The sequence below is a fragment of the Rhinatrema bivittatum genome, unplaced genomic scaffold, assembly GCF_901001135.1.
Source record: "Rhinatrema bivittatum unplaced genomic scaffold, aRhiBiv1.1, whole genome shotgun sequence".
NCBI classification, from domain to species: domain Eukaryota; kingdom Metazoa; phylum Chordata; class Amphibia; order Gymnophiona; family Rhinatrematidae; genus Rhinatrema; species Rhinatrema bivittatum.
In genome coordinates this window covers 1-136776 of record NW_021820921.1, presented here as the reverse complement: position 1 = coordinate 136776, position 136776 = coordinate 1, and the positions used below count along the sequence as shown (strand labels likewise).

Below are 136776 nucleotides of genomic sequence, written 5' to 3'. Positions count from 1 at the left end.
CCTAAGATACCTGCTGCAGGGCTGCAATGAGTATTTTTCACATATTCACCATAGTTTGGACAGGGACTCCTGAAGTGACAGTAGGTTTGGCCAGTCTGTCCTGAGGAACCTACATCCCATAGACCCTTTTTGGCAAATAAATAAATAAATACATTTGATTTTTACTCCTTTAGGGAGTTATCCACCTGGAAACCAATCTGATTGGGCAGTTTCCCCAGTCCTGATAATGCAGAATCAGGGAATGCAGTTTCATCCCAGCATCGTGTGTTTGGCCTTCAGAGCCCTGGATCTTGAGAATGTGAAAGTGTTTGATTGAATGTCTCAAGTTCTTTTGGCTTCGCTGATGGAATCCACCAGAAGATTTTGAGTTAAATGGAGATTTAAAAGTCAAATAAATATGCCAGATATTTCTTAGATCTGTCCTTAAAATTACTTTTAAAGACTTCTTAGAAACAGAAAGCTTTAAATGAATACCAAATACTTTATTCCAGCGTTCCAAGCAGTAATGAAACATATCAATCATGTTTTCAGAAGTAATTTTAAGAACAGGTCTAAGAAGTACCTAACATTTATTTGCCTTTTGTATCTCTGGTATGTTGCGGTATCTCCACATTTTTGTTTGTTAAATGGAGATTTGCCATCTGCTGTGAGGGCAAAGCCCTAGATCCCGTCTCTTGTTCTTAACAAAAACTGCTTGAATATTATCTGTATTTCAGAGTGTAGTGGAATTGGTATTTATTAGCACGCAGAAGATAATCTCATCTTTGTCTATCCTTTTAGTTATATTTTTTTCAGGACTTGTATCAATAAAATCTCCTAACAAACCACCTGCTGTTTCATGGGACCAGAGCATGGTACTTTCACTGCTGATGAAAGCTCCTTTGAGCCTCTGAACTCTTTTGTGAGCTTTAGTGTCTAAGCTGGAATGTCATACTTTCGATTGGTTCACTTCCACTAAGAGTGAGTGAGTTTCGGGCCCTCGTGACTTAGCCATGTTCTACAAACTTTACCATAATGTAGTTGTGCTAGTCAGGTAACCTAAATTCATGCCACCTAAATTCATGACTAAGAGGGTGTTGGATTTCCATTTAACCTGTCAATTGTATTACCAGCATTTTTCCCCAAGCTGCTTATCTATAAAGGTGAACAAGTCCTGCATGCTTTGGATTGCAAAGAGCTATCTGCTTCTATCCAGAACAGAGCAAAGCCATTAGAATCAATAGAATCAAAAAGCTAGGCAGACCTAACGCGCCTAAGATTGCTGTCATGAAATAATTTTGAATTGGCTAGTAGATTGTATCTCCTCTTACGCCAAAGCAGATCTGACTCTAGAAGGATATGTCAAAGTTCATGATGTTAAGAGCCATGGCAGCATCAGTGGCCATTGAGACTTTCAAGGCTGCAACGTGGACTTCTGTCCACGCGTTTCCTATCTATTACTATTTAGATACAGACTCCTAATGGAACAATAAGCTTGGTCAATTTATTCCTCTGAGGGATAGAACCAAACTCCTTTCTTTAGACCCATTTTATTAATTTGAATTTTCTTCTACTTAAGGGAAAAACCTGAAAAGGGTTGCATACAAACAAAAACACATTCATTTCCTGTTGGCAGCTTGATATTTTTTCCCTTTTTTGTTGAAAGGCAACTTAGCTAGGGATTCCCACTTGTGTGGCTCATTCATTCTGATGGTCTATGGAGAATATGTTGCTTACTTGTAACAGGTGTTTTCTTTGGACAAGAGGATAATGAGCCACACATTCCCTCCCTCTTTGAGGAGTCCTGTGCAACTGCGGCTGGTTGGGTAGTCCTGCTCATGCCTGTAAAAAGAAACTGCTTAAGCTTTTCCAAAGGCTATTTAAGAAATGCACCAGCATCATTGAATGATGTGCAACTAATTATCCTGCTGGCCACAGAAAAGACTTGTTACAGGTAAGCAATTTTGTTATGGCTCACTGTGTTTGACTGGTGATTAAACAGGAAGAGACTGTCCTTCCATTATGCTGTGTTCTAGATCAATGGTTCCCAAACCTGTCTTGGAGGACCCCCCCAGCCAATAGGCATTTTTTTGGATACATGCAATGAACATGTATGAGATAAATTTGAATGCAACAAAGGCAATGTATGAAAATCTGTCTCTTGAATATTCATTGCAGATATCCTGAAAACCTGAGTGGCTGGGGGTCCCTCAAAACAGGTTTGAGAATCACTGCACTAGGTCATGTGTTTACCCATCCTTGGGAAAAACCCCAGTCTTGGATCCAGATGGGTATTTATGTCCTTATTACTTTATCACCATTCTTTGGAGTCTTTAAACTTAAAGTTGGAGCTTATACAGTCTACAGCTGACTATAACATTGATACTGTTATGGAAAATGTACATTTTTTTTTTGCATCAGTTTAGCCTTAAGGGTTCATATTAGTTACCTTTTCTGCTTCAGAGCCTTGATATGGGTGCTACATGTACACTTAAATAAAGGCCCTAAAACAAACATTACCCTTTAACACTTGCCTTTAGAGCTTAAATGCTATAATTATTTTTTTATCAAAACTAAGCTGCTGCACTATCAGTGATGCAGAATATCTGTATTGCAAGTGAATAATACTTGAAGAGGGAGAGGTATTGTATGTATAGTATGTTGGGGTAGTATACATTTTAAAATTAGGACCTTTAACAGGTGGAATGCTCCCATCACTTACATTAAGAAGCAGTTCAGACACTCAACGAGTCTGATGATCGAATCGATTGAATATGCATCCCTGATTGGCAGAAATTCCTAAACCTCTTGTTGAGGTCCATGCTTAGCATAAGGGAACAGTCTATGTAGCAATAAAGTGTTCTGACATAATGACTAGGAAAGTAGGAAGAATAATTGTTTTAATTTTGAAATGTTTTTGTCTTTTTAAGTGCAAATGCAAAACCAGTTCTATTGTGCCTTGCCCAATCTGTCCTGTAGGACAAAGGCTAAAAATAAACCACTACTCAGATCTTATATTAAGTGCCTAATTGTGCCTCCTGTAAACTTTTTTTCTACCTACATTCACAGTGTTTCTTCAGCCAAGCCATTGTGTTGTTCACTAAATCTTTAGGTTACTAATGGAGGAGCTGCTCTCAGTTTAGGTCATGTTCATCAGTTTACTTTTTAATAGCTCAGTATAGGGCAAGAAAAAAAGAAAATGAATAGTTAGGAATGAGGATAAATATAAAGGAATATTCTCCTCTCCCAAGTATTTTTGTCCTTTTAGTTTAACTGAGGTTTTGATTGTTTTACATAAAACAATTCCTTATGCTGGAAACCTTGAATGATATTTATATGGTTCAGGCAGTAAGTTTTAGGGGCATGGCAACACAGGAGCTCAGTGTTCATGAATAACCATAAAGCAGTGTCTTGTCTGGGAAGATCTCATCCCCTACCTCTTCATAGAAAGTCTGTCAACAACACCATTTTACTTTTTAGCCCTCCTCTCCAAATAATGCTCAAGCCATCTTAACAGTATGTTTAAGATTCAGATGCAATAAGTCTCTCCCCAAAGAGATTGCAATCTAAGTGGATACCTGAAGCAATAGGAGATGAAGTAACTTGCCCAGGGTCACAATGGGTGTCATTAGAGGAAGAGGGATCTTAATATAGGCAGCCAGTACATTCACACTCTGGCATCCGCCCTCTTTTACAACTAAATAACACACTGACAGCAAATTGGAAACAGGGCCACAACTTTAGTACAAATACAGGAGTAGCCTGAGCCATTTACACCGCATTAATTAACATCCAGTAACCATCCGCTACCATCCAGCAAGATGGCCAGCACTAGCCGTCCGGCTAGATTTTCCAAAGCCTTCGACAAACTTGTGACCTCAGTCACCTCCCAGCAAGGAGCCAAGCCAGTGGACCCCCACCACCTCCCAGCAAGGAGCCCATAACCGACAACTGCACCCAGTTATCTTCCAGAGTCGAATTGTAACAGGAATGCTTAACAGTGAATTAAATAACTTGAACCCAAATGGCTTGGGCCATCCACCACAGACACAGATAACAGAGTATTCTGTGACTGCCAAAGATGCGGCCCCGCTTCCTAGGAAAACAATTCCTCCAAGGCCTCCTAAATTGCATTGAGAAAAAGATCCAACCCAATTAATAAGTGGACCCCATCCAAATAGCCCATGACCATTCATGTCTTACATGGCGACTGCCACGGTGCACCAACCAGGCTCCAATTTGTTGGTTAGCTTTAGCCCTACTTCTACGCCAAATTAAGTTATTCAACTCAGCAGGCCTTGCTATAATGTCAGACCAGCAAATTACCGCTGCTGGAATCAGTATGGATGTCAACATTAAGTTCTTCCGCACCGTGCTGATAAATTTGCGGCCTGACATTTTTCCCCAGTCATTACCCCTGAGGTGAATGACCAGCACCGGTGGCTGGCCAAACAACTCCAACCCCCTTCGCAAACATGGGATCAATTCATCCCATAATATGCCCCATGCCCCAACCAACGAACCCACACCCCCCGCCGGTCAAGGTCCAGATGAGGTCCATAAGATCGTCCGCATGCATGCTTGTGTGCCCAAATGGTATAGGAATGTCCAACAATCCAGGCAGACTTCTGAGAGCCAGCCGCACCTGGAAAGAAAAGACAATTAGGAACTGTGCAAGACTACAAAACCCCCGGACGGACATAACCCTCGTATGTGTCCGATGTCCACCTTCCAAACCTCCAAATCACTCCACCTGACAGGCCCGCAGATGCCGCTGACGTAGCAGGACCAATCCAAAAGGAGTGAGTCCCAAACAGATTGACATCCAGACCAACTGAAGCACCATTTCGAATTGATACTTGGTAAGTGGATGAAGGTCAGCATGAACCAAGAATTGAGCCTAGCCAGGAGCCCGAATGTGCGAAAACTGCACTGCTTTGGCCACTGGACACAAGCGCAAGCCCGGAACCGCCTGTAAGGACACCAAAAGTCCCTTGCCCCCCTGATCCGTCTTGGACTTAGGTATGAATAAGATCACAGATGTGTGTGATAGTATTACATGTTTGCACAGAAGGCCTGTATTTTCTGCACCTTTTGTCGATCTAGTCACCAATTCGCTAACCCTAAAAACCCCAAAAAAGGCAAACACGAAAGCCACCCGAAAAGCAGACTTTCATAAGGAGATGAACATACTCTTGGCAACACGTCCCACAATTTCAAAAGAATATCATGCATGAAAGGCAGCCTCTTATCCACGGTAGGCACAGATTCTCTTGCCCACCCGATCAGCAAACGCCGAATCACAAAACGCGCAACTGGAAACCCCAACCATGGGCTCTCATGAAAAAGGAAAAACAGGCCAATTGCTTACCAACCGTTGCCTTGGAGCAACCCTCCATTCTTGCGTGTTCCTAAAAATTGAAAAAGTAACACATCCGAAATGGGCTCCCAAGTCCACCCCAGAGAGCGCCGACATCATAACCTTTCCAGGTTCTAGTGATGCTTGCAGCAATTTCCAGGCTTCAGGGAACCAAATTTCCATAGGAAGAGGTACTGAAGCTCCACATGGTTCCGCCTCCGGTGCCAGCTTCCAAACCAGGTCCCACTTGGAACGAGAGAGTCAGCCACACCAGGGACATGCTGTGTCCAAATCATCACGTTTAGCAACATAAGCGCAATGTCAGTTCCCGCAATAATTCGGAAATCATCATACATTTGGCGGATCTTTTATTAATCACCTCGATGCCCAAATTGTCGCACCAGAATAAGACTCATTTCTTAAACGCTTGCCCTATACATGAAATGCCACCGCAATAGGAAATAGCTCCAAAAATGTAATGTTCCTCATGGTAGCTGTCAACACCCAATCCTCCGGTCAAGCGGCCGCACACCACGAACCTTGAAAGTAGGCACCAACACCGTGCAAACCTGCAGCGCCAGCAAAAAGCTCAAGCTGCTGGTTAGACAGCATCAGCCTGCCAAAACGAAGAACCATTAAAGTCTGATAAGAAGGCGTCCCAAATTCGCAAATCCTCACAAATCTTGCTGGTGACATGAATACAGTGATTCCTTTTTATAACATCAGACATGGTACTCGAAAGTCTGTGCAAAAACACCAGACCCATGGGAATCACTCTGCAAGCAAAATTAAGACTACCAACCAAGGACTGGAACTGCTGAAGAGACAACTTTGTTCGACTCAAGGCTAAACCTACTAATGCCAGCATCTGCTCAACTTTGTCTGAAGGCAAACGAGAAATCATAGCAACAGAGTCCACCTCGATCCCCAGAAATACCAACCATGTGCACGGACCTTCCATCTTGCCAGAAGCCAGCGGAATGCGAAAAAGAGCAGAAGCTTCCTGAAAGCAATGCAGGAGGCTGGCACAGTTGTCAGAGCCGGCCCTACCCACCAGCAAAAAAATCATCCAGATAATGCACTGTTAGTGGAACCTGAGAGCCGCTCGATAACCCAATGGACAAACGTGCTATAAGCCTTGAAATAGGCACAAGCTATTAAGCAACCCATCAGCATGCATTAATCAAAGTAAAACCTGTCCTCGAAATGAAAACTATTGGGATGAACTGGCAGCAATCGGAAGGCAGATTCGATGTTGACCTTAGCCATCAAAGCTCCTTGGCCACATCGCTGAATCATGCGAATAGCTGAATCAAAGGCAGTGTAACAGACAATGCACAGCTCTTGAGGAATGAAGTTATTAACTGAACGACCCTCTGGAAAGGACAGATTATGAATTAATCTGAGTTTGCTGGGTTCCTTCTTCGGGTCTACGGCCAACGGAGAAAGCACCAGATTCTGGAACGGGGGCGAGCCAAAAGGGCCTGCAATTCTACCCAAGTCAATGTCTCTCTGCAATTTAGCCTGACCATGCTAAGACTCCTAACCGAAGGGCAATTATCCGCCCCCCCCTCCCAATCAGTCCTGACACTATGCATGGGATTTGAAAACCCACCAAAAAACCCTGTAATAACAAAGAGGCAGCCTCAGCCAATGGGTATATCCTTAACCATGGCAATAAAGCTGACAGCCTAACCGGAGTAGCTGCCTGACCGAATGTCTCACTTTGACGTACCTTTTGGGCCGGGGGCAATAGTTGACCCATCACTGGAACGCTTGACGCACTTGGAAGCAGGGTGTCCGGCTCCACAATTGGCACAGGTGTGTCTAAATTTGCAATTCGGGAAGATGCACATGGACTGGTTGAAGCACCAACAAATGTCACCGGCGCTCTTCGCGGAGAACCCCAAACGAAAGGGCCGATTGGTACCAACTCCCAGCCCGAACCCGGATCCCGACCCAGCAGAGGGCACCTTGGTATTCATCTGGGTAAGCCATAAAGCCACATCCTGGGTGCCCCAAGACATGAACCTGTTTTCCTCTATCCGATCCTTAAACCTCTCATCGTAGTTCAACCACGACCATCCCTCGTACTCTTTGCTCGCAGCTAAGATAGCATCGGCATAGGACAGTAACTGATCTTATCGCGAGGGGTCCCAATGCTCTATCACTCTTGCCAATTGCAGGAAGGATCGTATCCAATTGTGCATGTTCCGCAATACCTTTTTCTGCGTTCCAAGGAAACTATCTACCCCTCCCTCTCTTCTTCTCTTTCCTCTTGCCCCATCGGCCTCGCAGGAGTTGGAAAATGTCTATGAACTTGCGATGCCATAGCTTCTGCAACTATCTTGGCACCTCTTCCCAAAGCTCTGTGAAAGTCACCAATTCCGGAGTGCCTCTGGTCGATCCCCCGTCCTTGGACCCCACCACCGATGCAGCCGCTGAACTCTATGAAGATGAGGAACTGGACGAGCTCGACCTGTTGCACTTCCTCTTGCGCTTGGACTTCTCCTTTTTCTTGGATCCGCCGGACTCACTAGCTCTCGCCCCAACTTCTAACATCCCTGTCCCACCGGACCCCCTCACCACTGGACCTTCGCCCACTGCGGGATCAATCCTGGAACTCTCCTCCCTATTGGACACAGGAATTACAGCAGGAGAAGACTCACCCTGAAGAACTGGTTCCACGCCAGCTGAACCTGCGAACACGGACCAGATGCTAGAGGTCTGCTGTTCTGCCACCGTCGTGTAACTGCGCCAGCCTTCGTGTCGCAATGTGTTGGGCCCTTCCGATCCACCACCTGGTATATCCGGTGAAGGAACAACAGAAGCTGCAGCAGGAGGCACCACGCCCACAGACAGACCCAAATCCCTGTCCCCCCTCCCCCCCAGTAAGTAGCGGCTTCAGGGCTCCAGCCAGAGTTTTCCCCCGTATCGTGCGCCACCCCTGGAGCTGAAATCAGCTGGGGAAAACCCGGCACTATCCCGTCCCAGCGGCCCCGTGAACGGAGGGCCAACAGAACTGACTCCACCACACATGGATGATCACCTGGTCGCGTGAGAGACAGAACACTCACTAAATGCAGGCCAATCCATGCCCCCATGCCAGCCACCCATCTGTCTCCCTAGAGCCATGCTCCACGCTAGGACAACTGCAGGGTCCGGGAACCCTGACGGCTGACTGTCACCCGTCCAGGAGGAGGGATTAGCTCCAGACTTACCAGCCCAGTCCGGCCACCACCCACCTAGGCCAGGAAACCCCAAATCCCCATAAGAACATAAATTGCTATGCTGGGTCAGACAATGGGTCCATCAAGCCCAGCATCCTGTTTCCAACAGAGGCCAAACCAGGCCACAAGAACCTGGGAATTACCCAAACACTAAGAAGATCCCATGCTACTGATGCAATTAATTAATAGCAGTGGCTATTCCCTAAGTCAACTTGATTAATAGCCATTAATGGAGTTCTCCAAGAACTTATCCAAACCTTTTTTGAACCCAGCTACACTAACTGCACTAACCACATCCTCTGGCAACATATTCCAGAGCTTTATTGTGCGTTGAGTGAAAAAGAATTTTCTCCGATTGGTCTTAAATGTGCTACTTGCTAACTTCATGGAATGCTCCCTAGTGTAAATAACCGATTCGCATCTACTCGTTCAACACCTCTCATCATCTTAAAGACCTCTATCATATACCCCCCTCAGCCGTCTCTTCTCCAAACTGAACAGTCCTAACCTCTTCAGCCTTTCCTCATAGGGGAGCTGTTCTATCCCCTTTATCATTTTGGTTGCCCTTCTCTGTACCTTCTCCATCACAAATATATCTTTTTTGAGATGCGGCGACCAGAATTAAGAACATCAGAACATGCCATACTGGGTCAGACCAAGGGTCCATCAAGCCCATCATCCTGTTTCCAACAGTGGCCAATCCAGGCCATAAAAACCTGGCAAGTTGACAATTTTAAAGTATTATCCACTATGATGCCTAGATCTTTTTCCTGGGTGATAGGTTCCATATTAGGAGCTAACATTGGGGCGGATTTTCAGAGCCCTGCTCACCTAAATCCGCCCAAATCCAGGCGGATTTAGGCGAGCAGGGCCCTGCACGCCGGTAAGCCTATTTTACATAGGCCTACCGGCACGCGCAAGTCCCGGGGTTTTCGGAGGGGGCGTGTCGGGGGCGGGCCCGAACCGCGCAGCGTTTTTGGGGCGTGTCAGGAGCGTTCCGGGGGCGGGCCCGGGGGTGGCTATGGCCCGGGGGCATGGCTATGGCCCGGGGGCGTGGCCGCGCCCTCCGGACCCGCCCCCAGATCGCGTCCCGGCGCGCTAGCGGCCCGCTGGCGCGCGGGGATTTACTTCTCCCTCCGGGAGGCGTAAATCCCCCAACAAAGGTAAGGGGGGGGGTTTAGACAGGGCCGGGCGGGTGGGTTAGGTAGGGGAAGGGAGGGGAAGGTGAGGGGAGGGCAAAAGAAAGTTCCCTCCGAGGCTGCTCCGATTTCGGAGCGGCCTCGGAGGGAACGGGGGTAGGCTGTGCGGCTCGGCGCGCGCCGGCTATACGAAATCGATAGCCTTGCGCGCGCCGATCCCGGATTTCAGCGGATACGCGCGGCTACGCGCGTATCTACTGAAATCCAGCGTACTTTTGTTGGCGCCTGGAGCGCCAACAAAAGTACGCCTATTCGCGGTTTTTGAAAATCTACCCCATTGTGTAACTACAGCAAGGGTTATTTTTCCCTATATGCAACATCTTGCACTTGTCCACATTAAATTTTATCTGCCATTTGGATGCCCAATCTTCCATGACTGTAACCGTTTTGCCTTCCTTCCACCGTTCTTAATGTGTGGAATACATATGGACTGCACCTCTAGGATTGTATTTTTAAACAATGTCCATGCCTGTTGAACACTTTTAACCTTTGCAGCTGCACCTTTCAGTTTTTTTTCCATTTTCCTAATTTTATCAAAGTTTCCCTTTTGAAAGTTTAGTGTTAGAGCTGCAGATTTACTTATTGTCCCCCTTCCAGTTATTAGTTTAAATTTGATCCTGTTATGATCACTGTTGCCAAGTGGCCCCACCACCATTACCTCTCTCACCAAATCCTGTGTTCCACTAAGAATTAAGTCTAAAATAGCTCCCTCTCTTGTTAGTTCCTGAACCAATTGCTCCATGAAGCAATCATTTATTACATCCAGGAACTTTGTCTCTAGCAAGTCCTGATGTTACATCTCCCATTATTATTGCACTGCCAAATTGGTAAGCTTCCCTGATTTCTCTTAGCATTTCATCATCTGACCATTTTGTCCAGGTGGACGGTAGTATACTCCTATCACTATACTCTTACCCAACACACATGGGATTTCTACCCATATAGATTCTACTGAGCATTTAGTCTCTTGTATGATCTTTATCCTGTTGGACGCTATACCCTTCCAGACATAAAGTGCCACACCCCCACCAAGTTGATCCTCCCTATCATTGCGATATAATTTGTACCCTGATAGAGCACTGTCCCATTGGTTATCCTCCTTCCACCAAGTGTCTGTGATGCCAATTATGTCACTCATCATTTGCTGCTATACACTCTAACTCTCCCATGTTGACCCTGCCTCTCCAGACCAGCCCAGCCAGGCAGGACACAGGAAGGCCCTGCTCAGGACCAGCTACAGGAGCAGCCACAGCTCCTTTCCCAGGGTGAGAACCGCGAGGCAGCAAAGGGTTGCACTCCAGGCTCTCCCCAAATACTGCAGACACACTCCCCGACCATGCGGCCCCAATGACCCGACCCCCCCCCCTCCCCGCGGGATTGTGAACAGCCGTGCGAGCTTCGACCAGCTCCCCCTCTTGTAGATATGCGGGCCGTCGAGATTACCTCTGCGACCATGGAAACTGGGCCCACTCCTCCCACCTCTCCAGCCCCAAACGAAGGAGCCGCCGAAGAAAGGGGGCGGGGAAATCTGCCCACTAGCAACAGGAGGAGGAAGGCCCGCGGACGCACTCATTGCGGATCCGGGCCTTGTGCACGCTGCCTGAGACCGGGTTGACTCTGCCCTACTCCACTACTTCCTCTGTGGCAACCGCTGCCTCCTCCGATTCCATAATGGAAGGGGGGGCACCGCGACCGGGGGAGGAGAGCAGAGAAATGCGGAAGGAAAAGAAGAGGGAGAGGGAAAAGAGAAGAGGAAGAAGAAAAAACATCAAAAGAGCAGAACTCTAATGCAGGAGGTGAGCGAGACACCAGAACGTGCACAGGTAGGGCTGAACTAAAGGTGAATGAAGGGAGAGAAAGAGGGAAATAAAGGAAGAAATGAAAGAGAAAATAGCCCAAAAACAAAGGCAAGGTACGGAGACAGGCAAAAGCGACCTAACAGCTGCAGAGATGCCAGCTGACTGCTCCAACTGGCATCTCAGCTAAAACCCCATGCCCCCAACCCTTACATCATAGCCTAACCCCACCAATGGCACACAGCCAACACATACATTTTAAAACTAACTGCTGGCCAGCCGACAGAACTGTCTGCTTGCATCAGCCAGCCTCCCCCCCCCCCCCCCCCTATCAATCCGCACTGGGAATCTGCTCAGATTCCTTTACACATCCCCCCCCCCCCCCCCCCCCCCCGGCACTATACTGCGTGCCCTGGGCTTGCTCCCCGAGTGAGGCCTGGCACCATATTACTTTCGCCGACTGGGCTCCCAGAACCCTGGTTTTCCTGGTTCTCAGTCCATTGCTCTAACCTCTAGGATATAACTTATACTAACTTGCCCTTTAGCACTCGAAGATAACCATCTCAGGATGTGTGAAATTTTAACCTTTTACTGCCTGCAGGGTCTCCATTTTCATATCCAAAAGCTTTTACTAGATGGGCCCCATATTTCATCTGGAGTGCAATTCTTGAGAAGAATGGGAATTTTCCAGCTGATCACAGCAGAGGTGAGCAAGCCAGATAATTTGATAGATAAACTGAGGAGTCAGGCTTGGCCCTAAGAGCCAACCGAAGCCAAGACAATTTAAGCACAATGGAAATTAATCAGCAGGGGCTGGTCCAATGACCTGATTTGTAGTGCTGATATGCAGAAATGCATTTGAGTCTCCTATCCGATAGGAGCAAGTGATGCTTGGGTGTGATACAGAGGTGTGTGCTTCAGTTTCAGGAAGGAGAGAAATGTGGCTGAAGAGTCAGTGCCCAAGATACTTAGTCTGAGTTTCCTTCCATACCTTATTCAATAAGGGAACTTGAGTTGCCAGGCATACAGCTTGTGAGAGGAGATTTCAAGATAAGAGAAAATTAGGAGGTGGTGGGGAACAATCAATAGGCAATCCTGACCAAAATCAAAATAAATGATTTTCTAATCTTTTTAGATTTATCCTTTCTTGGTTTTTTTCAGTTCTCTGTTTTCTTATTCCTTCTGTTTTCACCCTTTTCTGATTTCAAAATGTTTTCATTTTTCTGTTGTCCTTGCATTTCTTTAGCTTCTTTCTTTCCTTTTCCTTCATGAACCTGTTTCCCTTCCCAATTTTCCCCATCAGCCCATCTTCTCACCCTAGTCTGAATCCCTCCTTGCCTCTCTTCCATTATTTATTTATTTGTTAAAACTTCTATTTCCAGCATGTATCCAGATGGACTCGGGACCAATGGGTTATGCTCCCCTGCCAGTAGATGGAGATGGAGTCAGATTTCAAAACTCACGTCACCCTAGATACAGCCCTGCAGTGACCTCAGCCATTCAGTATTTCTCCGTCTCCAGAAGATGGTGGACGTTCCTCTCCCTATGGGGATTGCTGTACTTCTTGGAAGGAGAAATTCTACATTTAAATTGGAGAAAAAACTTGAGCCCTGCTCTCCTGCGGTGATACCTAATGGTTCCTCCACCAGTTGAGAATTCCTGAGGCAATTTCCGAGATCCCTCAGAAGTGTGCCTTGGTCCAGTAGCCGGTTCCCTGCATGGACTTTGCTGCTTAAGCAGCTGAAAGGCAGCGGGTGCAGGAAGCCGAGCGCGGTGGTGACGGCCAAAGCCCTCTCCCCCTGCAGCCAGAGACAGTCTTTGTACTCAGCTAGTAAGTGCTGAGCCCAGGTAAGTGTGTAAAAAAAAAAAAAAAGTAGATGATTTACCTCCAGATTCAGAGACATTTGGAGGGATTTTGGTAAGGCTTCCTCCGGTCTCCTAGTTGGCGCGTAGTACCAATTTACCAATTTCATTCCTGATCCCGTTGGGGTAAGGGGAAGTGGGCCCCCTGGTGGGCTAGGCCCCGCTTTAGGCTTGGTCGGCACACCGCATGGTAGCCTGTGGCGGTGCCATCTTGCATGCATCTTTGTGAATGCCGTTATTGCCCTCCATAGAACATCGGTACGTGCAGTGTGTTGGCTCTGGGCACAACATCGCACGTGTACATATGCACAAAACCTACTAAGCACAGAATACAGGTAAACCCGGGTGCAGTGACTGTGCATGAGCCTTGCCACGTCCCACCTAGGTGCCTGAAATCTGTGCACATAAAATTTTAAGCGTGAGCTGACAGAACACAGTTACTGCCAATGGCTCCAACACCCAAGAAACATAAGCACCTTACTGTGCTGTTTGTCATATTAGGGCTTCACAGTTGGACCTAGATTCCAACTTGTCAGCACTGTAAGGAAGCCCAGGGAGAGTTGGTCTCCCTGGATTTTGCTAAGCCCGGCTCCTCCCATTCAGAGGATCGGTTAGCCACAGCCTTAACTGGAAGTACCCTGGATCTGAGTATCCCAGGGACTGGGTCATCCATGGGAGAGGTAAATTCAGTGGCACCTACCCCAGTACCTCCTGGGCTAGGCATGGACCTGGCTGCCTTCTCTTGCGTAGAATTTTCCCAGGGCCTTCAAGCCTTCATACAGGTGCAGTATTCTACCTCACTTGCCCCTATCCAGATGGAACTCAGCCGGTAAACCCTCCCTCTCACAGTCCTATCTGCAGACCTCGAGGCATACCTCACCTCACCAAGGATATCCCTGACAGGGACTCGGATGGCACGGATGAAGAGGAGGATACAGATTCCTTGAAAGATGGGGAAATTCCCCCTGGTTAAGGAACCGTATCAGACCATGTTACATTTTTTCCATAGAGATGAATTGCCGGCCCTGGTTTCCCAAACCCTGAAGATGCTGGGAGTTCCTGGAGTGGACTGTATGACGGAACCAAAGAAGAACCCCATTCTGATTTTCCTATGGAAAGCCTCTTGCTATTTTCCAGTACAAGAAGCCAACTAGGAGTTGATTGGCCTGGAATGGGATGCCCTAGAAGCACAATTTTAAAGTGGGACAAGCGTTAGAAGCTCTATACCCACTGGATCAGGCAGAGAGCATTTGCATTTCCCTAAACTGGATGCGCTGGTCTGTGCCGTGTCTAAGCGAAAAACTATCTCAGTGGAGGGAGGAGTGGCCGTAAAGGAAGCGCATGATAGACTGATGGAGTCCATCCTTTAATAGACCTTTGACGCTGTAGCAATGACCTTACAGATTGCTTCGTGTTGTACCCTGTAACTCGTTTGTGCCTACTCCTCTCTCAGGAGGTGGATGACTCGGGGGAGAATTACAGAGTGGTTTTGGAACCTACCATCGCCTTTTTAGCTAACTCAGGCTTGGATCTAGTCCATACGTCGGACAGAGGAGTGGCCTCAGTGGTGGTGGCCAGAAGACAACTGTGGCTGCAGAATTGGTCAGTAGACGCAACCTCCAAGGCAAATCTTACAAAGATGCGCTTTAAAGGATTACTCCTTTTTTGAAGCGAACTGGAAAAGCTGGCCAGTAAATAGGGCGAATCTCCAATTCCCTGGCTACCAGAAGATAAGAGAAAGCATAAGAACATATGAAATTTCCATATTGGGTCAGACCAAGGGTCTATCAAGCCCAGCATCCTGTTTCCAACAGTGACCAATCCAGGCTTACAAGTACCTGGCAAGCACCCAAAAACTAAGTATACCCCATGCCACTGATGCTAGTAATAACAATGACTATTTTCTAAGTCAACTTGATTACTAGCAGGTAACTGACTTCTCCAAGAACTTATCTAAACATTTTTTAAACCCAGCTACACTAACTGCACTAACCACATCCCCTGGCAACAAATTTCAGAGTTTAATTGTACGTTGAGTGAAAAAGAATTTTCTCTGATTAGTTTTAAATGTGCTATATGCTAACTTCAGGGAGTGCCTCCTAGTCCTTCTATTATCCGAAAGAGTAAATAACTGGTTCGCATTTACCCGTTCTAGACCTCTCATGATTTTAAACACCTCTATCATATCCCCCCTCAGTTGTCTCTTCTTCAAGCTGAACAGCCCTAGCTTCTTTGGTCTTTCCTCATAGGGGAGCTGTTCCATCGCCTTTATCATTTTGGTCATCCTTCTCTCTATTTTCTCCATCGCAACTATGTCTTTTTTAAGATGCTGCGACCAGAATTGTACATAGTATTCAAGGTGTGGTCTCACCATGGAGCGATACGAAGGCATTATGACATTTTCCGTTTTTTTCACCATTCCCTTCCTAATAATTCGTAAGATTCTGTTTGCTTTTTTGACTGCCACAGCACACTGAGCCGACGATTTCAAAGTATTATCCACTATGACGCCTAGGTCTTTCCTGGGTGGTAGCTCCTAATATGGAACCTAACATTGTGTAACTACATCATGGGTTATTTTTCCCTATATGCATCACCTTGCACTTATCCACATTAAATTTCATCTGCCATTTGGATGCCCAATTTTCTAGTCTGGTAACCAACACGGTAAAAATAATACAGAGGGCCAACCGTTTATAAATAACTCCCTATTAATCACTTGCTAGATCCACAAAAAATAGAGAGATGACACATAACCAATGTGTATAACATTTATTTAAACAGCAAAACACAAATACCTGTGTAGACATTCTAAAAACTAAGCTAACACATCCACACCATTCATCCACATCTTGTTAAAATACATATTGCACAATACATAAATTGTGATTCACAAACCTTATATTCAATTTAGGCTACAAATGTCCATTGATTACAGATGTAAATCCAATTTTTAAACTTATGCATTTAATTTCAAGGTATATCAATGTTTTCTAAACATTGATATACCTGGACCCATGTTGAGAAATAGTTTGGACCCATGTTGAGCAATAATTTTGCTTTTTGCACCTAGTACTCATGTTTAGAAAACATTGATATACCTTGAAATTACATGCATAAGTTTAAAAATTGGATTTACATCTGTAATCAATGGAAATTTGTAGCCTAAACTGAATATATAAGGTTTGTGAATCACAATTTATGTATTGTGCAATATGTATTTTAACAAGATGTGGATGAATGGTGTGGATGTGTTAGCTTAGTTTTTAGAATGTCTACACAGGTATTTGTGTTTTGCTGTTTAAATAAATGTTATACACATTGGTTATGTGTCATCTCTCTAGTTTTTGTGGATCTAGCAATTTTCTAGTCTGACATGGTCCTCCTGCAATTTATCATAATCCACTATGAATAATTGTGTATCATCTTCAAATTTGATTACCTCACTCGTCGTATTCCTTTCCAGATCATTTATAAATATATTGAAAAGCACGGGTCCCAGTACAGATCCCTCAGGCACTCCACTACCCACCCCCTTCCTCGAAAATTGACCATTTAATCCTACTATCTGTTTCCTGTCTTTTAACCAGTTTGGAATCCACAAAAAGACATTGCCACCTATCCCATGACTTCTTAATTTTCTTAGAAGCCTCATGAGGAACTTTGTTCATGCTTTCTGAAATCCAAATACACTACGTATACCAGTTCATCTTTATCTACATGTTTCTTTACCCCTTCAAAAAAGTGAAGCAGATTTGTGAGGCAAGACTTGTCTTGGGTAAAGCCATGCTGACTTTGTTCCATTAAATTCTGTCTTCCTATATGTTCTGTGATTTTATTTATTTATTTATAAGCTTTTATATACCGAAGTATTGGCGGGGGCCTTCACTCCGGTTTACATTTTTAACAACGCTATACATTGAATTCAGAGGAACAACTTTAACAGAATTAAAATTATAACGAATATATACAAAAGACCTGTTAAAGGTCTAAGAATGTCAATACTGTTAAAAACATAGATATACTTTAACAGACTTACAATTATAGCTACATAATTAGGGGGGCTACATAAACAAGAGTGAGTAAAAGATCTTGGGAACAATACTGACAGTAGGTTAGTGATACATTATCAAGTGATAAGAATGTTAAGATGATCAGGTAGTGTGTTGATTGGATGGGTACTAGGTTGGAGGATGAACTAAGGGGAAGAAAAGAGGTTGGGTCTGGAGGGGGAGTTTAATGGAAAGAGGAGGGGAAATGTGGTAGTTAGGACGGGGGGAGGAGTAGGGATGTAGGGAATTGTCAAAGTCGTTGGTTTAACCTATTCCGTCTTTGTATGTTTGCTTGAAGAGCCATGTTTTGAGTAGTTTTTTGAACAGTTTGGTGGTGTTTTGTAGTCTGAGACTGGAAGGAAGAGTGTTCCAGAGGAGAGGTCCAGCTATTGAAAAGGATCTTTTTCTGGTGGTAGTTAATATGGCTGTGGTGACTGGTGGGATTTCTAGACATGCTTTATTGGCTGATCTCGTGTTGCGTTGAGTGTGGTGAATTTGTAGAAGGGAGTTGAGGCAATCGTGGTCGTTGTGGTGAATAGAGTTGTGAATCATTGATAGTGTTTTGTATTCAATTCTTTTTGCTATGGGGAGCCAGTGTAGCTCTTTTAGCACGGGTGAGATATGGTCTGTTCTTTTGAGTCCAGTGAGAATTCGCGCGGTGGCGTTTTGTAGAATTTGTAGGGGGTGTAGGGTAGATTTCGGAAGACCTATCATGAGGGCGTTGCAATAGTCGATGCTTGAGAAGATCAGGGATTGAAGGATGGTTCTGAAGTCTGATTGGTTTAGAAGGGGTTTTAGGTGTTTGAGGTTGAAAGTTTGTGGAATCCTTCTTTAGTTTTCATGGTGATGTGTTTTTTTAGGTTGAGTTGGGGGTCGATCCAGATTCCCAGGTCTTTGACGTTCTTTTAGTTTGATGGGGTTGTTGTCAATGACAATGGGGTGGCTCAGATGATCACCGGAGATGCTTTTTTCAATCAACATACATTCAGTTTTGTCAGTGTTGATGCAAAGTTTTAGTTGGTTTAATAGGAGTTTGATTTTGTTGATGGTTGTGGAAGCGGTTTTAAGTGCATTCTCTATGGAGTTTGATACTGGAATGATTAGCTGAATGTCGTCGGCGTATAGGAAGTAGGTAATGGAGAGGCTTGAGAGAAGTTGGCAGAGAGGTAAAAGGTATATGTTGAAGAGAATGGCCGATAGAGAGGATCTTGTGGTACTCCGGTTTCAAGAGGGATGGCTTGTGAGGTGTGGTTGTTTAGATTTACTTTGTAGGATCTATTGTGGAGAAAGGATGTGAACCATTCTAGAGTTTTTCCTGATAGGCCAATTTCGGATAGTCTTGAGATTAGGGTACTGTGTTCAACTGTGTCGAATGCAGCTGATAGGTCGAGAAGAATGATGATGTAACGTTGTCCATGGTCAAATCCTCTTAGGATAGTATTTGATAGGTTGATAAGAGTTTCTGTACTGTGATTTTTTCTGAAGCAGTGTTGAGTTGGGTATAAGATGATGTTAGCATCTAGATGATCATTCAGTTGTTTGAGTGCGGCCTTCTCTGTTAGTTTGGCGAGGAATGCAAGGTTTGAGATTGGTCGGTAGTTGCTTAGTTCGTAGGGGTCAAGGTTCTTTTTTTTTTAAATGGGTTTTATGGTGGCGATTTTTAGGTTGACTGGGAGCTCTCCTTCTTCAAGTGATTTGTTTATAATAGTAGAGATGATTGGTGCGATGGTGTGGGAGATTTCTTTTAGAGCATGTGTTGGTATTGTATCAAGTTCGTGTCTGGCTGGGTTCAGTGATTTGATGAGTTTCTCTGTTTCAGTGGTTGTTATCGGGTCAAAGTGAGTCCAGGGTGTGATATCTGGGCGATTCAGGTTTGCGTTGGTGTTTGTGGTCTTGGTTATTTTTTCTGATATTTTGTTGACTTTGTTTTTGAAGAAGTTTGCGAGGTCTTGGCTTAGGTTTTTGTGTGGGGGTTTGACGTTGTGGTTGTTTACTGTGATTAGGTTGTTTACAATATTGAAAGGGTTTTTGGGTTATTTGAGGAATTTAGGATTTTTTTGCTGAAGTATTCCTTTTTTGCTTTGTTTATTAGGCTTTTATAGTAGGCAAGGTAGGTTCGATATCTTTCGAGTGTTAGTTGACATTTGTTTTTCCTCCAGTCTTTTTCTTTTCGTCTGAGGATGGATTTAGTCTCCTTTAGTTGAGGGTTGAACCAGGGTTTATGATGTTTGCTGTTTCGGTTGTTATATGATGCCAGGATTGAGTGGCAATGGTTATGTTGGAGAGGTCAATGTTTGATAGTTGTTTTTCAAGTTCTTGTTGGAGTAGATCTGGAATGAAGGGTGGTCGGTATTTAAAGGAGTGAACGTTGTTGATTTCAGTCTTGTTGACGGTGTTGGTGTGAGTCGTGCATTGTAGGAGAAAGTGGTCTGACCATGGGATTTGAGAATAGGAAATGGATGGATTTGAGAAAAAGTTATTTGTGAAGATCAGGTCAAGGGTATGTCCAGCTTTGTGTGTTGGGTTGTTGATGAGTTGTGTGAATTGGAGAGTGGATAGTACGTCGAGCAGGGTTTGGCAAGCTTGGGAGGGAGGTGTGGAGTCAATGTGGAGATTAAAGTCTCACAGGATGATTGTAGGTTTTTTGTTGTTGATTTTTGAAATGAGGAATTCAATGAGCGGTGATATGTCTTTGTCGAGAAGTTTGGGGGGGCAGTAAACTAGGCATATCTGTAGGTTATCTGAGTCGAAGAGAGCCAGTTCAAATTGATGGGGGAGGGAGATGGGGATTAGTTTCATGTTAAAGTGTTTTTTGATGATTAGTAGTAGACCGCCTCCTTGTCGGGATTTCCTCGGGACCAAGAATAGGTCATAATTGTTGTTGGTTAGTTGGTTCGATAATACGTGGTCAGTGGTTTTGAACCATGTTTCTGTCACAGCAATGAAGTCTGGGTTTTGGTCATGGAGGATGTCTGATATGAGAGTGAGTTTCGTAGAGAGGGCTTGTGCGTTTATGAGAAGGAATGTTAGGTAGAACAAGTTTTTTATGGTTTCTGATAGGGGAATGTTTATTAGGTGACTATGCTTTTGTCTTGGTGAATTTGATAATGTGAAATACATAATGAACTGTTGTGGGTGAATGGGAGGGGAGAGATAAGTTGTGGTAGGGGTGTCTGCAGGATTGAGGTGGCTGAGGGATGAGGTGAAAGGGGTAGGAAGGTGATCTTTAGAAACCTTTCCACTATTTTTCCTGGCACTGAGGTCAAGCTAACTGGTCTGTAGTTTCCTGGATCGCCCCTGGAGCCCTTTTTAAATATTGGAGTTACATTAGCCACCCTCCAGTCTTCAGGTACAATGGATGATTTCAATGATAGGTTACAAATTTTAACTAACATCTGAAATTTCATTTTGGGGTTCCTTCAGAACCCTGGGGTGTATACCATCCGGTCCAGTTGATTTACTACTCTTCAGTTTGTCAATCAGGCCTACCACGTCTTCTAGGTTCACCGTGATTTGGTTCAGTCCATCTGAATCATTACCCATGAAAACCTCAGGAATGGATATCTCCCCAACATCCTCTTCAGTAAACACCGAAGCAAAGAAATCGCTTAATTGTTTCTCAATGGCCTCGATCATCTAACAGTCCAACTGATTCTCTCGCAGGGTTTCTGCTTCAGATACAGTAAAAGCTTTTTAAAATGAGTTTTTGCCTCTACGGCCAACTTCTTTTCAAATTCTCTTAGCCTGTCTTATCAATGTCTTACATTTAACTTGCCAATAATTATGTTTTATCCTATTTTCTTCTGTTGGATCCTTCTTCCAGTTTTTGAATGAAGATCTTTTGGCTAAAATAGCCTCTTTCAGCTCACCTTTTAACCATGCCGGTAATCGTTTTGCTGCCTTCCATCTTTCTTAATGTGTGGATTACATCTAGACTGTGCTTCTAGGATGGTAATTATTTTTTTTCAATAATGTCCACGCCTCTTGCACACTATTTACCTTTGTAGCTGCTCCTTTCAGATTTTTTCTATTTTTCTCATTTTATCAAAGTTTTCCTTTTGAAAGTTCAGCACTAGAGCCATGAATTTGCTTACTGTCCCCCTTCCAGTCATTAATTCAAATTTGATCATATTGGGGTAGATTTTAAGACGTGCCCGCATGTTATAAAATCGGGGGTAAGCGCGCACAAGGGGGTTCACAATTGTGCATCATGCTTGCGCCAAGCCCGCTCTGAGCCACCTTCCCCCGTTCCCTCCCATGCTGCTCCGAAATCGAAACGGCCTCAAAGGGAACTTCCCTACCCCCCTCCCTTCCCCCCCTCCCTTTTTCTTTTTTTTTTACTTACTTACTGCACTGCAGCCCTGGCTGCTGTGTCTGAGGCCTCTGGCCCCACCCCGGACCGCCCCTTTTTGCAAGTCCCGGGGCTTTACGCGTGTTGCCGGGCCTTTTGAAAATCTGGCCCTTTATGATCACTATTGCCAAGTGGCCCCACCACAGTTACCTCTTACCAGAACTGAGAATTAGATTTAAAATTGCTCCCTCTTGTCAGTTCCTGAACCAATTGCTCCATAAAGCTGTCATTTATTCCATCCAGGAACTTTATCTCTCTAGCATGTCCTGATGTTACATTTACCCAGTCAATATTGGGGTAATTGAAATCTCCCATTATTACTGCACTACCAGTTTGGTTAGCTTCCCTAATTTCTCTTAGCATTTCACTGTCCGTCTCACCATCTTGGCCAGGTGGATGGTAGTATACTCTTTTCACTATAGTCTCCCCCAACACACAAGGGATTTCTACCCATAAAGATTTGATTGTGCATTTAGTCTTATGCAGGATTTTTATCCTGTTGGACTCTATGCCAGCCCAGACATAAAGCACCACCCCGCCTCCCAGATGCACCTCTCTTATTGCGATACAATTTGTACCCTGCCACCATGATCTGAGATGCCAATTAAGTCTGTCATCATTCACTGCAATACATTCTAATTCTCCCATTTTTCTTCTAGACTTCTGGCATTAGCATGCAAACATTTCAAAGTGTGTGCTTTGTTTGTATTTTCATTCTGCTTTTTAATCAATAGGGATAAATTGGAATCTTTTAGCTCATGTGAGTTTTTAATTACAGGCACTTGGACTCCTTTTCTTATTATTGGAACCTCACTGTTGGGATGCATAATTCTAATGCATCATTAGTATATTTTGAACCAGTTACAGCGCCCCTTGTCTATGAGGGGTCTATCGAGTGGCTTCCAACACTTTCGCCCCTACAGAAACTTGACATTTCAGAGGACTCAGTCCTTTCGTAGTCAACAGCCCAGGAGAGGGGCAGGCTCTGGTTCAGATTAATCCTGAATCCCCCAATGAAAATGTGCCGACCTACCTTCAGGAGGAGGCAATAGGGTGTCGACTGTTCCTCTTCTACCAGAGGTGGGTCAAGATCACTTCAAACAAATGGGTGTTGGAGGTCATATGAGAAGGATATATGCTGGAATTTGACAGCACTCCTCGATACACATTCATGATATCTGCTTCACAGTCCCAGCACAAGAAGCAGGCAGTGGAGACTACTCATTTAAGGCTTGTCAGGATGAGGGCTATAATCTCAGTACTGCACCCCAGGAAAATACGGGGCGTTATCCCATCTATTTCATCGTACCCAAGAAGGAAGGTTCCTTTCGCCCCATCCTGGACCTCAAGAGCATCAACCGACATCTGTGAGTGAATCATTTCTGCATGGAAACCCTATGCTCTGTGATAATGGCTGTATAATCGGGAGAGTTCTTAACCTCTCTGGCCCTATCTGAGGCCTACCTACATATTCAAGTCCGTCAAGAATACCAATGTTTCCTACGCTTTGTGGTATTGGGTCACCATTATCAGTTCCAGGCACTGCCTTTTGGCCTAGCCACTGCCCCCAGAACATTTTCCAAGGTTATGGTGGTTGCAGTGGCAGCATTGAGAAAAGGGAATCCTGGTGCACCTGTACTTGGACGACTGGTTGATCTGGGCCAAGTCCATAGAAGAGTCTTCGGGTGACCAATAGAGTGACCTCCTTGCTTCAGGAACTCGGTTGGATCGTAAACCTGGACAAAAGCAGTCTCAAGTCCTCCCAATATTTGGAATATCTAGGAGTCTGGTTCGACACCAAGCAGGGAAAGGTCTTCCTTCTGACCACATGGATAAAGGAGTTGATGTCCCAAGTGTGTCAGTTGATGAGCATGATACACCTGACCGTGTGAAGCTATCTCCAAGTTCTTGATTTGATAGTGGCAACCCTGGAGGTAGTGCCGTGGGTGAGGCTACGTATGTGACCACTTCAATGCTTACTATTGTCATGTTGGAACCCGCAGTCTCAAGACTATGCGATTCACCTCCATTTACCGATGAGAGTATGCTCTCAGCTACGGTGGTGGCTACAGGAAGCTCATCTGGGCAGGGTCTGGCTGCTCCTCACAACAGATGCGAGCCTCTGGGCTGTGGAGCTCACTGTCAGGAACTGACTGCCCAGGGATGTTGGACTGAGGAAGAGGCTGTTGGAACATCAACTGCCTGGAAGTCCGGGCAGTCAAATTGGTGTGTCTGTCAGCCACAGACTCCAGGGTCAAGCGGTCCATGTAATGTCTGACAACGCAATGGCGGTAGCCTACATCAACTGCCAGGGTGGAACCAAGAACCAGTAAGTGTCACAGGATATCTCCTTATGGAATGGGCAAAAATATGTCTACAGATGATCTTAGCCTCCCACATTGCAGGAAAAGACAATGTCAAAGAAAACTTTCTAAGCAGTTAGTCTGGATCCAGGAGAGTGGGTGTTCTCGGCCAAAGCCTTTCAGCTGATAGTAGATCTCTAGGATCTTCCAACCATTGATCTACTGGCCGCATCTCACAATGTGAAGGTCCCCAATTCTTCAGTTGCAAAAGAGATCACTGGTCCCTGAGGATCGATGCTCTCGTTCAGACCTGGCCAGAAGAAAAGTTGCTATACGCCTTCCCTCCATGGCCCCTGCTGGGCAGGGTCATTCGCAGAATTGAGCACCACAGAGGATTAGTCTTACTAGTAGCTCCAGATTGGCCAAGGCATCCATAGTATGCAGACATGCGGAGACTCCTGGTGGAGATCCCCCTGTGCCTCCCACCTCACAGAGACCTGCTACAGCAGAGACTGGTCCTTCACAAGGATCTGACTTGATTCTGTCTTATGGTCTGGCCGTTGAGAGGGCTCGCCTGATGAAGCGAGGATATAATTGACAACTTACTCCATGCTCTGTAGTTCTCTATATCCCTAGCATATATTTATTTTATTTATGTAGAGCTTTTATATACCGACTTTCTTGATGCAAATCAAATCAACTCTGTTTACAGAGAACAGAGATCTTAACAATAACAAAATAACAGAAGAACATTAAACCATAATCAGATGAAGAAAAAGTTACAATAAAACAAGGGAATGCAACTGGGAATGGAAAAGAAGAAGGGGAGCTAGGTACTAACTACTAAATACTGAAATGTATTTAGGGAGGCTAGAGTGGCCTATCTCTAATCTAAGTCATGTTTATGCGAAAGTATGGCTTGTCCGGGTTTTGCGTAAGAAGTACTAAGTAGATTATACAAACGAGATGCTAGTTTAGGGATAGGGAAAGGCTTGACCGAACAACCATGTCTTAAGTTGTTTTTTTTTTTAAAGTTAGGAGACAAGTTTCTTGCCGGAGGTATGGCATTCCAGATTGAAGGGCCTGCTGTTGAGAATGCCCGTTCTCTGCTAGTTGTTCGGTGTGCGATTTTGCTTTGGGGGGGGCGTGTAGAGATCCTTTTAAGCCTCCCCAATGGGTCTGGCCGTGGTGTGTAGTTTGAGCGGATATAGCAGGTCAAGGGGGGGTCTGATGGTGGATGCTTTTGTGGATAATGGTGAGGGATTTGGGAAGTATTCTGAAGTTAACTGGAAGCCAGTGCAGATTCTTGAGTATAGGTGTAATGTGTTCTCTCCGATTGGTATTCGTCAGGATTCTCGCCGCAGCGTTTTGAAACATCTGGAGGGGTTTTATCGTGGATGCTGGGATACCTAGTAGAATAGAGTTACAGTAATCTACCTTGGAGAACAGGATAGCCTGGAGAACGGATCTGAAATCATGATGGTATAGTAGAGGTTTGAGTCTTTTTAGTACCTGTAATTTATAGAAGCAATCCTTGGAAGTGTGGTTTATGAACTTCTTTAAACTTAGGTGTCTATCGATAATGACTCCCAGGTCTCTTGCTTGAGAGATTTGGATGTTAGCATGCGGTTGTTGTTGGAGGTGACCGTCTTCTGGAGTGATGAGCAGGAGTTCTGTCTTGGCAGTGTTAAGCACCAAATTAAGACCTGTGAGATGAAGGTTAATCATTTGCAGGTATGTGTCCCATTGCTTGACTGCTGCTGCCAATGAGTCAGAGACGGGGATCAAGATTTGAACATCATCTGCGTATATATAGAATTTCATGCTTACAGTTGTGAGCAGTTGGCAGAGAGGGAGGAGATAGAGAGGAGCCCTGGGGGACTCCAAGTGGAGAATTGGTGCATGGTGATTCCTTGTTATTGATTCTAACATTATATCCTCTATTGCTAAGGAATGAGTCAAACCATCTGAAAGCTGATCCTGTGATTCCTATATCTGATAGTCGATTTAGTAGGGATATATGTGGGTTGGGAGAGTATTTGAGGTCTGGTGCGAAGAATGCAGTATCTCCCCCTCGGGCAGTCAAAATCCCACTAATTCTGGAATTTTTGCCCGACGGCTTGAATAAAGATTTGACCCTTAACTCCTTGAAGGTCCAGGTAGTGGCACGCTCCTGTTTCAGGGGCAAGGTGAATGGAACCTGCCTGTCTGTTCATCTAGACGTGGCCGTTTTCTGAAAGGGGTGAAGCACCCCAGCCACCCCTACGATGGCCGGTTTCCTTGTGGTATCTTAATCTCGAATTAGAATTTTTGGCAGGGCCCTCCCTTCGGCCACTGCGCAATCGTTCCTTGCGTTTATTCACCTTGAAAACTGTGTTCCTGGTGGCTAATATGCTCAGCATGTCACATCTCTGAACAACATACATTGTGTTGGGAACTGTTCCGGTTGACTCCAGGAGCGTTACAGCTTCGTACCGTTCCATCCTTCTTACCCAATATAGTCTTGGAGTTTCATTTGAATCAGTCAGTTTCGTTGCCATCCCTAGATAAGCACAAGGACATGGAAGAATACTGCCTCCGTCATTTGAATGTGAGTAGACTTTTGGGGCGGTATCTGGAAGTTTCAGAACCTGTCCAAAAGATGGACCGCCTGTTGTCCTTCACGGTGGAAGGAAGCAGGGCAAACCAACTTTGCAGGCTACCATAGCTTGCTGGATTAAGGAGGTGGTCACTGGAGCCTATGTGGAGGCAGGAAAGCCATTACCTTCTCAGATTAAAGCTCATTCCACTAGGGCTCAGGCGGTCTCATGGGCAGAAGCTAGACTGCTGTCTCTCATCGATATCTGCTGAGCGGCAATGTGGTCCTCCTTGCACACCTTCTCCAGGTTTTATTGCCTGGATGTACAGGCCCGATAGGATTCATCTTTGCAAGGGTGGTGTTATCCGGATCGCAGCAGCCTCCTACCTCAATCTGGAGTAGCTTTTGTACATCCTATTGGTCCTGAGACTATCTGGCTACACACTAGGAAATGGAGAAATTATTTACCTGATAATTTTGTTTTCCTTAATGTAGACAGATGGAGTCAGCATCCCGCTTATAGCTGCCCAAGAACGGTACCAAGCATTCGCCCGTGGAGTGGATATTGATTCCAAGAGATTACGGGTAAGGCATTATCCAACTTTTCACGTATAAGTGGACAAGATTCATGACACTCATCAAATATTCTTTATTGTTGAAACTATGTAACCAGAATTCTACTGGCACTTTGATAGATAGTATTACCCAATACAATTTTAACATTACTATATGTGTCTATCTGTAAACCATTGTGATGGTATATAACTTGACGGTATAGAAAAGATTTTAAATAAATAAATCCCTAGATCAGGGCATCTATATTCTTACTAGGGTTCAGTATTTGGTTGAGTACAATTATGGTTATCCATTTTAATCATTTTAATCATATTTAAATCGTTTTTTCAATAGTATGTCCACAGTGGCTTTTGAAGAGAATACTGAAGGCTGAGGTCACTGCAGGGGTGTATTTAGGGTGGCATCAGTTTTGAAATCTGACTCCGTCTCCATCTGCTGGCAGGGGAGCATAATCCATTAGTCCCGAGTCCATCTGTCTACACTAAGAAAACGAAATTATCAGGTAAGTAAATTCTCCGGTAAGTAAATTCTCCATTTCACACTTATACATATGTTTGAAGTGAATTACAATTAAATATATGTGAAATAATTTCCCCCTCCTATCCCTGCATCTTCCTTGTTACCCCTTGTTTTCCTTTCTCCCTTCTTGTTCCCTCTACCATCCCTTAGCTTATCTCCTCCTGTCCCACACTACATCTGATTACACCCTGACACCCTCCTCCATCTTCCTTTGCAGCTTAATCTCCAGTACCTCAATGGCAATCTCCAATACTTTCCCTTCTTTTTGAGTAGTTTGAATTGGTATCTGGTCCCTTCCCCTTTTCTGAGCAACTTGCATGCCAGTCTCCTCACCAAGAGAAGAGCCAGCTATTAAAGTGTAACAATTCTATTCCATATAGTTCCATTATTAATGAGCTTCATTGTACAGGCAGGTTCCAGGATGGGCTCTATGCAGTTCTCAAATAGAACCATGCATTGGAGAGAGAGCTGGTGCATTTTAAAAATGTCTTTTTCGGAAAGGGGGCGGAGTCAAGATGGTTGCTTGCTAGCAGCGCACTTTGGAGCTCCTGCGTTCTTTTACTTGGAACGAGTAATTTCTTCATAGAACATGCCCCCTGAAATGGAAGGGAAAATTGAGGGTATTTTCTCAACATCCTCTCTCTCCCTGTGGGACAAAGAACTATCGCCGAGTGTGCTCACCTCATTCAGAAACAGGAGATGCCAGTCCCCGCTGGCGAGGATGGGAAAGAAGCCGACACCTTGCCTGGGGAACTCACACTGAGCCCTCCAATGCTGAGATCTCCACAGGCAATTTCCTCGTTGCCACCGCTGGAAACTGCTTTGGAACACGAGAGGCCATCGGGCCCAGCACGAACCATGGAAGGAATAGCAGCGGTAGAAGCACCGGGAAGTGCTCCATCTGGTCAAGGAGACATAGCAGGCCCAAGTTCGGTTCTAAATCTGGATGGACGTCAACTGAATGGCGGTAAGACTGTTTTTACTTACACTAGAAATCCAGGTATGCCAGCCCCGGAGGAATTAACCCAGAGAACGCAACAGGGGCTAATTATGCCTCCTAAGCCGCCTGTGGTTACGTTGGATACGATTTGGGAGTTGTTGGCCCAACAAAACTTGGCAATCCAGGGGACAATGATTCAAATTACCCAAACTTCTTCATGATTGGAATTGGTGACACAAGACCACAATCTGCAAATGACTAAGCAAAGGAATAAAATACAGCAGATTGAGACTAACTTTAAAGAGATTCAGAAATTACAAACTAATCTGGTACAAGATTGTACAGCTTTAAACAAAAAGACTGAATTCCTGGAAAATCGCCTCAGGAGGTTAAACCTAAGACTGCTAAATTTCCCCAAAGTAATGGGAGAGCTACCTAGAGTGACTCTTCGTAAATATCTGATCGAGGTGTTGCATATTACTTCAGAAGAAATTTCTGCCTTTTAATAAGGTTTATTTTCTACCTTTTTTTCGATCACAAGGAGATGAAAACCAGAACCAGCTGGATTTGGGGAACTTGACAGCCTTTTTAGAATCATCGGTAGCAGAAATTGTGGGAAGAGCCACCTTGTTAGTTTCTTTTATTTATGAAAAAGATATGGGATTAATAATGAAAAATGACTTTCAGAATATGGGGACCCAGTTTCTAGGCCAGCATGTCACACAGGAAAGAAGGAAGGGGTTTTTAGCCTTAAGGCAAGAGGCAAGACTATTGGGAGCCACTTACCAGCTAAGGTACCCATGTAGGTGCATTGTAAAATGTAATAATACTTACGGTATGTTTTTCAAAACCCCGAACATCTTAAAGTATGGTTTGACTCCCAAAATAGAATGATGAGAGCTTCATCATCTATAGTTAGCCCAATAGCTCAGCAATAATCAATAATGTAATGAGGAAAAGCAAGTTATTGGCAATTTGTTTTATTTCTTGGAGTAGATGTGGCTTCTATTTGTTTCTGATTTCTGCCCCTTTTAATTAGTGGACTGTAAAAATGTGTTTTTCTTCAAAATTGATGTAACGATCAGCTTGATCGATAATCTTTTTCTGTAAGATTTCTGTGCAAAGTTGAATACTTTGTAATTATTTTGAAAAACTTAATAAAGAAAATTGTAAAAAAAAAAGTATTTTTCTTCTTTTCAGCTGTGAGGGAAAGGAGTGAGTGAGCTAGACATGGGAGTGAAGGAATAAAGATGCAGGCCAACTTTCTAATCTAAGTAGTCAAATTAAGGCACTTAGCTGTGGCTAAAAATGTTTACCTAAAATAAAACCCTTCACTTTGCCAGTGGATATGCCCTTCTTCCCTCCTGCTACAATAAAAAGTAAAGCTGGGGGAACCAACAACCCCTCCCAGCATCCTCTTCCTTCCAGCACTTAAAAAATGTAAAACAAGCTCCCCAGAATCTTTGAATCCTCCCCCCCTCCTCCATTTGAAAGTTATGCTTGGGGGGGGGGGGGGGTAGCAACTCTCCAGCCTCACCCCTCCCTCCTGGTTATTTTAAAAATGTAATTTGGGATGGCCAGAAACCCTCACCATGCAGGCAGCTGTCATCAACATGGGATGCCAAGCCAGAAGGATGTAAGACACTATTCTCCTTCCGGTTTGGTTTCATATTCACTTTTTTCAAGGAGTTTTGAAGGAGTTAATAAACATGTGGATAAGGTGAACCGGTAGATGTAGTATACTTGGATTTTCAGAAGGCGTTTGACAAAGTTCCTCATGAGAGGCTTCTAGGAAAGTAAAAAGTCATGGGATAGGTGGCGATGTCCTCTCGTGGATTGCAAACTGGCTAAAAGACAGGAAACAGAGAGTAGGATTAAATGGGACAATTTTCTCAGTGGAAGGGAGTGGACAGTGGAGTGCCTCAGGGATCTGTATTGGGACCTTACTTTTCAATATATTTATAAATGATCTGGAAAGAAATACGAGTGAGATAATCAAATTTGCAGACGACACAAAATTGTTCAGAGTAGTTAAATCACAAGCAGATTGTGATAAAACTGCAGGAAGACCTTGAGAGACTGGAAAATTGGGCATCAAAATGACAGATGAGGTTTAATGTGGATAAGTGCAAGGTGATGCATATAGGGAAAAATAACCCATGCTATAGTTACACAATGTTAGATTCCATATTAGGTGCTACAACCCAAGAAAGAGATGTAGGTGTCATAGTGGATAACACATTGAAATCGTCAGCTCAGTGTGCTGCGGCAGTCAAAAAAGCAATGTTGGGAATTATTAGGAAGGGAATGGTGAATAAAACAGAAAATGTCATAATGCCTCTGTATCGCTCCATGGTGAGACCGCACCTTGGAGCGATACTCAAAACATGGCTTTTCACTAAGGCATTCAAATAGTACATATCACCAAACCTCACTCATTTTGCTCACCCTTCAATCTTCTTTGCCAACAAAACACTCTCCCTGCCACACAATGCCTCTACCCTCACCACCCCTCCTCTCCCGCGTCCCTGCCCTTAACAGATCCCTCAGTTCTAACTTTACGATCCCTCATAAGATAACCCCCTCTCTTAGTTGCTACCATCTTGGATTTTCAACTTCATGCCTTGACTTACATATCTTCAATAATGTACACTTTGTATATAGTTTTATAATCATATATGCTACTTCCTCCCCAGTGCATCTATTGTAAATAGTTCCTTGCAATCTATTCAACTCCTCCTTTCCCTCCCCCATGCAAACCCTTTCAACTCTTCATTCCCCTCCCTATATGCAATATACAACCCCTATCCCCTCTATACATTCTGTCCATCTTCATCCTCCCTCTACCCTTTCTTCTTTCCCCCCACTCCATCCCCCAACCATTTCTCTCAATATCATCTCAGTTATCCAACAACCTCTATTTAAGTCTCTCTATTTAAGCCTTGTTCATTATATAGTTTATTTAATTTTGTTTTATTCACTGTTTTTCTATAAGTTCTATGTAAAGCCTCTGTTTTGCTGACTTTGAAGTTATAATGTAAACCGAACTGATGTTATCCTACGAAGTCCGGTGTATAAAAACCACAAACAAATAAATAAATACTGTGTACAATTCTGGTCGCCGCATCTCAAAAAAGATGATATTGCGATGGAGAAGGTACAGAGAAGGGCGACCAAAATGATAAGGGGAATGGAACAGCTCCCCTATGAGGAAAGACTAAAGAGGTTAGGACTTTTCAGCTTGGAGAAGAGACGACTGAGGGGAGATATGATAGAGGTGTTTAAAATCATGAGAGGTCTAGAACGGGTAGATGTGAATCTTTTATTTACTCTTTCGGATAATAGAAAGATTAGGGGGGCACTCCATGAAGTTAGCATGTGGCACATTTAAACTAATTGGAGAAAATTCTTCTTCACTCAGCACAATTAAACTCTGGAATTTGTTGCCAGAGGATGTGGTTAGTGCAGTTAGTATAGCTGTGTTTAAAAAAAAAAGGTTTGGATAAGTTCTTGGAGGAGAGGTCCATTGCCTGCTATTATTAAGTTGACTTAGAAAATAGCCACTGCTATTACTAGCAATGGTAACATGGAATAGACTTAGTTTTCGGTACTTTGCCCGGTTCTTTATGGCCTGGATTGGCACTGTTGGAAACAGGATGCTGGCTTTATGAACCCTTGGTCTGACCCAGTATGGCATGTTCTTATGTTCTTGTAAAGTTTCCATTATCTCTTAATTGAAGGGCAATGTGCCTGTGGGTTTCTACAGTAATGTTCTTAAAGATTTTCCACAATAGCTTGTAAGCGCAAAATACTTGTAGCTAATCTGGCTGTACTATGGCCAGTACCAAGTGTAAATACTGCAGCAGCAATAAGCCTATCTCTTTGGTCAGGTTTAAAGATTCCTATGTAATTGCTTCTGCCAGGATGGTGTGCTTTCTTCATGTATGTCATGTTCTATGTAAGACAACTTTGTCACTGTTTTTTATGGTTGCAATGTAAACCGGAGTGATAATTACCGGTAACTCTGTTATTTGAACTTCGGTATAGAAAAGTTATAAATAAATAAATAAGTATGTTTCCATAATTTGTGATATTTGTAAATTATTCTAATACTAAGCATGAAAAATGCAATATATAGCAATCAAGTCTTTTAAGAGAATATTCATAAGGTAGTCCAAGATATAGATATGAAACAATATGCAGCATAACTGATCTTTTGCATCTCTGCTTGTCAGGGTTTGAGAATTCATTCTTCATGACAAACAGGCAAGCAGCCCAATAGTGTTCCAATATTTTTCAGCATTGACTCCTGCCTCCAGCCATTTCCTCCGCAGCAGTGCCACATCCTGTAACTGTCTGCAAACATACAAAATACCTTCACTAAGGAGGAAAAGCAAAGTCTTAGTCCATTGCTGTCTCTTTCTAAAGAGAAAAGGAGAAAAGTAAAAAAAGAAGCTTCTCGTGTCTTATATTAGATTTCTGTATGAACAGCTACAACCATCTGCTATATTCAAAGATCAGAAGCTTTCAGAAATCTTTTTCAACTTATTCTATAATGCATGCTGTTACATAAATGGTCCTTCACTAAATAATAGTATCTATAATATTTCATTAAATATAATTTTTAAAATTTTTTAATCCCTATGACCACAATTAGTCACAGGACAGGCATTCCGCTCTGTTGACTCAGGACTAGAAGGATGCACTTTTTTCTTTGTTGTAGGATGTCAACCTTAAAGGTGTTTTGTTACCGGACATACCATACTGGGTCAGAGCAAGGGTCCATCAAGCCCAGCATCCTGTTTCCAACAGTGGCCAAACCAGGCCTCAAGAACCTGGCAATTACCCAAACACTAAGAAGATCCCATGCCACTGATGCAATTTATAGCAGTGGTATTCCCTAAGTCAACTTAATTAACAGCAGGTAATGGACTTCTCCTCCAAGAACTTATCCAAACCTTTTTTGAACCCAGCTACACTAACTGCACTAACCACATCCTCTGGCAACAAATTCCAGAGCTTTATTGTGCGTTGAGCGAAAAAGAATTTTCTCCAATTAGTCTTAAATGTGCTATTTGCTAACTTCATGAAATGCCCCCAATTCCTTCTATTATTCGAAAGTGTAAATAACTGATTCACATCTACTCGTTCAAGACCTCTCATGATCTTAAAGACCTCTATCATATCCCCCCTCAGCTGACTCTTCTCCAAGCTGTACAGCCCTAACCTCTTCAGCCTTTCCTCATAGGGGAGCTGTTCCATCCCCTTTATCATTCTGGTTGCCCTTCTCTGTACCTTCTCCATCGCAACTATATCTTTTTTGAGATGCGGTGACCAGAACTGTAGACAGTATTCCAGGTGCGGTCTCACCATGGAGCGATATAGAGGCATTATGACATTTTCCATTTTATTAACCATTCCCTTCCTAATAATTCCTAATAATTCCCTTCCTAATAATTCCTGGATTGCAAATTGGTTGACGGACAGAAGACAATGTGTGATGGTAAATGGAACCTTCTCTGAAGAGAGAGCGGTTTTAAGTGGTGTACCGCAAGGATCGGTGTTGGGACCGGTCCTGTTCAATATCTTTGTGAGCGACATTGCGGACGGGATAGAAGGTAAGGTTTGTCTTTTTGCGGATGACACAAAGATCTGCAACAGAGTGGACACGGCGGAAGGAGTGGAGAGAATGAGACGAGATCTAAGGAAACTGGAAGATTGGTCGAAGATATGGCAGCTGAGATTCAATGCCAAGAAGTGCAAAGTCATGCATATGGGGAGTGGAAATCCGAATGAACTGTATTTGATGGGCGGGGAAAGGCTGATGTGCACGGAGCAGGAGAGGGACCTTGGGGTGATGGTGTCTAATGATCTGAAATCGGCGAAACAATGCGACAAGGCGATAGCTAAAGCCAGAAGAATGCTGGGCTGCATAGAGAGAGGAATATCGAGTAAGAAAAGGGAAGTGATTATTCCCTTGTACAGGTCCTTGGTGAGGCCTCACCTGGAGTACTGTGTTCAGTTCTGGAGACCGTATCTTCAAAAAGACAAAGACAAGATGGAGGCGGTACAGAGAAGGGCGACCAGGAAGGTGGAGGATCTTCATCGGATGACGTACGAGGAGAGATTGAAGAATCTAAATATGTACACCCTGGAGGAAAGGAGGAGCAGAGGTGACATGATACAGACTTTCAGATACTTGAAAGGTGTTAATGATCAAAAGACAACGACAAACCTTTTCCGTAGGAAAAAAATCACCAGAACCAGGGGTCACGATTTGAAGCTCCAGGGAGGAAGATTCAGAACCAATGTCAGGAAGTATTTCTTCACGGAGAGGGTGGTGGATGCCTGGAATGCCCTTCCTGAGGATGTGGTGAAGACCAGAACTGTGAAGGACTTCAAAGGGGCGTGGGATAAACACTGTGGATCCATAAAGTCAAGAGGCCGCCAAATGAGGGCTACTGCCTGGAGTCAATACCCTTATTAAATAAACATACACATGCTTACTGTGACTCCAACATCGCTCTAAGCTTCAACAGCAAGAGGAAATGTGGAAAAAAGGATTCACACTCACAAAGAGGGGAGTAGCTGGCTTGTTACGGCGGTTACTACCCCCAATCAAATAAGTCTGATACTTCACTTTCAATGCATATACAGCATAGTTCTCTGCTTCAACGGCAGGGGAGAAAATGAGGGTTCGCACTCACAAAACGGGGAGTAGCTGGCTTGTTACGGCGGTTACTACCCCAAACCAAATGTGCCTGATACTTCACTTTCGATGCACATCCAGCATGGCTCTCTGCTTCAACAGCATGGGAGAAGACTGATACTTCACGCGTATCCAGCATAGCTCCCTGCTTCAACGGCAGGGGAGAAGAAAAACAACCAATAAGGGCTGTATAACATAGGCTGGGTAAAACAAATAAGCATGGGTGTAGCTTGCTTATTGAGGCGGCTACTACCCCGAACTAATCAAGCTAGATATTTCACTTGGATGCAGCTCCATCACTGCTCTCTACATTAAAACTGGGGGTGGAAGGGAAATAGAACCAAGAGCTAAGAGAAACAGATAAGTATGAGAGAAAAAATGTGTGAAGCTTGCTGGGCAGACTGGATGGGCCATTTGGTCTTCTTCTGCCGTCATTTCTATGTTTCTATGTTTCTAACATTCTGTTTTCTTTTTGACTGCTGCAGCACACTGAGCCGACGATTTTAAAGTATTATCCACTATGATGCCTAGATCTTTTTCCTGGGTGGTAGCTCCTAATATGGAACCTAACATCGTGTAACTACAGCAAGGGTTATTTTTCCCTATATGCATCACCTTGCACTTGTCCACATTAAATTTCATCTGCCATTTGGATGCCCAATCTTCCAGTCTTGCAAGGTCCTCCTGTAATGTATCACAATCCGCTTGTGATTTAACTACTCTGACTTGACCGGACAAAAGGGAGGTTTGGACGAACAATATGGTGGCTTTGGTTATATGACTTTGAATTGGTTGTTATAATTTGAATAGAAGGAATACTTGCAAGATATCATTGTACAAACTGACTTCCTTGTTATAGTGTACTGCTGTAAGGCTATGTTAAGTGGTTGTTAACTGAAAAATTGAATAAATAAAAATGAAAAAAAAAAAATAGCATTACAAGTTTCCATGTCACATTATTTTTTACCTGTAGTCAGCAGGTATGGACAAGCTTTCTTTTTGTCAAAATAAGGATTTCTTACAAAGGTGATCTGCTGCAGGGAAAAGAAATGAGAAAAAAAAGTTAGATGAAATTAAAAGTGGTGTAGAAGAAATTAAAAAAAAAAACACCAGCCCCACACATTAATCCCCCCCTTCCAGGCACATGCCTGGCCCCTAAACACTCATTTCCCCCTCCCCACAAACACGTCTTCAATTCCCCCCCCCCCCACCTCATTCTCCCCTCCCAACATACTCATTCCTCTCCTCCTGATACCTGGTTGTAGCCAGCTGAGTGCTACACCCCTTTCAGCAGTCAGGTCTGCAGCTGCACAGAAGCTTCTTGGTTACCCAGGACGCTTGTTGGTTGCTGCAAAGCCATGCACAGACCCGGCATGGCTTACTCCTGGTTGGCTTACTGCTGCAATAGGTTAGGGTGCGCCTGCTCTGGACAGGCCTCACCGGCAGCAGCAGCCAATCACTGCACCATCAGAGCACAAGTCCCGCCCACCAAGCCCCCACCAAAAAAAAGCGATTGGCAGGACAAACGCCCAATTACAAGCAACTCGCGAATCGGAAAAAAACAAACAAAACAAAACGCGAATGACTAGAAGAAGAAGGAAAAAAAGCCCAATCTCGCGGGAAGTAAGCGAGGTTGGCAAGACTGGCCCGCAGTCTTTTTGAGGTCCCGCCTTAAAGCCGTTGCGCTTCCGGTTCACCGGGCTCGGTCACGCCGATGTTTGAAGAAATGACGGTGCTGCGACCTACTTTAAGTAAGTGTCAGTTACTGCTGTCCCCTCCCGCCTTGGTGATGGAAGGGGAGAGAGAAGCGGAGACGCTTGGAGAGGGAGCAGCAAGCTAGGGGTTGGTGAGAGGGAGAGTACGGGTAGGGACCCAGGGGCTGACGGAAGGAGGCAGAGTGCGGGAAGTGACCCCGGGGGTAATGGCAGCATTTGGGGAACATTGGCAGCTCCAGTGATGAGATTCTAATTAAGGGGATGCTTGCTCCTTGTTTGTGGGGGAAGAGTATTTTTTTTTGGGGGGGGGGGTGTATTTGAGAGCGCTGAGAGGTTGCTGGGGGAAGGGCATGCCACTCAGAGGCGAGGGTTAGGTTGGGAGAGAGCCAGTTTCAGGTAAAGAAGGATCTGAGCTGTGAAATGCCAACCATTCTAGGGGCTTTTGCTAGAGCTTTTATGCTGAAATAGTTCTATGTCGTTAACATAGTGGGCGATGGATCTTAAAATCTGGGAACTCTCAGGATTTCACCCTGAGACTCAAGGGGGGCCGATTGTAATAAAAATAAATTATGCAAATGATTTGCAAGTAGAAATCTGTGGACGTATGGAAAAATGTGCATACCTAGGCTTGGTAAGGGCCTATGTAATAAGTGGCCACATCTGTGCTCAAAATCCAGGCTAATAATCTGTGCATAAAAGCGAATGAGCAAACGGGTCTCCCTGTTAAGTGAAAGTATGACCCTGGAAAGTATTTTTAACATTTCTAATAACTGTGATGCAGAAAACATGACCAGCATTTTCATGGATGCTAATTCACACTGGCATAGCAGTGAGATTGGTGCCAAACTGAGCACCAATCTGGATGCTCGGGTGCCTACATAGGCACTCAGCTGGAAGCAAACATGGATTCTATGGCACCCAGAAAGGTGCCTAGCTAATCTTGCCACTCAGGTACTGAGCTAGGCGCTTATTTGGTCGTGAATCTATACGATTGGGTGCCCAGAAAAGTGCCTAGCTAAGCTGGCCACTCGGATGCTGAAATAGGTGCTCAGCTAGGTGGTTTTCAGGATGCTCAGGTACTGACATAGGACCCCTGAGTTGGCGCTGACACTTAACTTGTGCCCTGACCATGGCGGTAAAAAAAACCCGCATTAAAAAACTGCTCTAGATTTAGCGCAGCTCCCTGCATTGCCTGTGATTAGCTAATAGCCTCCTTTGTTTGCTGTTAGCATGCAATAGCGAAGGAAAAACCGTGGGTCTGTAAGTGCGTTCATACATGCTTTTTTCTTTGGCACAAAACCCTCATTATATCCCCGAATAAGGCTTTGTGCGGGAAGACCGAGTTCAAATCCGCAGCAGCTTCAGCGCACCTTATAGCTCCAAGGAATGTACATCTGTTGCAGGCTCTCTGGGGAAATACTAGCATTCTTAGGGCCTCTCTGAATACAGCTCAGCTACTCCTCTTCCTCATTAAGCCTGCAGAGAACAGGAGAAATGGGGTGACACAGGAGCAGAAACTGCAAGTAGCATATGGGCAGAAACTGGAGAAAGGCTGCAACACACGCATCTGTGATTCCAGGACTTAGGACTCAGCTAAGGGTAGAGTGAGGATGCAGAAGTCATGGACCTGTAACTTATAGGGGGTGGGAACAAAGAGAATGCTGGAAGAGGAAGGTGGGATCATCTCTGGAGGGGGAATGGGTGATGGTAGTGGGTGGAAGAAAGAAAAATTGTGGGGGTGGTGGGGTGGAAGAGAGAAAGCTGGGGAGGAGAATTGAAGAGAGAACGCTTATACATATTATTCCCCCCGCCATCTATTAATCAATAGCAATCTCAGGGTGACCTCAACTCAAAAGTTCCCAGGTATGTGGATTTTTCTCTGCTGAAGAGACCCAAATAAATCAGAAGCATGATACTGTGCTCCTGCCAAGAAATAGATACTGCCCCATCCTGGCTTGTTTCAGTATGGTAATGATTGATATGAAAAATCTGTAGAGTGGTCTAGAACATGGGTTCTAAGTAAGGGCTGCAAACAGGTCCATGTTTCAGGATATTCAGGATGAATGTTCATTAGTCTACACATATGATGTAAAAAGACTAATTTACATGTGTTACCTTGAAATGCAGATCCTGTTTGTGGCCTTCAGTTAGTTACTGGAGTTGAGAACTTGTGGTCTAGAAGCATTTAGGCTGACTGTCTTTTGCCCATTTGAAACTTCTGTGGCTACTGACTCTTGCACTCTCATTTTCCTAACTCTCTTTTTGCACTCTTATGTAAAATGTTTTCACTGGTACTTATACTTCTTAAATTTAGTTCTAGATATAAAGATGTTATTTTGCTATCCTGCCCTTTAGGATGTGAAAAAGTTAGTCCAGTGCTTCCCAAACCTGTTCTCATGACTCCACAACCAATTTGGTTTTCATGATATCTAGAAGGCATATACATGATTTGCATTAGAGACCCTGTATGTGAAATTATTGCAAGCATTGACAGGTTTTTAGGATATCCACAATGAATATACAATTATGGGTTTGCCAGGGCAGGTTTGGGAAGTTGTGCAAGTTCCATTTTAGAGAATGCCAAGAACCTTGTTAAACACACAAACTGGAGAAAGTACTCCATTAGGCTTTAGATAAGTTTCTATGTAGAGGACACTCCACCCTTTAGTGGAAGATGCATTTTAATCCTAGAGATTCCTGACCAGCCCAAGCAGATTGAGATGAGGGAGGTTTCCTAGAGTGAGAGTGAACCAATGTAACTTCTCCTTCTTGTTAGGACCCTAGAGCAGCGCTTCTCAATTGGTGTGTCGCCAAGCACCGGCAGGTGTAGCGCGTGCTCCCAGTCTCTCCCGCTGCTCTTCCTTCCCTGCTGCCGCCGGGCTAACAGCATGTTCAAGCCCAATGGGAACGGCAGCGGTGTTGGAGGAAGCTGTGGCACCCGCGGCTGGCCTTTTCTTCTTCCCGCACCTGCTCCGGAACAGGAAGTGATAGGCAGTGCAGTGCGCGGGAAGGAGAAAGAGCCATGCTGCGTGGAAACGTAGCGACGGCAGCAGTATCAGCCCCCGAGCAGTAACGTGGCCCGGAGCAATTGAAGCAGCCAGCAATCTGCAAAGGAGACAGCAGTATAAGCCTCCCGTGGCCGATGGGCTGCTTCTTTCTTGGCCTGCAGGGGCTGGAGGAGGCTGCTGCAGCTACCATTTGTGCCTTGGGGGGGAGGAAGTGAGTGAGAGAGAGAGAAGACAGCCAGCCTGTGTGTGATTGAGAACGTGTGTGTGTATATTTGAGAGCACGTGTGTGATTGAGAGAAACTGGTCAGAGAGGTGATGTGTGTGTGTGAGAGAGAGACAATAAAAGTGACTGGTCAGGGAGATGACTGGAGTGTGTGTGAGAGAATGAGAGATTGGTCAGGGAGGTGACTGTGTGTGTGAGAGAGAGAAAAAGCATGGAAGTGAGAAATCTGGGTGTGTGAGAAAGCATGGGAGTAGGAAGCCTGGTGTTGTGGGGGTGTGTGTGTGAAAGAAAGCATGGGACTGAGAAGCCTGTATATGTGAGAGAGAGCATGGGAGTGGGAAAGCCTGTGTGTACTTGCACGAGAGAGAGACTGGTTGGTAAGGTGATGGTGTGTGTATTTGAAAGTGAATAAGGGAATGAGAAGCCTGTGCATGTGGAGAGAGTGAGCATGGGAGTGAGAAACCTTGGGTGTGTGTGACACAGTATGGGAGTGAGAACTCGGGAGTGGGAAGCCTGTGTGTGTGTATGGCATGAGAGAAACTGTTCAGGAAGGTGACTGGTGTGTGTGTGTCAAAGATTGGTTGGGAGATGATTGGTGTGTGAGAGACAGAAACTGGTCATGGGGGTGTGACTGGTATGGTGTGTGTGAGAGACTGGTCATGGGCACTAAGGAAGAGGACCATGAGTACAGAGCTTCAGCCACTACTGCTTCTGGTGTGTGCTACTGGCCTGCATGGAAGGAGTAGGAGAGCTGCAGGAGGGGTAAGTAAAGGTGGCTTTTTAAGTTTCTTTTTTGATTGACTGCCATTTTAATTATTTAATATTATTTATTTATTTTTATTTAAAATCTTTTCTATACCGTCGCTAAGTTATATACCATCGCAACGATTTACATGTAGGCACATATTTAATGCAAGTAAAAGTGTACTATAGTACATTCTAACAGGTGCCGTCAAAGGTTCGGTTACAATATATCATTAGACAAAATAATTTTTAGAGAAGTGGGTCATGACAAAGTGTACTGAAAGTACTTTTACGGGTAAATTTATTATACATAGTGTTATCAATATGCTAGTTGTGATGTGGGGATCATAGACTACTCTACTGTATTGTCATAAGTACTGTGTGTCGGTGTTTATCTGCTTATTCCTGAATAATTTTTATTCTCCCGTCTCCTTGTAAAATGCCTGTTTAAAAAGCCATGTTTTTAAACTTTTCTTAAATGCCTTGAGATCACTTTGTAATCTGATCTCTGGAGGCATTGTGTTCCAAATTGTGGGTCCTGCTAATGATAAGGCCCTTTCCCTCACTTGGGTTAGTCTTGCTGTTTTAACTGAAGGGATGGTTAGGAGTGCTTTATTTGCTGATCGAAGATTTCTGTGTGGGACGTGTACCCGTAATGCTGTGTTTAGCCAGTCTGATTTCTCATCATGAATTAGTTTATGGATGGTACATAGGGTTTTGTATTTAATTCTGTGTTCAATCGGTAACCAATGTAGATCCGCTAGGGTTTCGGTTATGTGGTCCCTCCTCCTTTTTCCGGTTAGTATTCTAGCTGCTGTGTTCTGAAGTATTTGAAGTGGTCTTAACGTAGTAATTGGTAGTCCTAGCAGCAGGACATTATGTGATGTCTGCTTTTTTTTGAAATATTTTATTGGTGTTTGGAGAATTTTTAATAGTTTTTATGAGTTTTTAATTGTTGGATATTATTCTGTTCATAGTTGTTGTGAAACATTTATTCTGCTTATTAGTATTGTTTTACAATTATTTCTGTGTGGGGATCTATAGCTGCTTGCTAGTTCTGTTTTCCTAATAAGAGGTGTATTGCTTTTTAGGGCCTGATTTAATATTTGCAGTGTTGCCTTTTCATAGATAGGGTTGCTCCTGTTTGAGTGTATTCCATAATACAGGTGTAACTGTGTGCGGATTAGTTTATGTGCATTACTACAGATCCTGGGAGTATGTTAGGTCGGTTCTGTGTCTGTTACCGAGATGAGATATTTTACTAGCATGTAAGCGTTTGTATCAGTCTTATTTGTTGTGTTTTCTCAAGAGGACATGCATTGGTGGTAAACTGCTGTCTTTTCATAAGTAGGGCTATTGAGCCTGGAATTAGGAGTTTGAGTTGCTGTTACTGAGATGACACCAGAACCAGAATATCGTTTTTGTAGGGTGAGTTGTATGGGGAATGTCATAATTCTGCTTTACATCCATTATTGTGGGTCGGGGGGGTTCCCGTGGAAGCAAACTGTACTTTTACATCTAGCCCTGTGACGATCATGGGTTCATTGTGTCATGCATGTGAGAACCATCTGTCTGTCAGGTGTGTCCTGACAGAAAAAAGGTTGAGAACCACTTCCCTAGAGACCAGCTAATTGAGCTAAAAATAAATATGGTAGAAACAAACCATCCTATTTCAAAGCTTTATAAATGGTTGTACCAAAAAGCTGTGACAGCTCCAGGTTTTCAATCATCTTTTTCCTTTCCCTCAAACTGGGCTGTTCTACAGGACAAAAATCAATGGTGGTATAAACCGAGCAGTTTCATGGTAAACTGCATGCTTAGAATGTCCTTGCTTTAAAGAACGTACATGCTAAAGCTTGTACACTGAGAGGAAAAGCAGCTTGTTTCAGTGATGGATTGAGGGATTGGACTGGGATCTACAGATATGGCACACTGTGCTGTCCCCATAGTGCCATGTTGTTCAGTAACCCACAATCCAGTGGGAGCACCGAGAGGAGAGGATCACCTTGCTGGTGACTGGAAAAAATCAGTAAGTACTGCTTAGGGAAATTTTTTAATACTTAAAAGTATTGGGGAGGAGTAAACTATTGGGGTATATTATTTAGTGTGTTCATGTGTGTTGTTTTAAATAGGTAGGTAGAAAGTCAGGCAACAAACAGAAGTTTGTGTTGTGGAGGCCGTGCATGCAAATTTCCTCTCATGCATATTAATTGTAGATATCTTGGAAACCTGGCTGGCTAGGGTTCTTCCAGGACAGGTTTGGGAACCAGTGCTCTAGGGGCTGCTGCTAGGCCAAATGGCAGAACTCCGTATTAACAGGTTGGTCTCAAGATGTGAATTTCAGGAATTGTCAGGGTTTTCACATGAATGGGGGTGTGTGTGTATACATGTCTTTGAGATCTATAGATGTTAGCCAGTCCCCTTTCTGCAGCAGAGGAAAAAAATCATACTTAGCAAGTTCAACTTGAATTTCTCTCCTTTTAAATAGAGATTTAGCTCTCTCAGGATAAGCCACAGTCAAATTTCAAGCAAGGATTTATTTGCATAAAATCACAACACAGGCAGGACTTAGCTTATACACTCCAGGTTGTATTCTGTTGGTGTTTGGTTGTATTTGCATTGGAATTTGGTTATGAAAGAAATACAAATTAGACTTCAGGTACGTTACTCACAGTTTGGGGCAAGGCTTTAGCCTTTCCAGAAATCCGGTCCAGGTTTCATATACACAGAGGAGGGCCATTTCCAAAGGAAGTTCTGCCGATAAAAGGTGTCTTACTTGCATAAATTCTTCTGCCTGACAATTGCCCACCCTGTATGTGGGTAAAAGTATGCACATAGTTCCACAGCCTGTGTACTTTCACCTGCACTGTAGTGTGGGAGTTCCCAGGGTGGAGTTAGATCAGTGTGGGAAAAAAAAAGGCACACATAGTTTTAGATTTTCAAAGCTATGCATGTTTTGGTCAGAAAAATAATTTGCTGAAAAAGCGGGAGCAAATCTCTGTGAGTAATTTTCAAAGTAAAAGAAAGAGCACACTTTTTTTCCACCAATTTACAAAGAAAAAAAAAATCTACATGTAAGACGTACCAAGGACTATGCCGTAATACGGGCAGTTTGAAAAGGTGCCCCCCAAACCACTTCTTTAGCCACCATGCACACAAGATATATTTCAATAGTTTAGCTTCCAGCAACACATGCACATAAAAGAACAAGAATTTGTGGGTCTTAACCAGGCCCAATTAACTTAATCTCCAAGCTCTCGGATTGCTGCGTACATGGAGGTGTTCCCAGAATTCCTTGAGGGCCCAACCAGATTCTGCAGGGGCAGGACCACTAAAAATATACAAGGCTCTCCGGAATCTCTCTTCAAGTCTGCTTTTATCTGAGCCACTCACTGGCTCTACGGAGAAAAGCACCAGCAGACCCTGGTTTGAGGCTGGCCAAATTACTTTCTATCCTGACATTTTAGTAGTGCTATTGGATATATGCAGTACGCTGAATGGCAAGAAGTATTCAGGTATAAGTCACTGTCCCAAAGGGTTTTACAGTTCAAGTGAGTACCTGCGACACTGGGAGATAAAACAAAGTTGCTTAGATGTAATGGAAAGGAAGCTGTTGTGCTGGTCGCCTGAGGCAACAAACCAATGTCAGATCCTTGAGCTGCTGAAGTACTAAAATATCTCTCATCAGAATCAAGTTAAGTACTACTTGGGGAGGAGAGCAGGGAGAAGTTTCCTACTGGGGGTCTAGCGGTAGCTGGCCTCGACGGCGTTTTTCTTCTAACTTTGAACTGTTACCTGTATTGCCTTGAAGACGTTGACGTCACTTCCTTCAACCAGGAAGGTATTTAAAGTGCCTTCCGAGTTTCACCTAATTGAGGAGAACAGGGAGAAGTTTCCTACCGGGGGTCTAGCGGTAGCTAGCCTCGACGGCGTTTTTTTCTTCTAACTTTGAACTGTTACCTGTATTGCCTTGAAGACGTTGACGCCACTTCCTTCAACCAGGAATGTATTTAAAGTGCCTTCCTGCGGCGCGCAGTTGACACCGGCGCTCTGATGAAGCCGCGCGGCTTTGTCTGCTTGGCTTCGTCTGGCTTGGATTTGGATTGCATTTCTAAATTGAATGTTCATGTAATTTAAACGTTAAGCTCTTGCTCTTCTCCCTCCATTGGTACCAAACCGTGAGTAAATTGAGTAGAAAGAAACTGTTTTATTAGTAATATTTTCCTTTGAACTAATGCCACATACAAAGCGCAAAGGCAGAGTTCGAGTGGAGACTCCGACTACTCCGACATTAACGACTTTGCAACCTAATATAACTGGTTTCTTTTCTCCAGCAAACACTTCAACTCCGAGTAGGCAATCCGTTACATTGATAGATGTAGAGCACATGCCTTCAGTGTTGGATACCCATACATCTTTGAGCCCCGGAGCTCCAGTGACTCCCTCTAATCCTAGTGGACACCTACATCTAGCCCCTGAGATAACTAGCCCTCCAAAGTTGATGGCTGAGGTTACCTCCATCGGAGTAGGAGAAGATGGAAAAGGGTCCCCTAATATGCCTCATGGAGAGTCTGGAAAGAAACCTGTCCCGCAGCAACAGATCTCTGGAGCAACGGGTGGTGAAAATCCGGACTCGGTTATGGAGGCATCAATATCTAAAGATAGAGGGGACTTGAACATAGCAGGTCATGTTCAAGGAACTGAGATAGGGATCCAACCTCTGGGTTTGCAATTAATAGAAAAAAAAAGAAATTACTTTGGAATTGGTATGGAAGGCATTGATATTCTTAGAATCTTCTATTACTATGTTAGCGAATACAATGCTAGGAACCAAGAATCACATCTGTCAATTAGAACCGGTTGTTAAAGAAAATGTAAATAAAATAAATATAATAGAAAAGCAGGTAGTCCAATTACATGAGACGCAAAATAAAATAATACAAGGGGAAACATTAAATAATAGGAAGATAGAAATTCTTGAGAATGAGATCAGGTATAAGAATCTAAGGATTGTACATTTTCCATGTGTGAAATTACATCTTCCTTTAGACATCTTTAAGAAGTATGTTACAGAAATCTTACTGTTTCCAAGAGAAGCAATACCACCAATAGCCAAAATATATTTTATGAATGTAGGGAAAAAAGATACAGTAACATTACAAGGAAATAGTAATTAGATTCAAATTCAGGATGGGAATGTAACTGACTTTTTAGAGCAGTCCTTGGAGACTCAAATAGAATTTAGAGGAACATTACTGGTCACTTTCTTATTTCCCTCAGATAGAGATTCTTTTTTAAAGCATTTCTTTCGTAACAGATCAAAAACTTTTTTGGGAGGGAAAATATGGATATAGCCAGGGAAACCGAGCTACGTAGGGAAAAATTCCTCGCAATGTATCAGGAAGTTAAAGTTCTTGGTGCAGACTTCATAGTAAGGTATCCAAGTAAATGCGTTGTTAAATTGAATAACAATAGGTATATATTTTTTGATCCAATTCAACCGAGATCTTTTATTAATGCAAGAGTTCCCTCTGGTGTAGGAACCCACTCTAAAACTGGAGAATCAAAATGTTAGTTCGCTAAATACCTGTATTCATTATAATAATAATGTGCTTTATTTATTTATTTATTTATTTAAAAATATTTCTATACCGTCTTTTCAAACTAGTTTGATCAAGACGGTTTACATATTTCGATTATATAGAGCCAGTTAACCAGGAAAAAATAAAAAAAATAAAAATAGAAATAAAATAAAATAAAAAACATCAGATTTAAAAATATAGATAAGACATAGAAAGAATAAAAATACAATAAATTGTTATAGTCCCTACTCATAAAATAAATATACTAATTTTTAACAAAAATAGTCAAAGATAGAAAGGAGATAATGAATATAAAATATAACTCATATAAACCATTTTCCTTCAAAATGTATAATCGAATGGTAAATTACTACAAAAAATGTGGCTTAGAACATGAAGTAGTCAATTTTCAAGATGAGCATATGCAATCTTGAATAAATAAGTTTTAACTGCCTTCTTAAATTCGCTATGACTAATAATTTGCCTTAAGGTGTTAGGGAGAGAATTCCACAACAGCGGTCCAGCCACTGAAAAGGCCCTCTCCCTGGTCATATTAAGTCTAGCTATTTTAACTGTAGGAATATCGAGCAAATATTGAGATGTTGATCGAAGGTGTCTCATTGGTTTATACAACCGTAAAGATGTACAAAGCCATGTAGAATCATGGTCATGAATTAATGAATGAATTATAGAGAGAACCTTATATTTTACTCGATATTTAATTGGGAGCCAATGAAGCTTATACAAGATAGGGGAAATATGATGTCTCATAGGTAGTCCTACTAAAAGACGAGCTGCTGAATTCTGTATTTGCTGTAATGGTTTTATCGCAGAGTCTGGAAGACCCAGAAACAAGCTGTTACAGTAATCTAAACCCGAGAACAAAAGAGACTGTAAAACAGTTTGAAAGTCATTTTTGAAGAGTAGAGGTTTTAATCTTTTTAAAGTATGCAGCTTAAAGAATGAATTTTTTACCAGATTGGAAACGTGATAGGATAAGGATAGATTTGTATCCATTTGAATTCCCAAATTACGAGTAACTTTCTTAACATTGATTATCTCATTGCCCAGAGTGATCGGTGAAGGAGGACCATTTGGAGAGTCATCTAGAACACTCAGAAAAAGAAGTTCTGTTTTTTTTGTATTAAGTTTAAGTCGACTGTGGCATAGCCACTGTTTAATTGTGTTAACATACAGGTTGCATAATGAAATAGTGTCAGCCCAGGAAGATTTATAAGGGACATAGATTTGAATATCGTCCGCATAAATCTTAAAATGAACATCTAGTGCAGCTAGAATCTGACACAGTGGGAGAAGGTAGATATTAAACAATACCGGTGACAAGGATGAACCTTGCGGAACCCCTGTATTTTGCATATAGATTGTCGAGGATTTGCCTTTGAAATTTATTTGACATTGACGATTGGCCAAATAGCTAGTAAACCAATGCAGTACTGTGGCCTGTATACCAATTGCTTGTAGTCTCGCTAGTAGGATCTCATGATCAAGCGTGTCAAACGCTGCTGATATATCTAATAAGATCAGGAGATAATCAGAGTTAGTGTCAAATCCTCGTATATAAGTGTCAAAAGATGAAAGCAAAAGGGTCTCGGTTGAGTAACCTTTTCTAAATCCATGTTGTTCTGGATGTAAAATGTCATGGTCTGACAAATAATCTCTCAACTGATGGAGCACAGATGATTCGATTGTTTTTGACAAAGAAGTTAAGGATGCAATTGGTCTGAAGTTTGTAAAGTCTGATAATGGGGATGTTTTATTTTTTTGAATTGGTGTAATTGATGCTAGCTTCAATTGACATGGAAAAATACCAGATTCCAAGGATTGATTTGTAATGTAACATATAACTTCTGGGCAAAAGTCTCCCAGTTCTTTGAAAATAGCACCCGAGCAGGGGTTAAATGGGGAATTGGATGTCTTTTGTTTTTTTATTATTTTTTGAATAATGGCAATCGAAACAGAGTCGAAAGAGGTCCAGCTATAAGCTGGATTTGGAACCGCATAATTAGGATATGGTAAGTTCTTGAACTCCGCCACAATTGTATTTGTTTTTTGCTGAAAAAACCCTGCTATTTTCTCACAGGTATCTTCATCTATCTCCAGAACATCTGAACTTGGATGAAGTACCATATTCCCTTTTACACTTCAGACAGTTTATACATTTCCTTCTTTATTAATTTGTTGTTTCTTTGAAGTAAATTGACATAAATGTGATTCATGACGAATTTGGTATTGTGGTAGGAATATTTTCGCATGTTTTTGCATGATTATGAATATTTTCATGATGTGTTAAAATTTCTGATCTGACTGGTTCATTGATAAGTTTAGATATTGTCTATGTATTAAAAATTTAATAAAAAAAAAAAAGTACTACTTGGATTGAAATGTTTCAGAAAGGAATGCGACTCAGACCATTTCTCTGTTTGAACAGGCTTGGCTCCTATTTGGGTTAATGCTTTGAATGAGCTCCTTATTCTATTCAAGGAGTTTTTGATGTTCCTACTTGGTGAAGTGTTTTTTGTAAAAAAAAAACAACAAACAAACAAAAAACTCCTTTCAAACATTTTTCATGAACTACCAAATGATAGGGGTGTGTTCCTTCATTTATTTTGCTGAAACTCATTTGATGCCACACAATTTTTATTAAATATTTTGCTTGTTTTAGATGGATTATAGTTTTCCTCTTCACTGTTTTGGTGAATGGCTTTCATTTTTTGTAATAATCATAACAGAGAACCCATATCTGCAAATTCCAGTAGGTGGAAGACATCTTTTTCAGAACAACTGGTATCGCCTCAGCATAACAGTCAATGGATACTTTTTTACATGTTTAAAAACAGCCACCACTTATTCCTGCTGGTTATCAACCAAAACAGTCAGGACACATGGATGTTCTCAAGAACGAGTTGGAATACCTGCCATAAATCAGTGACAGAACCTGGCCCCCCACATTAAAGAGGGAAAAGATTCTACTCCTGCCTCCCCCCCCCCCCCCCCCCCCACTGAACTTACCTCGCTCTGGGTACTCCCATACTACAGTGCAGGTAAAAGTACACAGTTTGTGGAACTGTATTCATACTTTGACCTGCATACACGGTAGGCAATTGTTACGCAGACTATTTGTGCAGGCAAAACACCTTTTTTGAAAATCATTTTTATTGAGTTTTTTGTTTTTCACCATATTACATGAATGAGAAATACAGGCCTACATGTGACAGAGCATAGTGGAGGCATAACAGAGAGATCCAAACAGAAAAACTGGTCTCCCTTGAAACTGCTAGAACAATTTTTAGTACATGCAATAGTAAATACAAAACTGAAAGAACTTAAGAACATAAGAAAATGCCATACTGGGTCAGACCAAGGGTCCATCAAGCCCAGCATCCTGTTTCCAACAGAGGCCAATCCAGGCCATAGAACCTGGCAAATACCCAAAAACGAAGTCTATTCCATGTTACCATTGCTAATGGCAGTGGCTGTTTTCTAAGTGAACTTAATAGCAGGTAATGGACTTCTCCTCCAGGAACTTATCCAACCCTTTTTTAAACACAGCTATACTAACTGCACGAACCACATCCTCTGGCAACAAATTCCAGAGTTTAATTGTGCGTTGTGTGAAAAAGAACTTTCTCCGATTAGTTTTAAATGTGCCACATGCTAACTTCATGGAGTGCCCCCTAGTCTTTCTATTATCCGAAAGAGTAAATAACCGATTCACATCTACCCGTTCTAGACCTCTCATAATTTTAAACACCTCTATCATATCCCCCCTCAGTCGTCTCTTCTCCAAGCTGAAAAGCCCTAACCTCTTTAGTCTTTCCTCATAGGGGAGCTGTTCCATTCCCCTTATTTTAGTTGCCCTTCTCTGTATCTTCTCCATCGCAATTATATCTTTTTTGAGATGCGGCGACCAGAATTGTACACAGAAGAATACCAGAACTTAGTCCTTCTCTTCCCCGCCCTCCCATCCCTCCTCTCCTCCCTCCCATCTTATTCTAACCTTCCAAGGTTGCTCTTGGAAATGCTCACTAAGATTGCTTGTTCAAAGAGTAAAACTTGCACCTGATACTCCTAGTCAAATATAGATGGATTTCCTCCCTTTTTTTTTTTTTATTAAATAAATTGAGTTACTTTTAATATCACTTCTAAAGGTTTGTAGGCTGTTCTTACTAGATATAGTACTGTTTATGGAAAGCCAGAGTGATGAGGGTAAAGTTGATTAAACACCAACTGGGATTGAGTGAGGGTCCCCATTGGTGAAGCCTGCACAAATAGAATACTCGAATACCTGTCTTAAAGACTTGTCATAGGTACTGGTGTGGTATGGCCTGGGTAATAGAGCTGGGGAAGATTCTTTATGGTGTCGGGGGAGGGGGGGTAAAGACCTTTTTTTTTTTTAAAAGGTAGCCAAATCCTTCTGGTCTCCTCTTTTCGTTTAGTGGTTGCTGATAACGCCGACATAAATTCCATACCTAAGAGTTTAATCATTTTCCTTTCCCAAACAGAATAGGAAGGGGAGTGGGAGCCTATCCAGCAGGCTAGAATAGTTTGTTTTGCTGTTAATCTCACCTTGTCCAGAAACAATTCAATGTCTTTAGCCCAAGTATAAGTGGTTGTCGAGGCGTGCCCAAATAGCCATAAATGTGGGTCTAAGGGAGGTGCAGTCTTGAGTTATCGGAGAAATTTTCTGACACACTGAGTCCCCCCCCCCCCCCGGCTCGCTCTTGTTTATTGCTCTCTCAGGAGATTGATGAATCTGGTGTAAATTCCAGAGCAGTGATAGAACCAGCAGCTACCTTTTCGGCAGATGCAGTCTGTGATTTGGTTCGCACTTTGGTAATAATGGCTAGGCGTCAGCTATGACTGAGAAATTGGTTGGCCGATACACCCTCGGTCTAACATTACAAGATTGCCCTTGAAAGGCTTGCTTTTATTTGGGAGTGAGCTGGAGAAAATGGCCAATAAGTGGGGTGAGTCCCCAGTTCCTCAATTACCAGAGGATAAGAAATAGACGCTGCGATCCTGCAGCACGAGAGGTCGTACTAGGGGGTTCAGATGTTTTCAACCCTACAGAGGTGCTGGCTCAGGTAGTGATACAATAACTGAGGGAAAATAATCAAATATTGGTTCCCCAATATACACAATTACCCAAATAAGGAGAACCTTATATCATATAACATGTATCATTTAAAACACACATTTATTTAAGAAAGACACAACTTAATATAAACCCACATATACAGTCATACATTTAAAATATCACAAACGTGAAAATCATATAGGCAGGAAATATTCATAAACAAGATGTAAACATAAACAATATAACATTCAGATGAATCATCCCATATATTGTATTAAAGTGCTTCTAAGTGCAAGTTCTCGTAGCTTTCAGTTTCACAGCTCTCCTCCGTTAAATTCTCATGGCTTTGAGCTTCACAGTTCTCCTTCATTAATCACTGCCATAATGAAATTCACTCGAATACCATCACTACTCCCGACGAAGATCTCCGTTTCACCTGACAAGCAGGCTTCCTCAGGGGAAACGTCTAATATCACTGCAACAATCAAACAACACCATTTAACTCATCCCACATAAAACAAATAACACCATATCGCTTTAACTATAAATCCTTACCATGCGAGTCCAACCAAGGGACACACAAAAATTGTATATCCAAGTCACGAATTTTTTCAAAAATCTTTAATTCACTTGAACTTCATCAAAACTTCATATCCATTCTTCAATATGGTCACAACACTGCAAACCACAAGCGTTATTTTAAATCGTGAAAATTTATCAAAATTTAAAGAAATGAGAGACAGCATACAACCTGAACAAACACTACCACCACATACCTTCAAAAAGTGGAAGTGACATCATCACTTCCTTTCTGCAAGGATCTCCATTCTACACACCTAGTGATTTGCCTACTCTATATATAGTCCTCTGCCACCTGAACTACCAATTAAAGAACTCTAATTAATTCACTCATCAACCATAATCCGATACTACCAATACTAGAGGGAACCACACAATCAACCCGACGCAACAAATCTGGATCGGAGCACTCCAAATAGATCACCAATAAACTCCAACGAAAAATAAACTTCCATCCCTTCACTCATTTAATGAAAGCTCCCCATTCAATTGGGCCGTTGAGTCCATGTGGACTCACAGTATCCCAATTAAAAATATAACGTTGTTCAACCCGTCTTAAAATTGCTGATAAATCACCCCCAAACTGAAGTTTGATCTTTTTAATAATGAAGAATTTTAATTCTTCTATTGAGTGACTATTATCACTCCAGTGCTTGACTAATGGAGCATTCTCAACACCTAACCTAATCCTACTTCTATGTTCCCCGATACGTAATTTAATAGCTCTGGTAGTTTGCCCAATATAAATGAGCTGACATGGGCAGATGATTGCATAAATCACACCATTGGAGGTGCAAGTAAACCTTTCAGGGATCACATAAGGTTGACTCAAATTCGAATGATGAAACACTTTCAATGGTAACACATGCTCACAAACAGAACAAGATCCACACGCAAATTGACCCCATTCAGAATCTACTCCACTATCCAAACTCCCACCAAGCTTTAAATTGTCCCATAAGTTTTTCCGTTTTTTCAAAGAGAAAATAGGTTCATCAACAAAAATATTCAATGGAGATAATACATGCCAATATTTCTTAACAATGTCCTTAATTTGAGCAGCCTTAGTAGAATAAGGAATAGTACAAACTAATCGAGAAAGAGGCTCCTTCTGCGAATTAATCAACAAATTGTCCCTGTTAGAAAACAAGGCACGTTTGTATGCCCTTTTTAAAACAGAATTTGAGTAACCACGGTTCTTAAATCTGGTATTCAATTTTTCAGATTGTATTTTAAATTCATCGGTGGAGGTACATAAACGCCTGTATCTAAGGAACTGTCCCACTGGTATATTATTCTTCAATTGCAGCGGATGAAAGCTACGAGAATGCAAAAGTGTGTTTTTATCCGTGGGTTTCCTGTATACAGTGGTCATTATCTGAAAGTCCTGTAAAAATACCTTCATGTCTAAAAAAGAAACAACATTTTTGTCCATAGTTACTGAGAATTTCAAATTCGGATCACCACAATTAATAACATGAAAAAATTTTTTCAGATCCTCAACTTCCCCTCTCCAAACCATAAAAACGTCATCTATATATCTCCCCCACCAAAGAACCTGTGTGTACCAGTTGGAAGAATAAACTACTCGTTGTTCGAATGCTGCCACATAAAGACATGCTAAGGTCGGCGCAATCGGTGAACCCATAGGGATTCCTTTGATTTGCAGAAAAAATCGAGACTTATATGAAAAATAACTATTTAATAAATAAACTATTTAATAAATAAATAACTATTTAATAGTTATTTTTCATATAAGTCTCGATTTTTTTCTGCAAATCAAAGGAATCCCTATGGGTTCACCGATTGCGCCGACCTTAGCATGTCTTTATGTGGCAGCATTCGAACAACGAGTAGTTTATTCTTCCAACTGGTACACACAGGTTCTTTGGTGGGGGAGATATATAGATGACGTTTTTATGGTTTGGAGAGGGGAAGTTGAGGATCTGAAAAAATTTTTTCATGTTATTAATTGTGGTGATCCGAATTTGAAATTCTCAGTAACTATGGACAAAAATGTTGTTTCTTTTTTAGACATGAAGGTATTTTTACAGGACTTTCAGATAATGACCACTGTATACAGGAAACCCACGGATAAAAACACACTTTTGCATTCTCGTAGCTTTCATCCGCTGCAATTGAAGAATAATATACCAGTGGGACAGTTCCTTAGATACAGGCGTTTATGTACCTCCACCGATGAATTTAAAATACAATCTGAAAAATTGAATACCAGATTTAAGAACCGTGGTTACTCAAATTCTGTTTTAAAAAGGGCATACAAACGTGCCTTGTTTTCTAACAGGGACAATTTGTTGATTAATTCGCAGAAGGAGCCTCTTTCTCGATTAGTTTGTACTATTCCTTATTCTACTAAGGCTGCTCAAATTAAGGACATTGTTAAGAAATATTGGCATGTATTATCTCCATTGAATATTTTTGTTGATGAACCTATTTTCTCTTTGAAAAAACGGAAAAACTTATGGGACAATTTAAAGCTTGGTGGGAGTTTGGATAGTGGAGTAGATTCTGAATGGGGTCAATTTGCGTGTGGATCTTGTTCTGTTTGTGAGCATGTGTTTACCATTGAAAGTGTTTCATCATTCGAATTTGAGTCAACCTTATGTGATCCCTGAAAGGTTTACTTGCACCTCCAATGGTGTGATTTATGCAATCATCTGCCCATGTCAGCTCATTTATATTGGGCAAACTACCAGAGCTATTAAATTACGTATCGGGGAACATAGAAGTAGGATTAGGTTAGGTGTTGAGAATGCTCCATTAGTCAAGCACTGGAGTGATAATAGTCACTCAATAGAAGAATTAAAATTCTTCATTATTAAAAAGATCAAACTTCAGTTTGGGGGTGATTTATCAGCAATTTTAAGACGGGTTGAACAACGTTATATTTTTAATTGGGATACTGTGAGTCCACATGGACTCAACGGCCCAATTGAATGGGGAGCTTTCATTAAATGAGTGAAGGGATGGAAGTTTATTTTTCGTTGGAGTTTATTGGTGATCTATTTGGAGTGCTCCGATCCAGATTTGTTGCGTCGGGTTGATTGTGTGGTTCCCTCTAGTATTGGTAGTATCGGATTATGGTTGATGAGTGAATTAATTAGAGTTCTTTAATTGGTAGTTCAGGTGGCAGAGGACTATATATAGAGTAGGCAAATCACTAGGTGTGTAGAATGGAGATCCTTGCAGAAAGGAAGTGATGATGTCACTTCCACTTTTGAAGGTATGTGGTGGTAGTGTTTGTTCAGGTTGTATGCTGTCTCTCATTTCTTTAAATTTTGATAAATTTCACGATTTAAAATAACGCTTGTGGTTTGCAGTGTTGTGACCATATTGAAGAATGGATATGAAGTTTTGATGAAGTTCAAGTGAATTAAAGATTTTTGAAAAAATTCGTGACTTGGATATACAATTTTTGTGTGTCCCTTGGTTGGACTCGCATGGTAAGGATTTATAGTTAAAGCGATATGGTGTTATTTGTTTTATGTGGGATGAGTTAAATGGTGTTGTTTGATTGTTGCAGTGATATTAGACGTTTCCCCTGAGGAAGCCTGCTTGTCAGGTGAAACGGAGATCTTCGTCGGGAGTAGTGATGGTATTCGAGTGAATTTCATTATGGCAGTGATTAATGAAGGAGAACTGTGAAGCTCAAAGCCATGAGAATTTAACGGAGGAGAGCTGTGAAACTGAAAGCTACGAGAACTTGCACTTAGAAGCACGTTAATACAATATATGGGATGATTCATCTGAATGTTATATTGTTTATGTTTACATCTTGTTTATGAATATTTCCTGCCTATATGATTTTCACGTTTGTGATATTTTAAATGTATGACTGTATATGTGGGTTTATATTAAGTTGTGTCTTTCTTAAATAAATGTGTGTTTTAAATGATACATGTTATATGATATAAGGCTCAGGTAGTGAAGCACCCTGAGCCTCCCAATGAAGGTGTGCTGACCCACTGCTGGGATCAGGCGATAGTTCGCTTTTCTCTTTTATCGGAGGTGGGTCGAGATCACGACAGACCAGTGGATGCTGAAGGTGATAAGGGATGGCTATGTACCAGTGTTCTCGTGACATGTTCATGGTATCTTCCTGCAACTCTCTGCAGAAGAGACAAGCATCGGAGTTTATATTGTCAAGATGCTTCAGCCTGCGGACTGTGGTTCCAGTGCCCACGTCTCAAGTAAATACGGGCTGATATTCCATTTATTTCGTGGTGCCCAAGAAGGAGGGCTCTTTTGGTCCCATCCTGGATCTCAAGGTAGCTAACTATCTTTTGCATATGATTCGTTTTTTGCATGGAAACCTTGCACTCAGTGATAATGGCAGTACAGTTGGGGGAGTTCCTGATGTCTCTGGATCTGTCTGAGGCGTACCTGCATATTCCCATCTGACTAGAACATTGATTTCTGTATTTCGTGGTTTTGGGATGTTGTCATCAGTTTAGAGCGCTACCTTTCGATTTGGCCACCATGCCTAGAACGTTTTCCAAGGTTATGGTGGTGGTGGCAGTGGTGGAGTTGAGAAAAGATGGGATCCTGGTACACCCATACTTGGATGACTGGCTGATTTGGGCCAAGAGTCTGGAAGAGAAACTCCGGGTCTCACGCAAGATGATCTCCCTGTTGCAGGAGCTAAGTTGGGTCATGAACATGGCCAAGAGCAATCTTCAGCCATCTCAGTTTCTAGAGTATCTCTGTGTTCAGTTGGACATGAAACAAGGCAGGGTGTTTCTGCTGGAGGACTGTATTCAGAAGCTGATGGTGCAGGTGCGTCTATTGACAAACACAATATGCCCCGATAGTGTGGTCCTATCTTCATGGTGACTTGGAGGTGGTGCCGTGGGCGAGGACGCATATGTGTTCTCTTCAGCGCACTCTGCTGTCTCGTTGGAACCCACTCTCTCAAGACTATTTGATTTGGCTCCACCTGCCGATGGAGGTCTGCTCTCAACTACAGTGGTGATTTAAAGCAGAGAATCTAAGGGGATTTTCCTAAGATCACCGGACTGGCTAGTACTCACGACAGATGCGAGCCTCCAGGGTTGGGGAGCTCACTATCATGAGCTGGTAGCAAAATGGTGTTGGAACAGAAGAGTCTCTCTGGAACAATTGGCAGGGAGGAACCAAGAAGTCAGCAAGTGTTGCAGGAAATAGCCTAACTTATGGAATAGATGGAAGTGCATCTTCAGGAGATCTCAGCCCTTGCACATTGCAGGAAAATACAATGTAAGAGCAGGCTTTCTCAGCAGACCCAGTCTGGATCCAGGAGAATGGGAATTGTCAAATGAGGCATTTCAACTAATAGTGGATCGCTGGAGCCTTCCTTTTCTGGACCTACTGGCAACTTCTCACAATGCAATTCTGTGGTTCTTCAGTTGCAGGAGAGATCCAAAATCCTTGAGCATCAATGCCCTTATGCAGGAGTGGCCAGAGGTCAAGCTGCTATATGCTTTTTCCCTGTGGCCCATGTTGGGCAGAATGGTTCAGAGGGTCGAGAAATAGGGAGAAGGTGCTTCTGGTGGCACCACACTGGCCCAGGAGACCATGGTATGCAGTTCTGCGATGGCATCTGGTGGACTCTTCCCTCTGGTTCCCGGCACACAGGAATCTGCTACGGCAGGGGCCTGTTTTTCACAAAGATCCGAATTGATTTTCTCTTATGGTATGGCCCTTGCGAGGGTTCAGTTGCTGAAATGTGGATATTCTACTGCGGTGGTTGCCACTTTGCTACAAGCAAGACATTTTTCCAGTTCCTTAGCCTATGTGTGGGTTTGGCTAGTGTTTGAGGCTTGGTGTGAAGATCAAGAGGTTCTTCCTCGTTCAGTTAAGATTCTGCTCATTTTGGAATTTTTGCAGGATGGATTGAGTAAAGGGTTGGACCTTAATGTCTTAAAGGTACAGGTGGCGACTCTTGCCTGTTTCCGCAGTCAGGTGAATGGTGGGCCCTTGTCAACTCGGCCAGGTGTAGCCTGTTTCTTGAAAGGAGTGAAGCAACTTTGTCCTCCCTTGCAGTTACCAGTGCCCTTGTGGAGTCTTGGTTTTGGATCTTTTTACCGGGATCTACTTTTTGACTGATGTGTAACCTTTCTTTGAGGTTACTGACCTTAAAAACAGTGTTTCTTGTGGCAATTTGTTCTGCGTGTCGATTATCCGAACTACAAGCCTGGTCTTGCCAGGAGTCATTCCTACTAGTGACTCCAGGGGTGATACAGCAGTGTACTGTTCCTTCCTTTTTGCCAAAGTGGTCTCTGATTTTCACTTGAATCAGTCTGTTTCCCTGCCGTCTCTGGACAGGGCAAGAGATGGCGAGGAATATCGCCTGTTACAGCCCTTGGATGTCAAAAGGCATATCTTGAGGTTTCTGAGCCTCTCAGAAAGACAGACCAGCAGTTTATTCTCCATGGTGGGAGTAACCATGGTGAGCCGGTGTCGCAGGCTACAATAGCCCGCTGGATTAAGGAGGTAGTCATGGCAGTGTATGTGGATGCTGAGTGGCTGTTGCCTGGTCAGGTTAGGGCTCATTCCACTAGGGCTTAGGCAGTGTCATGGGCCGAAGTTCATTAGATTGTTGTATCCCATCAACATTTGTCAATCTACTGCATGGTCCTCCTTACACACCTTTTCCAGGCATTATCGTCTAGATGTGCAGGCCCAGGAGGATGCAGCCTTTGCACATGCTGTTTTGAATGGTCTGTGGGCAGCCTCCCATCCTGTTCAGGAGTAGCTTTGGTACATCCCACTGGTTTTGGATTCTCCTGTCTGTATGCTAAGAAAGGAAAGAGAAATTACCATATTTTTCACTCCATAAGACACACTTTTTTTCCCCAAAAGTGTGGGGGGGGAATGTCTGTGTGTCTTATGGAGCAAATATAAAAAAAAAAACCTAAAAAACTAACTACAACCCCCCCATTCCCCCCAAGACCTGCCAAAAGTCCCTGGTGGTCCAGCGGGGGTCTGGGAGCGATCTCCTGCACTTGGGCCGTTGGCTGCCAGTAATCAAAATGGCGCCGATGGCCCTTTGCCCTTTCTGTGTGTCAGGGGCTACCGGTGCCATTGGTCAGCCCCTGTGACATAGTAAGGGCAAAGGGCCGTCGGCGCCATTTTGATTACTGGCAGCCGACAGCCCAAGTGCAGGAGATCGCTCCCAGACCCCCGCTGGACCACCAGGGACTTTTGGCAGGTCTTGGGGGGGGGTGGGTTTGTAGTTGAATTTAAAGGGTTGGGTTGAGGTATATTTGGGGGGGATTCCCACAGAAAGAACGATAAAAAAAAATTTTCTGATCTGGGGAGTAGACCGAAAACGAAATTGGGATAAAAAAAATTTTATGCATTCCCCTAATTTGCTTCATCAGACGCCCAGGAACGGTTTAGCACATTTTTTTTTTTTTTTAATTTTCCCCCTCTGAATCCTAGGTGCGTCTTAAGGAGCGAAAAATACGGTACTACTTACCTGATAATTTCCTTTTCCTTAGTACAAACAGGTGAATCCAACTTCTCACCCTTAGCTGCCAAATGGTTGTGCTAAGGTTGTCCTGTGTGGCTGTGTGTTCCAGGGAATACTGCTAAGTATCAATCCAGTGTTTTCCTGTTTGCTGAATGCTGGAATTATCTGTTGTTAATCCAAGTTTTGATAGTTTGTCCATACTTAACTTTTGCAGAGAATTCTGGCGGGCTGATGACACCGCAGGGGTATATATACTGTGATGTCAGCTTTGTTCTGTCTCCATCTGCTGGTAGAGGTTCATAACCTACTGGTTTTGGATTTGCTTGCCTGTACTAAGGAAATTATCAGGTAAGGGAAAAATAACCCTTGCTGTAATTACACAATGTTAGGTTCCATATTAGAAGTTACCACCCAGGAAAAAAATTTAGGCGGCATAGTGGATAATACATTGAAATTGGCTCAGTATGCTGCGGCAGTAAAAAAAAAAAAAAGTTAGGAATTATTAGGAAGGGAATGGTGAATAAAATGGAAAATGTCATAACGCCTCTGTATTGCTCCATGGTGAGACCGCACCTTGAATACTGTGTACAATTCTGGTCACCGCATCTCAAAAAAGATATAGTTGCACTGGAGAAGGTACAGAGAAGGGCAACCAAAATGATAAAGGGGATAGAACAGCTCCTTTATGAGGAAAGGCTAAAGAAGTTAGGACTCTTCAGCTTGGAGAAGAGACGGCTGAGGGGGGTTATGATAGAGGTCATTAAAATCATGAGGCCTAGAACGGGTAGATGTAAATTGGTTACTTACTCTTTCAGATAATAGAAGGACTAGGGGGCACTCCATGAAGTTTAGCAAGTAGCACATTTAAAACTAATCGGAGAAAATTCTTTTTCACTTAACGCACACTTAAGCTCTGGAATTTGTTGCCAGAGGATGTGGTTAGTGCAGTTGGTGTGTAGCTGGGTTTAAAAAAGTTTTGGATAAGTTTTTTAGAGGAGAAATCCATTAACTATTAATCAAGTTGATTAAGGGCATAGCCTCTGCTATTAGTGACATCAATAGCATGGGATCTACTTAGTGTTTGGGTACTTGCTAGGTACTTATAGCTTGCAGACCGATACAGTACAGTGCACTCCGGTGGACTTCCATTGCACAAAGAAGAAATGGATAGAGATTTAATGGATAATATGGAGAAATTACTAATTTAGAACATATATGCCATACTGGGTCAGAGCAAGCACGCGCTAGCTTTACCCCTTATTCAGTAAGGGGTAATAGCGCGTCGAAAACGCGAGTCCAAACCCCCCCCCCTCCCCCCGAAACTAATAGCGCCCGCAACATGCAAATGCATGTTGATGGCCCTATTAGTTATTCCCGCGCGATACAGAAAGTAAAATGTGCAGCCAAGCCACACATTTTACTTTCAGAAATTAGCGCCTACCCAAAGGTAGGTGTTAATTTCTCTAGGCACCGGGAAAGTGCACAGAAAAGTAGTAAAAACTGCTTTTCTGTGCACCCTCCGACTTAATATCATGGTGATATTAAGTCGGAAGTCCCAAAAGTTAAAAATTATCAAAAACAAAAAAATGTTTAAATTGGCTCGCAGGTTGAAAACCGGACGCTCAATTTTGCTGACGTCCGGTTTCCGAACCCATGGCTGTCGGCGGGTTTGAGAACAGACGCCGGCAAAATTGAGCGTCTGCTGTCAAACCCGCTGACAGCCGCCGCTCCTGTCCAAAAAGAGGCACTAAGGACGTGCTAGTGTCCCTAGCGCTTCTTTTTACCACTGACCCTAATTTGAATAATTGTATTTATTGAATCGCGTGCATAGGAGAGTGGCCTGTGCGCGTGCCGGGAGAGCAGGCGCTCGCCCGCTCTCCCGTGATATTTACTATATCGGCCTGTTGGTTTGGCCACTGTTGGAAACAGGATGCTGGGCTTGATGGACCCTTGCTCTGACCCAGTATGGCATATATGTTCTTAACTAGTAACTTCTCCGTATTATCCATTAAATCTCTATCCATTTCTTCTTTGTGCAATGGAAGTCTGTATATTACATCAATATAAATAAATATTCCATTCAGAAGACAGATGAGAGGAAAATTGGAAGGTTTGAACAACAAAAGTAGGAAAACATTTATTTTTTGATTGTTGTTGAAATATGATACTTTGAATTATTGAATGATGACGCATTTTCAGAGCAGTTTTTAATTATTTAAATTTATACTTGTAATAACTAACGGCTCGATCCAGTAAGGCCGCGGTAAAAACAGTGAGGTAGTGTCAGGCGCACCCTTCCTCCCCGCACGCACAGTTCTCTTCACTAACTCCCCGATACTCTCCTCTAATCGCATGCAAATGCATGCCGCGGCTGTGAAGCGTTAGGGAAGGGTTATGCCCGCGCAACCCATTTTACTGTATAGGCGCTGTAACAGCGCCTATACAGTAACCTGGGTGCGCTGGTACCTGTCATTTCAAATGACATTTGAAATGACAGGCACCAGGAAGTGTAAAAAAGTTTAAAAAGTGTAAAAAACAAAAAACCTGTGTGTTATATAAAAAAATAAAACAATTTTAAATACCTGTCGGAGGGCCGTGGGTCCAGGCGGCCGGTGGGCGGCGGGCAGCCATCAGCGGCATCCGGTAGTCCCTTCTCCCTTCCTCCCTCCCTCCCCTGCCTGGATGAGCGCCAAAATCGCACGGGCGGGTCGGCAGCGGGGGGGGGGGGGGCGGCAGCAGGATCCGGGAGCGGCGGGTAGGCAGCAGCGGGGTCCGGGGGGGCAGGGGCAGCGGCAGCGGGGGGGGGGGGGGGGGCAGCAGCAGGGGGGCGGCAGCAGGATCCGGGAGCGGCGGGTAGGCAGCAGCGGGGTCCGGGGGTGGCAGCGAGATCCGGGGAGCCAGCAGCGGCAGCATGTTCGATCGCGCAGGCAGGTAGGTGGCAAAGTAAAGATGGCCGCCTGCACGGGAAAATCGTGCAATTGGCCGCTGAAGACGTGACGTCACACCCCGTGACGCCAAACGTCGTGACGTCACGTCTTCAGCGGCCAATTGCACGATTTTCCCGTGCAGGCGGCCATCTTTACTTTGCCACCTACCTGCCTGCGCGATCGAACATGCTGCCGCTGCTGGCTCCCCGGATCTCGCTGCCACCCCCGGACCCCGCTGCTGCCTACCCGCCGCTCCCGGATCCTGCTGCCGCCCCCCCCCCCCCCCCCCCCCCCCCCCCCCCCGCCCCCCCCGGCCCCCGCTGCTGCCTACCCGCCGCTCCCGGATCCTGCTGCCGCCCCCCCCCCCCCCCCCCGCTGCCGACCCGCCCGTGCGATTTTGGCGCTCATCCAGGCAGGGGAGGGAGGGAGGAAGGGAGAAGGGACTACCGGATGCAGCTGATGGCTGCCCACCGGCCGCCTGGACCCACGGCCCTCCGACAGGTATTTAAAATTGTTTTATTTTTTTATATAACACACAGGTTTTTTGTTTTTTACACTTTTTACACTTACCATAGCAGGCCCGAGCCTTGCTACTTTTTCGTTTGTTTTTTTTTGCCCTGGTCCCGTCCGGTCTCCTGCAGCCCCGTCCGGACGGGGCTGCAGGAGACCGGACGGGACCAGGGCGGGTAAGCAATGTTTTTACCCTACACTACACTACACTAACTCCTACTAGGGGGAGGCGGTAAACTAGCAGGTTAAGGCCGCGGCAGAACAGCGGGTTACGGAGGAGATAATATCAGCGCCCGTTACAGTATCGCAGGGGAATAGCTAATTCCTTCATTATACAGCTTTTTCGTTCATTTACATGCCGGGTGCGGAAAGGGTTATGCGTCTGTTTTCAGAAGCGATACGGACGCGTGAAACTGGACACTCTATCGCCGAACTGCCTTGCGCGCCCGAATTGTGCGCTACGAGCACGTTACAGACGGGCAATCCTCGAGCGGACGATACTGGATCGAGCTGTAAGTGTCCTCCAAAACATAAACAGGACATTTTTCATACTTTTAGCTGATGACTAGAAAATCTTGCTTGGCTGCCCAATTTTTGAAAAGTTGAACCTTATTTGAAACAATTATGGGAATTAAACCAGTGTACATTATTGTTTATAGCATGGTTAAAAGCCACCTAGTATATAAACCGTGTTCAGTGTTGATGCAGTTCTGATTTTTTTTTTTTTGGTTTTGTTTTTGTTTTTTTCTTATCTGTCAGGAATATCGGTGACCTGAATGCCTGCTGTTCTCAAGCTGCTGCTTCATCGGGCTTCAAGAACATATGTCCCAAAGGCGTGGTCATTACAGTCCCTGGTACAGAGTGATCTAGTGCCTTTGAACCGCAGCTTTCCCCCAAACTTCTCCCTCTGCACGGTCCAGTTATTGGGAGGCCAGTTTCTAAAGCGCAGTTGTTGTTGTTGTTGTTTTCCTCTCCTTCTCACCTCTACAAACCGTGCACCCCAGCTAGCCCTTTCCCACACACCCCGCTCCTGGACTCGAGGGATCCGCAGCATCCAAGCAGAAATGGCAGAGCAGAGGTACTGTGTGGACTATGCCAGGCGTTTGGCAGGCTGCAAAAAGTGCAAGGAAAAGATCGTGAAGGGCGCAGTGCGCATCGCAAAGATTGTCCCCAACCCCTTTACTGAGTCTGGGGGGGACATGAAGGAGTGGTACCATGTAAAGTGTATCTTTGAGAAGCTAGAGAAGGCACGAGCCACCACCAAGAAGATTGAACACATCACGGACCTGGAAGGCTGGGAAGAGTTGCAGGATCCTGAGAAGGATGTAATAAATCAGCACATCAAAGGTAGGTGGCTTCTCTTAAGGAGGCTGAAAGCACTGGCCAGCAGTTAAGCCAAACCAGATTGGCGCTATGTGAGCTCCATTGTATCCTATACTGCTCAGACAGTGCATCTCACCTGATCTGTGATCCCCTTTTTTATTCCAGTGCTAAGACCCCAGTATACAGGTCTGCCAGTATGCCCTGTAGCTATCCCCTGCTATTCTGAAACTGTGGACCCCCCAGCACACGGTTCTACTTTTCTGTAACTAAATGTAAAACCTATTTCAGCTGTAGCGTGTGTTGTTTTTTGTTTTTTTTTTATTTGCTTACCCAATACCTTTGAGTTAGTTATGCAGACAGACTCGTCCTGGCTTTTTGACACCCTGCTCCTTTTTCTTGTTTGTAGTTCTGGCTGCCAGTGGAAGAAGCAGTACTACAGGTTTCTGCAGTGCAATTTGATGTAAATTCCAAAGTGAGGTTGACCAAAAGTGTAGTAGAAAAATTGAGCAAAAAAAATATCAATCATAAAATGGATACAGGAGGAGGAAGACGGCCAGATTTATCAGGAGAAACAGGGCAACAGGATGGGCAGGGAGATGACAGCACAGGAAGCAGGTACAAATGGGTAGACCAAGTGGGCCTTATCTACTGATATCTTTCTGTGTCCAAAAATATCCCTTTAAATAGTGGCTCTGAGTCGTCATTTCTCAGACAACAAGCAGGATTAAATCGGCCATAACCAGTGGTTGGTGTCATCTGATGCCGATGCAGACCCAGCATTCAGAGCATGTGCAGGAATTCCACCCACAGTCTCTGCTTTGTGAGCCCTTCAGTTGTCCAAACTACTGCATTGACAGACTCCTAGTTTCTCTCATTTTTTGGTATTTTCACCTTTTGTGCTCAAATTTGCAGGTTTTCTATTGACCCTTGTAGCCTCTCCACTATGATCTCATCTCTCCTCTGCTCTACTACATTTTCTGAGTTAGTTGATGAGGCAGGTTCTTCACACAACACTATACTCCCCACTGCTAGACACTTTTGCCCGCCCCTTATTTGTACAACCTTGGCTCAGCCCCAGAATTTGCTTCCTATGTTCTTGTACTTGCTCTATAGTGTCTCTGACTAAAATGTCATCCGATGCTGAATTCTTACGTGTTCAAATTCATAATGAGCTTTTTACAGTCTGCTATTGCAGTTGTCAAGCGAAACTACTATATCCATCTGACAACTTTCTTGCCTCCAATTCAGTCTCTTTGCCATACTCAATTCCCTCCTCAAACTGCTTTTTGTCTCCCACTCCCTTTTGCTCTCTGCCCAGGCTATGGCTGACTACTTTCATGGTATGGTTCACAAAATTAGTCTTGAGTTTTCAAAAGGTCACCTCCCTCTCCGCATTTTTCTGTTCCCTGCTATCATCATCTCCTCTGAAATCACAGTAGAGAGAACTTCCCATCTTCTCCTTTCCAAACTCACTACTTGTTCTGCTGACCCCATGCCCACCCAGCTCCTCAGCTCTACTTTCCCACGGGTCACCCCTTCCATCTCTCACATCCTGAGTCACTTTCCATTGTAACTGATCCTGCTGCCTTCACTGGACCCTACCTGCCCTGCTAATTATTGTCCTATCTCCCTCCTCCCTTTTATCTAAACTCCTCAAAAGTGCTATTCTAGTCTGCTATCTTGACTTTCTTCTCAAGCCAGGGGACCCCAAATTATGGCCTGAGGGCTAGTCACGGTCCTTGCCTGAATTTCATCCAGCCCCCGGCAGCAATGGTAGAAGGAGTTTGATCCAGCCTGCAGCAGTGATGACAGAAGGAGCTTGATCTGGCTTGCAGTGGCAAGCACGTTCTGTCGCAAGTGCCAGCTCAGCTAAATGAAGTCAGAAGTGCAAGCGGCAGCACATCAGAGCAGTGTGGAAGGGACATGCCGATGCAAGGCCACCACTGATTGGTTGTGTTATATTGCTGGCGTTCGTGTTGCTTGTGCAGCTGGAGCTACTTAGACCATGGATAGGGAGGGAAGCTGCAACACAGCCATAAGGAGTTTTTGGTTACTGTGGAGGGCGGTGCAGATCATGGGGAGAAGGACACTGGTGGTACAAAACCATGGGTTCTGCGGTGCTGCCAGGAAAAACCATATGGATGGTAGTTCCTGGATCACCCAATCATGCCTCCATCTCTTTGGAGCCGTGGAGAGAAAATGTGGACATCATCCCCTAAGGATGCAGGCTTTGGAGGCACAAAGTGCAGAAATCTTTATTATAACCCAAATACCAAGTTCATGTGTCTTGCCCTGGATTAGGGTCTCTAGAGAGGGTGGCTTTGCTTAAACTATTAATCTGGCATGTTGCAAGAGAGTGGAGTTAGAGGAGGGGAGAAGGGGTGGGTGAAAGGGATGAGAAAGGGGAAGAAAGTAGAGGAGGAACAAAAGTACATGGGGGTGTAAGTGAGAGTATATTACATAGACATAAACACCCCATCCCGCTATCCATCCAGCCACAAGATTTTTGCAAAGAGAAGTCTTGCCTTATGTTGGACTCCTTTTTTTTTTTTGTTACTTTTTGCTGAGGATGTATATAGAGGTTAGGCCATATGGATTCGGATTTTTCACCCAGACACAGACTAGTTTGAAGGCCACAGGCCAACCTCTGAGTGAACTCCTGTTTACTGTCTTGCACTGTGAAATGTTTATGAACAGGTAAGAGCCTGTTTATTTAATTATACACTAAGTCTATGATGAGAAAGCAAGCAATTAACTTATACTAAAGCCTGAGAGAGAGAATGAAGGCTACAGCTGTGTCTGAAAGCTGATAAGAACTCAGAGGGAGGGAACACCATTGCTTTCACGATTTGTAGTGTATAAGGAGAGACAGCGAGAGAGAGAGGGGAGAGAGAGCCCTGGACGTGATGGTATGGCTGATACTTTGGAAATGTAAGCTTTTTATATCTACGTAGCAGTTATCTACCATTACATTTTCTGTATGATCTGATTTTATTTGTTGTATCCTTCTATTGCTCAAATAAACTTACTTCCTTACCTGGAACCGTGACATACTGAATCCAAGTTTGTGTGTGGCTCTCTGTGTAGGGGATAAGCTCCTGGGTTCAAGCCCCCAGGAATAATCCCAGTAATTGTGTTTTGTTTATATGGGATAAGCCCCCCAGGTCAGAGCCCCTGGGCAGGATACCAGTGTGCATGGTCTGAAGCCATAACACTTTACCAATTTACTGGATTGGAGAAATTACTTACCTGATAATTTTTGTTTTCCTTAGTGTAGACAGATGGACTCAGGACCAATGGGTATATGCTCCCTAACTTTGGTCTAAGTAACTCCAGCTGCACAAGCAACATGAACTTGGATATGTAAATAAACATGCAGGCAAAGGTGAACCGGTTGATACAGTGTATTTGGATTTTCTGAAGGCATTTGACAAAGTCCTTCATGAGACTCCTCGGGAAACTAGGAGATCATGTGATTGGAGACAGTGTCCTATTGTCGATTGTTTGTCAAAAGTTACCAGAGGGTAGGACTAAATAGTTTTCTAAATGGAGAAAGTTCATTAGTGGAGTGCCCCAGGGGTCTGTATTGGGACCTGTGCTATTTAGCGTATTCATAAGTGATCTGGAGAAAGGAATGACAGATAAGGTGACCAAACTTGCAGATGACACACAATTTTGTTTTGCGTCGTCTAAAAGAAAGCGGATAGCGAAGAGCTGCAGAAGATCCTTGTGAGACTAGGAGACTGAGCGTCTAAATGGCAGATCAATTTAATGTGGACATGCAAAGTAATGCACCTAGGGAAAAATAATCCCAACTACAGGCACATGATTCTGGGTTAAGATTCTCTACCCAGGAAAAAGATCATGGAGTCTTTGTGGACAATAACTTGAAATCTTTGGCTCGGTGTGTGGGAGTGTCAAACATGCAACTTAAATGTAAGGAATTACTTGGAAAGGAATAGAGAATAAAACTGAGAATATCATAATGCCTTTTTATAGATCCATGGCACGACCGCCTCTTGGTATTGAGTGCAGTTTTGGTTGCCACATCTCAAAAAAGACACAGTGGTCATAGAAAAGGTTCAGAGAATGGTGACAAATGATAAAGGGGATGCAAAAGCTCCCTTTTAGAGAGAGGCTAAACAGATTAAGGCTCTTTAGCTTGGAAAGGATGTCTGAAAGGGGACATGATTAAAATTTATAAAATCATGGGTAAATAAGGAATGGTTACACTGGGCAACAATGAAAGTGTTACAGACCTAAAAAGGTCCTACTCTGTAGTATCTTGATGTGCTGAACACGAATATGACCATGAAAAGTTTTTATTGGCGCTCGTTTTGAAGATATTTAATATAGTTCACTTTCTATGTTTAGTCATGTAAATTTATCCAAGACTGTAAATAAGCCGAGAATGATGTAATATTGCATAATACCATCATGCACACATCATCCAGAGTTTATTACATCATTTTCTGATGCAATGCAGTTCTACTGCCATGCTGCTGCTGAGTAAGCTGACGTCAGCAGTGTACTATATGAAGCCCAGTCAGAAAGGGTGAGCATTTGAAATATTCATGCTGGCTGACTACTGCTGGACACTCCGCAGAGATGCTCCCGAACAGGTGTACAAGAGACAAGCAAAGAAATCTAAGACGTGGTCTATGACTTCATTTTTCAAACGGTATTAACCAAAGGTCTCCTACTATTGGCATACAATTCAAAATGTAATTATATTATTGCATATTACAAAAAAATTAGAGCCAATTTTGCATTTTCACAGTCACATTCATGTTTAGCACATGGAAATGTATAAGAATTGACTAATTTCATTTCCGTAACATGACTTTTGTGAAAATTTGTTGCCCAGTGTTATTTACCCTTTCAAATACTAGGACTAGGGGGCATTCTATGGTATACTAGCAACCGGCAGCTTTAAAACAAATTGTAGGATGTATCTTTTCACTCTGCACACAAATCAAGCTGTGGAATCTGTTGCCAGAGGATGTGGTCAAGGCAACAAGCATGTAGCGGGGTTCAAAAGAGAACCGGACAAGTTCCTGAAGGGGAAAGTCAATAAACATTTAGTTTTTAGCCAGGTAGACTTGGGAATACCAGCAATTATTCCTGGATGTGAGAGATAAGAAATAGATGAACTGTTGGGGATCTGCCAGGCACTTGTGGCCTGGACTGGCCACTGTCCGAGACAGGATGCTGGGCTTCATGGCACTTCTTATGTTCTCCCTATTGGAGAATGTAGGGAGATGCAAGGGGCAAGGTTTCTAAGTTTGAAGAAATAAAGAAATCTTACTGAATTCTATTTGCTACTCCCCTGGGAACTCTGCCCCTTCCTCTCTCCTTTCCCAGCATTTCAAATCATTGAAAGGGCCAGACATGGTCCCCACCTCAAACTCTTCTTGGTAAACATAGAAACATAGAAGTGACGGCAGAAGAAGACCAAACGGCCCATCCAGTCTGCCCAGCAAGCTTTCACACCTATTTGTTTTCATACTTATCTGTTACTCTGACCGCTGAGGTCTGGGCCCTTATTGGTAACTTTTTGGTTCCAATTCCCTTCCATCGATGCAGACAGCAGTGCTGGAGCTGCATCTAAGTGAAGTATCTAGCTAATTGGTTTGGAGTAGTAACTGCCTTAATAAGCAAGCTACTCCCATTTGTTTACCCTGCCTGTGCAATTCAGTCCTTGTTGGTTGTCTGAATATAAATCCTCTTTACTTCATTCCCCCCTGTTGTTGAAGCAGTGAGCTGCGCTGGATATGTATTCCAAGTGATGTATCATGCTTAATTGATTCGGGGTAGTAGCCGCCGTAACAAGCAAACTACACCCATGCTTATTTGTTTACCCAGACTATGTAATTCATTCCTTGTTGGTTGATGCTGAATATAAATCATCTTTTCTTCATTCTCTCTGCCGTTGAAGCAGAGAGCTATGCTGGATGTGCATTGAAAGTGAAGTATCAGGCTTATTTGGTTTGGGGTAGTAACCGCCGTAACAAGCAAGCTACTCCCCTGCTTTTTTGTGGATGCAAATCCTTTTTTCCACATTTCCTCTTGCCGTTGAAGCATAGAGCAATGTTGGAGTTGCATTAACTGTGTGTATGTTTATTGAATAAGGATATTAATCTCCAGGTAGTAGCTGTCATTCCCGCAAGCAAGCCACCCCTTGCCTCTTCTTTTCATTCACATCCTCTAGACTTTATGGATCCACAGTGTTTTGGTCTTCACCACTTCCTCCGGAAGGGCATTCCAGACATCCACCACCCTTTCCGTGAAGAAATACTTTCTGACATTGGTTCTGAGTCTTCCTCCCTGGAGTTTTTAATCGTGACCCCTGGTTCTGCTGATTTTTTTTGCAACGGAAAAGGTTTGTCGTTGTCTTTGGATCATTAAAACCTTTCAAGTATCTGAAAGTTTGAATCATATCACCCCTGCTCCTCCTTTCCTCCAGGGTGTACATATTTAGATTCTTCAATCTCTCCTCATAAGTCATTCGATGAAGACCATCCACCTTTTTGGTCGCCCTTCTCTGGACCGCCTCCATCCTGTCTCTGTCCCTTCAGAGATACAGTCTCCAGAACTGAACACAGTACTCCAGGTGAGGCCTCACCAAGGACCTGTACAAGGGGATTATCACTTCCCTTTTCTTACTCGATATTCCTCTCTCTATGCAGCCCAGCATTCTTCTGGCTTTAGCTATCGCCTTGTCACATTGTTTCGCCGACTTCAGATTATTAGACATTATCACCCCAAGGTCTCTCTCCTGCTCCGTGCACATCAGCCTTCCCCCCCCCTCCCATCGAATACAGTTCATTCGGATTTCCACACCCCATGTGCATGACTCTGCATTTCTTGGCATTGAATCTCAGCTGCCATATCTTCGACCATTCCTCCAGCTTCCTTAAATCCTGTCTCATTCTCTCCACTCCTTCTGGCATGTCCACTCTGTTGCAGATCTTAGTGTCATCCGCAAAAAGACAAACCTTACCTTCTATCCCATCCGCAATGTCGCTCACAAAGATATTGAACAGGACCGGTCCCAACACCGATCCTTGCAGCACTCCGCTTAACACTGCTCTCTTCAGAGTAAGTTCCATTTACCATCACACATTGTTTTCTGTCCGTCAACCAGTTTGCAATCCATGTCACCACCTCGGCACTCACCTCTAAGCTTCTCATTTTATTCACCAGTCTTCTGTGCGGGACCGTATCAAAAGCCTTGCTGAAATCCAAGTAGATGACATCGAGTGCTCTTCCTTGATCCAATTCCTTGGTTACCCAGTCAAAAAAGTCTATCAGATTTGTCTGACAGGATCTTCCCCTGGTGAATCCATGCTGCCTCTAGTCCAGCAATTCTCGCGACTGTAGATAGTTCACTATTCTTTCTTTCAACAGTGATTCCATTACTTTTCCCACCACGGAGGTGAGGCTGACCGGTCTGTAGTTATCAGCCTCTTCTCTGTTCCACTCTTGTGAAGTGGGACAACCACCGCTCTTCTCCAATCACTCAGCACCACTCCCGTTTTTAAGGATCTATTGAACAGGTCACACAACGGACCTGCCAGCACATCTCTAAGCTCCCTCAGTATCCTGGGATGAACCTCATCAGGCCCCATGGCTTTGTCCACTTTCAGTTTCCACAGCTCTTCCCATACATTCTCTACTGTAAATGGAGTTACATCTACTCCATTCCCCTCCAGTATCTTGTTAACTAGCGATGGTCCTTCTCCAGGGTCCTCTTTAGTGAACACCGAACTGAAGTATTTGTTTAATATTTCTGCCATTTCTTCGTCTCTCTCCACACATTGATCCTTTTCATCTTTCAATTTCACTATACCACTTTGGACTTTTCTCCTTTCACTGATGTATCTGAAAAATATTTTGTCACCTCTCTTTACCTCCTTGGCAATCCTTTCTTCCACTTGACTTTTTGCTGTCTTGATTACTTTCTTTGTCTCCGTCAGTTCTACCAGATATTCTTCCTTGTTATCCTCCCTTTGGGATCTTTTATATTTCTTGAGCGCTGTTCTTTTAGCCTTTATTTTGTCAGCCACCTCCTTTGAGAACCAGATAGAAAAGTAAAGAAAAGAAAAAGAAAAATGAAACCTAACATATAGATTAGTTGCCTTGGTAATTGCTCCTTTTAGTTTGGTCCATTGTTGTTCCATGTCTATCTCGTTCTCCCAGCCTACTAGTTCTTCCTCCAGATACTTCCCCATTTCATCAGTCTGTGTTTTTGAACTGCAAAACTTGGGTCTTTGTGCTTCTTTTCCGTATCCTTTTTGTGATATTAAACCATACCGTATGATAATCACTGGTGCTGAGGTGGGCGCCCACCTGCACATCAGAGACATTATCTCCATTAGTGAGCACTAAATCGAGTATAGCCCCCTCTCTTGTGGGTTCCATTACCATTTGTTTGAACAAAGCTCCTTGCTTGGCATCCACTATTTCTTTACTATTGTTAGATTCTGCAGATGGGATTCTCCAGTCTACATCCAGCAAATTCAAGTCTTCAACGATCACCACTTCTCCCTTCTTTCCCATCTTTTGGATGTCTTCAACCAGATCTCTGTCCAGCTCATCCTTTTGGTTTGGAGGCCTGTAAACCACTCCAATAAAAATGGATGCCCCATCTTTTTTTAGGTTAGCCCATAAAGCTGCTTCATTGCCCCATATTCCTTGCAGCTCAGATGCTTGGATATTGTTTCTGACATAAAGAGCCACTCCTCCCCCTTTCTTATCCACTCTGTCCTTCCTTAACAAGTTATAGCCCGGTATTGCTGTATCCCAATCATGTGATTCCGTGAACCATGTCTCTGTGACAGCAATAACGTCCAAGTCCGCCTCCTCCATTAGGGCTTGCAGATCTGGGATTTTATTGCCCAAACTACGAGCATTTGTGCACATAGCTTTCCAGATTTCATCATTCAGGTTACTGTTGTTCCTGGACTCCTTTTGTGACTTTAGTTGAGTTTTTATTATCCACTTCACCCTTTCCCTTCGCAAGATTAGTGCCTCTGATGTCAGATTCATCCAGCACAATAAGCTTTTTCCTTTGGTTACTGATCTGGAATTTCTGTATGCATTGGGTTTCTTCTCTTTTCAGACAACACTTCAATCTTTTTCTCAAGAACATCTTCAGTATTTAATACAGAGAAGGCGTTTTGTACTTGCTGCACTTGATACAGTGTGTGTGTCTGCATCACAGGTCTAAATCTACTAGAGCCCACTGTAATCCTGTTGTTTTTTTGAGTTCATTAATGCCCTGTGTGAGTGGTGGGGTAGACTTGTGTGCTGCACAGCTGTCAAGAATGGGTGTCTATGAGTCACAGGTCTTATCCTACCTGAGCCCACTGTAAATCTCTTTTTGCTTGACTTTTGGTTTTTCTGTGGTAATGGGGAATTAATTCCTGAATAATATAGAGTGGGTGAGACTTTCTTCATTGAAGCTAATTTAGCTTTAACTTGAGCCAACTCCTTTTTCAAGGAAGAGTTCTGAGCAAATGGGGCAAGCACTTAGTTTCCAGATAATTTCCTTCAGAATAAAGGCTCCACATTAGTTACATTGGATAATCCTCATTTTGGCAAATGTATTTGGAGGATAACACCTAAGGGATTACCAAATTACTAATTTATCTAGTTGCCAATTATGTATTCAGGCAGACTGTATCAGAAAAACAAACCTGCGGGCGGGTAGAGGGGCAGGAGGTCGGCGCTAATTTCTTCTGGTGCCGGGAAAGTGCACAGAAAAGCAGTAAAAACTGCTTTTCTGTGCACCCTCCGACTTAATATCATAGCGATATTAAGTCGGAGGTCCCGAAAAGTAAAAAAAAATAAATTTGAATTCGGCCTGCGGCTGTCGGGCCAAAAATCAGACGCTCAATTTTGCCGGCGTCCAGTTTCCGAGCCTGTGGCTGTCAGCGGGCTTGAGAACAGACGCCGGCAAAATTGAGCGTCGGCTGTCAAACCTGCTGACAGCGTCCCTAGCGCCTCCTTTTCCCCGTTTTTACTGCGTCACCTAATTTAAATACAGAATCGCGCTCACTGGCGAAGGGCCGGCGCGTGCGTCGGGAGAGCAGGCGTTCGTCCGCTCTCCCGCGGACTTTACTGAATCGGCCTGAGACTGAGGAGATTTGTTTCCTGCACGGGAACTCGCACGCAGCCGCACAGAGCAAAGCTCTGATTCCTCCTTAGAAAGCTCCGCCTCCCGGGCCCTGATTGACAGTTCCCATGACAGCAAGGCTAATTCATCCTGCTATCTACGGAAACACCGTTTACGGTAAGCAAACTTGCTTTTACCAAAAAAAAAAAAATTCCTTGCCCAGTCTGAGAGAGGGGCTAAGAATGCTGTAATAATTTAAGTGGAAGGCCAACATACAAAGTCAAAGCAGGATATCATAGAGATGTGGATAGGAGCTGCAAGATCTTATTTACTGAAATGTGGTTTTAAGTGACAAATGGAATGAAGATGAAAATGGTTCTCTTAGAGTCTTGCGATTTAGATTACTGTCTATAAAAGCCCCTAAGTTGTGAATGTCATTTTTCAGTGGTTACCTATATCCATTTATTGATGATTGACTAATTTAGATGCTGGGCAAAAAGGACCACGGTCATGGGGTTAAGTGTGAGTTTATTGGCAACTTCCCCACCCCCAGATGGCCGTTCCACAACTAATATTTTCTGCAGTAGTGCAAGCGTGTGTATTGAGTGAGGCATACAGCTTATATATCATGTAATTGTACACTGCAATATATGAAATCTAATGTGAAATTGCAAGCTGAATTTTCTAATAACAGCTAATGGTATGGATGCAAGGGTAAAGCTAAAGGTCAAGTAGTGTTTGCAGTGTTATAACGGGTAAGAAGAATGGGTAGATTGGATGAGCCTTTTTTTTGTTTCATTGAGATCTTTTGCTTATCTTTTTTTTTTGTCCATTTTTCTCCCTCCATCTTCAAACCCTGTATCTCTCAGATGGCGTACCTAGGCATCACTTATGTAACTTTAGCATGCTTGAGGTATATCTCCTTTTGAGGTTTATCCTCTGCCTGTAGGGCCACTACTATAGCTGCAGCTATCTTCTCTTATCCTCCAGGATTGAGTGCACCATGTATGTGGTACACACAGGCCCATTCAGCCTCAGATGGACAAGATAACTGAACCTGGATCTCCCATGCCTCAACATTAAATAAAGATTTTTGTAAAAACTATCTTTAATTTCTTGTTTTCTGCAGAACTCTCTGCCAAGGTGGAAAGCACACCAAAGAAAAAGGCTACAGTGCAGACAAAGCTTTCTCCTTCTGGGACGCTGACCTCCCCACAGAAAATAACAGCAACCACACCCAGCCCCTCTCCTAAGAAGTTTTCTGGCTTCACAGGTGAGAGAATTGTGCAGTAGCATTAGTATATGCTCTGTTCTCTTGGTGGCACTATGTAGTGAATGTGTGCTGATTTGTAATATAATCTGTTCAGTAGAGACTGTCAATAGCCTAATTATTTCTCTGGATGGCTCTTTCTGTTTCTGCAAGCTTAGGGTGCGTGAGCAGTAGGGTAAAAGTATGAGGAGGAGCTGGCGCCAAGCACTTGTGCAGAGAGAAGACCGGCAAGAAAAGATGCCACCATAGTTTCTGCTCAGGTAGGAGATGAGGTAGAAAGGGGTACTAGCACTGGTGTTGCATAAGCAGTGAAGTGATGGGAAGAAGAAAAGCCAGCACCGGACATTTGCACAAGGAAGAGAGGAGATAGGGCCAGACTCGCAGTGGTGAAGAGACATTGGCATGGGGTGACTGAGGAAGCAAGGAGGGCAGGCCAGGGGTAATACTGGCAGTGGTCTTTCAGAGAGGAGGCATGGCCTCCGGACTCTTGAGCAACCCAGCCAATAGGAAAAGGAGGCCCTGGAAGGGAATGGGAAAGAAGATTGCTGGCACTGGTTGCTTCAGTAGTGAGGAGGTGAGAATGGGTCTTCCCATTAATGGACTGCCGAACAGTGAAGCAGCATTAGCACTGTTGGCCTGAACAACAGTAGAAGGGGAAGGGGCAGCTAGCTGGGTAAGTCTGTAGCTCTGTCTGTGAAAGTAGCTATTTCTTTTTAACCCCTAATATATGGACACTGTACATCTTTCTTAGTGTCCAGACAGATGAATCCAGTACTAGTGGGTTATGCATCTCTACCAGCAGATGGAGACAGAGCAAACTGACATCCAGTATATATACTCTTGCAGTGACAACAGCCTGCCGGTATTCTCCATCTCCAGCAGATGGTGGATGTGCATCTCCCTACTGGGGATTGCTTCAGATCTTAGAAGGAGAATTTAGAAGAATGTAAAAAAGGAAAATTGATTGCCCCGCTCTCCTGCGGTGATACCAGTTCCCTGTACATACCTGGAGCAGTCCAAACCATGGGTTATGCCTCCCTTCCAGCAGATGGAGACAGAGAAAATCTTGAAAGGCACCCTCACTTAACCTGGTGTGCCTCCTGCATCCCTTCAGTATTTCTCTGTCTCCAGCACATGGAGGTCGTGCAAACCCTGCAGCCTTGCCCTGTTTCTGGGGTGTAGGCTATCCCTTAAATTTATCTAAAAGAAACTAGCTATAAGTTCTGAATCAAGCAAGTTTAAAAAATAAAAGACAGTTCTTCTGCAAAGGGGAGTATTGCCCAATCCTCCCAGGGGGTTGTTAGATCCTGCGGGGGTCCTCTCTGGTAGCAGGTTAAAGGAGCTGGGGTTGGTAAACCCACGTGGCTCCAGTCAGGTAAGAAGCTGAGGAAGCGATTACTGGTGGTCCATTCCCTCTCTTACCCCGTGTTGATTTTGACTTAATTTTTCAAAAATTTCAATCTTTTTTGTTTTTTGGTCAGCTGCAATCCAGAACCCCTCCCCATCGGAATTGCCATGTTTTTTACTAATTACGCAGTGTTTTTCACTTTTTGGGGCTGTTCCCCCCCCCCCCCCCCGATGCCACAGCCATCTTTGTGGCATGTGGTGAATCCACCACACGGCTTTCTAGGGCTGGTATTTGCTCCCGCTGCTTACCTGGTGGGGAAGGCAGTGCCTTTTCAGGGTCTGCAGCATTGCCAGAGCCTCAAGGGGCTCCCAAACGCCCTGCTCAACGAGATTTCAGTGCTGACCCTTTTTCCCTCAGTGCAGGCACATCAGTCATCTTAAGCACCTTTGCAGAAGCTCAGGCAAGGGCTATGGGGGAGGGGCTGCATCCCCCAGCGCTGTCACCGGTCTCTGCCAGTCCTGATGAATCTTTAGATCAGGACCAGGGTTTTTTACAAGGGGGACAGGATGTTGATCCTGATTCTTTTTCTTTAGATTTTGTCCTCCTTATGCACAAAGCATTTTTGGCTTCTAGGTCTCCGTAAGGTGCTGCTTTGCCTGTGAGACCTGCGCAGAGACCGGCTCCCAAGGTAGCCAAGCGCACTGATGGACCCACGTCTTTACGGGTAACAAAGTTAAAAGGCATTCTGGCTTCAGATGGCTCAGCCGCCCCAGTGGTTCCGGGGAAGTGCGGCTGCTGGTGCAGTGGCCTCTCCTCCGATCGGATGAGGATCAGGGACAACAGACTCTCTTGGATGGAGAGGACCCTAAAGTGGTTCATCTGTTTCAGAGAGAGGAATTGGAGCCTCTCGTTCCTGCAGTTCTTACTGTGCTCGGGGTGGAGCTCCCCCCGCTTGCTCTGCCGCAGGACTCTGTGGATCCAGTCCTGGCAAGATTACGAACGCCGACCCGGGTTTTTCCGGTCCATACCATGCTGCAGCAGCTGATGACCAGGGAGTGGGATGCTCCGGATGCTGGTCTGAGGGTTGGACGAGACATGGATAAGCTTTATCCCTTAGTGGATGACTTTTTGGAGCTACTGCGGTCTCCTAAGGTAGACGTTTCGACAGTTGTCAAACGAACCACGATCCCAGTAGCAGGCTCGGCGGCTCTCAAGGACCTGCAGGACCGCAAGCTGGAAGTGCTGCTCAAATGCTTTTTTGAGGTGTCGGCCCTGGGTATCCAGGCAGTGGTGTGTAGTAGTTATATGCTGCGTGTGAGCCTGCGCTGGGTACAGCAGTTACTGACGTCTAGAGATGATCTCCCTCCGGGTGAGTCAGAACAGGCGCCGCATTTGGAAGCTGCGGTGGCATATGGGGGCGGATGCGCTTTATGACCTGCTCCGCACTTCCTCTCGTACTCTGTCATCAGCAGTATTGGCACGGAGGCTTTTGTGGCTCCGAAACTGGTCAGCGGATGTTTCTTCCAAGACGCAGCTTGGTGCTATGCCGTTTAAAGGTGGCTTTTTATTCGGGGATGATTTGGAGCAGTTGATAAAGTTCCTGGGGGAGAACAAGGTTCACAAATTGCCAGACCGAAACCCCCCAGAGGGTTTCCATCATCTCGCTCTCGCTTTTGGGGGCAGCGGAGGTTTTGGCAGAACAGGCAGCAAGCAGCCGGTCAGCGGCAACCATTGGCCAGGAACCCAACCTGGTCTTCGTCCTTTCGGGGGCGTAAAGCTTTCCGAGAGGGTGGTGCTTCCTCCTCTCCTGCCTCCAAGAGTACATAATGAGATGGGGCCGGCCGATTCCTCGAGTGCGGGGTTGCCTGTCCCGATTTTATGAGGGGTGGGCCAGAATTACTTCCGATCAGTGGGTGCTAAGCATAATAGAACGAGGCTACGCTTTTGGAATTTGCTCGGCCTCTAAGAGACTTCAACCTAATATCTCCTTGCGGTCCACAAGTCAAACGGCAGATTGTTCATCAGACTCTCGAACGTCTACTGGCTCTGGGAGCGGCAAAGCCAGTCTCCCCGGAACACTGGAGGAAAGGAAGGTACTCAATTTACTTGGTAGTTCCAAAGAAAGAGGGGTCCTTCTGGCCAATTTTGGACCTCAAGAAGGTAAACCAGTCTCTCAAGGTGCCATACTTCCGCATGGAGTCTCTGCGATCCGTCATCGCGGCGGTACACAAGGGGGAATTCCTGGCCTCTCTGGATCTGATGGAGGTGGCATCTCTTCGGAGACTAGGCCTGCTCATTCATCCATTCGCAAGGTGACCACTCTTGGAGTCCCTCGGCTGGGTCATCAATCAGGCCATGAGCAGCCTTGTTCCCTCTCAGTCATTGGAAGTTCTGGGAGCCAGGTTTGACACTGCAGTCGGGAAAGGTTTTTTTTTTTTGTTTGTTTGTTTTTTTAATTCCGATGGACCGGAGGAACAAACTGATGGAACAAGTTCAGCGCTTGTTGGTTTTACCCTTGCCCAAGGCCTGGGACTACCTTCAGGTGCTCGGGTCGATGGCATCCACTCTGGAGGTGGTTCCTTGGGCTTTTGCTCATATGAGACCGTTACGAGCATTACTTTACCGGTTGAATCCCAAGTCAGAGAATTTTCAGTTCCCTCTACCACTCACTGATTACGCCAAGTCCAGTCTTGGCTGGTGGCTTTGCCCGCACAACTTGTCTGAAGGAGTGGATCTGGAGGTTCCGAGCTGGACAGTGGTGTCTACGGAGGCCAGCCTCTCCAGCTGGGGAGATGTCTGCCAGTATCGTTCTGTTCAGGCAGCTGGACCCCGGAGGAGTCCGGATGGTCGATCAATTGCCTGGAGGCCAGAGCGGTTCGCTTGGCCTTGCAACACTTTCTTCCACTCTTCCGCCACCAGGCAGTTCGGATCCTCTCCGACAGTGCGATGACGGTGGCCTATATCAACTGTCAGGGAGGCACCAGAAGTCAAGCCGTAGCAGACGAGGTAGAGCTGCTCATGACTTGGGCGGAGCAAAATTTTGCGATGCTAGCAGCCTCTCACGTTGCCGGGAAGGACAACATACAAGCGGACTTCCTCAGTCGGAGGCGCATATATCCAGGAGAGTGGGAACTCTCGGACGAAGCAATGGATCTCATTTCTCGCAGATGGGGGACTCCCCACATGGACCTGATGGTAACACGGGATAATGCCAAAGCTCCTCCCTTCTTCAGTTACAGGAGAGATCGAGGCGCAGAAGGGGTCGATGCGCTAGTACTTCCCTGGCCAACCTCAGTTCTCCAGTACGTGTTCCCTCCTTGGCCTCTGGTGGGAAAGGTGCTTTACAGGATAGAGGTCCACCCAGGGTGGGTAATCCTAGTGGCTTCTGAGTGGACCCGCTGTCCGTGGTTTGCGCATCTCGTCAATCTGGCCGTGGAAGGCCCGCTACGGCTCGGGCATCTTCTCCATCAAGGGCCTATATATTTCAACCAGGCAGCTTGCTTCTGTCTAGTGGCTTGGCTTTTGAACAGAGGAGATTGAGGAAGAAAGGATATTCTGAGGAGGTTATCACTACATTGCTACAAGCCAGCAAAACGTCTACCTCCCTCTTACATTAGGGTATGGAGAGTTTTTTTTGAGGCATGGTGTCGTGAGAGAGAGATTTTTCCCAGACACGCTACGATTGCTCAGACGTTTAAACCTTTTACAAAATGGTTTAGCCAAGGGCTTGTTCTTCAATTCTCTCCGGGTACAGGTGGCAGCCCTAGACTCTCTGGTTGGTAGCTCTGTTGTGTCACATCCAGATGTGGTGTGTTTCCTCAGAGGAGTAAGGCTTTTGAAGCCCCCCCGGTCCATCGTGGAGTCTTAATTTGGTTCTTTGCGTATTTGAACCCCTTAAAATGGTAACGTTGAAAGACCTCAGCCACCAAAATCACAGTTGTCAAGGTATCTGTTCAGCTCGCCGAGTTTCTGAGTTGCAGGCTCTCTCCTGTAGGGGAACCCTTCTTAAGGATCTCTGACTCGGGAGTTTCTCTTCATATGGTTCCGTCCTTTTTTCCCAAAGTGGTCTCATCTTTCCATTTAAGCCAATCAGTTGAGCTTCTGTCTTTTCCTGATTTGTCAAATGATGTACAACATGCACGAGAGCTTCGTTGGCTCAATGTTCGGCGTTCCTTGCTGCATTACTTGGAAGTTACTAATTCTTTCAGACTCTCAGATCATTTGTCCTATGGAGCGGTCCCAGGAAGGGTCACAAGGCGTCTAAGACGCCGATTGCACGATGGTTGAGAGAAGCCATATCGTCCGCATACATTTGTAAAGGGAGACCTGTTCCTGAGGGCCCATTCTATTCGCTCGCAAGCAGCTTCGTGGGCCGAATGTCAGTTGGTATCGCTTCAGGAGATTTGCGGAGCTGCTACTTGGAAGACGCTCCATACTTTTGCTCGCCACTACCACTTGGACGTTCAGGCGCCCGGAGATTTTGGCAGTGGCGTATGGCGCATGGGACTTGCGAGGTCCTACCCGGTTTAGGGAAGCTTTGGTACATCCCATGGTTTGGACTGATCCAGGTTCTTACCTGATAATTTTCGTTCCTGTAGTACCACGGATCACTCCAAACGCCCACCCAAAGACTAGAAGTGGGTAACAGGGAGATCTATACATTCCGCACGCACATGTTCTAGATATATTTTTGCAGCATACTAAGAAAACTACAGTTTACATGTTTATACGTTCGTTTACAGTTCTGTTCTTGCTTGATTCATTTCTAGTCCTATTCTGCTTTGATATTCGATAACCTGGTGTACCTCCTGTATCCCTTCAGTATAAGTGAGGGTGCCTTTCAAGTTTTTCTCTGTCTCCACCTGCTGGAAGGGAGGCTGTTCTGTAGTAGTACAGGAACAAAAATTATCAGGTAAGAACCAATTTTCTTATGGTCCCTCCCCCAGTTGAGAATTCCTGAGGTGATTTCTGTGATCCATCAGGTGTTCCTTGGTCCAGTAGCTGGTTTTTCAGCTGGTGTGGACTTAGCTGATTGTACAGTTTAAAGGCAGTGGGTGCAGGAAGCCAAGTGTGGTGATGACAGTATATACTCTCTCACCCTGCAGCTGGAAACCATCTCTGTACTCAGCTAGGAAGGACTGAGCTCAGGTAAGTTTAAACAAAAAAAAACCTTACAGAGACAGTGAAGGAGGGATGTGCAGGGATTCCTCTTCCCAGTCTCTGAACTCTGCGTACCATTCCAACATTCGTCCTGCCCTGGAGGAGGTTCAGGGCAGCCTGGCAGGTTGGGTAGCCTCTTGTGGCTAGGCCCTGCTCAGAGGCTTTTTCACTGCAAGCTGCAGGGTAGGCCTTGACTGTGTTTTTGAATGCTTATGCCTATGCATTTGGCTGCTCTCTAGAGGACGTTTCAGTGGTGCGTCCCATAGTGTGTCTAACTTGTGCATCCACGTTTTGGACGCTTAGTTGAGTCAGCTTGGGCGTCCAGGTTATGCGGTGCTCGGCTTGGACACACGCTTATCCTGTGCGCACTTTGTGTGTGCTTAAGTTGAGCTGCGCCTAGTCTTGGGGCGCCTAGCTCTTGGCCACATAAATTTTGGACCCATATATATTAAAAAAAATTTATAATGGCACCTATAGCTGAGAAGCCTATCATATTCGGGCATCTCAGCCTTGCATGCTCTCTAACTTGTGCCAGCGCTGTTTGGAGGCTCAGGGAGAATTGTCTTCCTCTGATTTTATTAAGCCTAGTTCTTCCCAGCCAGATGAGGTCATGGGTAAAGATGTCAGGAGAAACGTCTGATATTGGAACTCCTTTGTCTGGTTCCTCAGCAGGGGATGGCGGTTCAGTGGGCACCATCCAGGTGCCTCCTATTTTTGGCATGGATTCTTCTGCCTTTTCTTGGGTGGAATTTTTTTTTTTCCAGGGATTTCAATCCTTTCTTCAGGCACAGTCCTCAGTTCCACCCAGTCCTGTCAAGTCAGTTCCTCAGGCAGTGTCCTCTCCCTCTTGGTACTGCGTTTTAAGTGCTGAATTACTCCTTGAGTGGCAGGTGTTCCTGACAGGAATCCGATGGGCACCGGTGATGAGGCAGATCCTGACTCTAGAGGATGGTGAAATTCCTCCAGGATTAGAGCTGAATAGGACTATGTTGCAGTTCTTTCATAGAAATGGCCCTGATTTCCCAGATGTTTAAGATACTGGGAGTTCCTGGGGCAGATGCCATATCTGAGCCAAAGAAAAATTCCAGTTTTGTTTCTTTGTAAAGCCTCTTGTGTTTTCCCAGTTATGGAGGCCATTCAAGAATTGATTGATCTTGAATGGAACATCCCAGAGGCAAATTTTAAAGGGGGTTGCACCTTGGAAGGCCTATACCCCCTGGATTCAGTGGATGTACTTGTCTGTGCCATCTGTAAGTGGACAACTTAACCTATAGAGGGAGGAATAGCGTTGAAGTATGTGCATGATAGAAGTTTTGAGGCCATCCTTAAGCAAGCTTTTGAGCAGTGGCAATGACCTTGCAGATAGCTGCCTATTGTTCCCCAGTGGCTCACTCTGGTTTGCTTCTCTCTCAGGAGGTTGATGACTTTGGAGTTATGGAACCCTTGCTTCCTTCTTGGCAGATGTGGGCTGCGATTTGGTCCGCACCTCGGCCAGAGGAATGGTTTCAGTAATAGTGGCCAGATGCTAGTAATGGCTGAGAAATTGGTTGGCTGATGCGACATCCAAGGCTATCCTTGTGAAGTTGCCTTTTAAAGGTTTGCTCTCATTTGGGAACGAATTGGAGAAGCTGGCCAGTAAGTGGTGCGAATGTCCAGTTTCTCGGTCGCTGGAGGATAAGAAACACTTGCTAATCCCCTTTGATATGAGGGGTCGTCTCAGAGGCTCAAGTGTTTTCTTCCCTACAAAGAGATGTTTCAGGGGACTCTGCCTTTTGATGGGTCTCAGTCCTTTTGTCCCAGACAGCCCAGACGAGGTGGAGGCTCAAGTAGTGCAGCCTCCCAACCTCCCAATGAAGGTTTGCTGACCCACCCCAGGAGCAAGAGATAGGGGGACACTTTTCTCTTTTATCAGAAGTAGGGTCAAGATCACTTCAGATATGTGGGTCCTAGAAGTGATATGAAAAGGATATTCACTGGAGTTCCGCAGTGTTCTCAGGATGTGTTCATTGTGTCTCCCTGCCACTCCCCACAGAAGAAGCAGGCAGTGGAGAATACAGTGTCAATGCTCCTTAGTTTGAGGGCTGTGGTTCCAGTACCCATGTGTCAAGAAAATACGAGTTGATATTCCATCTATTTCGTTGTGCCCAAGAAGAGAGGGCTCCTTTCGCCCCATCTTGAATTTCAAAGGGATCAACCGTCATTTGCGGGTGACTCATCTTCGTATGGAAACATTGCATTCAGTGATAATGGCCATACAATCGGGGGAATTTCTGACTTCCTTGGATCTGTCCAAGGCGAACCTCCATATTACTATCCAGTTGGAGTACCAATATTTTTGGTCTAGCCACTGCTCCCAAAACCTTTTTCAAGGTCCTGATAGTGGTAGTGGCGGCAGAGCTGAGAGGATTTATTTTTATTATTTATTATTTTTGTTATACCGAGTTTCATGATAGGGATCACATCAACCCGGTTTACAAATAACAATGTGTGCAAAATATAGCGTAACGTAATACAATTTCCAATAAAAATTTGAACTTTAAATACAGAGAATCAATTGAAAGGTGTGAGAAAGTTACAATGAAACAGGGAAAATAAACTTGGAACTGGAAGAGGGGAGAGAGGTTAAACAATGCAATATTTACATTTAATACAATTCAAGTGATAGTGTATCAGAGTAGGTAAATAAGCCTATTTGAGAGAATGTGACGGTACATAAATATGAGCGATAATATAAATAAGAGAATAAATATGACATTGTAGTGAATGGTGATGATATGATAAAACTCAAAAGGTAATAGTGAGAGGTTTGTGATGGGAGGATTCTTATTTGAGTCCAGGTGTTACATAGGAGTTTGTGTTGCTGAGTGCGTTTTATTCAAGGCTTGGAAATGCTTTTTTGAAAAGCCAAGTTTTTAGTCTTTTCCTAAATGTTAGAGCACATGGCTCTTGTCTTAGATCAGGTGGTATAGAGTTCCACAGAACTGGACCTGCTGTAGAGAAGGCTCTGAGACTCAAAGATTTATGTTGATAGGTTTTGGCATTTGGAATTTGGAGTGACTCTTTGTAGTATTCCCTGATAGGTCTGGCGGAAGTGTATTTTTTAAATGGTATTTGAAGATCGAGATGCGTGAGTTGGTTGATGGTCTTGTATATGATGTTGATGGATTTATACATGATTCTATAGTGGATTGGTAGCCAATGGAGTTTTTGTAGGATAGGGGAGATGTGGTCCATTTTCCTGGAATTTGAAAGGACTCTGGCTGCGGAGTTCTGAACCATTTGTAGGGATGGAATCCTTGTACACCTGTATTTAGACGACTGGTTGATTCAGGCCAAGTCTTTAGAAGAGAGACATCTGGTGACCCGCAAGGTGATCTCCTTGTTATAGGAGCTCGGTTGGGTGGTGAACCTAGCCAAGAGCAGTCTTCAGCCATCTCAGTTGTTGGAGTATCTGGGTATGTAGTTCAACATGAAGATAGGCAAAGCTTTTCTTCCAGAAGCTTGTATTCAAAAGTTGATGGTACAGGTGCTTCTCTTGGTGAGCATTATTCCCCTGACAATGGTCCTATCTACAGGCACTCGGGTTGATGGCAGCAACCCTAGAAGTAATACCGTGGGCAAGGGCACATATGCGTCCAATTCAGCGTTCCCTGCTGTCTCAATGGAACCCGCAGTGTCAGGATTATTCGATTCAGCTCCACCTGCCAATGGAAGTATGCTCTCACCTCCAGTGGTGGTTGCAAGTGGATCAACTGAGAAAGGGAGTCTCCTTGATGTCGCCCGACTGGTGCTTGCGACAGATGCAAGCCTCCAAGGTTGGGGAGCTCACTGTCGGGAACTAATGGTGCAAGGGTACTGGAATAAAGAGGAGTCACTTTGGAACATGAATTAGCTGGAAGCTCGGGCGGTCCAGTTTGCGTTCTTGCAGTTCAGCAGCAGGCTGCAGAGTTGAGCAGTCCAAATTGTCAGACAATGCAACAACAGTGGCTTATATCAATTGGCAGGGAGGAACCAAGAGAAGCAAGTATCACAGGAGATAGATCAACTTATGGAATGGGTGGAAGTACATCTTCAGGAGATCTCAGCCTTGCATGTTGCAGGAAAAGACAATGTAAGAGCAGACTATCTCAGCAGGGAGAGCCTGGACCCAGGAGAATGGGTGATGTCGGACGAGGCATTCCAGCTCATAGTGAATCGCTGGGGCCTTCTATTACTAGACCTGCTGGCGACTTCTCGCAACACGAAGATTCCTCGCTTTTTCAGTCGTAGGAGAGATCTGAAGTCCTTGGGGATCGATGCTTTTGTGCAGGTCTGGCTGGAAGGCAAGCTGCTTATATGCCTTTCCCCCTTGGCAAATGTTGAGAAGAAAGGTTCAAAGGATTGAAGGCCAGAGCAGGATGGTGTTTCTGGTGGCATCTGATTGGCCCAGAAGACCACGGTATGCAGATCTGCAAAGACTCCTGGTAGAAACCCGCCTTCGTCTTCCGCCGCTCAGGAATCTGTTGCAGCAAGGGCCTGTCCTTCATGAAGGTATGACTTGGTTTTGTCTTATGGTATGGCCCGCTCGCGTGTTGAAGTGTGGATATTCTACTGGGGTAATTGCCACCTTGCTATGAGCACGAATGTTTTTCATTTCCTTAGCCTATGTGCGGGTTTGGCGAGTGTTTGAGGCTTGGTGTGAAGATTGAGGTGTTCTTCCTCATTCAGTTAAAATCCTGCTCATTATGGAATTTTTACAGGATGGGTTAAACGAAAGGTTGGCCCTGAATTCCTTAAAGGTTCAGGTAGCAGCTCTTACCTGTTTCAGGGGCCAGATGAATGGTGAATCCTTATCGTCTCATCCTAATGTGGCCCGTTTCTTGAGGGGAGTGAAACATCTTCGTTCTCCCTTGCAATTATCTGTTGCTTTATGGAGTCTTAACCTGGTGTTGGATTTCTTGGCGGGCCCTACGTTTCAACCACTGCATTGCCTATTCTTGCGGTTATTGACCTTGAAAACTGTTTCTGGTGGCAGTTTTTCTGCGCGTTGGATTTCCGAACCGCAGGAGTTATCTTGCTGGGAGCCGTCCCTTCGGGTGACTCCAGGCGTGATGCATTGTGTACTCTTCCTTCCTTCTTACCTAAAGTGGTCTCAGATTTTCACTTGAATCAGTCCGTTTCCTTACCATCCTTGGATAAGGAAAGATGCAGAGGAATACTGCCTGCTGTGTCCCTTTGTCAGGAGACATGTTGTGAGGTATCTGGAGGTGTCTAAAAATTTCCAAAAGACAGATCGCCTGTTCATCCTTCATGGCTGAAGAAAAACATGGCGACCCAGCTTCGCAGGCTACAATAGCTCTCTGGATTAAGGAGGTGATTACAGATGCGTATGTGGCAGCTGAAAAGCCGTTGCCTACTCAGATTAGGGCTCATTCCACAAGGGCTCAGGCAGTGTCATGGGCGGAAGTTAGATTGTCGTTTCCCATCGACACTTGCCGAGCTGCGACGCGGTCCTCCTTACTCCCCTTTTCCAGGTATTATCTGGGTGTGCAGGCCCGGGAGGAAGCAGCCTTTGCATGTGTGGTTTTGTCTGGACCGTGGGCAGCCTCCCGCCCTGCTTGGGAGTAGCTTGGGTACGTCCCAGTGGTTCTGGATTCATCTGTCTGGACGCTAAGAAATGAGAAATTACTACTTATTTATTTATTTATTTAAAATTTTTATATACCGGCATTCATGATACAATCACATCATGCCGGTTTACATAGAACAGGGGTGTACTTACCTGATAATTTCCTTTTCTTTAGGACAGATAGATGAATCCAGCTTCCCTCCCTTGGCTGCCGAATGATTGTGCTATGCTCCTGCATGGCTACATGTTTTCAGGGATTATTGGTAAGTGTCAGTCCAGTCCCTAGACTAGTGTTTGATACATGCTTTTCTGAGCTCAGTGTTTCTTGTTGTCGGAGTACAGAACTGGTCATCTGTTTTTAATCCATTTTCTTTTTTTTCTTTTTTTTTTTTTGCTAGTCTGTCATAGTTGTTATGGAAGGGAATACTGGCAGGATATATACATTGCAGGAGTATATATACTATGATGTCACTTTGCTCCATCTCTATCTGCTGGTAAAGGTGCATAACCCACTTGTTCTGGATTCATCTGTCTGTCCTAAAGAAAAGGAAATTCAGGTAAGTAGTAATTTCTCATTATATTTCCAGTTGTACAAGCATAACATTTCCATAGTTGAAAAAAACTGTTCTAACCCAACCTACTGAAACAGAAAAACTTGTAGTGATGTTCTTTGTTCATACAAAGCTAACTGTCTGAAAAGATCATAAGTTACCTCATTTTTTATTTTTAATCGCTGAAAAAATTTAACTTTATTCAAAATGCATGTAAATTTTAATTTTTTGTAAATATTTATAATTCAGAGACAAAGACCTCAGAACTGGTGTAAAAGGGGTCTAAATGACCTCTAATTGTCAAACCAGTAAGTTCAATCACTGGTCTTTATTGACTCCTATTTTTTAAGTTAAGATAAAAATGCAATTATTCCAGACTGTTTTTAAGTCTTTATGTTGCAGGATATCCCGTCTGAAAAAACCGCCAGTATCTCGGCGAGTTGTGACGGAGTTGTATCACACTTTGACACCCACAGATTTTACTCCCACTCCCTTCAGGAAATGGTGCCGAAAGTCTTATATTGTCCAGTTGAGCAAAATGCCGATAAGACGGCAAGTTGCAACAATGTTATGACAACTATATTATCCGGCAACTTATGCTCTCATTGTAAGCCCTGAATCTTTATATCTTCTGGCTTCTAAATGAAATGTGTTGTAGTTTCAGAAAATTGAAAACTGAAACCTGCCCGACATAACTGAGTAGCAAGATTCTAAACTTGTTGTAGGGTTGCAATTTTGTCAACAAGTCTGTACTACAAGTAAACGCCAAAGCACTTATTTTAAACTTGTTGCGATTTTTTTCTTTTTTTCTTTTTTTCTTTGCTGTAACAAGTCAGTGCCGCACATCACAGGCATTAATTGAAAGATTGAGTGGTTGTAAGATCAAGCTTTCAACATCCAGGCTGTCAGAGATAGGGATTGAAGGTTGTGATGGCGCAACCTGCCCTGGTCTTGAGTTATGAGAGTGGGAGCTACACCCAGGCGAATTGGCTCTGCAATGGAGAGGTTGAGAAGTATGGGAAACCATATTTGTCGAGGCCAATGTGGGGCTATGAGTATCATGGACCTCTTGTCCTGTTGTAGCTTCACTAGAGTTTTGGTTATTAGCGGTATCTGAGGATACACGTATAGAAGGCCTGAGTTCCAAGGGCAAGCAAAGGCGTCCTTGGCTGGCTGGTGTTTGTGTAGAGAGCAGAATCTGTCTACTTTGTGATTCAGGTGTGATGCAAAGAGGGCTATTGTTGGTTGTCCCCAACGTTGAAATATCCTGGTCGCTACTAAGGGATCCAGGGACCATTCGTGAGGCTGGAATTGATGACCGAGACGATCTGCAACTACGTTGTGGATGCCCGCTAGATAAGTGACCCGGAGAAATATGGAATGTGTCAGGGCCCAGTCCCAAATCTGTGCTGCTTCTTGACAAAGGAGATTCGAGCCCGTATCTCCCTGTTTGTTCAGGTACCACATGGCTACTATATTGTCCGTTTTGAATTAGAATAGTCTTTTGTGTGAAAGGCAGTCCTTGAATGCATGTAGAGCATAACGTATAGCTCGAAGTTCCAGGAAATTGATTTGAAATGTTGCTTCGAGTTTGTCCAGGTACCCTGGGTTTGGAGATTGTCTGTGAGCTCCCCAACCTAAGGTGGATGCATCTGTAGTTAGTTATCTATGGGACTGGTTGTTGGAAGGGTAGGCCCTTGTGCAAGTTGTCCCTGTTTGCTCACCAAAGGAGAGATGAATGTAGCTGGTGGGTTACTTGAATTGGAGACTATAGTGGTTGAATGGCTTGTATCCATTGTGACTTTAATGTCCATTGGGTTATTCTCATGGCTGGTCTGGCCATAGGAGTGACATGAACTGTGGAGGCCATGTGACCTAGTAAAGTGAGAAACGTATGAGCTGTCGCTTGTTTCTGCGAGTGTAGTGAGTTTACTAACAAGGAGAGTGTTTCTGCCCGATCCTTGGGTAGGAAAGCTCTTGATAGGATGGTGTTCAATTCTGCTCCGATGAATTGAAGCAGGTGAGACGGGGATGAGATGGGACTTTTGGTAATTGATGAGAAAACCCATTGAGTGCAGCAGAGTGATTGTCCTGAGAGAAACAAGAGCTCCTTGTTGAGATTGACTTCTGATGAGCCAGTCGCCCAGTATGGGAAAACGTGTACACTTTCTTTGTGTAAGTGTGCTGCTACTACTGCAAGGCATTTCATGAACACTCTGGGTGCTGAGGCAAGTCCGAATGGTAGTACCCTGTATTGAAAATGCCGTTGACCTACCAGGAAACGCAGATACTTGCGATGAGGAGGGAATATTGATATGTGAGCATAAGCGTCTTGTAGATACAGAGAACAAAGCCAGTCTCCTGTTTGAAGAAGGGGAAGCATGGTGCCTAGAGAAACCATCCTGAACTTTTCTTTCCATACAAATTTGTTGAGATTTCTGAGGTCTAGGATGGGGATGTAGGCCTCCTGTTTTCTTTGGAATGAGGAAATAACGGAAGTAGTATGCTCTGCCCTGCTGAGTCTGGGGCACCGGTTCTACGGCTCTGGCTCTCAGAAGGGTGGATGATTCTGCTTGCAGATGAATGATGTGATTTTCGTTTAGCAAAATAGGCCTTGGAGGAGAGTCTCTTGGAATCGAGAGGATATTGAGTTGGTAACCTCATGATATTATTGAGTACCCATTGGTCTGTTGTTAACTGGAACCAATGATTGTAGAAGAAGGAAACTCGACCTCCTACTGGCAAGCTTGGGTTGGGATTGTGGAGATGGCTGTTGCTCTCTATTACCCGCCTCAAAAACCTGCAGCTGGTCCTGTCTGCTGTGGCAGTTGAGGCCTAGTGGTTCTAGGCTGTCTGGGTTGAGATCTTTGCTGTGGACTAGAAGATCTACCCCGGATGCCGGTGGATAGATCCTTCTTGGCCTGTAGAATGGTTTTCTGGCTTCTTTTCTTTGTGGACGGCGGGACGCTGATGAGGAAGAGGCTTGCGGGACCGCCGATAGTTGGCGCAATGTCTCTGTGTGTTTAAGTTGTGCCACTGCGCCTGTACCTTTGATCCAAACAGTTTGTCTCCCACACATGGCAAGTCCACCAGCTTATCCTGGACCTCGGGCCTGAGGTCAGAAACGTTTAGCCAGGCCCAGCGGCGTGCACTGATTCCTGAAGCAGCAACTCTTGAGGATGTTTCGAAGCTGTCGTAAGCTGCATGGACTTCATGCTTTCCAGCTTCTAGTCCTTTATAAATTATTGTTTGAGCTGCATCCTTGTACTGTTGAGGTAGGGAATCAGTGAATTCCTGCATTTGCTTCCAAAGATTCCTCTGGTATTGCATCATATAGAGTTGGTAAGACGCTATCCTGGAGTTAAGCATAGCTCCTTGGAATACCTTTCTCCCTAGAGAGTCCAGGAATCGATGATCCTTCCCTGGTGGAGCAGAGGAATGAGTTTGTACTCTTTTGGATTTTTTTCTGAGCCGACTCAACTACTACCGATTGTGGTAACTGTGACTTTTGGTAACCAGGAACATGTTGGACAAGATATGTAGTGTTCACTCTTTTATTAATTGGCGGGACGGAACATGTATGTTCCCAAAGCCTGTGTTGTAATTCCATGAGTACTTCATGGATAGGAATGGCCAAGACTTCTTTGGGTGGATCCACGAATTGTAGGACTTCCAAAGTCTGCTGCCTTGTATCTTCCTCAGACACTAATTTGAAAGGGATTGTGTCTGTCATATCTTTAATGAAAGTAGTGAAGGACAAGTCTTCTGGTGGAGACTTTTTTCCTTCCTTTAGGAGGAGATGGTTCAGACATGAAGCTTTCTGATGAAGAATCTGTATTTTTCTCCTCCAATGAGTCTTATGGCACTTGTTTGGAAGGAGAAGTAGGAGAAGACCCCGGTGGAAGTGATAGAACCACTGGTCTGAAGAGTCCTGAAGATACTGGTTGAGGGTCATCAAGAGGGCCTTGTCCAGGAATGTCTCCTTGTCCTACAGGCTTAGTAGGAAGAGGGTGCAGTGGGATGGCACCGACTAGAGTGTCAGGTCTATCAATTATTTTTTTATTTATTTAGGTTTTTTAGCATTTGAAATATTGAGAATTCTGGTTGTCCTGGAGCCCCAGGCGTGGGTACTGGCATCGGAAATGCAGATGGGATGGGCATTGGTGCTTGTCTTATACTCGGGGATGGCCCTGGTATCTGTGCAGGCACCGGTATAGACAATAGCGTCTGTTTCGGCGAGGGCGTCTGTGTCGATGGTCGATGTTCCTGAAGCGCTTCACACACTGCCTGGCGAATGAATCCGCTCAGTTCCTCCATAATAGCTGATGCAGGCAGAGCAGCTATACGTGGTGGCGGTGGGGGCGTCATCGGCCTTACCACAGGGTTCTGTGGAGGCTCGATGTCCAGAACCTCGATGGATGGAGAAGGCCTCGGTGTCTCTTGTAGTCGAAGCTGCTTGGCTGTCTACTTCTCCGGGGATAATAGAGATTCTGGAATTGAAGCATGTCGATGGCGATGTTTAGATCGGTGCTCCATGGCTTTTTCAAGGCCCGATGCTGACTTTATCAATGCCGCGGATGGGGTCAGTGACGACCAGTCCCCTGAACCCTCCAGAAGTTTTTCTTAAGTTTTATCCTTTTCGAAGCTCCGGCCGGAGACGACTGAGTGGACGTCTATGTGGAAGGTAACAGTTGGATGTGGAACAAGTGTTCCATTTTTTCTTGCCATACTTTCCGATCTTTGGCGGTCATTTCTGCAGATTTTGGGCAGGATGAAACATCATGGGACTGACCCAAACAGAGAACACACTCCTGGTGTGGATCCGTAATCAACATCGTGCAGTTACATTTGGGGCATTTTTTTAAAGCCTGTAGCCATGATCACGACAGCTGTCGATGGATATGAGACTAAAAGTTGTGGAAACTCGAAAAGAGTCAGAAGGGATGTTGTACTCAACGGCCGGTGGTAAAGAGAGAGAGACCCCGATGTGGGAGAGAGAAAACGAAATTTTAATCTGATTTTGTCAGAAATTGTGTGAAGAATTTCACACAGGGCTCCTGCTCCGCGATGCTGAAAACAGCACAGAAAAAGGAAGACTGAAGGGAGACCCCTGTGGCTGAGAATATCATGGCATGCTCAGTGGGCTCAGGATGCCAGCAATGTTCCCTCTAAGCTGCGCAATCGCGCGGCCGCGCACAAGTTAAATTCCTGCCGCGCACATGTTTTAATCTGCCGCGCAAAAAAAACGCCCATGTCTGCTTCCATTTTCCCCGGAAAGAGGGAGGGATAGAAGCCGCCCGCCACCCACCGCAGCGACGCCACTGACTACGGAGACACTACTGGGCGTTGCTTCCGCAGAGCCATGACCTCTTGCGTGACCCACCGAGGCTCTGATCACATTTCCGTTTCCTGTTTTCCGTTTGATTGTGTGGTGTGGTGAACGGCGTTCATGAGAAAAGGTACAAGCTGACAGAAGATAGCGGAAAAATATGTCTAAACGTGAATTCAAAGACGGAAGAAACGATAAACGTTTGAATAAGAAAGCGAGATTGAACTTTAAAGTCGAATGGCTCAAGGAATATGTAGAAGCCGATATGCCGGAGTGCGTCATCAATTATTTAAAGCAACATCATATTATACCATCAATATTTGCCGTAGCCTGTTAGTTTGATGGGTAATGAGACCTCATATATACTATGGCAGGGTACTGGTGAATTAGTCCCTAAATGCCAATAGTTCAATAGTGCGGTGATAAGCTCTACGTGCACCGTCTCAAAATTATAATCATAGGTCTCACTGGGTGATCAAAGTACCGACAGCGTCTTGTCAGTTACAAAGTGTTATAGGCAGTAGGAAGGATAAACACTTATCGTAGCATGGTTTGCAGTCAGGGACTCGGTACTGGCGTGTTGGCCCGACACGGCTCGTGTTTCTGGGGAACCTTCTTCAGGGGCCGCAGTGTGCCAGTGCTGCAATGTGATAAAGCAAAGTTAATACATCCCATGTTCAAGACAGACTAAATTCAAGCTGTTAGTCAATTTTTCAGACTCAGACGTTTGTGTTCATCGGACAGAGACTTCAAATTACAAGCAGGTAGACTTGCGGAAAGGTTTTTTTCGAGAGGATACCCTTACAGTGCAGTATACAAAGCTTTTAAAAGAGCATGGCATTCACCGAGGACAGCCCTGTTGCAGTACAAAACACGGCCCCCTGTTACAACTGATATCTGTGTACTCACACACACGGATAAATCTTATTTAATTATGCAAAGTATAAAAAAACACTGGCACATCTTACAATTGCATCACATTTTTTCTGAATATCCACTCTTTGCATACCAACGCAGCAAGAACTTAAAGGACTCTGTTGTGCATGCAGCTGTCACTTTACAGAACCCGATAAGACAGCAAGGCAGCCATCGTTGCTGTGGTAACTGCGAAATGTGTTCCATCACTATAGAGGGATCTTCATGGAAACATCCACGCACAGGTCACATCTATTATAAAAATTCAGAGACATCTTGTAATTCCACGTCCGTGGTATACCTCATAGAATGTCCCTGTCAATTAACATATGTTGGACGCACGAGTAGAAAAATCAAAACGCGGCTTTTTGAACACCGCAGCCGCTTAAACACAGAGAACCTGGAAGCACCGATGGTAGATCACTGTATTGCAACTGGCCACACTTTTGACCAATTACGATGGACCATCCTTGAACAAATTTTACCCAGCTCACGTGGAGGAGACATCAAACAAATACTCAACTTCCGGGAACAGTGGTGGATTTTTACTTTAATGTCCGCAACACCTTTCGGTCTCAATGACTCGGTTGAATGGGCTTCGCTCATTTAGTTCCTGTTCTAGCTAAATTGGTTTGACGTCACTATTACTTGTTCCCGCCCATAGCGGTAGGTATATAATCAGCACTTTAAAATGGCGGATCCTTCTGCCAAAATATCGCTGCAGCCAAGTAGCAGAAGAAGCGGGCAGTCTGGAAAATAGTAAGTTATGGCAACTAACAGCTTGAATTTAGTCTGTCTTGAACATGGGATGTATTAACTTTGCTTTATCACATTGCAGCACTGGCACACTGCGGCCCCTGAAGAAGGTTCCCCAGAAACACGAGCCGTGTCGGGCCAACACGCCAGTACCGAGTCCCTGACTGCAAACCATGCTACGATAAGTGTTTATCCTTCCTACTGCCTATAACACTTTGTAACTGACAAGACGCTGTCGGTACTTTGATCACCCAGTGAGACCTATGATTATAATTTTGAGACGGTGCACGCAGAGCTTATCACCGCACTATTGAACTATTGGCATTTAGGAACTAATTCACCAGTACCCTGCCATAGTATATATGAGGTCTCATTACCCATCAAACTAACAGGCTACGGCAAATATTGATGGTATAATATGATGTTGCTTTAAATAATTGACAAAAGATTGCATCATAAATTCAACAGTCCTATATTTAGGAGTGCGTCATCAAACAGCGAACGATTCTTGGAAATATTTTTAAGTTCAACTCTGAGAACTCTGTTGTCTGCGACATTTGCAAACATGCGAATGCTCATTGTGCTTTCGCTCAAGGAAAACAGTGGGACGAATGGAAACTGGATTATTTAAAGCGACATTTACTCCAGAAAGTTCACGTTCAGTCTGTCGATTTGCTAAGAAGTCAGCGTCGGGGAACACTTCGGGCATTGCTGAAGGAAACTACTGAAGAAAAGAAGACAAAAACTGAAATTTCTGAAAGAAAGTCTGCTTCCAGTGAGGAGGTAAAAATTCTAATTGATAATGTCCTCCTTGCCATAAAATTGAATTCTTCGATGCTAATCTGTTCAGGAAATTCACAATCACATTGGAAAATATGTAAAAATACCGGAATCTTGGAGAAGTAAAAATTATGCGTTTGAATTTCTAGAGTGCATAAACTCAGTAATACAAAGAGATATGATAAATGATTGGCGCCAGTCGACATTCCACACTCTCATAATTGATGAGAGTACAGACATCACCGTGACAAAAATGTTAATTCTTTATGTAAAATTTCGAAAAGAAGATGAAGCTGCTTACTGTACTTATTTTGCTGGAATTCTGAAGCTGACAGAATGTAACAGTGCAGCTATTGTGACAGCCATTACCAATTTCTACCAAGAGAACAATCTTGACTTGAGCAAAATGGTAATGTTCACATCAGACGGGGCTTCTGTGATGCTTGGGAAATATAATGGTGTTGCTGCAATACTTCGGCGATCTAACAAACATTTGCTTGAGCAACATTGTGTGGCACACAGAGAGGATTTAGGACTTGATGATGCTTGGAAGCATAACGCTATGTTGAAAGATATAGAAACTCTAATTCGAACAGTTTACACGATTTTTAGTCTGTCATCTGTGAAGAAATCCAGGTTTGAGGAACTTTGTCAGGCATCAGAACATGATGCAGTTGCATTCAGGCCCCTTAATGAAGTCAGGTGGTTGTCTCGACATTTTGCTGTGAATGCCTTAGTCAAGAACTACGATATGCTGATTCAATATTGCAGAGAACGGATAGAAGAAGACGATGACCCAATACACAAATACTGCTTAGACAAGTTGACAAAACCTGAGTATCATGTTACCATCTTTACTTTAAATGATGTATTAGGAGAGTTGGCAGAGTTGTGTAGACGTCTTCAGAGGAGCAATCTAACAACTGTAGAGGCGTTCCAGATGACAAAAGCCAAAATAATGAAACTTCGATCACAGTATCTTGGTGACACCATTCATTTCTCAGGGGAAGTTCGTAATGTTATAGCAACGTACGCTTCTGTCAACACCACTGCTGTCATCCATTTCATAGAACGTGTCTGTGATCACTTTAACAGTAGATTTCCTGAAGATGAACTTGGCGAATGGTCAGTCTTTGATAAAGATTCCTTTGCAGCTGTTGAAAATGTTAAGAATTTTTTATTTGGTTCTGACAAAATTGAAATACTGGCAGCTAGATACTGCACCTTGCTAAACAAGCCAGAAGTTGTTCTTAAGAAGAATTTAGTTGCTCAGTATGTGGACTTTAAATTCATCATGAGTGAAAAATTGGCACAAGGTGCACTGAAGAATTTTGACGACATGATTGTTTATATTAGGCAGCAGGATGGGTTTTCTGACTTAGGCCAATTGCTTGACATTTGTGGAACTTTCCAGGCGTCTAGCGCAGATTGTGAGAGAGGTTTTAGTCTCATGAATCAGATTAAAACAAAGACCAGAAATCGGCTAGAAGTCAACCATCTGGACAACCTCATTAGGATAAAACTTTATTTAATGTCAGGACAAGCAGTTAATTTGGACGATGTGTATTCATTTTGGAAGAACTGCAAAGGACGACGAAATACTTCTACGGTTGATGTAATGTAATGTTTTCTCTTTCAGCTTTCTGCAAATGTTCATATTTGAATCATATGTCGAGAAATTTTGCACAATAAAATTGACATTTGAAAAATTTGCACATTAGTTTCAATTTTTGCACACATGCCACCAAACCTTAGAGGGAACATTGGATGCCAGTCAAAAGTTATTGAAACTTTGACAGAAAGTTTTCCGTGATAGGGCTCCATTGATGTCACCCATATGTGAGGACTATCATCCTGCTTGTCCTGGGATAATCTTTGCTTCTGTGTTTACTAATGAGGATGTTGGGTAGATACCTGTTCCGGAGATGGTTTTCAAGGGTGATGAGTCAGATGAACTGAACCAAATCACTGTGAACCTGGAAGATCTAGTAGGCCAGATTGACAAACTAAAGCGTAGCAAATCACCTGGACCAGGTGCTATGCATCCCAGGGTTCTGAAGGAATTAAAAAATGAAATTTCAGATCTATTAGTTAAAATTTGTAACCTATCATTAAAATCATCCATTGTACCTGAAGACTGGAGGGTGGCCAATGTAACCCCAATATTTAAAAAGAACTCCAGGGGTAATCCGGGAAACTATAGACCAGTGAGCCTGACTTCAGTGCCAGAAAAAATAGTGGAAACTATTCTAAAGATCAAAATCACAGAGCATGTAGAAAGACCTGGTTTAATGGAACACAGTCAACATGGATTTATACAAGGGAAGTCTTGCCTCACAAATCTGCTTCATTTTTTTTTAAAGGGGTTAATAAACATGTGGATAAAGTGAACCAGTAGATGTAGTGTATTTGGATTTGCAGAAGGCGTTTGACAAAGTCCCTCATGAGAGGCTTCTAAGAAAACTAAAAATTCATGGGTTAGGAGGCAATGTCCTTTCGTGGATTACAAACTGGTGCAAAGACAGGAAACAGAGTAGGATTAAATGGTCAGTTTTCTCAGTGGAAAATGGTAAACAGTGGAGTGCCTCAGGGATCTGTACTTGTACTGGTGCTTTTCAATATATTTATAAATGATCTGGAAAGGAATACAAGTGAGGTTATCAAATTTGCAGATATAAAATTGTTCAGAGTAGTTAAATTACAAGCGGATTGTGATAAATTGCAGGAGGACTTTGCGAGACTGGAAGATTGGGCATCCAAATGGCAGATGAAATTTAACGTGGACAAGTGCAAGGTATTGCATATAGGAAAAAATAACTGGTGCTGTACTTACACGATGTTAGGTTCCATATTAGGAGTTGCCACCCAGGAAAAAGATCTAGGCATCATAATGGATAACACATTGAAATCGTCAGTTCAGTGTGCTGCGGCAGTCAAAAAAGCAAACAGAATGTTGGGAATTATTAAGAAGGGGAATGGTTAATAAAACGGAAAATGTCATAATGCCTCTATCGCTCCATGGTGAGACCGCACCTTGAATACTGTGTATAATTCTGGTCACCGCATCTCAAAAAAGATATAGTTGCACTGGAGAAGGGACAGAGAAGGGCAACCAAAATGATAAACGGGATGGAACAGCTCCCCTATGAGGAAAGGCTAAAGAGGATAGAGCTGTTCAGCTTGGAGAAGAGATGACTGAGGGGGAATATGATAGAGGTCTTTAAGATCATGAGAGGTCTAGAACGGGTAGATGTGAATTGGTTATTTACTCTTTCGAATAATAGGACTATCGGGCACTCTATAAAGTTAGCAAGTAGCACATTTAATACTAATAGGAGAAAATTATTTTTCACTGAACCCACAATTAAGCCTTGGAATTTGTTGCCAGAGGATGTGGTTAGTTCAGTTAGTGTAGCTGGGTTTAAAAAAGGTTTGGATAAGTTCTTAGAGAAGTCCATTAACTGTTATTAATCAAGTTGACTTAGGGAATAGCCTCTGCTATTACTGACATCAATAGCATGGGATCTATTTAATGTGTGGGTACTTGCCAGGTTCTTATGGCCTGGATTGGCCACTGTTGGAAACAGGATGCTGGGCTTGATGGACTCCTGGTCTGACCCAGTATGGCAATTTCTTATGTTCTTAGGTACCACCACCTCTGTAATATGGTCTTGTAATCATTTCATACTTAGAAATACTGTTTCCTCCCTTAGATCCATCACTCTCCCCTACTTTTGTAAATACTATGCAAGATAATTTATTTAAGAAGTCTAGTGCTTGCTGGCGGCCCTTTTTACAGATCTCACATTCTCCATTTATCTTACCTTTTCCTCCTTTGGTATTTCACCTTTATCTTATTTAAAGAAGCTGTTATCAGCGTATTTAATTTTCTCTTCCATTTGTAAGGTTGCTCTTCTAAGCTGCCTCTTTTTGTTTGGGAGAGCTAGCATGGTATGACCCTGATAGCATGATGCAGGAGCCCATGCATTTGGGCAAGTGTGTTGGCCCACAGAAAATATTTCAGAGTTAGCTAGGTAGTTACTATCACAAAAGAACTACCCTGCCCTTCAGTCTCTGAGGTACCTCTGCTTCTGCTTGTCCAGTTTCTGCACTCTGGCCTCTCGTCCTGTGCTCTGTCTTCTGGGGCTACACACTTCAGCTTATCAGACACATTGGTGCCCAAACAGACTTCTCTTGCTCTGCTGGACCTGCCTAGCAATATTTGTCCCAGCTGTTACACACTGTTACTTTCAGGGAATTTTCCTGTGAACTTGAACTTTTGAGGACTGTGCAGAGCAATTTTTGGGATGATGAGAAGGAACTAATGCAAAGTTTTATTGCTATTATTTGTAGCTCTTATTGAAGAGCTGGACAATTTTTGAACATTTTGTTTTATAACCTTTAATGTTTTTACATCTTTTTTTTTTTTTTTCTCTCTCTCATCTTTTCCTGTAGCTAAATCTGGAAATGCTCCCTCTGGCACCGCCCATAGCAGCAGCCTATCTGCCAAGCGCTGTGACCCCAATCACAAGGATTGTCTGCTGCGAGAGTTCCGCAAGCTGTGCACTATGGTATCGGACAAGCCCAGCTATCTGACCAAGACGCAGCTCATCCAGAACTTCCTGCAGAAGGGAACAGGAGGCGGTATGCATCTTGGGACGGCGGAGGAGAGAGAACTGTAGAGGGAGGGAATGATGTGCTCAGCTCATGAAAGAAATAACAAATAGGGGTGCTCCTGGGGGGAAGGAGGAGATGCACTATATAACTGCAAAATACTTCTCTAAAAGAAGGTTTCCCAGCTCCTGTAAAGTCTGTCCTGACCCTGTGACAGGTTAGCCTTCAGCAAGGGTCTCCTGGTCATGGGGAGCTCTGGGGAGGTGAGCTAGTCAGAGCTTTGTATAAGTTTACTTTAATATACTGCCTGTCCATAAATTCAAAGCAGTTTACAGGGCTAAATACATCTCATCACAATAATTAGGTAAACCATGTAATATAACATGAAGAATTAACAATGAAACCCAGATCTTATATGCCTTCACACTTTATATGCAAATTCTTAGTAAATTCTTTATAAAAATATTTTGAAAGGAGAACATTTTATTTAGCACAATATGACAACTCACATCAAAATACTACCATTATAATCATAAGCCTGTTCTTTTTTTTTGTGAAGCATTTTTAAACAATTTTGTAAACAAGTTAAAGAAACTTAACTTGTGTAGCATTATGGTGTGATAACAAGGTCCAAAAATATTCTGAAGCAATTCATTAATACAGCAAGGGAAACCTGTTCAGTTGTTGTCATGGAGCACAGTGTGAATCACATTTCGTCATGACTGGCTGCATCGGGGTAACCTCCTGTCGCTTGTGACTTGCACCCACCACAGTTGTTTTTTTTTTTTGCAATTAAAGTTTTATTGAGTTTAAAATGTGTACAATACAAAGGCTGTCAAACATCAGCCATATCAGTAATAAACAAGGAGTTCTCTAAACATCAGAACTAGAGTTCCGTTGAATAGAACAAATGACCGAGAGTCATCTCGTAACGTGATTTAAAAACAAATACTAGTAGGCACTCTCCTAATGAAAAGAGCCAACGGCTGGTGTAAATACACCCATCAACTGAAATGACAGAGGCAGAAAAACTGAAATACCTCATATGCATTTCAAATAAGTCTAGAAAGGGTTCCATACCAACAAGAAGCAAGACATCCGCTTATGTTTAGCAGCAGTTAAAGAGGCAAGGCTATAACTTATATGCAATTTTTTGGTGACCTCCGTGATGCTCGGTATATATATTCTACTTTCCACCGAGAGGCTATAATACTACGTGCAGCTATAAATACCTGAATGCAAAACGTCTGCTGACGCTTATTTTATTCTGGAGCGAGCATATTAAGTAATGCTGCCTCCGGGGTGGGAGATAATTTTGTGCCCAAAATTTCACCTACCCACGAAAACACCTTATTCCAGAAAGGGGAGTTCCCTGTACGTACCTGGATCAGTCCAGACAGTGGGTTATGTCCCCAATCCAGCAGATGGAGTCAGCACAAGCTTTGAGGGGGCGTATCCATATATACTACTACCCCCTCTGCAGGAGTTCAGTATCTTCTGACTCCAGCAGATGCGAGTAGGGGAATCAGGCTTCCCCTCTTTTCCTTCACTTTCTTGCTTGATTATGGCTTGTTGTTGTCTTTTTCTGTGGATCAAGTTTGTATTAAGTTTGTATTAAGTTTAAAAAAAAACAAACAAAAAAGGCAGAGTTCTTTCAACTCCTGGGGAGTGGCTTATCTTCCTTGTCTCTTCTCTGCGGCCTTGCTGTTTATTTCTCGTTGCAGCCAGGGGTAAGTTTGTTTCTCCTTTGTAGTTTTTTCCTTTACAGCTCAGCCCCCGGTGCCCGCGAAAGCCGGTGGAGCCGGCCTCTTCGCTCTTTACTCCCTCACCCGCGGCCATTTTACAGCTCCTCATGGGCTGCTGAGCCATTTAGGGAAAGATGTCTGGGGCGGGTCGTGTGGCCAGGAAGGCCCCCCCGCGGCACCCTCCTCTATTTTCAGACAGCGGGCAGTGCGGGCCGACCGGGCCCCCCCGCAGCGGCGCCTTTGTGCGCGTGGCCCCCCCCGTGGCTTTTTCTTTTCTCCTGCAGCGATCCCGATGCCGCGGCCGTCCCGCTGTGCGGCCTGCGGAGACCCGGGGTCCCGGATTTCCCGGGAGGGCATCTGTGCACGATGCCTTCCCGGGGGGGAAGGTACCTCACAGTCCCTGACTGATTTCTCTTTTTTGCCCGGGTGGTGCGGGCCGGCCACTCCGCCATTTTTGGCGGGAACGGCGGCCATTTTACATTCTGAGCGCCCTGAGGCGCAGGCCACGAGGGGGAACGGATCCCTGGAGGCCACGAGGGAGAACGGATCCCTGGAGGACTCTACCAGCGGGGGTGTTCCCCCGATTTTGGTGCAGGAACCAAGCACCCAGAGCCAGGGAGCAGGAACCACGCCGCCCCCGAAGCGCACCCGAGCAGGCCGGGGTTCTCTCCGGAGTTTATCCTGCTCATGCATACCGCTTATCTGCAGGGGCTGGAAGCACCTGTGGGACCCCCCCCCCCCCCCCTCCTAAGATCCCTCGGATGTCGGCCTCGACGCCGGCCCCCCCCGACCCTCCGGGAGTGGGGGCCTCCCGCCTTCCTACCCGGGTCCGATCCACGCCCGCGGCAGTGGGGGCGGTGCCAGACCCAGCGGGACATGGACTTGACCTCCCGGACGGGGGACAAGGGGACGGCACACAGGAGGGGGATGATCCGCGTACCCTACGCCTCTTCCAGAGGGAAGAGCTGGACGACCTCATCCCGCAGATCATCCAAGAATTAGATTTGGATCCGCCACCAGACCCGCCTGCCCCAGTAGCTCCCGCTGTCATCACTTCTTCAAGGAAGGGAGATCCTGTCCTGGCGGCACTCCGGCCGAGGGCTCGGGCTTTTCCCATTCATGACTCGTTTTTACAACTTCTCACCAGGGAATGGGACACCCCGGAGGCCTCCCTGAAGAGCAGCCGGGCTATGGAAAAGCTGTACCCGCTCCCCGAAGATTTTCTGGACCTCATCAAGGTCCCAAAGGTGGACTCCGCAGTGTCGGCGGTCACGAAGAGGACGACTACCCCAGTGACGGGAGGTGCGGCGTTGCGGGACACACAGGATCGTAAGTTGGAAGTTTTCCTTAAGCGGGTTTTCGAGGTCTCCGCTCTGGGTATGCGGGCGGTGATGTGCAGTTCGCTTGCCCAGCGGGCTAGTCTCCTTTGGGGTGCAACAACTCCTCACGTCTCAGAACCTGCCGTCCGATGAGGCTGCCCAGGCAGATTGGCTAGAAGCCGCAGTGGCGTATGGGGCGGACGCCTCGTACGACCTTTTTCGGGTCCTCACAAGATCCATGGTTTCGGTAGTGGCAGCACGACGACTACTGTGGCTACGCAATTGGGCGTCTGATACGTCCTCTAAGTCCAGTCTGGGCTCTCTTCCCTTCAGGGGCAAGTTCCTCTTCGGGGAGGATTTGGACCAGATCATCAAGTCCCTGGGGGAGAACGCTGTTCATCGGCTGCCGGAGGATAGGTTTCGACCATCCAGAGCGTTTTCTTCTTCTCGGACCAGAGCCAGAGCGCAACGGCGCTACAGGGGCTACAGACAGACGGGATCCCGGCCATCCGCCCCCAGGCCTCAGCCCTGGTTGCGCGTCTTCCGTGGGCATCGGCCCGCACGCACTACTCCCGGAACCGGGAACCCCTATACCAAGTCTTCACAATGATGCCAGTCTCGCCCACTCCCCTGTCCCCAGGATTGGGGACCGACTAACGTATTTCTAAGCGGAGTGGGCACGGATCACCTCGGACCAGCGGGTCCTGGATACCATAAAACACGGCTACGCATTGGAATTTGTCCGCCCCCCGCAGGGAAGGTTCATCTTTTCCCCCTGTGGCTCGGACCTCAAGAGAGGAGCGGTGCAGCTGACTCTGGACAGACTCCGGGAGATAGGCGCTACTGCGCCCGTGCCCTTCGGAGAGGTGGGCTCGGGCCACTATTCCATCTATTTCGTCGTACCAAAGAAGGACGGTTCCTTCCGGCCTATCCTAGTCCTCAAGGAAGTCAACAAATCCCTTCGAGTCGTTCGGTTCCGCATGGAAACGCTCCGGTCAGTGATTGCGGCGGTGCATCGGGGGGAGTTCCTCGCCTCCCTGGACTTAACGGAGGCCTACCTGCACATTCCCATCCGCCCGGACCACCACAGTTTCCTTCGTTTCAAAATTCTGGACCAGCATTTTCAGTTCACGGCTCTCGCGTTTGGATTGGCGCCGGCACTGCACACCTTCACCAAGATCATGGTAGTTGTGGCGGCAGCTCTCCGGAAGGAGGGCATCCTGGTTCATCCTTATCTGGACGATTGGCTCCTCTGGGCGAAGTCATTCGATCATGGACGCTCAGCGGTGACTAGAGTAGTATGGTTTCTACATTCCCTGGGATGGGTAGTGAACTTCTCCAAGAGCTCCCTCATGCCCTCGCAACGCTTGGGTTTTTTTTTTGGGGGCAACTTTCGACACCCTACTGGGCAAAGTTTTTCTGCGCCAGGACAAAGCTCAATCCTTGCGGGATCACACACGACGGTTCTCTGCGTTACCAGAGCCCACCTCCTGGGACTACCTGCAACTCCTGGGAGTGATGGGGTCCACCATCGACCTTGTACCTTGGGCTTTCGCGCACCTCAGGACCTTACAGTGGGCGCTCTTCTCCCGTTGGAAACCAGTATTGCAGGACTATCAGATGATTCTCCCGCTCCCACAGAATGCCAGGGACAGTCTGGGCTGGTGGTTGGATCCGCCGAACCTGGCCCGTGGCATGTCCCTCGATCTGCCAAATTGGGTGGTGGTGACCACCTATGCCAGTCTAGCAGGCTGGGGTGCAGTCTGCGATCGAAGCGCCACGCAGGGGACGTGGTCCACGGTGGAGGCGAAGTGGTCAATCAACCGTCTGGAAACCAGAGCGGTCCGGCTAGCTCTGCGACATTTCCTCCCGCTTCTTCGGAACCGAGAAGTCAGAATCCTATCGGACAACGCTACCACCGTGGTCTACATCAACCGACAAGGAAGCACGCGCAGCCCGCAGGTCGCGCTCGAGGCGGCGCTGCTGATGCAATGGGCGGAGCGTCATCTCGTCCGGCTAGCAGCCTCGCACGTCGCCGGTGTGGACAACGTCCAGGCGGACTTCCTCAGTCGTCAACTGCTGGACCCGGAGAGTGGTCTCTCTCCGACAAAGCAATGCAACTTCTCGTCCATCGGTGGGGGGCCCCCCACTTGGATCTGATGGCGTCCGCTCTCAACGCCAAGGCTCCACGCTTCTTCAGTCGCCGGAGAGAGCGCGGAGGGAGTGGATGCCCTGGTCCTCCCGTGGCCGCCATATCTTTCTTTTCCACCATGGCCCCTGGTGGGCAGGATGCTCCGCAGAATAGAAAGCCATCAGGGGACCGTGGTTTTCGTCACCCCAGAATGGCCCAGGCGACCCTGGTTTGCGGACCTGCTACAGCTGGTGATCAACAGGCCAATCAGGCTGGGGCACCTCCCCCAGCTCCTACATCAGGGCCCGGTATTTTTCGAGCAGGCAGAATTCTTCTGTCTTGCGGCCTGGCTTTTGAGAGGCGCCGCCTCCGGCGTCGGGGCTACCTGGAGGCGGTAGTATCCACGCTATTGCGGGCACGAAAGACATCGGCCTATGTTCGAGTCTGGAAGGTGTTCGAGCTGTGGTATACCAGCCAGGCCACGAGACCCGCTAAGGCTTCTGTACCTCAGATCCTTCAGTTTCTACAGGCGGGGGTGGAAAAAGGGCTCACCTATAATTCACTACGGGTTCAGGTGGCCGCCCTTGGTTCGCTGTTGAGCGATGGGGGCTCTCTTCTACAGCATCCTGACATTGCTCGTTTTCTCAAGGGTGTCAAGCATATGCGTCCTCCGTTACGGGACCCTTGTCCCTCCTGGAGTCTTAACCTTGTGCTTTGCTCCCTGTCGGGACCACCGTTCGAGCCGCTGCGCAGCGCAACGATAAAGGATCTCACTCTCAAGACTGTATTTCTTGTGACCATCTGTTCCGCTCGACGCATCTCGGAGCTGCAGGCTCTGTCGTGTAGAGAGTCCTATCTCCGTTTCTCCGACTCTGGAGTTTCACTTCGCACCGTTCCCTCCTTCCTTCCGAAGGTGGTTTCTGCATTCCATGTGAACCAGACGGTGGAGTTGCCGCCCTTCTCTTCCTCAGAGCCGAAGTCTCTCCGTCTCTTGAATGTCAAGCGCACTCTGCGCCTCTATCTGGAGGCTACAAATGAGTTCCGGATCTCTGACCATCTCTTCATACTCTGGTCCGGTCCTAAGAAGGGGTCTCAGGCCTCGAAGACGACCATTGCCAGATGACTGAAGGCTGGCATTGCTGCTTCCTACATTGGGGCGGGTCGGACTCCCCCACCCGGAATCGTAGCGCATTCTACACGTTCTCAGGCGGCTTCCTGGGCGGAGGTTCGCTCGGTATCCTCGCAGGAAATTTGTAGGGCAGCCACCTGGAAATCGTTACACACGTTCTCGAGGCACTATCGTCTGCACCTCGCCTCTTCGGTCTCTGGACACTTTGGCGAGCAGGTTCTCCGAGCAGGCCTCGCAGGACCCCACCCGATTTAGGGAAGCTTGGGTACATCCCACTGTCTGGACTGATCCAGGTACGTACAGGGAAAAGAAAATTATTATTTACCTGCTAATTTTCGTTCCTGTAGTACCATGGATCAGTCCAGACGCCCACCGCGTTTGGGTTCTTGATCCTGCTCAGCTCTGCGCTGCTTCTTGCTCGCAGTGTTCTGTGTCTTCACAGTTGTTTCTTTTCGCTGTTTTTCACAGCTCCCTACAAGTTGGTAGGATGTTTGCAGTTACTTGTTGCGGTTACAATTGTTTTCATTATCTGTTTCCACAAACTTGATCCTTCGGGGGTTTCTACTCGGGCTTTGATATACTCGATACTGAACTCCTGCAGAGGGGGGTAGTAGTATATATGGATACGCCCCCTCAAAGCTTGTGCTGACTCCATCTGCTGGATTGGGGACATAACCCACTGTCTGGACTGATCCATGGTACTACAGGAACGAAAATTAGCAGGTAAATAATAATTTTCTTATCTGCTTACAGCTCCACAAATGTCCTAATTCCCCGCTCAATCTCCAACATACGTTTGGAAGTTGAAGGTAGATTGTATGAAGTTTATCTGGAGTGAGATACCATCTATAAATCATTGTATAACAGTTTTCGTGTAACCGAGCAGATATGGAGTACTTGCTAGCTACCCTTGTAATTTGCTCCCATTCTTTTCCTTCAATTTTTCGACCCAAATCAGCTTCCCATTTAGTGACATAAGAGGGAGGTCGAGATTCAGCTTCATAAAGTATTTTATAAATTTTCACTGTAGAACCACAGATAGAATCAGAATTGGTATACAAATATTCAATAAGGGATCTACTATTTCTTAGCAGATTTGCCTTGCACAAGGCATTTACAAAGTGCATAGCTTGTGCAAACCCTAAAAAATTTAAGGGAGCTAGCTGGTATTTGTTCTCAAGCTCTGCTCTGGGTAATAGACTGCCTTGCGACATTAAATGATCAATAGTGGTGATTCCCTTAGCTTACCATGTGTGAAATAAATTGGTTTGGTATCCTGCCGGGAGCTGAGTATTATGGAATAATGACGATTGATAAAAATGTTGGTAATCACCTACTTATTTTGTTTTCCATTGGGCCCATATCTTTAAAGTGGTCCTAGTTGTTCAAGGTATGCAATTTAAAGGGTGCCAAGATCTCTTAAGTTGCCATGGCATTGCTTGAATAGGCATGCCTCCAATTAGTGTCCAAGTTGCACCCACTGTTTTACTGAGGCCTGTCTGTTGAAGTCTAATAATGCTCTAAGCTGCGAAGCAACAAAATACTCCCACAACCTTTCTTCTAAGTCCCATACAAAGTCATCATCCTTCAAAGAGATTTGTTTAGCTTCCAGAAATGTGTACCCTTATCTCCTTCAGGGATACCAAGAACCAATCTCACTAGGGCATGGTCGGACCATGTGATATCATCAATAACTGTGTAGACATTAGGTATTAAGGCTTTCTCTCCTAAAAAGAGGTCTGTTTGGGAGTAACTATCGTGAGGTGCTGAGTAGAAGGTGTAGGATCTTGATGTGGGATGGCGATGTCGCATCAGTTACAAAAGAGAAAAAAGCCTTCCTGATCTTCTGCTGTACAGTAGCTATGGTTGTGGAGTTATCCAAGGCAGGATTGGGCGAGGTATTAAAATCCCCCCCTATTATTAGATATCCCTCTACATGCGCCAGTAATGAATAATTAATATCCTTTAAGAAAGGTTCCTGATCTTGGTTGGGTGTATAAATTGATAAGAGTATAGAGTTGATCCCCTATCTTCATTTTAATTAGCACATATCTCCCTCCTGGGTCTATGACTTGGGACTGAAGGTCAAACACTAAGTCAGCAGATATAATAATGCTTTTGCCTGCATAGCGGTTATTCTTCCCTGCAGCTGCTAAGAAAATATGAGGATATTCTTTACAGGCTAATAAATGCTCATGTCTTTGTGGATGTGTGTCTCTTGAATAAATGCATTGCTAACTTTTTGCATTAGCAACTCCCTCCATAGCAAGAAGTGCTTCTTATAGGTATTAAGCCCTTTTACGTTCAGGGAAAGTAAATTAACCATACCAGCAATGTTTAATAAGATAAGAAATGTGGGTGTGCAGTAATATTCAAAGGTTTATCATTAAAATTGGCCCTAACAGAACTTGATCCCAAGCAAAAACATACACAAAATAATGTAAGTACAATGAGAACTCCATTGCCCCCCCCCCCAAAACCCCAATTAGTGATTCGCCCTCCTTCCCTTGCAAATCCTGACCCATGGAGACTTGCTCATGCAGCGAAATGAACCCCCAGTGAGTCCTCCCCTGCCTCCAAGCTAAAGATAAAGAAACAAATAACTCTCATAGCAACAATAGAATATAAGTTCTGTGTTGGCTATAATGTGAACTTCATAAGAGCTATTCTCACAGGACAAGCAGGATGGTAGTCCTCACATATGGGTGATATCATCAGGATGGAGCCCAATCACGGAAAACTTCTGTCAAAGTTTCCAGAACTTTGACTGGCCCCTACTGTGCATGCCCAGCATGGCACTAACCCTGCAGCCAGCAGGGGTCCCCCTTCCGTCTTCTTTTTTCCGTGCAGCAGTAAAGGAGCTCTGAAGAGATTCCTGAAAGGAATTTTCCTCATGGAATTACTAAAAGTTAATTTGCCCCACAGATCAATCTCCTCCAGGGTTTGGCCTTCCAGGCTCCAGACCCTCAAACCACTTTCACCACCGACGCTTCCATCTCGGTTGGGGAGCCTACATGGCCGATCTGCAGACACAAGGATCTTGGTCTCCAGAGGAAGTCAAACACCAAATACATTTCCTGGAACTTCGAGCAATCAGATATGCTCTCAAGGCATTTCAGGATCGCCTCTCAAATCAAGTCTTCCTGATTCAGACGGACAACTAAGTGGCCATGTGGTACATCAACAAGCAGGGAGGCATGGGCTCCTTCCTTCTGTATCAGGAAGCTGTGCAGATTTGGGCGGAAGCTCTCTCCCATTCGATGTACCTCAAGGCCACCTACTTGCCGGGAGTGGACAATGTGCTGGCAGACAAGCTGAGTCGCGTCTTTCAACCGCACGAGTGGTCTCTCAACCCCTCGGTAGCGAACTCCATCTTCCAACAAAGGGGATATCCTCGGATAGATCTCTTTGCGTCCGCACAAAACCGCAAAGTGGAGAACTACTGCTCTCTCATTCGCAGCAAACTCTCATGGGCAACCGGTCTGCTCTGCACATTCCCTCCACTTCCTCTTCTCTCAAAGACTCTCGTGAAGTTACGTCAGGACAAGGGAGCCATGATCCTGATAGCACCTCACTGGCCACGCTAAGTGTGGTTTCCAATATTTCAGGATCTCTCCATCCGCAGGCACATTCCCTTGGGAAAGGACTTGCTTCTGATCACTCAAAATGAAGGGTGCCTACGCCATCCCAATCTTCAAGCCTTTTCCCTGACGGCATGGATTTTGAAAGGTTAATACTTTAGCCACTTAACCTTTCTGAACCAGTTTCCCGTGTCTTGATTGCTTCACGGAAGCCTTCCACGAGAAAAGCTTACTCTTACAAATGGAAAAGGTTCACGTCATGGTGCTCTTCAGTCCCTTGACCCCTTTTCCTGTCTAATCCTGAAGTTTCTGGACTATCTCTGGCATCTATCAGAGTCAGGTCTTAAGACTTCTTCCATCAGAATGCATGTCAGTGCAGTAGCCGCCTTCCATAAAGGTGTCTGATGTTCTATATCAGTACAACCCCTTGTAGCTTTTTAACAAGACTGCAGGGTTAGTGCCATGCTGGGCATGCCCAGTAGGGGCCCGTCAAAGTTCTGGAAACTTTGACAGAAGTGTTCCGTGATTGGGCTCCATCCTGTGATGTCACCCATATGCGAGGACTAACATCCTGCTGTCCTGTGAGAACACCTGTTACAGGTAAGCAACATTTGCTTTTTGCTTAATAAAAGAAAAGCATATGGAGTAAAGCCATTAATTAAAAAAAATAAAAATAAAAAATGGCTGCTTGCAACTTTGTCGGCTGCTAAGTATCTTCAGTGTGAACAAAAACAGTCCACATTTTTCAGCATCAGGAGCAACCAACACAGTCATGCTTGGTCTGCTAGTGCCTCTCCAGCCTTTTTAATGTGAGATCGCAAGTGTCCTCCGCCAAGGGCCCACATGCTGCCATTTTGGAGGCGGATCTGTTGGAAAACTTGCTAAAGCCTTTGGCATGGGGAACATGATTTCCAGGCCTGCCCTCCGGAAGGACTCGGCTGCTTCAGCTGGTGTCTTAATCCTGTATGAAGTGCCCTTGTATTGAAAGATTAGAGCAAACGGGAAAGCCCAACGATATCTGATGTCGTAGTGCAGCAGTAATTTCCTTTAATTCGAAGCGTCTCTTGAGAGTGCTTGGAGCAATGTCATGGAAGATAGCAATATCTAGCTTTTTCCACTTCCATATTGCCTTCGTACGAGCTATTTTCATGATTTCCTCTTTTAAGGCATAACTGTGGAAATTGATAATCATGTCGCGTGGTTGATTTTTGCAACTTGGACCGAGCGCCCTATGCACCCGTTCAATTTTAATTTGACTTACAATTCAGGTTAAATCGCCCAATGCTCCCTCCTTGCTCTGTAGGAGAAAGCAACATATGTAGGCTGCCACAGACGCACAGTTTAAATAGGCCTCAGTTTCAGTACTCCTCGTATGTGGATATTGGCCCACCTGGAACGGTTCTCTAGGTCTTCAGTCTTGTCGGACAGGGTTTCTGTCTCAGATCTCCGGGCTTTATTTTGAGAGGATAGTGCTGTAATCAGCGCATTATGATTCTCCAGCCAGGAATCCATGTTGCCCCATCACTGTAATGTCTTCTCTCATTTCAGTAATGGAAGCTAAAAGCTCTGTTTTAGGATTCCGCATATCTGTCCTGAGCTCCAGGAATCACACTTTCATTTCAGATCGTGTTGGGAATTCTGTGAGTTGGGAAGACTCAGCTTGGTGGCAGGTCTCACGGTGAGGGCTTCCGCTTCTTTGCCGCTGGCTTCTCCCATGCGCTCAAGGGCCTGGTCTTCCTCTGAAAGTAGATCTCCTGCCATCTTAGAGAAGGAGAATGGTTTCAAATCTCACTGGTTTTCGAGTAGACATTTTGTGTATCTGCCCAAATTATGTTGTGAGTCGTCAGGGCCGGTGAGAGTTACCAAAAATGCTTAAAATCTCAGAGGTGAAGTTGGAGCTCATGGTTCAGGTGGCCATTTCGCAGCATGGCAGAAGAGCACTCACCCATCACAGTTTTAAGGCAACAGAACATCTGCCATAACTGAAGCCCTGTTTACTAGGACTGCCAGTCTCTTGGAACATACTTTGCCCTCCCTTTCTGACAGATGGACCACATCTCTGCTCAGGGAAGATGAAGGTGGAATGGAGAAGGGAGTGTGGAGGCTGCTGAGCAGTGGGGAAACAGGAGATTGGGGTAGCTGGGCAAGCAGGGAGATGAGATGAAGGGGGTGAGGGAGCAATGGGAAGAGGATGTGGGGAGGTCTGGAATGCTGGGCAGGGATGTGAGTGTGAGTGGATGATTGAAAGGGAGTAATTGGGAGACGTGAAGGATGATGGAGACATAGAGGAGGAGAGATGGGGATGCAAGAACCATAATATGTCCGCTTGGGGAATGTGCATGTCTTCCATCTTGGTACTTTGCTTAGTGTAGGAGGAAATGTATTTCTGTTTCTAGCTCTCCAGTTTTGCACTGCATGCAGAGTGGCTTTTTGAGGTTTCTATTCCACATTTGTAATTTGTGGTCTCTTATTCTGTATTTGGTGAAGGTTGGAACTGTATGTGTGAGTGAGGTATTTTACTAGTAGGTAGGGATTTATTTCAATCTTTATTGCATTTCTAATTCTAAATAGGACATGCATTGGTGCTGCACTACTGCCTTTTCATAGGAAGGGCTATTGCTGTTTGAGTTCTTGGAATTAGTGTTGCAATGGTATGGAAGGTTTGCTACACATGTGCTGGATGTTTGGGGGTTTTTTTTCAGGTTTTGTATTTTGCAATGCGCCTGGTAGTAAAGGGAGTTTGTTTCTGTTACTGAGAGAGCACCAGAATCAGAATATCTTTTTTTATATGGCGAGTTGTATTTGAAATATCCTAGTTCTGCTCCGCATCCATTGTTTGTGGGGGGGTTCCTGTGGATGCAGAGTATATGTTTACATTTAGCCCTGTGATGGTCAAGTGTTCAGTGTGTCACGCCTGTAAGCATTATCTGCCAGGTGTGTCCCAATAGAAAAAAGGTTGAGAACCACTGACCTAGATAGATAACAGAGAAGACTATACTTTCATTTTATTTTCAGTGAACTAACAGGCATAGGGGCGGATTTTCAGAGCCCTGCTCGCCTAAATCCGCCCAAAACCGGGCGGATTTAGGCGAGCAGGGCCCTGCGCGCCGGTGAGCCTATTTTACATAGGCCTACCGGCGCGCGCAGAGCCCCGGGACTCGCGTAAGTCCCGGGGTTCTCCAGGGGGGGGCGTGTCGGGGGCGGGACCGGTCGTCGCGGCGTTTCGGGGGCGTGTCGGCAGCGTTTTGGGGGTGGGTACGGGGGCGTGGCTGCGGCCCGGGGGCATGGCCGCACCCTCCGGACCCGCCCCCAGGTCGCGTCCCGGCGCGCAGGAGGCCCGCTGACGCGCGGGGATTTATTCCCGGAGGGAGGCGTAAATCCCCCGACAAAGGTAAGGGGGGTGCTTAGACAGGGCCGGGTGGGTGGGTTAGGTAGGGGAAGGGAGGGGAAGGTGAGGGGAGGGCAAAAGGAAGTTCCCTCCGAGGCTGCTCCAATTTCGGAGCGGCCTTGGAGGGAACGGGGGTAGGCTGCGCGGCTCGGCGCGCGCCGGCTATACAGAATTGATAGCCTTGCGCGCGCCGATCCAGGATTTTAGTGGATACGTGCGGCTCCGCGCGTATCTACTAAAATCCAGCGTACTTTTGCTTGCGCCTGATGCGCCAGCAAAAGTACGCCTATTCGCATAGTTTGAAAATCTACCCCATAGTGTATGAATATAATCCACTTTGAGGTTCCAAAAAGCAGAATATAAAAATCAAATCAAATAAACTATAAATTACCGTACTAGGTGGGAGGAGGAAAGAGGAGGGTGTCTGATTTGGTGAGCAGGTTAGTCCCTGAGGAGGAAGTTTGATAAATAAATGTATGATATGGATTTTTTAAAATTTAATTGTAGGTGACAATCAACTACATGGGGCAGAGTAAAGGGATAAGTTTTGTTATGTAATGTTGGGTTTGCCGCTGATAGGTCGGGGGTATAGGGGGAGTGAGGTGGTTTTTGCATTTTATTTTTTTATTTTCTCTATTGATAATGGAAAATGATCAAGCAATATGACTTGGTTTATGAAACGATATGGCAAGAGTTCACTGAAAATTCACATAGGCAGGCAGCATACATCTAACAAAATGAAAGCGTAGTAAGATAAAAATGTATTACTCTGACCAATGAGGTTTGAACAAGCACTTGTTTGCTTATCTCTCACTGTGAAAAGCTTTAATTTTATCTAGCAAAGAGGGTATTGCTTATAAGAACACAAGATGTCATGCTGGGTCCGATCAAATGTTCATTAAGCCCAGCATGCTGTTTTCAACAGTGGCCAATCTGGGTCATGAGTACCCGGCAGGATCCCAAAGACTAGATATATTCCCTGTTTCTTGCCCACAGGGTTAAGCAGTAACTTTCCCAATGAACTCCCTGAACCTGTCCAAACCCCTTTTAAAATCTAACTGTCCAAGCTGCCTTGTCCATATCCTCAGCCTCAAATTTCATTGCTTAAGACAGGATGCTGCTAGTCACCATTTTGTCTCCCTACATCTCTTCATGAAGTGTCTAGTGGTAATTGCAACACACTATAGAAGACACAATTCCTTACTCATACAATTGTCTTAACGAGCAATTTGCCCTCAGTATTGTGAGCTCTGACGGTGGTGGTGCAACTCCTGGAACATCTGGGTTTTGTCTTAAACGATCCAAAATCTAATCTGAAGCCAGTACTACATCTGGAGTTTATCTGAAAGAACCCTGCTCAACTCTCAAAAAGCAAAAGCTTACCTTCTCTTTATTGTGGCTCAATAGCAACAGCTTGAGAGTGCCTCAGAATACTGAATTACATAGGGAGAATTTTTTTTTTTTAATTTAACCAGGCACAAAATAGAAAACAAGCGATGCAAAGGTCTATAAGACATTGTTTCTTCCTCCTCCATGTCCTTATGGAGTCCAGATTTTATCCATCTCCACATCTCAGCAATCTCAGCTGCTTTGCTTTCCCAGCAAGTAACTATGCAATAGCTAACTGTGCTGCATGTAAACGTTGGATTATCAGTCTCCGTGGTATGGATAAGCCTCTATATATATATATCCTTCTATATACACTATATTTCCTCATTAATCGTTATAATTAAGCCACAATGTTTACCTTCGCCAATTAGTCACCCTTGTAAATAGTTACGTTCCTCTACTTTCTCAGCTGCTATCCTTCCTCCTTTACCTTCTCCCCCCCCCCCCTTTTCGCTCCTGCTCCATTACCCACCCCCTGTTTTTTGTAACTTTCATCCTTTTCAAGTTTATTGTAAACCGGCGCGATGTGCCCGCACGAACACCGGTATATTAAAAGCTGTTAAATAAATAAATAAATAAATAAAATGGATGAATGCGACTTGTCCCTCCAGAGGCCCAGAAGAAATGCCAATTGCTCTAAAGAAACAGTTTGAGCACAAAGTTTTGAAATAGCTTATCACAGTTCAAAAAAACATGAACATCCCTGCATTCCTCATCACATCCAGTGAATTTGGAAAAGCATAGAGTACAATAAGTACAATGTAACAGTTTAAATAACTTTGATTTTTTGCAAAATATCAGAATTTTCCTGGAAGCCCTCCAAATAAACTTCCAATCTTTATCGCTCAGATTGATTTGGAAATTACATATTTTATTTATACAAAGGTTTATATTCCACGCCTTTCACTCAGTGTTCAGTGAGGCTTACAACAATCAATATTAAAATTACAATTAAAATTTACATAGTTTCCCAACTTTAGAAGCTTGGCCCCTCAGGAAGGCATATGCCAAAAAACCAGTATCGGGCATTTCTCCTCCAAGCCACACATGATGCGTATACCAAGCCTCTCTCAGTAACATCTGCATCTAGTCCAACTATACTGAAAATCCTGGAACTGTGACCACAAGAAAAGTGGCTGTCAGCTATGAGTGTTGGTGATGGAAAACTGATTGAATCATCATTTCTGAAAGAAAAAAAAATGTTTTTGTGACATTTGACTTGAGACTTTATGGTACATGATTAGACTAGGGTGTGCTGAGATCAAAATTGTTCATTGTGATCAGTTTATTTACTAGATGGAACCTGTTCTATGATACTGTCACAAAACTTTGCTTCTGGCAGTATTTTTGGTTCCCAATTATTTATGCAATTATGTTTTTCCAGGATTGTTCTGAGAGGAGTGATAGTAATGCATCATGATTATTGAAATTATCCATATTTTGGTGTAGGGATATGGGGAGTGGCCCATGGGCCTGAAAGTTACTTGGTGGAAGGAGGGGAGGTGAAAGATTGAAGCTTTGCTAAATGTGCTTAATACCCTTGCATCAGTTATGAATGTACTCAGAATCTTATAATGTTTAGATTAAACCTTATGGTCAAAAAATATATAAAATGTATAGATAATAGCAAAAGGATGGTGCACTTGCAAGTTCAGCAGTTATTACATGGCTGATGATTACGGACTTAGTCCAGGCTGAATCTGTTTTCAACATTTGAAAGAATTTTCCCTTCTCTCCTGGGCCAGATGGCTTCCATGGTGATGTGTACTTGACCGTGAAGTTGTTGTTGCCTGGCGTTATCAAGAATGTTTACAACCTGAATGATAAGCAGATTGTGAAGCTCTTTAGCAGAATTTTTGGCAGCAGCCAGGATGACATGGTGCGGGACCTGGAGCAGGTAAGTGGTTGGTAGCAGAGGATCCTCACCTGGCAGGGACAGAGCTCCCTCCCGCTCTTGGTCTCCCCTTGCAGTGCTTCAAAGTATATATCAATTTGAATCCATAACTCAAAGTTTTTAAAGTATTTTACTGTGACATGGGGTCATATATGGAACAATAGAAATCTTTGCCTTTGTTGATAGCTTACATATGTCTGTAGGAGGAAAATAATCTTGTGTGTGAAATTCACTTATATTAATTTACATTTCTACAATGCCTGCCTTGTTCCAAAGTACAACCCAAAAGAATTAGTACAGTAGTAATAAAACATACATCAATAATATTAATACATCAAAAATACATAAATATATTAAACTGTAATGCAAGAATTTTCCTTAAAGTACTGTTTAAAGTAGTAAAGCTGAAGTATTGTAAGCTGATATATATATATATATATATAGATAGATAGATAGATAGATAGATATATGATATATATATAAAATCTGTTTTCTGAAAGACTCAGATATAGAGAGAGAGAGAGAAGATATCAGAACAAGCCCAGGTTAACTCTTGTTTCTTTCAAGGTTCTTAAGCGTCACTATCACTACACCATTTTAAACATCAAAATAGAATCAGCCCACTGATTATAAAGGGGTCCTGTTTATACACTTCATCCATTGACAAGTGCTTAAATTAGAGGAGTGGGGTAACGGAAAAAAAGCTGTGCAAAACATTAGCAAACTAATTTTCAAAGGAACGTGCATGCATCCACAAAAGTGTGTATCTGCACACAATCGGGGAGATGCTGCAATTTTAAGTTGTGCTTGCAAGTATGCACGTATCATTTTAAAGTGCCCCTCCTACACCTATTTTGGCTAGGGCTTTAGTGGCGCTTACTCATGTATGCAGGCGGATTTTAAAATATACTCACGCTAGGGAAAAACCAGGTTTTTCCAAGTAGTCCACTAGTTTGCCCAATACATATCGAGGTCTTCAAGACCCTTCTGGTTCTTCATCCTGCAAGCCCCCAGTTGACCCTGAACCCTCACACTGTGCTAAATGCCCTAAAAACTCAAGGTCTCCAGACTTGCTTCCCATCAGGACCAGAAGTAAAGTTATGCGGATAAGCCAACATGGCAGCTTTTTTAAAATGCAGACTTAAGCATGTAAATCTTGGCCGCACCCTGGAATGCCCATGCCCCATCCCTTGGATTATATACGGGTATGTATGCGTGTACGTCGTGGCTTCTTAAAATATATGGCTGTTTTTGCCCAAGCAACACTTTTAAAATCGACCCGTAAGTGAGGATCTTGCAAGGCTAACTTTGAGCAACAAGGTAGATAAAAGGAGCAGGTATGAGATTATATAGAGTGCTGATAAGGAGAGGAGAAATAGCTGGAAAGCTATGAACACACATGTCTGTAGTCTAGGCAGTAGTATTCCAGATTTGCAAGCCCTGATGGTAGAGGCAGAGCTGAGGGAGGAGGAATAGCCTAGTGGTTAGAGCAGTGGACTACGAACCAGGAGATCAGGGTTCGAGTCCTGCTGTCACTCCTTGTGACCTTGGGCAAGTCACTTTACCCTCCATTGCCTCAGGTACAAAAACTTAGATTGTAAGCCCTCTAGGGATAGAGAAATACCTACAGTACCTGAATGTAAACCGATGTGATATCTCGATTGAGATCAAATGTCGGTATATAAAAATAACAGAAGAACAGGAAAGAAACTTTGGCCAGGCCATTTTAAAACATTTTATTGAAAATAGCCTCACCTTCCATTTTTTTCTGGGTTACTAAGTTTTCACATACAAGAAGATAGTTTATTTCAAGGCAGCCTTCAGCTTGGAAGTCCCCGCTTGTATGACTCTTTTTGTTTCCGTTTACCTGCTAATTTTCGTTCCTGTAGTACCACGGATCAGTCCAGAGTCCTGGGTTTTGCCTCCCCTCCAGCAGATGGAGATAGAGACATTTTAACGGACTCCATCCTATACCCCTGAGGTGCCACCTAGATACTGTCAGTATTACACTGTACCCAAGCAGAAAGATTAAAGCATAACTTCCACATAAACAACCTCCAATGAACGAAACCATGCCCATACTCTTTCCCTGAAAACAGGGGCATTCGGTAAACTTACAGAAATATGACTGACTACCGGCCGAGCGGACTCTCCGTTTTCCCATTGGCGGGACTCTGGACTGATCCATGGTGGTACAGGAATGAAAATTAGCAGGTAAGAACCAATTTTCCTTTCTCTGTACGTACCCGGATCGGTCCAGACTCCTGGGATGTACCAAAGCTTCGCTAACCAGGATGGGACTGAGAGAGTCCCGCTCGGAGTACACTGGCCCTGAAGGAACCGGGCTCAGGGGCCCGGACATCTAGATGATGATGCCTGTCAAAAGTGTGTGTAGATTTCCAGGTAGCCGCCCCACAAATTTCCTGCGGTGACACCTGTTGACATTCCGCCCATGAGGCCGCTTGCGATAGAGTAGAATGAGCTTTAAGACCAACCAGAATAGGACGGCCCTGAACAAGGTAAGCTGAAACAATAGCTTCCTTTAGCCAGCGTGTGATAGTGGCCTTTGAAGCTTTGACCCCTCCTGGGTCCACTCCACAGAACGAACAGATGGTCCGAAAGACGGAAACTGTTCATGACCTCCAAGTAACGCAACAACACCCTCTTTACGTCCAACGTCCATAAATCCCTAGACTCTGGAGTAGAAGAAACCAGACCCGTGAAAGAAGGGAGCTCCACTGACTGATTCATATGAAAGGAGGACACCACTTTTGGGAGAAAGGAGGGAACTGTTCTTGAGACTCCTGCTTCAGAAATCCGTAAGAAGGGCTCCCTGCAAGATAAGGCCTGAAGCTCGGAAACACGCCTTGCTGAGGAGATAGCCACAAGAAAAACAACCTTCAATGTCAGATTCTTCAGGGTCGCTTGTTTCAATGGCTCAAAGGGTGCAGAGAACCAGATTGAGCTTCCACGAAGGACAGGGGCTCCGGACAGGAGGACGCAAATGCTTAGCCCCTCTCAGAAAACAAGCCACATCCGGATGAGATGGTAGCGCAACCCCCTGCACCTTTCCATGAAAATAACCAAGGGCAGCCACCTGAACTCATAGGGAATTAAACGCCAGCCCCTTCACTAATCCAGAACATCCGGCATTGAAGCCCTGGATGGCTGCACTTCGTGGTCTAGATACCAGGATTCAAACACTCCCCAAACTCTAACGTACGCCATGGAGGTAGAAGTTGTATGGGAATGTAAGAGCGTGGCAATAACCGCATTTGAGTAACCCTTACTCCTTAATCACTGCCTTTCAAAAGCCATGCCGTAGACAAAAGCGATCTACCTCTCCGAAACAAACGGGGCCTTGTTGCAGGAGATTTGGAGACGACTGTCCGCTGAGATTTCGGCCCACTGCTAGATTCAGCAGGTCAGCAAACCACGGACACCTCGGCCACTCTGGAGCCACAAGTATCACCTTGCTCGGATGAGCTTTGATGCGGCGCAGAACGTTTCTGACAAACGGCCATGGCAGAAAGATGTACAACAGAATGTCCTTTGGCCAGGGAAGGACTAGAGCTCCTAGTTCCCGTCGCCGACTGAAAAATCGAGGAGCCTTGGCATTGCAGCACATTGCAATGCCAAGGCATGTGCACAGAAGACGAAAGGCCTCTTTGGAGAGTTCCCACTTCCCCGAGTCCAACCGGTGGTGGCTGAGAAAAACAGCTTTCACATAGTCCACCCCAGCAATGTGAGAGGCTGCAATCTTGTAGAGATCTTGCTCTGCCCAGTTGATTAAAAGCTGAGCTTCTGCCGCCACCAGAATACTCCTGACGATTGATGTAAGCCACCGTCGTCGCCTTGACAGAGTATCCTCACTGATCGTCCCTCTACTAAAGGAAGGAGGGCCTGCAGTGCCAACCGAACTGCTTTGGTTTCCAACCGATTGATCGACCAGGAGGATTCCGTTCTTGTCCATTGACCTTGCACTGCCTTTCCTTGACAAACCGCTCCCTACCCGGAGAGGCTTGCATAGGTGGTTACCATTATCCAGGAGGAAATTTCCTAATCCACCCCCCCCCCCCCCCCCACCGTGAATTGTCTGGACACAGTCACCAAAGAAGACTGGACCGTGCTGAATCCGTCAGTGGGAGGAGAAGATGAAACTGTTCAGAGAGTGGATTCCACCAGGAGAACAAAACTGACTGAAGAGGACGCAAAGGCCTAAGGCACCAGTTCAAGAGTGGAAGCAGTCGAACCAAGGTCCTGCAACTAATCCCAGACCCTGGGACGAGGCATGGATTGCAAGAACTCCACCTGAGTGAGAAGCTTGGACAATCTTTCCTCTCTAAGAAAAACCTTTCCCAAGATCGTGTCGAACCGAGCACCAAAAACTCCATGGACTGGGAGGAAAGCAGGTGACTCTTGTCGGGGTTGACCACCCAACGAGCTCAACATCTGTTGCACCCTCTGCACCGCTGTTCTGCAAAGGTGTTCTGACTTCGCTCGAATCAGCCAATTGTCCAGGTAGGGGTGTACCAGAATCCCCTCCTTTCGCAGGGCCACTGCCACAACCACCATCACCTTGGTGAAGACTCTGGGTGCATTCGCCAGATTGAACGGTAGAGCGCAAAATTGAAAATGATGCCTCAGGATCGCAAACCGCAAATATTTCTGATGATCCGGTGTATAGGAATGTGCAAGTCAGCTTCTGTCAGATCCAGAGATGCTAAAAATTCCCCTTTGTGCACAGACGCCATCACCAAGCGTCTGTGCACAAAGGTGCCTCATTTCCATCCGAAAATGAGGCACCTTTAGAGTCTAAAGGTGCCTCATTTTCGGATGGAAATCCTGCACCCAGTGGAGACTGGCTCGTAGCGCGAAACTGCTGCACAAAGCGGCCCAGACCCCTAGGGCGGAAACCTCAAAAATCTTTAAGTTGCAACTCCAATTTGCGATCCTGCAAATCCACTAGAGGCGCGCCCACTGGCTTGGCCGACTGGAGCTGGTAATCCGCATCCGCATCCGGTCCCTCACCAGGAGCTTGCGGAGGAGACTCCCCTTCATCCGCACCATCTGTATCTGAACTGTCCACCGGACCGGAAAGGGACCAGAGAGGGTGTTTGGCCTTGGGGTCTTCTATGCCACTGTGTGACTTGGTACGCTTGTGGAGTGATGAGGCTCCTATCCTCGCTTGCCCCAGCGACGCCGGGACCTCATGGGGTACCTTAGAACCCTGGCTCTTTGCTGCTTTCTGTGCTTTGAAGGCTTAATGCAGCAACAAAACAAAATTGGAGGAGAACATGGAAGAAGACTCATCAGAGTCTTTCCCCTGTTCCTCCTCTGAGGAAGAGATCTGAGCTTGCCTGCAAGTCGCCCCCCCCCCCCCCCCCCCCAGGGCAGCCTTCTCCTGCTCCCTGAACGTTTGCAGTAAGGCTTCAGTACCTGCGCTGAGGAGAAAAGGGTCCTGAGGCTGCTGCAGCAGTTCTGCCCTCCCAGGGTCCCTGTGTGCTCTAGAGCTGCTGCGATGCGATTTTGCCGGAATCTGCTTCCTCGAAGAGCCTTCCCCTCCCAAGAAGCACCCGGTACAAACTCCGGCCCGCAGCCACACCATGCGGCATGATCCCTGAGCTAAATTAGGATCGGGGCCCGAAAAAAGAACCAGCGCGACCAAGACAAACCCATGGGAGCTCGTAGGAACTGAAAAGGATGGCGAAAATGGCGTCGGAAGGAAGGAGGGCCGAAAGAGACCGCTAGGCCAGCTCAGAAATTAAATCACTTCAGCGTTGTTTTTTCCTGTGTGCAGATCTTCAGAGGGAGAGTGAACCGGGCTCCCCGGTATCACCCTCAGCCACAGGTAGTCACAGGGCTCCCAACCCTCTGCTCCAGAGCCTCTGTTACCAGGGGGGATGGTCCCACCAGGCCTAGCAATCCCCTGGGAGGCTTAAAGAGATATCTTCTCTCAAGTTTTTAGTTTGTTGGTATTTGTTCCTTCGGAAATCTTAAAAAGACAAGGATTTAGTAAAAAAAAACAAACACCAAACCCAGACTAAAGGTTTTGCACCTCCACCATCTGCTGGAGACAGAGAAATACTGACAGACTCTAGGTGGCACCTCAGGGGTATAGGATGGAGTCCGTTAAAACTTCTCTGTCTCCATCTGCTGGAGGGGAGGCAAAACCCAAGAGTCTGGACTGATCCGGGTATGTACAGGGAAAGCAAAGTTGCTTACTTGTAGTAGATGTTCTCTGTGGATAGAAGAACAGCCCAGCCACACAGTCCCTCCTACCTCTCCATTCAGTTGAAGTCAGCTTGGAAATAGACACACATATTTGATATGAAATGAAGTGTAATATTTAAAAGTATGATGCCCAGTTATGTGTGTTTACAAGGTTTTCCTGGGAAAGGTGGTAATTGTTGAGTTTAAATATCAAATTCATGGGTGATGAGAAGGTTACAAGGCTGTAGGTTCACCTGCTTTTCTGATCGTCAGCCTGTTGTAATGTCACTGCAGAATATCATACTCCCATATACACAACATAATTACGGTATGTTTCCACATACACTGATTTTTCACTTAGACAATAAGACTGTTATGGACAGATTGCAGGATAGCAATAATATGTGTTTTTTGGTGCACAGGGTGATGTCTCTGAGACTGTACGTATTTTCTTTGAAGAGAGTAAGACCTTCTCCCCGGCAGCTAAGAGCCTGCTCACTATCCAGGAGGTAGATGAGTTCCTGTCCAGACTATCTAACCTCTCCAAGGAGGATGAGCAGCAGAAGGCACTGGAGGACATTTCCTGCAGGTTAGAGCGGGCCTGATGGTTTGAGGGTGGCGGGGGTGGGAGTGTGTGCAGGTGAGAGGGCCTGTGGGTAGGAGGTGGTATTGACAGGTCATACATTCTAATGGGGGCTATGGACCGACCAGATGTCAGCAGATGAGATGGCCTTAGGAGGTGGGGAGGGATGTTGGTAAAAGGTCAGATGAACTTAGGGTGGGGGGGAGTGTGGGCAGGTGAGATGGGCTCAGAGGGCATGGTAGGATTATGTGAGAATTACACAAATGCACAAACTCATGTACATTCACTCTTAGCTCAGGACCATGCCCATTTATTGTGAGAAATTCAACCCATAATGTAGCAGTCTTTTTCTTGTTGGAGAAGCTGCAGTCACTGTTGTATAGGGAGATGATAAGCAGCAGACATTTCGTCTTTAAATCCTGCTTGCCCATGAGAATCAGCCACACAAGTGAACAAAATCATCCAATGATGCTAAGACCAGAAAAGTTCTCTCTCAGAGCTTAGAAAGACTGAGAAGCTCTTTCTGAGCATGTTGCACGTTGTAGGTGCAGACAGATGTCTAATAGGGAAGAACAATTACAATTTCTTCTCCTCTGTGTGACTCTGTCACCTGCATTTACCTTAACTTCATGAAGTTAGCAAGTACCACATTTAAAACAAATTGGAGACATTTTTTTTTTAACTCGGTGCAAAATTAAGCTCTGGAATTCATTGCTGGAGGATGTAGTTAAGGCAGTTAGCTTATCTGGATTTAAAAGAAGGTTTGAACAACTTCCTGGATGAGAAATCTATAAACTGCTATTAACCAAGTTGACTTAGTACATAAATCCCATGCTACTAATGCCAGTAATAAGTAGTGGCTATTCCCTGTTTGGGTACTTGCTAGATACTTGTAACCTGGACTGGCTACTGTTGGAAACAGGATGCTGGAATTCGATGGACACTCATTCTGACCCAGTATGGCATGTTCTTATGTTAAGTATTTCCCTTTCCTCACCCCCAGAGGTTACAATCTAAGGGCGTGATTTACTAAGACGTTTCTGTGTCTATGGTCTAAATGTTTGTACCTGAGGCAATGGAGGGTGAAAATGACTTGCCTAAGGACTCAAGGAGTAGCAGTGGGATTTGAGCCATGGTTTCCCTGGTTTACAGCCCACTGCTCTAACCTCTAAGTTACTGCTAGATTGGAAAAGAAAACTCGGAGTTAAGAGATGTGCAAGATGTGGAAATGGGCAATTTCTTAAAAGATATTCCTCAGCTATTCATCTTCCTGGGAAACAAAAATCGGGCACATTCAGGCCAATGCAGTACGGCACGGGGAAAACGGGCGCTCATGACTGAGAGCTCGTTCTCCCAACCCACACTGATCGACCTCTCTGAGGCACCCGATTTAATATTTAAATCAGGTGCCATGGTAAAAAGGAGGTGCAGGGGAAATTGTGCGCCCCTAGCACCTCCTCGGTAGCGGGCACCCAGGAGAGGTAGACTGTCAGCTGGTTAGAAAAAAGGGCGCTCCGTTTCCTAACCTGACCCACCGGCACTTTGTAAAATTTTTTATTTTTTAACTGATGTCCTTTTTTTTGTTCTGACATCGCCATGATATTAAGATGAAGGGAGTACAGAAAAGCAATATTTTCTGCTTTTCTGTACACTTTTTGGGCTCCTCCAAAATTAATGCCTGCTCTGGGACAGGCATTAATTTTGGAGAGTAAAAATGTCAGGCACAGTTTTTTATTTTATTTATTTATTTATTTATTTTTAAATCAGAGGAGAATCACTAATAGCCTCATCAACGTGCATTTGCATGTGGTGATCGCTATTAATTTCGTGGGGGGTTTGGATGCGCATTTTGGATGAGCTAATCCCTGTGTCCAACCAGGGGTTAAACAGTGCACACTGTATTGCATCAGGCTGTCTGTCATCCACTATAACCACAAGAATGGTCATTGGATCACAAAGTAGCAAAACAACTTTTTCAAGTTTGGGAAACTTGGCAAATAGATCTCTTCACAGCCCCATTTAACAAGAGTCCCTGCCTAATGCAGCAAAAGATCAGCAAAGAACAGTCCATTGTTTTACCAACGTTTTTTCCCAAACTAGTTGCCAATAAAGTTGAGCAGCAGGCTGTTTAAACCTTGGATCGCAAGAAGCATTCTAGTGTTCTATTTGGACAGAACACAAGGTCTTGCAGAAAGTCAAGTCAATTGTTCATTTCTTTTAAACCGTTAAAACCACGGGTTTCAGTCAGAAAATAAACTTTTTCATGCATATAGAAAAATTGGTTCTTACTTGCTAATTTTCATTCCTGTAGTACGCAGATTAGTCCAGACTCCTTGTTTTGCATCCCTGCTAGCAGATGGAGACAGAGAAAGTTTTACTGACATTGCTACATAATCCTGAGTTCCACCTGCAGTCCCTCAGTTTTGACCTGTACCCAAGCATAAAAACTATACCAAAACTTAAAACCGCTTGATTGATAACAAATTTCTAACTTTCCTCAAGAACCGGAGGATGGTGACCTCTTTAGAAGTCTAACATATAAAAACCAATAGCATGAACCCAACAAACAAGTCTGTATTCCATGACAAGAAAAGGAATGAGTGGATGACTCTCCTTCACAGATTGGGCAGTTCTGGGCTGATCTATGGTACTACAGGAATGAAAATTAGTAGGTAAGAACCAATTTTCCTTTCCCTGTATGTACCCAGGTCAGTCCAGATTCCTGGGATGTACCTAAGCTTCCTAAATAGGGTGGAGCCTGTAGAGTCCCATTTGCAAAACACACTCACCAAAGGCCTTGGATGCCGCATCCCACATCCAACCGATAATGCCTTGCAAAAGGGGCAGCAACCTCCATGTTGCTGCCCTGCAAATCTCTTGCAGAGAAACCTGCTGAGCCTCCGCCCATGAGGCTGCCTGAGATTGCGTCGAATGGGCTCTCAAACCATCAGGAACTGGTCGACCCTTAGCTATAAATTTCGAACCAATGGCCGCCTTAAGCCAATGCGCAATAGTAGCCTTAGAGGCTTGACAAACTCTTTTCGATCTACTTCACAAAACAAACAGGTGATCCAACCTTTTAAAGTCATTAATCACCTTTAAATAACTTAACAAGGCTCTCCACACGTCCATGCTCCCTTGCGTGAGGTACAGAGGAGTCCACCTCAGGAAAGGCTTGGAAACTTCACTGTTTGATTCATATTAAATGCCAAGACCACCTTAGGCAAAAAGGAAGGTACAGTATGCAACGAAACCTCCAACTCCGAGATCTGCAGGAAGGGATCCTGGCAAGATAAAGCCTGTAGCTCTGAAATTCTTCTAATTGAGCATATGGCCACCAGGAAAATGACTTTAAGGGTTAAATCCTTAAGAGTTGCTCTCCTTAGAATCTCAAAGGGAGCCTCACACAAATCTCTGAGCACAAGGTTAAGGTTAAGGTTCCAGGTTGGACAAACTCTCCTTACTAGAGGGCGTAAATTCTTTGCCTCCCCCCCCCCCCCCCCAAACAGAGAAAACGTGTATTACATCAGAATGAGTAAGAGGAAACCCCTTTACTTTACCTCTGAGACAACCTAGAGCAGCCACCTAGACCTGAAAGAGTTAAAGGCCAATCCTTTGACCAAACCGTCCTGAAGAAAAGTCAAAATATGAGAGACTGTAACTTTGAGAGCTTGTACCCCATTAGCAATACATCAGGTTTCAAAAATCTTTCCAGACCTGGACACACGATAAAGAAGGGGACTTTCGCCTACCCTGTAACAGAGTAGTAATAACTGCTTTGGGATACCCCCTGCATCTCAAGCGTCACCTCTCAAAAGCCAGGCCACTAGACAAAAGTGGACTCTGATGAAGAAAATGCGGTAGATGGCTGAAGCACAGCGGTCCATCCACAAACAAGTTGATGAGATCTGTGAACCAAGGCCAACATGGCCACTCTGCCACCAAAATTATGTCATCCAGATATTCCTTTATCTGTTGCAACACCTTGCCTACTAGAGGCCATAGAGGAAAAACTTAAAATAGAACATCCTGAGTCCAAGGGACAACCCAGCGCATTGACACCCTTGGCTCTGTGCTCTCTCCACCGACTGAAAAACCGAAACACCTTGGCATTCTGAGTCACTATTAGATCCATCTCCCACCTCACGGATGAGCTGCATTGCCGTCTCCGACAGCTCCCACTGTCCCGGCTCCAATACTTTGCGACTCAGAAAATCTGCTTGCATGTTGTCGACCCCTGTGATGTGTGATGTTGCTATCCACTCTGAGTACTGCTCTGCCCAGTGAAATGACTCCTGAGCCTCCTGGGCTACTGCCAGACTCTTGGTTCCACCCTGCTGGTTGATGTAGGCCAGGGGTCGGGAACCCATGGCTCGCGAGCCAGATATGGCTCTTTTGAGGGCTGCATCTGGCTCGCAGACACGTGTCGCCATACTTCGCGGTTCCCGGCTGACCCAGCTGCTCCCCGGTCCTCCGCCGCCCGGGCTTAAAATGCTGTCAGCCCGGGCGGAACGCGGCAGGACAGCTGGAGTCAGCGGCACCGGCGTGCTCTCTTCTCCTCCCCCCCCCCCCCCCGCGGCCCGGAAGAGGAAGTGGAGAGCATCGGGTGCCTGCGCGGGAAGAAGAGACCACACTAGCGTGGTCTCTTCTTCCGCGCAGGCACCCGATGCTCACCACTTCCTCTTCCGGGCCGCGGGGGGGAGGAGAAGAGAGCACGCCGACTGGAGTCATCCGGGTGCCTGCGCGGGAGTCATCGGGTGTCAGCCGGGTGCCAGCGCTGGAGTCATCGGGTGCCTGCGCGGGTCTTCCCGCGCAGGCACCCGATGCTCTCCACTTCCGGGCCGCGGGAAGAAGAGAGCACGCCGGTGCATGTATGTGAATGATTGAGAGCCTTATATGTGAAAGAGAGTATGTCTGTGATTGAGATCCTGCCTGTGAGAGAGAGAGCATGAATGTAAGTTTACCATTGGGACCCTGTATGTGTAAGTTTGTAATTGAAAACCTGTTTGTTTGAAAGAGTATGTGTGTATGATTGAGATCCTTTGTGTGTGAGAGAGATCATGTGTATGTATGATTAAGAGCCTGTGTGTATAAGTAAGAGAGAGATCATGTGTGTCTGTGTCTGATTGACAGCTGGTTTAGGTGATGGAGCATGTGAGTATGTGATTGAGAGCCTGTGTTTAAATGAGAGAGAGAGACCATGTGTGTGTGTGATTGAGAGCTGATTTAGGTGAGGGAGCATGTGAGTATGTGATTGAGAGCCTGTGTTTAAATGAGAGAGAGAGACCATGTGTGTCTGTGTGTGATTGAGAGCTGATTTAGGTGAGGGAGCATGTGAGTATGTGATTGAGAGCCTGTGTGTAAATGAGAGAAAGAGAGGACATGTTTGTAAGCATGTGAATGAGAGTCTGTGTGTGAGAGAAAAAGACAGCATGTATTTATGTGATTGAAAGCCTGTGTGTGTGTAAGCGTGAAAAGATAGACAGCATGTGTGTAAATGTGTAATTAAGAGCCTATATAAGTGAGAGAGAAAAAACATTTGTATATGTGAGTGACTGAGAGCATGTGTGTATAGGTGTGTCATTGAGAGCCAGTGTGAGAGAGAGCGCTGGTATGTGACTGAGAGAGGAGAAAGTTCCAAGCAAACCACCCCACCTCCTGCTAATTCAGAACAATCTCAGGACACCTGGATATCAAACGTTCCCAGGTATGCAGAGCAAAAAAATTTTTGTATCCTTATTATTTTTCATTCCCTGTACGTACCAGGATCAGTCCAGGACACCTGGGTTGTGACTCCGCACCAGTAGATGGAGACAGACTAAAACTTGTGGGCGGAGCCATATATGCCCCTGTGCCAGTCACAGCCCCTCAGTCTTACTCTGTCTCCAGTAGATGGTGCAGGTCCGGTCACAGCTCCTCCCTGCCCTGATTCTGGTACTCCGTCAGGGTTGGTTTTTCTTTCCTTTGGGTTAGGCCAGGTTAGGCTTTTGGTTTTGTAATTGGAATTTTTGCCAAATTGTCACTGACGTCCGTCTGCCCTGCCTCCCAGGGGGGTTGAGAGGTCCTGAGGGGACTACCCCCCCCCCCGGTTGAGGCCACTGCTAGGGTCGAGGACCCAGTTTTGCTATTTAGCAGTGTCAGGGGTGACACCGGGGAGCCCGGTTCACTCACCCCTGCTGGACTAGGGCTCCAGGACCGCGGACAGCGACAGGCCTTGTTTTTTTGTAAAAAAAAAAAAAAAAAAAAAAAGTTTTGTCTGTTTTTTGTTCCGGCTCTCTGTTCCTTGCGTCGCCGCTCTCGGGGGGGGCGCCGCGGACAGGGGGGAGGCTGCTCCTTGCGTCGCCGCTCTCGGGGGGGCGCCGCTGACAGGGGGGAGGCCGTTCGCGCGACTTTTGTTTTCTTTTCTTCATTTTGATTTCTGTTGCGGCCCTCTTCGCGCCGTTTCACCGGCATGCCTCGTGGCTCCGCTTGCCGAGCCTGCGGCTCGGCGAGCGCGCGTCTCTCTCGCGTCGGTCTTTGCGCTTCCTGCATCCCGGGCGATGAAGGGTCGTCCGGGACGTCTCGGGGGGCTCGTGTGCGGCGCGCGCGACCACCGCCGAGCGGGGGGGGGGCGTTGGAGAAGCCGCAGGATTTGTTCCCGCTCAGCGCGGGAGTGGCGGCCATTTTAGCCACGGGCCGCGAAATGGCGCGGGAAGCGGCAGGGCCTGCGGCCTTGCCTCCGGCGCTGTCTCCTCAGCGGGACCCGGCGGGGGGGGGTCCCTCGGGGGACCCGGGGTCCCCGGGGAGCCCAGCGGAGGCTGATTCGGGTTCCAGCTCTTTTTCAGAGGACTTTGCGCTTTTGTTGCGCAAAGTCCTGAAATGTAGGAAAAGTAAGGGCAAGCGCGGCCGGAGGGAGTCCCGCAGGGCTCCGCCGCTGAAGAAGTCCAACAGTGGGGCCCCGAGTGATTCCAGGGGGAAACGTCCTCCGCGTGGCGTCCCACAGGAGGCGGACCCGGATTCCTCCACGGGGGCGGACAAGGAGGCGGACCCGGATTCCTCCACGGGGGCGGACACTGATGCCTCTGAAGAGCCACAACAAGGGACCGATGACGTGGCAGGGGACGGATCCGCTCCAGCTGCAGCAGGAAAGGCGTCACAGGCAGCGGAGGGCGACGATCCCAAGGTGGTCCGGCTATTCCGTAGGGAAGAATTGCCACCTCTAATTCCAGCCATTCTCCAGGAACTGGGAATAGACCCCCCTCCGGCGGTGGTTCGTCAAGAAGCGAACATGGATCCGGTCCTGTTGGGCCTCACGGGTCCGGCAGTGGCTTTTCCGTTCCATTTTTCTTCAACGGACATCATGTTCCGGGAATGGGACACTCCGGAGTTAGGTTTGAAGGTCAGCAAGGCCATGGACAAGCTTTACCCTCTCCCGGAGGATGCGCTGGACCTTCTCAAGTTCCCCAAGGTGGATTCAGCGGTTTCGGCGGTAACGAAGAGATCTACTATTCCAGTTACGGGAGCGACAGCCCTTCGGGACCTTCAGGACAGGAAGCTGGAAGTACAGCTCAAGAAGATTTTTGAGGTTTCAGCGCTAGGAATTCGGGCCGCCATGTGTACGAATTTCGCTTTGAGAGCTAGCTTGCGCTGGGCTCAGGTCCTCCAAGCCAATGCGGATCTTTCGGCGGAGGAGGCAGCACAAGCGGATAAGTTGGAAGCGGCAATAGCATATGGTGCAGATGCACTCCACGATCTACTGCGCACTTCGTCTAGATCCCTGGTGGCGGCTGTCTCGGCGCGCCGCCTCCTGTGGCTCCGCAACTGGGCGGCGGATGGCTCTTCTAAGGCTCACCTCGGGGCGCTGCCTTTCAAGGGTAAGTTACTGTTTGGCAAGGAATTAGATGATTTAATGGCTTCCCTGGGGGAAAATAGGGCTTTCAGGTTGCCTGAAGATAGATCTAGGTCGCGGTCTTCCTTTGCATCCAGGTCCCGTTTTCGTGGGCCCAGGAAGGCGCGCCCTCAAAGGTCGTCGGGGCAATCCTACAGGGCTTCCTCCTCCCGTACCCCACAGTGGCGGCAGCAGCAGCAGTCTCTTCACCAGCAGTCCTTTCGTGGGAGGCGCTATGGTAGACCAGGGGGTGCCCTGGCCATCATGGCGCCCAAATCTTCACAATGAAAGGGGGTCGGCCCTTCTCCCGCCGCAGCCTCAGCACGCCGTTCCCAACGTCGGGGCGCGGTTGCTGTCGTTCTACGAGAGATGGGCCGGAATAACGTCGGACCAGTGGGTCCTCACCGTGATAAGACACGGCTACGCGTTAGATTTTGCTCGCACTCCAGTGGACAAGTTCCTTGTGTCACCCTGCAAGGCTCCCGAGAAGAAGGCGGCGGTGCTAGACACCATCCGCCGCCTAGAGGACTTGGGAGCCATCTCCCCCGTTCCGGCCGGCCAGCACGGCAAAGGCCGTTACTCCATTTACTTCATCGTACCAAAGAAGGACGGCACGTTCCGACCAATTCTGGATCTCAAAGGGGTGAACCGATGCCTTCGCGTTCCTCGCTTCAAAATGGAGACGATCCGGTCAGTCATCGCCGCGGTCCGGCCAGGCGAGTTCCTGGCCTCCCTGGACCTCACGGAGGCGTATCTTCACATAGGCATTCAGCCGTCGTTCCAACGCTTCCTCAGATTCTGCATTCTGGGCCGGCATTACCAGTTTCGGGCGCTCCCGTTTGGGCTCGCAACGGCCCCTCGTACATTCACGAAGGTGATGGTCGTGGTGGCGGCGCAACTGCGCCAAGAAGGTCTCCTGGTCCATCCTTACCTGGACGATTGGTTGATTCGGGCGAAGTCCGAGGATCAGTGTCGGATGGCGGTGGCCAGGGTCCTCCATCTGTTGCAGTCCCTGGGATGGGTGGTCAACTTCAGCAAGAGTCATCTGACACCCACGCAGTCCTTGGAATATCTAGGAGCTCTTTTCGACACGAAGCAGGGCAAGGTGTTTCTGTCGCTCGAAAGGAGGGGCAAACTGCAAGCTCAGGTGCACCGCTTGTTGTCTCTTCGCCAGCCGCGGGTCTGCGACTACCTTACGGTCCTGGGGTCTATGGCTTCCACGCTGGCGCTGGTTCCCTGGGCGTTCGCTCATCTGCGACCCTTACAGTCATCCTTGCTTTCCCGCTGGAAGCCGGTCTCGGAGGACTTCCATTTACCGCTTCCTCTAGTGGGACACGCGAGGTCCAGCCTGCGGTGGTGGCTGGATCCCAGTCATCTTTCCGCCGGAGTCTCTCTCCTGGTGCCCAGTTGGACAGTGGTGACCACGGATGCCAGCCTCTCCGGTTGGGGAGCGGTCTGCCTAGGGAGCTCAGTTCAAGGCCTATGGTCAGTGTCGCAAGCCCAGTGGTCTATCAATCGCCTAGAGACCAGGGCGGTCCGTCTGGCTCTGCAGGCGTTTCTACCACTGCTGCGGGGAAAGGCAGTCCGAGTGTTGTCGGACAATGCGACCACCGTGGCATACATCAACCGGCAGGGGGGGACACGGAGCCCCCAGGTGGCAGAAGAAGCTCAGCGCTTGATGGCCTGGTCGGAGCTACATCTCAGCAACCTCGCAGCGTCTCACATAGCGGGAGTCGACAACGTGCAGGCGGACTATCTCAGCCGGCATTGTCTGGATCCCGGAGAGTGGGAGCTGGGGGACGAAGCATTTCTTCTCATTTGCGAAACGTGGGGGGTGCCCCACATGGATCTGATGGCCACGTGGCACAACGCGAAGGCCCCGCGATTTTACAGTCGACGTCGAGAGCGGGGGGCAGAAGGCGTCGATGCGTTGGTGCTTCCCTGGCCTACGGATGTGCTGCTCTACGTGTTTCCCCCGTGGCCGATGATCGGCAAGATTCTACGGCGCATAGAGTTGCATCCGGCCAACGTGATCTTGGTGGCACCGGAGTGGCCTCGCCGGCCGTGGTTCGCAGACCTCGTACAACTGGCAGTAGCGGCACCCCTTCGGTTCCAGGGAATGGTGGCCCTACTCCATCAGGGCCCCGTCTGTTTGGAGGATGCGGATCACTTCTGTCTCGCGGCATGGCTTTTGAGAGGAATCGACTGAAGAGAAAAGGTTATTCAGATGCGGTGGTGGCCACGCTGCTGCGTTCCAGGAAGCAGTCGACGTCTTTGGCTTACGTCCGTGTCTGGGTAGTCTTTGAGGACTGGTGCGTGCAGCGCGGGGTGGTCCCCACTTCGGCTTCCGTCTCTGATGTTCTGGCGTTCCTCCAGGCGGGTCTGGCCAAAGGTCTGGCGTGCAGTTCCCTACGGGTCCAAGTGGCGGCGCTTGGGTGTTTGCGAGGTAAGTCTCTGGCGCTTCACCCGGATATTGCTCGTTTCCTTCGGGGTGCTAAGCACCTTCGCCCCCCGTTACGTCTTCCTTGTCCGGCTTGGAACCTCAATTGGGTTCTTTCCGCTCTATGCACGGCGCCGTTTGAGCCCTTGAAACGCGCAACTCTTAAGGATCTCACTTTAAAGACGGCATTCTTGGTGGCGATTGCCTCGGCACGGCGGGTTTCCGAGTTACAGGCCCTGTCTTGTAGGGAACCTTTCTTGCGTATCTCCGATTCGGGGGTTTCCTTACGGACGGTTCCTTCCTTTCTTCCGAAAGTGGTCTCGTCGTTTCATGTGAATCAATCGGTGGAGTTGCCCGCTTTTGCGTGCGGAGGCTCCTCTGTTACAGAAGAGAGGGAGTTACGGAAACTTGACGTACGGAGATCCCTTCTCCGATATCTGGAGGTCACTAATCCGTTTCGGGTCACAGATCATCTGTTTGTCCTGTTCTCTGGACCAAAGAAAGGAGCTGCAGCGTCCCGCACAACGATCGCTCGTTGGCTCAAGGAGGCCATTGGTTCGGCGTACTTGGTGAGGGGAAAACCTCTTCCTGTGGGGCTGCGGGCTCACTCGACTCGATCTCAAGCAGCGTCTTGGGCGGAAGCTTCTCAGGTGTCGCCTCAAGAGATTTGTAGGGCGGCCACCTGGAAGTCGTTGCATACTTTTATCCGGCATTACCGGCTGGATGTCCGGGCTACCGACTCTGGGGGTTTTGGAGAGAGGGTTCTCCGAGCGGGACTCTCTGCTTCCCACCCTCAGTAGGTTGCTCTGGTACATCCCAGGTGTCCTGGACTGATCCTGGTACGTACAGGGAAAGGAAAATTAGTTTCTTACCTGATAATTTTCGTTCCTGTAGTACCAAGGATCAGTCCAGGATCCCGCCCGCAGTGCTGCGCTGAAGTAATGGAGAGTCCGCTCTGTGTTTTTGATTTGCTCTGTTTCGCTTGTTCGCTCTCTCGGTTGGAGAGCCCGGTTCCAGAAGGGGTGTTTCTTCCCCGTTAGTTAGCGGTATCTAGTTTTGTTCACTTCTCTGGTTGTGTTCTACTTTGACATTCCGTAAGACTGAGGGGCTGTGACTGGCACAGGGGCATATATGGCTCCGCCCACAAGTTTTAGTCTGTCTCCATCTACTGGTGCGGAGTCACAACCCAGGTGTCCTGGACTGATCCTTGGTACTACAGGAACGAAAATTATCAGGTAAGAAACTAATTTTCCTTTACTGGATCTTTGTGTCTGCTATTTTGAAATATTTTGTTGGTATCTGGAAATGTTTTATATGAGTTTTTAATTATTGGATATTCCACTCATCAGCTGTTTCGACATGTGTTCTTTTTGTTAGTACAGTTTTACTGCTGATGATTTTATATTTCTTGATTTGTTTTATAAGGATGTATGATGTTTCTTTTTTCCTTTGTTACACTGCATACAGAGACTCTGGCTTGTTGCAGTTTCCAATTCAGTTTTTGTCTGCATGCTTCTTGTTATGCGTTTTGGTCTCTTTATTCTATGTTAGGTGAGGGACAGCACGTGATTCAGGTGAGGTTTTCTGCTGGCGTGTAGTTTCTGTGTAGGACTCTATAGCAGCCTGACTTGGTCCGTTTTCCTAATAGGAGATGTATTGGTGTCTTAAGGCCTGGTGTAATATTTTCAGAGACTTATTGTACTTTAAAAGTGTGATCTTACATAAAATGCACACATTTACTTGTATTTAGTTTTAAACATATTGTATGGCTCTCATGGAATTACATTTTAAAATATGTGGCGTTTATGGCTCTCTCAGCCAAAAAGGTTCCTGACCCCTGATGTAGGCTATCGTCGTTGCATTGTCTGACAGGACCCTCACCAACGGCAGAAAAGCAAGTAAAGTGAAGAGCACCACTCTGGTCTCTAACCGATTGATAGACTAAGAAGCCTCTTTCTTGGACCATCAGTCCTGCTGTGACTATTGCTGACAAAGCACCCCCCAACCAG

General features: G+C 45.4%; 1 protein-coding gene across 1 annotated transcript; it reads left to right on the top strand.

The window, feature by feature from the left end:
* The first annotated feature begins 36993 nt into the window (after positions 1–36993).
* Positions 36994–124482, top strand: LOC115082294 (DNA ligase 3-like). Its single transcript, XM_029586523.1, has 6 exons — positions 36994–37205; positions 64074–64661; positions 75887–76030; positions 100930–101118; positions 117516–117667; positions 124300–124482. The coding sequence occupies exons 2-6, from the start codon at positions 64091–64093 to the stop codon at positions 124480–124482; spliced, it is 1239 nt and encodes a 412-aa protein (XP_029442383.1). The 5' UTR covers positions 36994–37205; positions 64074–64090.
* The last annotated feature ends 12294 nt before the right edge of the window (positions 124483–136776 follow it).

Excerpts from the sequence above, each read along its gene's own strand:
- LOC115082294 (XM_029586523.1), top strand. The coding sequence starts at position 64,091 with ATGCCTGCTGTTCTCAAGCTGCTGCTTCATCGGGCTTCAAGAACATAT. Across the intron at positions 64,662-75,886 it reads AATAAATCAGCACATCAAAG|AACTCTCTGCCAAGGTGGAA; the intron begins GTAGGTGGCTTC and ends TGTTTTCTGCAG. Across the intron at positions 101,119-117,515 it reads GCAGAAGGGAACAGGAGGCG|ATGGCTTCCATGGTGATGTG; the intron begins GTATGCATCTTG and ends CTCCTGGGCCAG.